General features: G+C 40.2%; 1 protein-coding gene across 2 annotated transcripts; it reads right to left on the bottom strand.

Annotated features, from left to right (window-relative positions):
* Nucleotides 1-36,461: 36,461 nt before the first annotated feature.
* On the bottom strand, nucleotides 36,462-116,662 carry KITLG (KIT ligand). 2 transcript variants are annotated; one of them, XM_080935170.1, is made up of 10 exons: nucleotides 116,480-116,662; nucleotides 83,159-83,272; nucleotides 72,358-72,420; nucleotides 60,546-60,716; nucleotides 57,444-57,600; nucleotides 56,676-56,759; nucleotides 49,392-49,501; nucleotides 48,618-48,685; nucleotides 47,555-47,630; nucleotides 36,462-40,879 (listed from the first exon to the last, which is right to left on the bottom strand). In XM_080935170.1, exons 1-9 carry the CDS (start codon nucleotides 116,492-116,494, stop codon nucleotides 47,591-47,593), a joined length of 822 nt encoding a protein of 273 aa, XP_080791296.1. In that variant the 5' UTR covers nucleotides 116,495-116,662; the 3' UTR covers nucleotides 36,462-40,879; nucleotides 47,555-47,590. The 2 variants fall into 2 exon arrangements, with proteins under 2 accessions (XP_080791296.1, XP_080791297.1); XM_080935171.1 differs by lacking the exon at nucleotides 56,676-56,759.
* Nucleotides 116,663-144,179: the final 27,517 nt, after the last annotated feature.

The raw sequence follows: 144,179 nt of genomic DNA on the forward strand, positions 1-144,179 counted from the left end.
ACGAAAGTATGGAGAGGGCATTTGTGGCCATGGAAATAGCAGAAACAAATAGGCAGCATTACCAAATATCAGTCCATTGCTTTAGAAATATATGTGAGAATTTTGAAAATACGGTCAATCTCTTCTACGTATATTTAATGTAAATAAAATGTGTTCAAGTAGACTTATACATATGTTTAGAGAAAATGCATGTTCAAGAGAGGAAAAAGAATAAGAGAAGGGATCTGAAAGTCTTCACGTTTCTGGTAGGATTGTTTTTTCATAACAAGTAAGAGGTCTGGTGTCATGTGCATTGGTTTGTTCTAGGAACTTCTTGCCAATGGCCTGTGTCTCAGAAGTTCTGTGAGGCCTGTGACCTCTAAGCAGAATGACATGCCGAGGGAAGCAAACATCTGCCAAGCTCACTTCTCTTTTATGAAGTTCTTTCCCCTTCCTCAAGCGCTTCTGCCTTTCGCCTCCCCCCAGCTCTGTCTTTTGGTTTTTTGTTTTCTTGGTTTAAGAACTCACAAATGCTTTTGGGAGAAAATTGCTGTTAAGCCTCTCAGAAACTCTGTAGTTACTGCTCAGACAGTAACTCAGAGCATTAATTCTTCATCAGTAGAGGCAACCAATATGGTTATTTCAACTAGTATAGCTCCTGATTCAGGGAATTATTTTTGGGTTATTATTTATATGAAAAATTCTACCATGAACTAGGTCACCTGCCCTCTAATCTCATGGTTTTGGTTAGTGCTGCAAATATTATATAAAAACAATTTTCTACCAATTTTTTGGTAAAGAAATTTGCTACTTCAATTTAATCTCACACCCATGCAGGAGATAAAGAACCACCATGGCAGGACAGACTAAGTGAAAGCTCGCAAGCTGGCTCTTCAGTTAGAGTGGCACCTATATTGTCAAGTGGTAATAGTTGTACACAGCTTACATTTAAAGGTAAAGGTTTTTTGTTTTGTTTTTTTAAGTAAACAAAAGAAGTGATATGTAGATTTGTGTTAAATCAATACGTGATTGGACAGTTGAGAGGTAGGCACAAAAGGTAGGAAAAGGAAGAGGAACAGAGATTGAAAAACAGAAAAATCAAGATGGAGCTGGGGAAAGCAGACTTAGATCCTGGTGGCTGTAATCAGACAAAGGTAGATATAAATATTTTAAAAGATTCTACAGGTCTTTATGTCATATCGAAGGGCAGTTGTATCATTGTCTATTGGATGTAATCTTATTGTATAGAGGTCTCTCCCCAACCCACAATGGGTGCTAAATGCATGGACTATTGGTTACTGGGTCACATAGTCAAGCAACTAAAACCCAACAAAAATATAATGGACTTCTGAAATTGGCAAAGCTGGGAAGGAAATGTACAAGAGTATATCTAGGCACTGGATGGAGTGGTAGGCCTCTTTGTAAGCAGTATGTGATCACTATTAGATGAAGGCTATGCATGAGACATGCTACTAATATCAGAAGTGACCTCCACCACTGTGGCTGCAAGTCCTCTGTAAAGAAGCATTTGTTTTACTGGGTAATATTGTAGGAAAATAATGGAGTGCCTCTTACTGAATATTTTCCTTGTTCAAGTACTAGGTTTGGATTCTTACACATCAACACATAGACTACTTCCATGACCCACCGTGGGGATGAATGAGTATTAAGCCTTTTTACAACACTAAAAATCATTTGCATTGTACTCTTTCCATCCGGATTATTATCTTTTCCATTATAATAAAAAATAAGGCACAATAAAATTACCTAAGAGATAGCAAGAGACAACAGTTCTAAAGCTGGTGATCTTTAGAGAACTAGCAAATTCTCTAATTGCATTCTAAATACTTATATTTATACCCACAGATAACTGTATTCCTTACCCCTCATCAAAAAAAATCTGTTTTATTCTTTTACTGAAAATAGCTGTGGGGTGTCTAAATCTAATGGATACATCTACAATACAGACCCTACACCCAAGGCTCAGGGCACATCTAGGACTGGGGGTAGAAAGACTGTGAGGGCTGGAGCATAACACATTGTAGTAGTAAAAATAGAAGTAGGGCACCATGCAATGCTTCCTCCTGCTAGTCTGTTCCCATTGGTCTCTCCACCTCCATGGCTAACCCCATGCAGGAGCTGCCTATTTATTTCATGGCTCTCTTCTGTGGATTATGCTCATATTCCCAGCATCAGCTCCCTGTGGTTATAGTCACAATTCCCAGTAACCCATTAAGACCAAGACTCTAGAAGCTTGTACTTTATCAATCAGATTTATATCAGTAAATCTCACTCCACAAAACGTCTACACAATAAACTCAGAGCCAGTTGATATTGATATAAACTGCCCACCTAGATAAGACAAGTTGTCTTATAATTATCCACCCCTTGTAAGATATTCATAGCTACCTGTGGCTATTTAAAGCCACATGGAGTGGGTCATCCTTCTCCTCCTCCATCTTCTCTTCCTTTTTTGTCTCTCAGGCCTCTCAAAAACTCTGTGCCCACCTTTCTTTTTCACTTTCCAATCACAGGCCTTGTCTTATCTTGTGCCTGTCCTCACCTGCATATAGACATCAACCCACAACTCATGACTTTCACATATGGCATTGAAGCTGCATCCATAAAATCTCAACAGTACTGGTCTCCCAAGTGAGCCCTGAAAAATGACAACATCAGTTGACATGCCAGTAACAATGAGGGAAGTCTCACAAGTCCCTGCCTGTAGACAACAAGCTACAGGCAGTTAATGGCTGTTAAGAGAGGGAGGTCCAGTCTTCTTTAGGATGAGACCCCTTAAATTTTATCCATTCCCAAATGGTCAATTCTAATCACATATACCTATGGACAATGCTAAATGTACTTAGCAGGTTGTATTTACACACACACACACACACACACACACACACACACACATACACACACACTCACAAACACACACATACCACACCAATAATAATTAAATGAATAAGGTTCTTAAATTTCAGAAGAAGTAGCAAATAATGAAGGAGTTGTGGGGTGTGAAGGGGTAGAAATGATATAAAAACAGGTGTCACATATATAATTCTTTAAAAAATAACATAATAAATTAAGTATTATTTTAAATACTTTTTAACAAACTGCAAGAGAGACAGACATAGTGCTTCTCTTGGGGAAATCTGTACCCTGGAGGCTGAAGCAGGAAGACCACAGGTTTCATAGATAATAATGAGTTTAGTATGGGGTCATATTCATGATTATATCGGGATAGTTATAAAGTGCAATTCGTACTGTTTCGTTTTTAGTGGGGGACAGGGCATATTAGCTCATGGCCCAGAAAAGTCAGGCTGTACTTGTGCACATGGTGCTGACTCATAGGAAGTGTGAAATGACTGTGCATAAGTGAGGACTAAGGGGAATACCTAACATCATTTTTAATGAGCTACTTTAGACACTGATTAACCCAGTGGCCATTGCAGTATAAAGAAAACCAAAGACATTACAAATAAAATCTTAGAAAAGTCAAGCGCATCTACAGCCATGGGCGTGTGGTAGGGCTGGGGTTATAAATTCCAGTCAAATAAAATGGAAGTTTCTTGACTCTAGATAACAAACACATACTTGGACTTTCTTTGGGTTCTAATATTTTTTAAAAAATAATAAAACAGTTGTATTTCTCAAAACTTATAGTGATGTTGAAAGGGAAAAGTCTAAGGCTCCAGATTAGGAAGTGCAGACAAACCAGAAGCATGTCCAAGAATCAATGGCATGGCAGGATTCAAATAAAAAGAAAACAACTTAGCATAGAAAGTAGCCAGTACAGTGGTTCTTTAAACCTGTGGGTCACAGCCCACTTTGGGCTTCTAACAACCCTTCCACAGACATCACCAAGACCACCAGAAAACACAGATATTTACATTCTGATTCCTAACAGTAGCAAAAGTACATTTTTGAAGTAGCAACAAAAACAATTTTATGGGTGGGGGACAGGGATTTAACCACAACCTGAGGAACTGTATTGAAAGGTTGCAGCATTAGGAAGACTGAGAACCACTGCTTTAAAAGATTCTAAAACAACTGAATCAAGTCTATATAGCTGGCAGGCTAAGACATTTGCCTCCAGTATATAAACTGATCTTAATGGTTTTCAAAGCAAGGTGACCATCTGGGGGTAAATAAAGATGCTGGTAAAGAGAATTGATAAACAGAACATGATCTTGACATTGAGAAGAACATGTTGCCAAGCGTAATGGACTCTAAGCCCAGAATACAGTGGCAGGTAAGATAAATGGGTCAACACAGCAGAGCGATGTGCTCCAACATTCTAGTTCTTTCCCTGCTTTACACATAGAAGTCTAGTCCTGCTTGCCAATCTTCTAATCTTCAACTTATCAGCCAGCACAAAACTGGCCATTTGAAATTGGTAGTCTCATCTTATCCCCATGATTAGGACTGGTGAGCTATTAAGAATCAGACATAGACACTTTCAAGCCAAGCCAAATGTCAATATAAGATAATCTTCATCCTTTGCCTTTCTGTAAGATCAGATGTGTTCTGTAAATCTATGCATTCAAGAAAAGGGAACATCATTAAAATGTTTCAACAGAAGAGTTAACCAGTAAGAAATGAAAACAAGATAAATCCCCCATGTAAAAGTTTGAAGAGGTTACTAAAGTCCGAACTTCTAGAAAAAAAATGGCACAGAGAGCTTTATAGTTCTTAGAAGAACAAGTACAAGTTCAAAAAACAAATGACCACACATACACAAGCAGACATTGGGTCAAACAACAAAACTGATAGAGCCAAGGAGCACATTAACAATGTGTGAAATGAATCCCAATCACCGGAGAGAGCATAACTAAAAATGTTAAAGACAGAGAACCTAATAGAGAAGAAATGGGGCCAAAAATTCAGTAAGCCAAGGATTTGTGCTGCAATTTAATGGATTAGTCAGAGTTGTCTTCAATACTGACATTGGCTGGGTTTCTAGATGATGCTAGAGGTTGGGGTTATAACTCTTCAACCCTTGTTTGGATTGCAGATCCTGATGAAACTATTTCTGCCTGTGATTTAGAATGAGATCATTCTAAAGGCTTCATTTCCTATGAGAATTACCGATAATGTTTGGTGCTGGAAGAGTAAGACACTAGTAGAGTCATACACATTCTAGTTGGCATGTTTAAATGCATGTGGGAATGCAAAATTTTTATTTTTTCCTGTCTTTTTTTTTCATCAGTCCCAGTCTACCTTTGAAATTGCTTTAGCACCAAGGATGACTTTGAACGTCTGACCCTTCTGCCTCTACTTCCCAAAAGCTAAGATTACAGGGACGCACCACCACACACAATTCTATCAGGGAATCAGACTGAGGATGTAATGCATGCTTAAAAGTACACACTCTCCCATCTGAGATACATCCCCAGCCTTGACATGCTTCCATTGTATGTTTAATACGTAAAAAGGAGTACTAGCAACCAGGAAAGTGGAGCTGGATGTGAAGTGATTCCTAAATCAAATGCTAACATAAAGCAAAGAGGTTTCCAAAGGTGAAAGCCCAAGTTAGAGTTATAGTATTACTCAGGCTGTTCACAGGGTGGCAGGGTCAGTACACTGTGAGTGATGTAAAGATGCAGGTTGAAGTGATCACACGGTTAGTTACTACAAGATTAAGGTTTTTAAAGTCGGGGACCAAGGTATGTATAGAGACCTGAAAGTCATACCAAGGACAGTGGCTTATGAGAAAAGATGGCCTGAAATAGAAATTAATAGACATTAATCCAATTAATAGAGATGAGCCAAAATAAATAAATAAGCCAATAAACTTCAACTCAGAATAAATACCAAACTTCATTGTTGTAGTGGTAGAGGTAAAGCAAAGCCAGAGACACAGAAAGACCAACGTGCTTGTCAAGGCGTAAGAAATGAATGTTTAGTGCATCCTGTATATAAAGTAGAAAAGTATGCTCATCATTGTGGTACTTTTAGCAGAGCAACAGGATCAGAAACCATTTTGTAATTACATGGAAGTACTGAGCTCCACTCCTCTTTTTTTAATCCCCCAAATTCCTTTGCTTCCATTCAATACCTCCTTAACTTTTTTTTTTTTTTTATATTTTGGCTCAGAAATCAGACTTTTCTGTTCCAGAAAAAAAAAAAATTTGTGCAGCTGTCTGGAAGTACCTGATTGACATGAATCAGCAGAAGAGGGGGATCTGAGCTCCTCTGGATGCTGAGCGAACAGCAGCAAACATGAGTGCCCTGTGTGATCACTGCACACAGAAACATAAGGGATGTGGGAAAGAGCAGTGCAGGGTCAGAGTGAGGCTCACGGGGGGGGGGGGGAGGCTATTTCCTATAGGAAAGCTGATAGCAGCCTCTGCTGAGATAGATTTTCAGTGCATATGCTATCTATCTAGGAAGAACACTCCAGTGAAAACCTGAGGAACTGGCTTGCTCAAAGACTTGTTCTTCAGGAGCAAAAGGGATGAGGAGCAGGGATGCTCTTTTGTTGTTCACTCAGTGAACTGTCCTTCCTTGGTGAGTTACTTTGCTCGTGTTATCAAAGTATCACAGACTGACATAAAAGACAGAAATGTATCTTCTTATCATGCTACAAGCCAGAAGGCCAACATCAAGGAACCAAAGTTTGGTTACTGATGACTTTTAAGTTTATAGATGTATGCCTTTCTGTGGCAAGCCCGCCATGTAGGTCTATTATATTCTTCTTCTGTTCAGAAAACATATTGGATTAAAAACTGCATTAAAGTCATCATTTTGATTTATTTTCTCAAAAATCCCTTTTGCAAATATAAATTTCATTACAAAGATTTGCAGATGGGAGGATACACAATTCATCCGATGATGCTCAGTATTAAAGGTAACTGGAATACTTTATTCATCCATGGACTACATTTCCCAGCCTCCCTTTCAGCTAGTGATGGGCAGGTGGCTGCCATTTTACTCTTACATGTTTAGAGATAACCCTTTCATTCATCTAGTCTATCTCATATAAGAATAGAAACATTCTTCTGCTTGATATATTTCTGTCCTGGAGTAACGGACCTACACCAGAATCACTTCCTGCTCAGTAGGAGGAGAACCAGAACACACATCCTATATTGTTATATAAAAGAAAAGAAACCTGATTTCATTGAGACTTTAAATCATGGTTGAACTCCTTCTCATATCCTTACAATTACACTTGCATACGTAGTGTTAACTAAAGATAAAGTTGGACATTAACCTTTAGTTTGAAGATAGTTTATAGACCTAAGACCAAAATATATTAAAAGATCTATAGTCCATATTGTAAACTTAAACTAATTTTTTTCATTGTTTTTTTTTTTTTTTGTATTCGTTGCTGTTGTAGTTTTTCAAGACAGGATTTCTTTTGTTTTCGTTGTTTAAGTTGTGGTTTCTTTGTGTAGTCCTGGCTGTCCTAGAACCAGCTCTGTAGAGCAGGCTGGCCTTAAACTCACAGAAATATTTCTGTTCCCTAGTGCACTTGAGGGCATTTGAGGGCACTTCCCACTGCCCAGCTTTAAACTTATTTTATTCTTGTCAATAATATAGCCATTTATTAAGTTGATAAAGTTAATTTACTGAGTCCTTTCACTCTATCCATAAAGAATCAGAAAAGAAGCAAGCATTGTGGATGCATACTGTGACCTCAAGTTGCTCAGTTTTATGAGATAAAATTTAACCAAAATCTACCATATCTACTCTGTTCAAAGGCAAGCACACAGGATCTGCCTGGGGAGACCATAACAAAACAAAGCAAAAAGCAAACAGAGCAAACTATAACTTAGAGTTGGATGGCCCTTGAGTATGTGTAGATGATACTACAAAGGAATATAAAATATGGATTTAACAGGAACAGATGCAATTTTTAGATGACATAGACACGGAAAGGGTAGAGACAGCTAGTTATACAGGCAGGTAAATGATACTAAGTATCAATGAGTTTGAAATCACCACAGAAGGCAGACCTGGGTGAGAAGCCTTGACAGTTTTCCTCTGAGATAGTAACAAATCAGTAAGGAAGGTACTTCAATGTTGCAGTAAATATTTAAAAACTGACTCCAATGGTTCCCCAAGTACCACTCTGTGACTTCTCTGCACCAGGTCCCTCTGACTCCCCATCTCTATGTTTTCACTCACAATTCCCTTGGTGGGTTGTTACCATGCCAGGCCCACACATCCCATTTCTGTGGTGGGCTTAGTGTACCCCACCACCATACTTTCTCCTGAACTCAATTAAGTCACCGCATGAATGAACACACCACACAATACCTCTGATCCAACTGACAAGATCTAATTTTCCCACCTAGACAGCACAAAATCCTGTACACACACATCTCATTAAAATATTCATAATAATATTAACATCTGCTTCCATGGTTGCTCCCAGCTCCTCCTTGCTCTGGCTCCTCTCTCTCCTTCTGAACACCCCCCACTTCATCCTTTCTTCTTGTCCAATGACAGGCGTCGTTCCATCTAGTACCTGCCTTCATGCATAAAGATGTCATCTATACTTAAACATTATTAGGAACCTGATTTCCCTGTGCAAGGTGGATGGTCTCTCTGTTCCTGGCAAACTTAAGGCTACATATAGCACTGGACTCAGTGGCTAGATTCCTTAGGTGGAGTATGATGTCCAGGGGTTCTCTTGCTTGAGGAGAGGTGAGAGGAAACATCAGACAACTAAATGTATGTTCTGTAATGTCCATTTGGAATACGTGTCTACCTATGGTTCTTCATGGAAATGCTTATGCTGATCCAATTTTGTACAAGATGAAATAGATCCCCAGAACATAAACGTACACAATGTACTGGCTGGTTTTGTGTGTCAACGTGACAGAAGCTGAAGCTATCACAGAGGAAGTCTCCCTTGAGAAAATGCCTCCATGAGATCCAGGTGAAAGGCATTTTCTCAATTAGTGATCAAATGGGGACGGCCCAGCCTGTTGGAGTTGTTGCCATCCCTAAGCTGGTAGACCTGGATTCTATAAGGAAGCAAGCTGAGCAAGCCAGGAGAAGCAAGCCAGTAAGTAGCACCCCTCGATGGCTTCTGCATCAGCTCCTGCCTCCAAGTTCCTGCCCTGTGTGAGTTCCTGTCATAACTTCCTTTGATGGTGAACAGCAATGTGGAAGTATAAGCTGAATAAACCCTTTCCTCCCCACTTGCTTCTTGATCATGACGGTTTGTGCAGGAATAGAAATCCTGACTAAGAAAGACACACAGTCAATGAAGAAAAAGAACTGAATTCTATCTGACTCTGATGCCCATTTTTTCATTTTGTTTTTTACTTTGCTTTCTGAAACCCACTTGCTGAAGGGACTTCCAGAACCCTCACCTGCGGCAGCTTAGGTCCTACAATTCCATCACAGTGGCTGAGCCAATGATCTCTGGATATGGGAGGAAGTATTTACCAGATTACCTGTGTAAGAAGCCCCATCCGCTGAGAACTCTGTGAACATGGAAGCTTGTTTAAATACTGCTACTCTCCCCTTTCCTTCCTCCCTTCCCCCCTCTCTCTTCTTTTGTACAATACAGTTGTAACATGTGTTCTCTGCAGAGAGCAATTCACAGAGCAGTGATGACAAAGAAAGCCCCTGCAGTTTTTACCTACTCTTGGCTGAAACCCAGAATAGATTTTTTTTTCTTTCATCAGCTTAGGTCTTTAAAGATCAGTACTTAATCTTTCAATTTCTTTCTCTGTGTGCAATATTAACCTTCACAATAAAATACAGAAGCTGGAATCTATTATATAGAAAACTAAATGTTTTTAAAGATGATTTTAGGGCTCATCAGTCCTAAGTGAAACAGTATGGCACTATATATGTATGTATATATATATATATATATATATATATATATATATATATATATATATATATATATATCCCACTAATAATGTGGTTACATAAGGTTGAGATACTGTGTATTCATGCTTTGGTTGTTAAATCAAATGAATCTCACCAACTCCCTTTTTTATTTTCAAGATGACACCGTTTAACTCCAGGACTTAACTCCCGATAAGGAAAACAGCTCAGGATGAATTTTCCCTTGCTTATTATACCACAGAGTCTAATCCTGAATCGATGCTAAAGTTGATTCTGGTTTTGTTTTGTTTTGCTAGCTTTTTGTGTCCTCTGTTTTCTGTGTTCGTGTGACCAATTTTTTCCACTGATAATTAATAATCTTAGGCCTGGAGTTTGTTCCTCTCTCCAAACGACTCACATCCATGGCTGTTCATTCTGTGCTCAGGCTAGACAGTGTTTCATTGATCCATTCTTGTTTGCAACTTTAATACTTAACATACAATGCAATGATTGCCCAGACTGGGTACACTGCACAAACCACACAGCACTGAGCAACCATTCGTTAGACTTCAGCTCCTGAAGTCCAAAGGGATTCCCGCTCACTCTCTTAACTAGAACTGCGTTCTCTTTGGCATTGTAGTTGTAATAGAAGATGTTCAAGTGTCTCTAATTATCCTAGGTGGCCTAATAGGAGAGGGGAATGCTAATAACAACTAAGCCAAGACCACAGAGTTTGGGATCTTCCTATTCAGCCCCAACCTTCCCTGACCATTCACAGAAAAGGAGCTAGCATTGCAGATTAGGACTTACACTCTGTTTCTGCTGTTTCCATTCCTCTCAGTTGTTTGTGTCCTTGGGCCTTAAAATGTATCATCTTACAGCTACAATCTAATGAAATTTAAACTTAATAGTACTGTTATAATATTCCACAGCTTTAGTACTTTCAGTTTGAGATTTAAGGTTACAATAATCGAAGTAATAAAATGGCAAAGGATTTTGGCCTTAACAATATCTGTAAGCTAATGGTTTGGTTCTGTGCATATAACCAGTTAAAATGCATGCATATCTTGACACAGGTGTGCAACAGCATTCAAAGCAGCACTGTGTTACAAACATCTCACAAATAAATGTGATAGTTTTACTCTGCAGTGCTACCCAGCCAGAAGATGAACAACTATATATATAATCTCACAAGCATATTGTTGCATGTTTAGACACTGGACTCAAATCAGTACAGAATGATTTTCTTTGCATACCTTCAGAAAGGGATTAAATTAATCCTTGATATTACAGTTAGTCATGACAATGACTATCTTTTGGTGGGGTATAAATCATGTAATGAAGCATGCTGAGAATGTGAAACTCTAAAAATATTTTTGTAGGATCCTGATTAATTGGTACATTCAACTTGTGAAAATTCAACACAATTTTTATTATATTCATTGCATTTTGAGTCCATTTTAAACTTTATATATGGGATCACTTTATATATATAAACATTTTTTCTTCCAAAACCTAGCAACAGCAGTTTTATGGAAGAAAGTCTGCTCTTAGCAACCCACAAAAGGAATGGAATTTTAATAAATTCATTACATTTAGTAAACTTTCAATGGAAACTCAATGAAAATATTGAAAAATACCAACTGCAGCAGTCAGATGTTGAGTAAAAGAGTATAAGGCTGGAAATGTAGCTCAGTTGATAAAGTACATTACTAGTATACAGAACACCAGAGGTTAAAGACATAGCACCCTGTCATCCTGTAACTAAAACATTTGAGGGGGGGAAGGAGGGAGGGAGAGAGGAAGGAGGGGGAGAGAAAGAAAGAGAGAGAGAGAGAGAGAGAGAGACAGAGAGAGAGAGAGAGAGAGAGAGAGAGAGAGAGGAGAATCAAGGGCAAGGTGAAGGTTGGCTTCATAGTAAATTTGAGGCATAGTACAGCTATAAAATGTGTTTTCTGCATGTTACAAATGTAAACCCGTCCCTTTATATAGAATGCTTAATATTTAATATAAAGATGATTTCTTTCTTTCTTTCAAATATTTGATGGGATTTTCATTTTTAAAACAGGAGATACTGGGGAGTGGGAGAAGGCTCAGCACTTAAGTGTGTATTGCTTTGGCAGAACTAAGTTTAGTCCATTTCAAGCAACTTACCTGTATCTCCAGCTGCAGTGTATCTGATACCTCTGGCCTCCTGCACATACCCATAATTAAAAATAATAAAAATCAATCTTAGAAATTTAACGGTTTCATGAACAGACATAGTTGCTGCTTGCTGTATTACAAAGAGCAAGAAAACCTGTCCTTAAGAACAATTGCAGAAATGCTGGTAAATCCTCTTTCTTCTCATGTACTCTTATTTAATCACGTACCAACATGTTCTTTTATAACATATATTCGTTGTCCCAACACACAAGAATTTCCATTTTATTAAGGAATTTTCGTATTCATTTTACAGAATGTTTTGTTGTATTCTATTGGTTTGGGTACTTGGCCGGCACGTCTGTGTATCAAGTGTATGCCCGGTGCTTGGAGAAACCAGGAGAGGACAAGAAAGTCCCTGTAGCTGAAGCTACAGTCCACTGTGAACTGCTATGTAGGAGCTGGAAATTGAACCCAGGTCCTCTGGAAAAATTCAAAGTACTGTTAGTTTTCGAGCCTGCTTTCTGGTCCTTGACTAGGAAGTTTTTGTTTCTTTGTTATTAATCATTCCATTCGTTTACATACCAAATGATATCACCCCTGCCCCGATTGCCCCTCTACCAAACCCCATCTCATGATATCCCACTTCCTGATATACCCCTCCACCAGCCCCCCCATCCCACATCCGTCCTCCCCTCTCCCCTTTACCTGTGTGAGAGTGCTCCCCCACCCACCCATGCTATCCCACTCCACCGCTCCAGCATCCCCCTACACTGGGGTATCAAGCCTTTCCTGGTCCAAGGGCCTCTCTCCCCGTTACTGTCCGGGAAGGCCATCCTTTGCTGCATGTGTATCTGGAGCCATGAGGGATTGCAACCCCATTAGAAGAACAACATAGGCCGAACTAGGAAGTGTTTAGCAGTGAACCCTCTTTTTGAAATTGCACTTACCTTACCTGAAGACGGTGCTACAAGTCTGTAACACTAGCACTTGGGAGACTGAAGCAAGAGGTAGCTAGGGGTCTGGAGCCATCCTGGGCTAAAATGAGCTAAGAAGTGAGAGATGGGTAGGGCGGGAAGAAGAAGGAAAAGAAATTTCTCAAACATAACTACTTGAATTTCCTGTGTATTAACTAGTCTTTGTCCCATGTAGAGGAACGGAGTTGTTTCAAACTCCATATACCAAGCTTATGGTCATAATAGAATGCCTTTAGGTTAAGGCGTTGAAGCGTTGAATCTACAGAACCGGCCGCACGGGAGCCCACCAGTATTTCCTTTTCCTGGCCAGGTAGAAGAAGTTAACCATGGACAGAAATGCTTAAATAAATAAATAAATAAATAAATAAATAAATAAATAAATAAATAAATAAATAAAATCTTACCAAACCACAATAAATCAATAACTACAGCTCCAACTCAGCTTCCCAAGCGAGATCTTAAAATTATCCACGGCGTCCCTCACATGCTTGACACAAGGAGCTTTGGGAGCGGGGCTATGCTGAGAGAACAGTCCGCTCTCAGCCAACTGCTGTTAGGCTACCATACTTTTGAACAGTGAGGAAACCACTAGGCCAAGTGAACTCAAATTCTGGCCCCTGGCTGAGGCCCTGGGGAACCCTGAGCACAGGCTCCATTGTCTCCTCCCTGAACCCACCGAGCTTCCTCCCCGGCCTCCCTGGTTACTCATAGCTTCTCCTGGAAGTGAGCTCTTCAACTCGAATTACCGTCAAAACCCTGCACACACACCTACCCCCGGCTTTTTTGTCGTGGTCTCCCCCCCAGACCGCACCGTGGAAGCTTTCCCCTCAGTGACTTTCCATCGGGTTTCATGCGCTTGCCTCGTGGACGTTCTGTTGTCGCCTGGCGCACAGCTGCTGGTGTAGTGTCTGGGTTTTGTTATCGCCCATTGTTATGGGATGACCAGCTGGGCACAGTTGGGCAGTGGCCATTACGCTTTGCTGCTGCACCAGGCCTGGCAGTGTTTCAAGGCCTTAATGGCTTTTCTCCTGCCATTTGCTGTCGATTTCATATCAGCGGCGTTTATGGAAACACACAACAGCTGTATTTTCGGACATCACACTGATTACAGCGTTGTTGATTCAATTCATTACTTGGGCAGACAGAGGCCACTCTTTTTATTTATGTGTGCAGACTCTTGGCTCTATTTTACACCTTGAAAGGGCGGGAACCTTTATCTTCCTTCACTCATACCGCACATCTGCTTAACAATATGATAAACATGTGTGCTTACCATAATAATGGGACAAGGGCAATGATTCCCCAGCCAAGGAATTTTAGCAGCCTAGCGATAGTCTATGCTGAATGTCAGTCTCTCCAACCTAAGGAAGTGCTTCATTTTTCTCAGTTGATATAAAAGTTTTAGGTGAGGTACCAGAACTAAATAACTTGAATTAACTCTATCACTCAGATAACCTTTAGAGTTATCTAAAGTTAACTGGACAAGAAAGGTGTATTCTCTTTTTTTTTTTTTTTTTTGGTCTCGTTGTTTGTTTTTTAGTTTTGCTAGTATTATTTCACAAGTATTATTCCATTAAATTATCGTATTTGAACTATATGAACGGCAGTATTATCCCCGTTTGGAGAAGGAAGACTAGCGGGAGGCTGGCTAGCTTGCTACATCACTTGGTACTTCCCACAGCTATGAGAATGTCAGCTTTTAGTTAGGTACATTGCTACACAGATAAAAGGGAAAACTTTGCAGCTGCTTTGAAGCTCACTGTGAGGGTCTGAATGAGGTCCAGTTGGGGACTGTAAGCCTTTGCTTAGAATCATCCGTAATGAACAAAGGCTGTCTCATCCCCCCCCCCCCCCAACCTGGGTTTCCCTAAAAGCAAATGTAATGGCTGGAGCTACAACAAGTCTTTTGATTACAAGGTAATAATGATAATAATGATAATGATAATAATAATAATAATAAACACTGTTCATTGGTACAGGAAGATGAAAATATTGAAAATATTGAATCTGTAAAATAAAAGTTGTCATATTGTTTCAGAAAACCCACCCCTGGATTTGTTTTATCTAAGTGAGAAAGAAATATGTAATTTGCTATTTTTCAGATTTTTATTTTTGAAAATAATATATGGGAGTAGCTAATGGATACAAACGACAAATTGGCTATCGATACCTACAAGCAAAAACGCCTCTGTCACTGTATTATCTGGCTGGGGACAGCATCCTCCAGACGCCAGGACATTTGCAGACAGAAGGGCAATGGTGGGTATTTCAGCTGCAGTGCGAGTTATGGGCTCACACTGTAGGTCACGTGCCTTCCAGGATGAGACTCCCATGCATGTCAGCCAGTTTTCCAAAGTGGATTCTGTGCATTTTCTGAGCTCAGATGCCAACTCATCTCCCACCAGGGCAGCACTGGTCAGCATCTTGCTGCAGCAGATTGCTGGCCTCGCTTAAAAACAGCTGGGGGAATGCTTTCTTGAAGTCACCAAAGACCTATAAGCATCTAAAATGGGATCTTCCAACCAGCTGGTGAGTGTGTTTATTTTTGGCCACTGTTTGTTTCTTTAAAAACTCATGACAGTCCGCCTCAATCAGCACACCCCTGCTTCAAAGCTCTCCTGTAACCATCAGCACATTTAGAACTTGTGGCGTTCAACACCTGGGGTTTGTATCCGAGGAAAGTAAATGGTAGACAGCAGGGATGATGGATCAGGAGCCAACCAGCTAAACACAGGAAAGGATTCAACATCCTGGTTCTCCATCGATCGTTCCTCTATAAATTAGTCCCGCCCCTCCCCCCAGAGGCCATCCAGATTACCTGCCTTCACTTGACCTTTAACCTCAGCTCCAAGAGCATGCACATTCAGAAGTCTCTATGATCTTTTAAACCGAGCCTAACTCTGAATGTGTAGTAAGAACAATAGAACACAGCTACTATTTGAGACGTGTGAGGCATTTCATATGCTTGCAAGAGCTCCATAGGGTGGGTACATTCATAGCCTCCCAGATGATAGGGGAGAATGACTTCTTCATTCAGGAAGCAAGCGAGCAGCAGACTTAGGACTTGAACTTAAGGGTTCCGATCCCAGGGTTTGCTCTTCCTGCCTCTTGCACCAGCCTTATTTCCCAGGCTCATAGGTATAGCTGCTACTCCATAAAAATTGTACTCTTACTATAGAGGCAGTTTTCTCTAAGCTTTCTTTCCAGATGGTGTGGTAAATGACTGAAATTGCACTTACATGTTTATAATATTTACAGAATGAATTTTAAGACCAGAAAGAGCGGGAAAATCCAGAAATGTGCCATACAAGGCCAATGACAGGAAAATCTATATAACCAATTCCAAATCTTCTTTAACCTGAAGTTCTTACCTGATAAACATAGTTGCTCCTTGGCAATACTGAGAAAACACAAGATAACCAACTGAGCTTTGAGGTGCTGGAGGAGGTAGTCTTGAAAGGCTTAGAAAGAGAAAAAAAGAACTCAAGTTTGGTGGTTAAAAGGGTTAAATTTGTTTCTGCCCAGGTATTCTATGCTGCAACTCTACCTCACTTTCAACCAGTATTTTCTAATTTTGATTGTATTCGTTTTATTTAAGATAATGTAATGTTATGTTGAGTGAAATCATTATGACAACTTATTTTTTTGGGGGGGAGGATATTTGAGCGGATAGTATGCATGTCTTAGTATATGTGAACTCTCCGTGTGTGGGGGAACATGGGAGCTCATGCTTGTGTGGGTACATATGCCCCTGTGCTTGTACATGTGGAAGCCAGTGATTGACATCAAATGTCTTCCTTAGTTTCTCTCCTTCTTATACATGGCAGCAAAGTCTCTCTCTTGAACCCAGAGCTCTTGGATTAGGCTAGTTTGCCTTTGGAGATTCCCTCCTTGTGTTTCAGCAGTGTGTGGTCTGGGATTTCCAGTGGGCTTCCAGGCACAACTAGGCATTCGCTCGAACGCTGGGGATCCAAACCCAGCTCCTCCTGCTTACTCAGCCAGCGCCGTACCCACTGAGCCATCCCGCCTTGTACCATTTTTTTCCTCTAGCTTCTTTCCTCGAGCATATGTAGACAGATTTCTCTCATCTGAAGGAAAGATTTCGAATTTTACAGTATGATTCCAATAGGGAAAGCTGTATTCAATATGTAAAGTTTTGATTCAGCAATCATTCTATTAACATCATATTTTGCTTCAAGATGTACACCCTCGAAGCTTCACATCCAGGATCACAGCCAATCTCAAATTCTAATTTAGTGTCTGCCAACACTGTGCATTTAAAGCCTCTGATTAAAAAAAAAAAACAGTTAACTAATTTTTAGTAATCCCTTATGCTTATGCTTTATATCACATGTTTTACAAAGCTAGACAGTAGTTTGTAGTCAGCTCTGATCTTAGAAGCCTTTTAATGAATTCTGTTCTCTCCCTGAATAAGGTTCTGCATGTGTACTAGACATGAATCATCTGTTACTGTTAGCAGTCCAATGAGTCTATAAATCATGGCTCTGGGTAAAGAATGACTAAAATACAAGCCTTTATATTTGCCTGGCACACACTGTAAGTGGAAAAGTGCTAAATGAACAGTAGTAGATTCCCGTTTGATCAGGAATTTGTTTTAAAGCAATTCATAGTCACGCATAGATTTTCTTCTTCAGCTTGAGGCAGCAGAACTTTCTCTGAATGTCTTTCTCAAGAAATGGTTTCCTACCGGCTTTTTTTAAGATACCCTGCAAGATTGGGTGCTGAACAGATGTTCGCTCAATGCACCGAGTCAATAGGGACTTTAACATTTGCTACCAGGCACTGTCATTTTGGAGAAAAATTATAGGATATGAAATTATGGTTTTACCTGTGTAAGATAACCTGTCCAAAAGCAAACGAACAAACAAATAAATACAAGCTGTTTTATACTGGCAGGGTCTTCCCAGTACTGAGGAAGGGGAGCTGACAGAAAGAATTTTGTGGGAGAGGAAGAGAAACAGTTACATTCTGATAAGACCATGGTAAGAGTATGTCAGTAAAGTAATAAAACATATATAGAGAGAGAGACATGAAAACAGCTAGAAACCAGCCATATTATCATGGTGAATTAAGGATGTCTGCCAAACATTGGGTTGTTGTATCATTTAAGATAGTTTTTGTTGTTTTGGGTTTTTTTTTTTTTTGTTTTGTTTTGTTTTGTTTTGTTTTGTTTTGTTTTGAGCTACAAGTAGCACAGGCAAAATTAAGGTTCTACAACAAATCAAAGAGGGAAAGAAGTTGAGCAGTAGGCTCAACGTGACGAAAGCTGCTGGGGCAGCTCACTGTTGTTTAGGCTTCTCTCTTCTTTTTGTTGCTGTGCAAGCACAGGTGGCTATGGTGCATTGACGTTTTGTTGTCTATTCTTCAGGCACAAAGAGAGACTCAACAGCAGACAGAAGAGCCAGCTGAGCCTATTATGTCATTGTAATAAAGAGGACAATCTCTCTTAGAAACCTGGGTCTCTCCACTTTCCTTTTAATATATTGGTCAGAACTGGGTCACACAAGACTCCAGAGATAAGTTGTTGTGTACTGAGTGACAAAGAGAAATGACATTACTGTGATTTAGATCAGACTTGGGATAGGGTTGGAATTTCCAAGGAGCATGGTCCTAAGCACATTAACCAAGCTTATTAAGGTTTGTGTTTGAGGGGGAGAGAGGACATCAGAGTGTAGCCAATGGATGGTCTCTATTGTAATTAGATACAGAGCCCCAGCCAGTCTTCATGGTTGAACTCCCGTCCTTTCAAAAAGCAATATATCATTTTAGTGCCAGATCCTTCTGGGAGAAAACAAGCAAACAAGCAAACTTGCGACTATATTGGTAAACTATGTTTTCAATCATTTTGGCATTTAGATAACAAGGAAAAATTCAGAGCCTTATTTTGCATATTCATATATTTATGGTCATGCATGCAAAAACAATAAAACATAGACCCCTCCATTTTTAAAATTCTTATTTTCCAAGAGAAGCTAAAGCCTCTCTGCTTTGCCTGGGAATTAGAAGCTCTTATCTTTAGAAAGAAAGAAAAGTTCGTGTTGTGCAAGGGAAGAAATTTCATCAAAGGTCCTTAGTAGAGACCATATTCCTTCTTCACGGTTAGGAAAATACTTTGAAAACTGGAAAAAAAGCCCAAAACACATTCATCAGCCTGGCAGTGTAATAGTCATCTGGTCCTGTTCTCCGTGAAGAGGAAAGGCTCTGAGGCCCAAGAGGAAGACTGTTGCCATGGGTTGCATAATTGTGAGAGGAGGTAGAATCCAATCTCAGACATGCTGACCCTATCTGGACTCTTTTTATTGCTATCTTTCTCTGGCTGAAGCCATCCAGCAATATGGGAAAAGAATGTGGGGTTGGTAACCTGAACTCCTTGGAAGAGGAGAGCAGACAGGAAGAGAAATTCTCTAGAGAGCCTTACCTCCCAGTTAGGAGAAGGTCAAGAGGACACTGATTTTACAAACAGAAAGATAAAGCATGTTTGTATATAACCAGCAAACCTTTCCATGTTAAATTTTTTCCCTCTCTCCCTGTCTCTTTTTATTTCTACATGTATTTATTCTGCCTCTGTTTTCTTACTGATATAAGGTACAAAGTGAATCCTGGGCTTTGGTACAAATTAAAATTTAAAATATACTTCTAGATTTTTACATGTAGTTAGAATCAAAATTATGGCTTACTATCTACAAGGGATCAGTTCTCCCAGGATGAGTTCATTGCTTCCAGCTTCTTGTTGAAATAGCCATACTGATTCTGGAGAAGGATGCTTGCAGATAACCATCAGACTGAGCACAGGTACCCCAATGAAGGAGCTAGAGAAAGGACTGAAGGAGCTAAAAGGAGTTATAACCCCTTGGGAAGAACAACATTATCAACCAACCAAATCCTCCAGAGCTCCCAGGGACTAAAACAATAATCAGTGAGCACACATGGAGAGACACATGGCTCCAGCTGTATATGTAGCAGAGGATGGCATTGTCTGGCATCACTGGGAGGAGAGAGAGGCCTTTGGTACAGTGAAGGCTCCTTTTCCTGGTGTAGGGGAACACCAAGGCACTGAGGTGACAGTGGGTGGTTGGGTGTGGGAGCATCTTCATGGAAGCAAGAAGAGGGTGAGGGGAGATGGGAGTGGAGGGAAAGGGGATAACATTTGAAATGTAAATACAGAGAATATCCAATAAAAATGAAAAAAAGGATTGCATTTCTAATTCCATAGAATAATGCCAGATAAAGAGGTTGCCTTTATTTACCGATCAAACTGTCAATAATCTCTGATTATAAGCATTTGAATCATGTTCATTGTATGAGGTCTTCTGTGACTCACACAAACAGAGTCCATAGCAGATTGCTTGCTAGTTCAAAACAGCAGGTTTGATGTATCTTGTCCACTGTCATTAGGTAGAATGGTGCATCACACTCTCACACTCTCACACTTTTAATAGCACTATTTTTTCTCATTTTTTAAATTGTAAAATTTACATTTAAGAGTTTATCTCAACTGTCATCAGAAAAATTTATTCTTCTAGTATATGGAAATTAACAGAGAGGACCTCAACTGGTCTATGTCCAGACAATAAGAGACTGTGACCCATACATCCAGGGCTGGGCCACAAATATTACACCTTTCCTCCAAGGCTCAGGGGTTTTGGAGGAAGAAGGGAACAAGGGGAACAAAGATTTGTGAGAGCCAGAGGTGTTGGATAATATCAAGCAAATGGTGTTTCCCCGACACAACAATGTAGTTGAACAGATAATCATACAACTTTTGAGATGGCATGTACAAGTTCAAGCCAGACAAAATCCCAGCAAAGAGCCGGGAATGTGGGTCCAAACTCTAATCATTAACTCTAAAGCTATTGGCATTTGATAGCCGCTGGATAAAGAAAGTCAGTTTTCTCCAATGGACTGACCTCTGGCTGGTCAACCACACACCAGGGCAGGTGCCACTCTCAAGACTAGTTGAGCAACACAAACTGGATTTAATGGGAGAAGAAAGAAGACATCAAATATGATGGGAAGGAGGGGAGGGTGCTTGTGAGATGAGTTGCAATGGGTGTGTTAAATATTTTCAAAGTATATAGTATGACATTCTCAAAGATTGAATATAAACAGTGCTTTAAGATTGCTTAAATTGATGACTTATAAATTCATAATGCATAACATTAAATACAGACTAATATGTATCTGATTGAAAATGGATTATAACTCAGTATTCTATAAGTTTTGATCTGGAATAGAAAAGAACAATATATAATTCACAAAGGATTTTTTAGATGTCTAATGTGAAATAGTAATTTATCAAGGACAAAAGATAATAAGTGTATCTTCCCTACAATAAAGTGGATAGATCTTATATCTATTCCCCCCCCCCCATCCAAACACAAAGATCAGAAAGAAGTAACTTTTGGTATCCCCAATGACTGTGATAGAAAAAACAATATTTTAATTACGTGCAGTTGTTAAATGATAGAACCAAGATTTGAACCCAATTTTTGTATGAACTTAAAGTCTGTGTTTCCTTGATGACAGACCCTGTCCACATGATAGCACTTATAAAGATCCATGTGTGAAGTTTTCTTCTTTATATAGAGTCATGAGAGACATCTCCACCTTTGTCTTTAGTGAAGACAAACTTACAGTAGGCATCACAAGTAACTGTGTAATTACACTTAAAGATATGCTAAGCAAGTCTTATTCTACTGTTACAGTGGCATGTAACAATTTTTTGACCCATCTCTTCCAACATCAAGAATATATTTATGTTTTGTTGTTATTGTTGTTCAAATCTCATTTTCTATGTTCATTAGTTTCTCTTTTATTCTTTATTTTGTTCTGTCGACACTATGTAATCTAAAGTTCATAAAGGTATCATGTCATACCTAGGGTTCCTGGCTCATAACTCCCTCTCCAATGTAGGTCAGATTTTCCAACAATTTTATCTTAGAGCTGATGTTATTTGACCCACTTTGCCTTATAGTAGACCAAAGACCTTCATGTCAGAATGGGTTTTGCTTATACACAAGGATAAGGACTGTTGCTGAGAGAGAAGCCAACAAGGATCAGGACAAGGCAAACATGGTTCCCTGTTCTCTGTCTAGTATCCTTACGTCATTCTCCTTTCATCCTGTTCCATTTATGCACAGATTGTTCAAGCTTCAGAGATGGATATTCAATCAAGTTGTCATTTAAAACCCCAAAGATGATTCAAGGAATGTCTGTATATGTGAAGTGTTGAGGCTTCTGAGAAGCAGCATATGATTCATCAGCTCAGCAGCTCTTAACCTCACAACCCTTCCAAGTCTTTCTTTCTTTCCTTGGTTGTTTAAGAGTCTTCAATACACTGTTGAATGTAACAAATGCTTTTGGGAACTCTGTGAGCTACTCTTACAAATGAGTGAAATTTATAAAGGGAACTCATCCTATAGGGTGAGAAGTTCTAGAAAAGTAAACAGCAGCCGGTTCTAAAGTGGGGGCAGTCTGTGGCATTCACCTCTCAACCTATGGGATCTGATTCTATTTCCAGGTAGGTAACATCTAAATTGAATTGAATCAGAGGCCACTGAGTGGTTGACCATTACATACATTAGATACATACTTTGGAATTACAATATCATTATGATCTTGGGTGTGAAAAGCTGAACTTGAGGGCATCTTTTTTTTTTCCTGCTAAATCATTAGAGTTCAGTCTTCAAATGCAATTATGTTACTTTATTATGTTGTACAGATTGCTTTATATCCTGTCTCTATCAAACAAAGCAAAATGACACAAGGCAAAAAAAAAAAAAAAAAAAAAAAAAAAATCCAAAGCAGATTATTTACAGAACATAAACTTCAAGAATGAGGGTTAGTTAACAAACTCATCAACGATACAAGTGTATTTAGCAGAAAGATTGTACTTATTGCTGTATTCATTATTGTTGGTATCAGGCATTTACTTTAATGTGTAACACATGAGAAAACTAGAAAAGAAGGAAGGGTATTCCATGAGTTAGAGAAAGTATTTATTGTTATGATTAATCGTGTATATAGTGGCATGCACTAGTCAGACCTGAGGATATAAAGATGAATAAAACATATTTGCATACATAATAAACTTTTATGCCTCCTTAGTCATCTGTTCTGTGCCTGAATTCTACCAACGGTGCCTCAAAAGTGTTCATGTTACAGCTGCACTAAGTAATTAGGGATATAAGGGCTATATCTGTACTGAACACTTGTAGATCTGTCTCCAAATTCCTATAAGCAGAACAGTATAGGAATATTCATGAAGCATTATATAAATTACATTAGATATAAAAGGTAATTTAGAGATGTGATGGACCATATATAGATACGTTTTCTTTAAGTAACTTGAGCATCTGTAGACCTTGGCACCTGCACAGTTACTAATGACCTACAGATGACTGTATATAGTTATTGTTAATTATACTGTGGTGGTTTGAATAGGTACAGCTCTGTGCTCTACGATCTTTTGCCTCTCCCCCTCTGAATGTTGTGATGTTGGAGTTGGAGTCATTGAATTATTGGGGTTCCTTTGATTGGATGAGCAAAGCTAATCCAAGGAGAAAGCCACTCTAGGGATGAAGGAACATAGACAGGAGCACATGAACTGATGGACAATATCAACCTCAAGATTTTCAAGACTTCCTATTACATGAGCCAATCCTTTCCTTTATTGGCTAAATCACTGAGTCACTTCTATTATTAGCTCTTTCAGAGTTCTCTAGTGCATTGTTCTCTATGATTTTGATAGTCCATGTTGTCTTTCATAGAGTCCAAAAATATCTTTTATTCAAAACCAAACTAAAATGTCACATCTACCCTTATCCCATGGGCAAGATTCATTGCCACCTTTGTTCTCCCATGATCTCTTATTCTGATTTTATGATGATTACTATTTCCACGTCAACTTGATTAGGCTAGGGACTATCCAAATAGTTGGTAGAATATTCCCTAAGCATTCTGGAGAAGTTTCTAGAAGACATTAGCATTTGAATATATATACTATGCGAAAATGGTATCTGCTGAGGGCACAAGAAAAAATGCAGAAGAAAAGATTCTCTTTCTGAGTTAAGATATCCATCTTCCTGACCTCAGATATGGAAAGTTCTGGTTCTCAAGTCTGTAAGTTTGAACTGAAAAAAATTACAATATTAACTTTCTTTTGATTCTAGAAATGTTGATAACATGTTGTTAGAGTTCTAGGCCTCAATAATAAAACCCAGTTCTTATGATAAAACTCTCTCTCTTTCCCACTTCCTCCTTCTTCCTTGTCTCCATACATATATTTGAACATAAGAATACATATACACTTGTATATGTGTTCCTTTGTAGAATTCTAATATATCCATTCAGTCAGTATATGTTTACTGGGGATTTATATGTTATTTTTGTATGGCAGTTTCTCTTATAGGGAAAGCTAAATAAAACTAATTTTTAACACTGGAAATAATAAAGCACAAATGGATTTCTTATAAATGAAAAGTAGAGAAGTCTCCATGGAAATTATGTTCTCGATGGCAAAGAAAACTAACCAGTAACAAAAGAGGCATGGTGGACAAATATTAAGATGCTTAATGGTTAGTAAACCTAGAAAAAATAGGATCAGTAGAAATGGGTAGTGGCTGCAATATGAAGCAAAGTGGTTAGGGAAGGTTTTTCTAAGACAAAAAATTCAAACAAAAGTTTTCAAAGGCCAGGTGTGCTCAGCTTACACAAGTAATGCCAGCACCTGGGAAGTAGAGGCAGGAGGATTACAGGTTTGATGCCAGCCAGTGCTATCTAAAATAATATGTAAGAATTAAGTAAATATTGGGGGAGAAATGAGGCAGGATATTGACCACGATCATCATTAGTGTGTCACACAAGACAAAGAGTAGAGATCCAGAGAAGGTCCTACTATTCTGGGACTGGGAGGGGAGGGCAGGAAGAGCAAATGGAAACACAAAGCAGAAGCCAGATGCTCAGGACCTTGGAGGTCCTTGACCTAGGTTTAGTATATACTGACAGGATCTGACTTCCATCTTCAAAGTCTCACTGGGTTGCCGATTTGAGAATTAATTTGGGGGAATGTCTTAATCAGGGTTTCTATTCCTGCACAAACATCATGATCAAAAAGCAAGTTGGGGAGAAAAGGATTTATTCAGCCTACACTTTCCACAGTATTGTTTATCACCAGAGGAAGTCAGGACTGGAACTCAAGCAGGTCAGGAAGCAGGAGCTGATGGAGAGGCCATGGAGGGATGTTACTGGCTTGCTTTCCTTTGGTTGGTCAGCTTGCTTTCTTATAGAACCCCTGTCTACCAGCCCAGGGATAGCATCCACAGTGGGCCCTCCACCCTTTTGATCACTAATTAAAAAAATGCCTTACAGTTGGATCTCATAGAGGCATTTCCTCAAGGAAGGCTCCTTTCTCTGTAATAACTTCACCTTGTGTCAAGCTGACACACAAAACCAGCCAGTACAGGGAACATATTTTTAAACATGTGATTTTTAGTTGTTGATTAATTTCTAGAATTTCTCCCCATTAGGAATATTGAAAATAGTTTATTTCAGTATGCTTGTTTACTCTACATTGTTTGACTTACTGAGTGGTTATCTATTTCTTGATGTTGTCTATTTCTTCATCAGTCATCATAATATATATATATATATATATATATATATATATATATATATATATGCATGTGTTAAATGTAATCTGAAGAGATATGTTAATCCTATTTCATAGAAGAGGAGAACTAAACATGCAGGTGAGTTTAAGAAGGAAAACAGAGAAAGCAAAATGATCCTGCATATAGGAAGAGAATAGATTTAAAATCAAATATAAAACAAACCATTCTTATATTTCAGAATGGATCAGGACCTAAAAGAATTCAGGATTATAGTAAAATAAATGTAACATCCACTAAAATAGCAACTATACTATAATAAATCTCTTAACTTTTACTAAAAGCCTGGGAAGAGACTCAAATCCCTATGTTGAATTCACTGTTCCAGGCAAACCATCAGGTAAGTATTCCGAAACTAAAAGAAATTTGTCCCCAGAATGTAAATCAAATATGTGCTCAAAGCACATCTGTTACCTCCAAGTACATGCTCACGAGTTCATTGAATTGTCGGACAATTTATAGGTTTCTTTAGCACCAATTGTCTGGGGTTTGAAAAGCTGCATTCATAAAATCACTGGAAAATATTTATAAGCTGCATGGTGCCGGGCATTGGCAAATGTCCTCCTGCGGACATGTGCTGAAGCAAATAAGCCAGTCGGCTACTTCCCTCCCACATAATCCCTGTGATTCAGTGGGATTGGATGACCTTCTTGGGAACTCTTTACTGTAGTCTGCATGGGTGCCAAAAGCCCAAGGAAGCTTGCTGAGCTGTTCTCATTTAAATATTGAGCTTGCTGGGTTCTTATTCAGACATCTTTAGACACACTTCCTTCTTGCTCAGCAAAACTGCTAATTGGCACAGGAAACATCTCTGGCTTTGTCTGTTTTCTATAGAACTTGGAAATGCTTCTACCTGACGCTGCTGACAGAATTCGACTTTCAATGCTCTGAATGCCCCGGACATTTCAATGACAACATTGGGAACAAAGTAACACACAATACACTTAGCTGGTCTTAAACTGTCTCAAGAAACAATGTAAGTCATTTAAAGTAAAAAATCCCCAGAAACTGGGGATTAAATAAAATAGGTGTTTGGAATATAGCTATTTAAATGTGGTGAAAGCTGCACACAGGACATTTCTGTTTCTATGGTCTTCTTCGTTTTCTTCACTGGCCCCCACCCACAAGTTCAATCTGTTCGCCACTTGCTTTAGCTAAAATTCCCAAGAAGCCTTTTTTTTTCATAAGCTTAAGAAAGGGTGATGTATTGGCAAGAATTAAAAATATATATATATTCTTGTACTTAGTGCCAGCCAAAAGCCCAACTCACACATGCATCTGAAGGTGGAGGTAGGGGTGGGCGAAGGGAGCCTATGAGTCTGATTTTTAGGTCCTTCCTGTTTCTGATGGGCTTATATGGAGTGAAAGACAAAGAGGAATAATTAATTACTTGCGAGCACATTGGATACTTGGGTTTCAATTGTGAACTTTTAAGGCTCATAATTCTGAATCTACTTGTCCAAGGCATCTTAAATCATTAGCATATATGTTTGCGTATATTTTCTTTGAATTCCAGTGGATGCTTTGTTTCATTTGAGCCTTTAGGGGCTGTCCTCAGAGGATGTTGGTATGTTCTGTTGTATCTGTTCAAATGCATCAGTATGAGCAAGACTCATGCCTGGATCAGAAAATGTAAAGAGCCATTCATGACGTTGTTTAACACAGGACTAACCAGGTAGAAGATGAAGAACAGAAAACTCATTGCTAGACTTTTCTACATGTCACTAAGAAATGCATTCCTGCCACCCTAGTCCCAGTGTTAGGAGTTATCTGAATCATTAAAATTCTATGAGTTGACAATATGTCCTGAACTGTGATAAACATTTGAATGGTTCCAAAAGAAAAGTCCCCTGGAGTACTTTTCTTCTGATAACCGTTGATTTTAATGTACAATTTTGCTAAACTGATTGTTGGAATTAGCTTTTTAAAGAGAGCATTTAGAAGGGTTATATACCATGCATGCTTCAAACCCTCCACTTAAACATGCAGTGATATGCAATGCTAAACTGGAAACTGTTTTCAGGATCACAGAGGGTTAACTAGTCCGTCCTTGAGAGATCAGTAAAATGACAGAGAAAATAGAATGGACAGTTACAGAAATTAAGAAAAATCACATGGGAATTTGATGTGTGGCAAAGCTATTACTTCACCATGGTGAGGAAAATGAATTATTTACTAAGTTGGGGTGAAACAGCTGGCTAGGCTTTGGTTGGAGTTCAAGTGAAATCTATATTTTTGAACTGAAATGAATGCTTTATTAACACAATGAATAAGCAACAACAATAAAGGCATGTTAGAAAAGGTGATGCAATTTTTTTTTCATCAGGAAACAGGTAATATTTTTTTAGAAAACATAAATTGTCACATGTAGGATATGTAAATATTAATGACAGCGCTGACTACATAAGCACCAAATTGATCAAATAGCAAAAATTATCACCAAAATGTCACAAAAAAGGACAAGCTGGTTTTAAAAAATTGCTGAGTATATAATCAAGAATGCTCACAAACCCACAAAGCAAAAAGAAACACTTATCAGTGAAACTGTAGAGAGAAAATTTACAGAAAGGAAGGGAAAGGCCAATAATCATTTGTTTCACAGATATGTACTAGAGCCAGGACTACTCCAAGTGCTTGGGGCAGATGTCCTGTGCCTGGGCCATTCTATCCTGATGTGAAGGCATTTTTCCACCACACATAACACAAAAGGAATGGTGCCATGAGTTGTCTTGGCTGTTTAAATTACCTAGGGTCCCCCAAATGCATGTATTGATACTTAAGTCTCAATGACATGGTAATAATGGGGGTCCTTTAGGGAAATGGTTAAATCACCAAGGTCCTAACCTCACAAATGAGATTCGTATCCACATTAAAAAAAATTGTCTACTCTTTTTATCTTTTCTTCCAGGGTCTGTCAAGTTGATGGCCAAGATTAACCATCACATTAGTCTATAAGTTACACTGGTTTCTAAAAGCTGCGAGACTGGGCGCTACATTAACATATTTTAAAATATTTTATATAACATACATATCACATTATACTCACATACATATGACTATTCTTTTTTTCATTTGTGACAATATTTTTTTATTAAGAAGACAGATGTTTTATAGTAGTTTTTTTATAGAATTTTTTTCTTTCTCTTTTTTTTGTAAAAATGGTATACATGAACCTATACAAAATGCAAATGGGAACACACGGATGTGGAGCTTCTTACACTGTAACACGGTCCTGTACCCCTTAGAAACAGGACCGGCCTAGAGGGGAAAACAAGGCAAATATGACTATTTTTAATTACATATGTGATTATTCCTTTTACTTATAGAATATTATAGAATCTATCAGATTCCCCATAATCTGTATTTTGAGCTAATTTCAAAATGAAAATTGAGAAACATAAATGCAAAGATTACTGTTCCTATTCTGAAATACAGCATCGTGTGAATATTTCTTATGCTATTCTGTTAAGTATTATTAAACAAATTAATTTTAAGTGACAAAACATACATATTAGCATTTGCTGTGTGCTGTGCAATGTTTAAATCAAGTTAAACGTATCTATGTATCTTCAAATATTAATCATCTTTTCGATAAAACTTCTCAGTAATTTGTTATTTAAATTTATAATGCATGATTGTTGTCTGATTACCATACTGTGTAATAGGACATCAGAACTCCGTACTCCTACAAAACAGTAACCGGATGTCATTGACAAACCTTCCTTTGAACAATTCAAACTCAGGTCCTCTGGAAGAGCAGGGAACACAGTTAACCTTAGAGCCGCTCTTCCAGTTCCAGCAGTTTTTGACTCTAGCAAATAATACAGCAAAGGAACGATTTTCACTTAAGAGATACCATTTTAGGGTCTAATTCTTAACAATTCAAAGAAGTCATTTGGATGACCTTTATGTGAGTGCTGGGAATGAACCCAAATCTTCCAAGATATCAGCTTGTCATGAGCACTGAGGGGTGGAACCTAGGAAAAGGAAGTGGGCCACTCCCCTTTCCCACTCTCCTTTCCTCCTTCCATCTCTGCTTCTTGGATTTCTGACCTGTGGTAAGTAAACAGCCTTCTCTAGCACCTTCTCCCACTGCTGTGACATTCTTCTTCCACAGACCCGACTGAAATAGAGCTCCTACAGCATGTACTGGGCACATAAATAAAGTTCTATATCTCGGGTATCTCATTCACAGTTGTAGAAGTCTGACTAATACTGACAAAATCAAAGATGTGAAATGTCTGGGGAAAAAAAAAACCCTCTCAGTCATGTATAAGAAAAAAATCCATCGGATTTCCCCAATTTGATAACTGTATTGACTCGAGTGGCACCATAAAGATGAGCCATGAAGATGAAGGACGCTGTCTGTCACCACATTTTAAAAGCTCATCAGTTGTATTGTCCATGCTAGGAGTGTAATTGAAGAAAGACCGGATTATCTTTATATATAAAAAATAGAATGGTGGGGCGAAGAGAGAGCGCCTCCTGCTCTTCCTGAGGCTGGGCACTCATCCATTGTGATAATGAGCACCCTTATGGTCTAGTCACATTTTAATAGGCCAGTGAGAAGGGATCAGGCATTCGGACCTTCAGCATATGAGCCTGTAGCAGTCATCATATCGAAGTCTTAATAGTGTTTAACTTGAAGCATGTGTTATGTTGATGACACCTTTTAAGCAGTTTATACTTAATGCCTCGTAAAGCATTTTTTATGTGAGATTTATGTTATTTTTATTACGGTATTTGGGATATTTTTCTTTGAAATGGGGGGGGGTCTATCTTCCTATGCAAAAGTATAAACCTCATTAATATTCCTGCCTTATTTTCCGTGCTGAGATTACAGATATGAAAGATTTCTCCATTCTCAAAAAGTATAGTACTGTATCAAATACACAGACTCTTTAAATAGTTTGCCATTATGTTTTACTGGCCCATCTAAAAATCGATTCGCTATAAATCAACACAAATGCCTACTCATTTTTCTCTTTTAAAAGTTACACTTTTATACTGACAAAATTACTGGTGTTTTTATGACATGCTTTTGTTAAAATTCTATTCTTGATGCCAAAATAATTCAAGTTCTTTTTCTCTGGGATCTTTATTGACTTCTGTTTTATATTTATTTATTTTAGTTAACTATCACCCCAGTTATAGACAAGTTAATAAGTAAATTAATATGCAGACAAAATGGCTTCTCAAATTTATTTTACTTGTTGAAATTAGGAGTTAATAGTTTCTGGATTGTTTTCTCCGATGCATTTCAAAACAGCCTTGCAAATTGAACTTAATTGAACATATATTTTGTTATCATTTTATTTCTTATGTGTTTAGGCTCTTATGTTGCACATTAAAGAGTAGGTTTGAGAAATCTTTAGGATGTGATGTTATATTCTATTGCCTTTGGGATGCAGCACACAGAATCTTTATATAGAAACCTCTTAAGAATTCAAGTTGTCAAGTGTTAAGAATGTTACATCAACATGAGAACCCAGGAAGGAAAACAAATGACAGATGTGACATGCTGGAGTAATCAAATGTTGGTACCTCGGAGAATTGCTTTTTGCCGCGTGAGATGAAGGAGCGGACTCATCACATGGATTGGACTCTGCTCACACATGCTTTCAAAACAGAGTCACAGCTGCTCTGCAGAAAGCAGGGTTGAGGAAAGCGAAAAGATGAGCCACATGTGCACATCGCAGACTTCAGAACACGCTTGTATCCAAAATACACAAAGAACACTTAAAACTGTAGATAGGAAAAAAAACAACCCAATTTAAAAAATGCACAAAAGATGCCGACCGAAACCTCGGCGAAGATATACAGACGGTGAATAAGCATATGAAAGGACACCGGCCTCATTTGTTGCTGAGGAACTGCTTTCTGAATAATGATGGTGGACTATTACCCCAGATTAAAAGGCAAAATTGTCAATAACCGTTGTCGACAGGGACAAGGAGCTGGAGGATGTCCCATTCATCACAGCTACCAATCTTAAATGGCACTGTGACTTGGGGAAGTAGTTTGGCAGGTTTTTTTCAAAGCAAAACATAGTTTTACAATGTAAAAAGACAATAGTACTCCTGGGCATTGATTAAAATGATTTGAACACTCAGTGCCACACAGAAGCTTGCACAGTTGGACTTAGAGTAGTTTCACTGTAATAATCAAAGTCTGGGACCAATCACGAGGCCCTTTATTGGATGAATGGATAACAAAACTTGTGATATCCATTCAGTGGAATATTTTGAATGAGATATGAGGACCCACATGGGAAGTAAAGGGAAGTTTCCTGCAAAGCTACTCTCAGATCTTCACATTTCACACACACACACATACACATACAAACACATGCACAAACACACACAGAGATATAATATGAAGCCAATTTTGCTAGATTTTATTGCATCCTTGCCATTGAAAAGAAAGAAAAATAATTGCCATGTATAGAACTGTACAATAGCCTTCATTTCCATAGGTACTGTGCCCAGGGATACAACCAACTTTTGATAAAAATACTTTTAAGTGTGTGTACCAGACTGGATACTTAGCTTTTCTGTGGTTAATCTCTAAACAATACAGTATAACACATATTAGTGTGACAGTCTCATTTCGAGAGAAATCTTGAGATGATGTACTGTATGCAGGAATGTGCATAGGTTCAAAGACTATGCCATTTCCTGTATGAAATTTGAGCATGTTAGAGCTGGATATGGGCAGAAAGTTCTCAGGACAATTTCCTAGTATCAAGGGATAAATGAACTGTTTTTCTGGAGAATCTTCTGTTTGGTCAGATTCAGGTGAAACCAGTCTCCCTTTGTAATTTTGCATAGCAGATAAGTAATGGTTATCAAAACATGCTGCAAAGTATCTTCTGGCTCCTTGTCTCTCACCTGTCCAGAAAGCATGTCCACAGAACATGTCTCTACTATGATATAGCCTCTAGACATGAAGCATTGAGTCTTGATGTGCTTGTGAGTTGGCATAGTCATCAATATCTGTGACTAGAAGCAATCCCTACAGCATAAGTTACCAAGAAACGTAAATGGCCACAAATTCACAAAAACATATGACCATGTGAAGAGACCGCTGATCCCAGGATCCGAACTTATATGTGTGAAGAGAGAGATTCTGACATTATAGTCAATTTATTATGACAGAAAAATCAGAAATTAAGACAGGAGAACAAGGAATTAAGGGGATAGTGATGCAGGCACTAGAAACACCAAGGAACAGACTGAAAAACTCTGTTAATATGTGAAAGGTACAATGAACAGCATTAAATATGTACTCTGGTCATGAGAAAGCCAAATTATGGACCAGAAAGGGTGACCTGAGCAATATAATGAGGAGTGGAGAACTCATCTTCAGATCATGTGGAAGTGGTGAAGGAACATAGTCATTAATTGAGAGTGTGAAGAGGCTAAGATGTCCTCATAAGGAGCCACATTTTATTTTGAAATGATAAAGCAAAAATCTGAAGTATAACCTGCATTTTGGTAATCATAGGCTGGAATAATAAAAGATACACCGTAGGTCTAGATTTTTCAAAACATATTTTATTGAGGCTTCTTAATCACTTCAACATTCCTTCTGGTCCACTGACCAGGGATAGCAAAGGAAGATGATTAATTGGAAAATGGGGGTGTGGACCTGTTCAGAAGAAATTCTTTGGGATGATTTCAATCTTCATTGTCAGAATATTAGGAATCCAGTGGGAAACATCAAACACCTCTCTCTCCCTCCCTCCCTCCCTCTCCCCCCCTCTCTTTCTCTGTCTGTCTCTCTCTCTCTCTCTCTCTGAAAATCTTGTGAGAACAGCGAAAACCAGCGAAGCATTGTAAGGTGAACCAATGCAAGAGCATTGTTTGCTGTCTGTTGGGTTATACTTAAATTGTTTCCTAACATCACATGTCCTCTCATGTTTCTGCATCAGCAAAACATTCTCTCATAGGACAGCACCCAAGAAAACATCACAGGACACAACTCCAAAGAAACCAGAAATTTCCACTTTAACATGCGTTATATCCTTAGTGTGTACCTATAATTTCTCACCTGTTGCTGTGTAGTGGAGGAAAACATTTTTATGCTAATGAACATTCTTCTAAATGTAGAAGTCAAAAATACAGATCAACATTATATTAACATTATATATTACTTTAGAAAGTATAGACCAATATTACATTTATACATATATGTTACATTCAAAAGATATTCTAGATATTAGCAAGATTTAGTTAGGACTGATTACTCTGGACATAACTATTTCTCCTGTTGAAGGAATAGTGTAGGTTTAGGTAGAATTAGAGTTTAAACTGTACTTTATGGAAGGACTTTATTGTAAAATGTGAAATAGCTAAAACAGAAATAAAGTAAGCCTTTATTATCAGTGGATTCCTCATTGGTAGAATGAACCAGACTTAAAGGATGTGAGATAAACTTTTCTCTTAGTAAAAGCAACAGCAAGATGGAGAGAAGAGGCTATTTGGCTCACAGTTCAGAATAGAGTTCACCACAGGTGGGAAACACGGAAGCAGGAAGGGCAAGTAGTTGGTGGGCAATGTTACATCATTAGAGAGCAGAGAGGGCTAAGAATGTTTCTCTTCTCAAGTCTGGGCCTGCAGTCTATGAATGATGGTGTCCACCAAGGCCAAGACCAAAACCAAGAACACTGGGTTTGGTCTTCTCAGCTTAGTTAGCTCTTCCTGAAAACACCTCTGTAAACAGTGCCTTCTAGTTAGTTCCAAATCTAGTCACCTTAATAATATGCTTATTCTATTCCAAAAAGTCCCCAGAATCTTAACAGCACCAATATTGTTTAATTATGTAAAGTCCATAGTCTAATCTAAGACTCAAGACAGGGTTAATTATGAGCCCTTATAATGTCAAAACACAACTTACATGATTCAAGCATAACGAAACAGTAAACGTTCCCATCCCAAGAAGGAGTGACTATATCACAAACAAAGACTGGGCTTCTAAGCAAAACCAGACTCTGTGGCAAACACAAAATTTGGGGGTTCCATGTGCGTGATCTCTCCATGTACTGTGTGACAACCGAAATATTCTGGAACTTTGGTGAAGGATGTAAAGATGTCAGACTTTTCCAGATTGAATTTCTGCCCAACTAGCACCACATGATGACAGGATCAAGTTTTCCTGCCCTCTTTAGGTGTGGTCTTACCTTTTTCTTACACAGCCTTGTGACCACTCTATAAGTAGGTGGCTCAAAGGCCTTGGCAGTCTTTTTGTTTTCCTGCAGGGACATCCTTGAGTGGCATCCTCAGCCAATCACTCTCCTTTTCAATTCAAATTAATTTACATGTTAAGAAGTTGGAGCCTGGAGTTTGCCCTCCCCTTTCCCCACTAGATACCTTTCCTATTACAGTGTAAGATTTCTCTGGTAAATACTTATCCATCCCTGCCCTATTAGAATCTTTGAGTTTTTGTACATCCTTTCTGTCAGCAAACTGCGTGCTTTTCACTCTAAGAGCAGTAAGAGGTAACCATGACACAGCCTAGATGCTCTGTGGCCTAAAAACCTCCTCTGCTAAATGCTTTCTCCCTTTCTTGAATTCAGCCTCTTAAATTCTCGGGCCATGGGCAGAAACCATCGAGATTCTTTGTCAGAATATAGCAGAGCTCAATTTCGAACTTGTTCTCTTCTGAAACCTCACGGACTAGGCTGCATTTCTCTCAGCTTCAGGGCATTCCAAACTCTCATTCGACTGGCCCAGGAAACTCAACTTCCAGCAGAGTTGAGGCTTCTGCAACCCATATCTCCGAATTCTTCCACAATTCCTTCCACAAGTTAGGTGAGAAAGCCTAAGGACCACTTGGTCATGTTTGCCACAACGGTACGTACTTCCTTTTAGCATCACTGTTCTGCATCAGGAGCCTCTGTGGCTGTGACTTAGGCAGGGCTAATCAAGGCTCTCTAGAAGTGCAGTCCCGAAGCCGAATTAATAACAATGAGTGTGAAGAAGTGGCTGTTCACAGTCTCCTCACTTGGGAAACAGAGACATACGTGCCACCTCTCAACACAACTTTTTATTTAGGCTGGGGCAGCCATGGATGAGATGGTGCAGCCAACATTCATCCACCATCAGTTAAAACTGTCTTGAAAAGTCCTTGCAGACACACTGTGGTCATTTTCCTAGGCAATTCTATCTCCGGGAAAACCGACACAAAGATTAATCATTGTGTAGTCTCCAGATAGTGCTAGCCAAGGAGTGAGTAAGATGTCTATATACTGCCCAAACCACAGACACACATAGTGAATTTAATAGGTCAATGATTTTCTCAAAAACACACATGAATGTAGACACTAAGAGCATGTCTTTGTTACCTGTTGTACCATCCAAAGGTTTTATCTGTCTGTATATCTTTTGTAGATAATATAGGCTAAAGACATGCTTATTTGACTAGATGGAAAAGGCCAGGAGACTTTTACACATCTTGCTTTGGTGTATGTGAATGACTTATCCTTGTGGGTTTTAACTCCAAAAGCAACTTTTGAAAGGAAGTTATTGATTTCTTATGTGTACCATAAGCACGCTAACTGAACTCCAGTTTAGCGTCTACTTATTTCATTGTGATAGTACCCACTATACTGGGTTACACTCCTCTTCCTTCCATTATCAAACCCCTGATAGCTTTCCATTATTTCACCCTTACTACCATTGCCTGTTGTTATAAACATTATTTATTGAATTAAAATAATTTCTTATCCATCTGCATCCACATTTCTATTAAATGCTTCTTGATGACCAGGGAATGAATTTTAACCTAATAAATGCTAATCCATGTTATTAATAATGCAATAACTTTAAGGTATCAAATGAGAGGGCAGATTTCTGATGGTGCATAAAATTCTTTATTTAGAACAATAAAGTATATGTTTATATAATGTAATTTCAAATTCAAACCTGTATCAAAAGGGTCAGGACATATACTTATTTTTAAAAAGTACACAAACAGTATATACACATACACATCACATTTTACAACCTTTTATTTAATTGAACTTCAGTCATAAACTATTTAGAATAGTGTTGACATACACTTACATTACACTATGCAAACTCCAATCTATGACTGAACTAGCAATATATCTGTGAAGCCATATAAATGTCGTAATACTTCTCAAGTTCACTGACTTTAAAAAAAACATTGGCAGATAGACACAGTAATCACACGTCAGTGCCTAGACTACAGGAGAATAAGACGATAGGAATTGGATTGGAAAATTTTATTTAGTGAACTCTCTTAGCCTAGAAATTGAGTAAATGAAAATACCATAGTTTTTTGCTTGTTTTAGACAATTTTCTTTCTAAAAAAGAGTTTTATAAGAAAATATTTGGAGATGGCAGTTGTGCATTTACAATGTTTACAAACATTCTAGGATCATAAATATTCACCTTAGTGTGGATCAGTCCAAAACCCACACTAATTATAAAAGAGATACTGTTACTTAATCCTGACCAAAGCCTTTTAAGACTGTGTGGGATAGCAGTAACAATAGTTGGGTAATCAGACTCTATTAATAAATTTTGATCAGAATGGTTTTATTTAAAGCCAATTTCACAATACCATTCCAAAGATAAACTGGCTTACTTTAAAATTCTTTTCCTACTTTTCCAATTTTAAAATGGAATTTATGGATTATGAATTTTACAATTTGGCTTTAAAATACCTCTTGGCATTCAAGATCCTTAGCAGCACTCTACATTTTGTTGTTGTTGCTGTTGGTGGTGGTGGTGGTCTTAGCTTTCAATAAAATGAGAACATTTACATTTATCCTCTGACACATTTCCAAATGTTGTACACGCCTTGTATCTCTTCCCGAAAAAAATGCACTGTTGGTTTTCATTCTTCAGAGGTGATCCCAAAACATTTACTTAAGCAAAGGTAAAAGCCATCTCGTGTGTAAGTGGTTGTCCAATTCACCCGGCTTGAGATTGAATTCACTTTTACTAATGGACCCTATTTACATTAGAAACTAAAACAGCAAGGACTTCTCATTGTCTAAACTACTGTTCAGAAGCCAGAGCTGGGTATTTTGCTTAGGATTCTTCTTGCTATTTTCTTTGCTTTGTTAATTGTGTGGCACAAGGGCTCACTCCTGAAGAGTGACCTCTGACCTATCTACACACAAATACAACACTGAGACCCGAAGAGAGTGGGGGCATTATATCCATTTGTGGCAAAGTAGAACGACCTCCTGGCCATCCTTCTCAATGTTCACCCAACTATATCTAACTGCCTAATTTGAAAATCATATTTCTTCAACACTGTGTACAGAATAGCTAAGATTCCCTATCAGAATTAAATCATGAAATCAAAACCCACTGTTAGAAACAGAGTGGAAACCATCAAGGATTCCACAACAGATTTTTTCCCCATTCATTTATAACTTTGATTGAATTAAAGTACCAAGCTATGCGACACTGATCTTGTTTCAAAGCACGTGAAAGTTCACCAAAGTGTGTTTAATTCTTAACTAAAAGTACATACTTCATTGTGGATACATACTTTTATGTATTTTCATTTTTTTCTTATATGCAATACTTATTGTAATGCAATTTAGGGTTTTTTTTATTATTGTATAGAAAACTTCAATTCTTCTCTCAGTAAAGCATGTCAGTGTGTTAAGCATGTTAAATAACAACACAGTAATCAGTACTGCTCTAACATTGGTCACACAAGTCTTGTTATAGGCTTGGTTTCTACCAAGGAGGGAGGTACAAAGCTCTCAACACGAGTTACACTGCAGATTTCTTAGATCATTTCTATTAAGAATCAATCTTGTACACATCACAAAAGAGAACTCTCAGAAAAAAAAAAACAGGCAATTTAAAGGGCAAGTTTTATATTTTACCTTCTCAGTTGTGGGGTATTCATAATTTAAGAAAATTATTCAGAACATACATGGAATAAGCTATGCAAAGGATACATATTTTTATCCTGAAAGCAGATACGCCATAGGTAATGTCCAGGCAGCTAGCATTCAAAATAATGTTCAGCATTTTCCTATTGTTCATGCATTTTATTGAACCTTAGTATTTTTAAGAAATTGGCAATCTATGTTACTCTCAATGAACTAGTGGTATGTTGTTGAATAAGCAGGACACAGCTTCCACCTTCTACCATGTCTGGTGTTATAACCTGTTAAATTTGTGTATTTAGTACTACTGATTGAGACCGTGTTTTGAGCATTAAAATCCAACTGCTAGCTTTGAGAAGTGTATATTCATTGTCCTCTCCAGCTCACTAAATAGTGTTCTCATAAGCCTGGGCAAAATGAAACTTCCAGAGAAATAAATCAAGCCACAAAACTGAGAAGTAACAATAGGCTCAATCTATATACACCTACACACATGACTCGTGTTAACCTACACACATGACTCGTGTTAACCTACACATATGACTCATGTTAACCTACAGCTATTAGTACTCTCAAAACAATCAATGCCAAACAACAATATAGGTCCTTTCAGTAACTAAGCTGATTTCTAGTTGATTACTAATCAGTTGTCTCCTGGAAAATCTGAGGGCTTGAAGAAGTAAATTCAGGGTCTCAGTGCACTGGGCTTCGTATTGTAGGAATGATAGCATTGGAAGAACCTCGGAGCATTAGAGAAGGAATCATAGAAACCATCTGAACTCTTTGGTACAGAGAAGAGCAGCCACCGTGTACTGGAGTTGTACTTGTATGAGCTTTGAACATGAGCTAGGACTTGTCATGCAGCTTCAAGACAGACTAGAAGCCAGCAGTTAGGTTTCCATGCACTTTTTCGTAATTACATTGAGAATGGTTGTCTTAAAGTTTTCAGCACTGGGCAAATAAAATTACTACAAGAATTAAGTGAGTATGAAAAGATTTAAGTTTTGTATGACTGTGGTAGCTGAAAAGAACCTTCACCAAAATAAAGGCAGAAGAAAAGTCATACTTTGATTTTAGCCAATTGCTTTCAATAGATTTATATCTGGGCACCTAGAGCACATCTTGTAAATTCTGGTTTGAAAGCACAGTGTTCATTGTGGAACCACTGCCAATTTCTGTCTAATATGAGAAATGCTGTCACACATTTTAAATAGCAAACTGACATGCACAACTACATAAAGCTCTCTCTTTTATTTCATTTCATAAACCTTAATGAATACAGAGTGCCTGATTTTAAATAAATGGCTATGTTTATAGAAATAATTGTTATAGTGCGAATAACTAATGTTTTCTGACTCCTTGCATTCTTGTAGAGCATGAGTGACTTAGTTTGCAACTCCCATATTAGAATAAAGTGTCTATTTCTAATCTTAGGTACTAAATACCATCAGTCATTCTTACTCTCTCCCATCACGATTAAAAAAAAAAAAAGGAACCCTTAAACATTCAGCATTCTCTCCCAAATCTGTTCTTTGCAGTAGTTTCAAAACATAAACATGTCACATTATATCTTCGCAAACAGGATTTACGCACTCTAGAGTGACTGTCAAGGGAAAAGACCGGCTTCACTAGGGGCCAAATGTCTTCCTTGGCATGTTCTTCCGCTGGTCCATGTTGACAATTTTCTCCTGTAAGGACGCTTCTGGAGAGTCTTCCGTATGCCGCGGCATCACACTGCATGCAGTTCAGCATGGGCTCCACGGCTCGGATAGAACTAGCTACCGGTGTCCATTCTAGTAAGATATGGTGCACGTGACTGACGTCAGGAGGAGCTGACGTTTAGGCTGCTCTTGTTAATCAGTAACTACAGAGCAGATGAGCCTGCTCAAAAGAAAAAAATATATGCTCCCCATGGCTTTCAACTCCATACAGTGGCTGATGCTACGGAGTTATTGTTTTTTTTTTTTTTTTTTTAATTGTTTTCTACATCCCTCTGTGAAAAAAAATCCCCCCTACCCCCAGCCCCACTATCCAGGCTGAAAACTATTTGTAGAGACCATAATTAACTACAGGCTGCAGGAGGCTAACTGAAGAACAAAGCTGGGTGGGGTTTCAGCGCTCAGACGTTTCCCAAGCCATGCAAATGGCGCAAGAAGACTGGACACGTGTTTTCCTCCCCATCGCCACTTGCAAAACCGTCAGAGTCCTGCTCCGTGCAAATTCTTCTTTACAGATGATTATTCAGTGCAGGTTTCACAGCTAAACACTCTGCTCCGACTTCAGAATCATCCATACAAAGGTCACGGGTAGCAAGAACAGATAAGGATGAGGTCTGTCACTTGAGACAGAATAGGAACTTGTTTAAAGCTGCTTCATTTATGAAGCAAACATGAACTGTTACCAGCCTACAGAGGAAGAAAGAGGAGAGGGATTAAGATGTGTCTTTCTGCCTCCTTTTCCCCCAATAGGTAAATTCACATCAGAACTCAGAACGAGAAACCAAGTTAATAATATGTGCTCCACTTAGTCTCAAAGAACTGGGGAGGACTTTGGTCAGCTGTGATGATGAGCCAGTGTCTCCTAGGGAAGACATTGTCTCAAATGACCTTGTTTATGCTCTGTTGTCTCTTTCTTCTCACTAGATAATAAGCTCCAGGTTTGTTTTCACTGTCACGGCGCAATCCTTAGAACAGAGCCTGGCGCGCACTGTAATCTACACGCATCAAACATTGCTTGAACACCAGAATGCATAGATCTCCCTGTTCATCTAGTCACAAGAGCAAGAAAATGGAGCAGCCTTGTGTGCCCATTAGCAGGTGGGTGGATAACGAAATGTCGTATGTATACACAACAAAATTTGGGGCAGCCATAAAGAAAAGGGAAATTAAGATAAATTGGCAGGAAAATGCTTGGATGTAGAATATATAATAATACTAAGTGAGGTGAGCCAAACTCAGAAAAAAACAAACAAACAGAACAACATGTGGTCTCTTACGTGTCTTATATGCGCAGATCCTACCATGTAATGTACACACACACACACACACACACACACACACACACACACAAATACACACGAGTGTAAATGTAAATAAAGCCAGAGAAGCTACAAAGGAACCAAGAGAAGACAGGTGATAAGGAAGGATAAGGTTTGGAGTGGAGAAGAAGATGCAAAAGAGACTTGAGAGAGGAAGAGATGATGGGCAGGCAGGGGGCAGGGTTACCAGGTAAGCATCTCCCACTTGAGTATACCACTTATCTCTTCATGTGCTATAAAAATATCAAAGGTATCATTATAAAAAAAATAGTAGGGTTTTTTTTTTTTTTTCTATTAAAAAACAGCTGTAAGCTACAGGAAGGTAGGATAACTGATATTTACACAGCCACACTGAAACCCATTTCTTATGTAAGCTAATAAAAATAACATCTAAATTTAAAAAATAATCCTAGATGTGGTAGTGTGTACTTATAATCCCAACACCACAGAGACAGAGACAGAGACTGGTAGACCCCTGAAGATCACTGGTGAGCCGGCCCAGATGTACTTATTGGTAAGCTCCAAGCTGATGAAAGACGTCTCAAAAACCAAGAGGGACTGACAAAGTTGTTGTCGTGTCTCAACAAGCGTACACGCACGGGAGCACACGCGCGCAAGGAGAAAAACAGGATGAGTAAATTAGTATCGCTCGGCTTTCGTGCTCGCAAAGCAGCACTTATCCCAGTCTGGGACCGAACAGTGAGCCGTCCATGTTACTCTGACGTTCTCTAGCAAGGACTAGGAGAAAGTTGATGAAAAAAAGAGGGTTTGCAGCCCAAGTTAGTGTCTGCAAAGAGCAGAGAGGGGGCCAAGGTGGAGTGGTCCAGGAGACCTGTCTGTGGCTGATGGAGAGGCATGTTAGAGACCGTCAGCCTCATCACTGAGCAGCTCCAGGATCCTGGCTTCTGGCTCTGCTCTGAACAGTTACTTCTCTCAGCTGAGGCATCCAGAGCATCAAGCTCACACTTGGTATTTGCCGAAACGCAAGTGAAATCCTGGCAGCGCATGCTGAGGGAGGAATTCGTTTGGCCTCCGTTTGGTACTCGGTGAAGCACAAAAGCCATACTTTGTTTTAGTTTTGCAGTGCTGGTGTTCCACCACTGAATGCTCGGATAGTTCTGCTTTCTGGTAATTTAGGAAAGCAAAACTAAACCCATACAGGCACACGAGGAGAGGTTAAAAGAGAATTTCAGAAAGGGACGCTCCTGGAAGTGAGGAAGCTATGCGTAATTTGAAACTCTGTTAATTACGCATACAGAAGCAGGATTGGAAACCTATTTTGGACGTTTGTTTTTGAGTCACTAAAGCGAAGAAAATGGAATTGAAGGCCGACGGCAGTTCTTTTCGTGAGTCAAGTTACATCTCTTTAGGATGATAGTTTGGATTTGGCAGCACAGTCATGAAGTAAACAGTATGAGTGGTGTTAGTCCATACAGTGATGTATCACTTAATGGAGGGGGGGTGCCTTCTTACAAACAAGTCGTTAGGGGATTTTTCTGCACAGACAGTCAATGTCTACAGATCTAGGTGGGTTAACAGCTAGACTATTATATGATATTATACAACAATAACTGCTGTACACGTGGTACCCAGGCTGAAAGATCAGCAGATGCTATATGCCTTCCTCTGAAGTTATAGAGGTTAAATGATTCTAGATCATCTGGTGTCCTACAGCTAATTCCAGAGCCAAGGCTTGAACTCAGGACTCAGCTAAGCTTTTCTAGTCTTTGGCTTTACAATGCAGGAAGGAAAGAAAGCTCACCACCAAAACTTTAAAAGTATCTAGTAAAGCGAGCAGGGTTTCTATGACTACTCACCTACCCTAAATGTCCAGGCTTAGCTTAAGCTTATCCTTCTACCAAGTCTCAGACCTATTTCTCTCATTGTAGCTCAGATCTACAGAAAAATTTATTTTGTACCCTGTTTTCAATCTTCTTTACGACTTTCTACTTATGTGTGTGTTTGTGTATACATAAATTATAATGTACAATATATGTAAGTTATAGCATATGTATGTGTATATGCACATTAAAATATATGCTGCATATTATAACTTCAAAAACACTTAAAATTATATATATTAAAATTATATACATATATGTGTGTTTAAATATTTTCAAAATTATAAATTACTTCCTCTCAAATTTTAGTCCATCATCCCAGCCCCAAGTGATTCCCATCCTTTGATGTCACGAGTTGTGGTAACTCCTCAGAACTATCAATATTTATCGACAACTCACTCTCTGGACTCCAGACATCTCATTTCTTTTAGTAACACCATCATTCTTTCTTTCATGAAGCTACACAGTCTACCAGTAAAGACTGGCTGATGCTTTTACAGCCACGTCCCTAAAGTGGTCCATCTTTTTAATTGCCATGGCTCTGACCTGAGTTCTCATTCTCTTCAATCTGACTGGAAGACAACTCTCCTGGGTATAACCTCTACATCCAGTTCAAACCTCTGTTCCTCTGGTCACACCAGTATCTAAGGACTTTTCCTAAGTCTCTGCTTTGATGGAATAAGTAATACTTTTCTAACCCCTCAAACAGCTTTCACATTACTTTATAGGATATAAACTATAATTTCTAGAATCCAAACCTGCTTTCAAACCGATGTCCACTCTTTCCTCTCAGCACTAACCGTGTGTGCTGAATAGTTTTATGTTAACTTGACACAGGCTAAAGTCATCTGAGAGGAGGGAACCTCAACTGAGAAGATGCCTCAAGCTCTAGATAAGCCTGTAAGACGTTTTTTAAATTAGCAGTTGATGCTGGAGGATCTCAGCCCATTGTAGCTGGTACCATCTCTTACCTGGTGATTCTGAGTTCCATAAAAAGGCAGGGTGAGCAAACCATAAGGAGCAAGCCACTAAGCAGCACTCCTCCATGTATCAGTTCCTGCCTTCTGGTTCCTGCCCTGTTTGAGTTTTACCCCGACTTCCTTTGATGATGAATAGTGATATGGGAGTGGAAGCCAAATAAACCCTTTCCTCCCATCTTGATTTTCAGTCAGGGTGTTTCCTCACAGCCATAGTGACCCTAACTAAGATACCCTGTGTATGTGACCTTCACTGGAGTCAGTTTGCACAATATATAGGGCTTTGTACCACAGTTTATACTCTGAGACCTTCCTCTGTCGAACCCATGTACAGTATCCACTTCAAACCTTTCTATTGCCAATAAAATCCGATCACCTATCCTTTGATGTATCTAATATAAAATCACCTCTATCAATGATAGAACCAACCCTTTCTCTCCAGAGATTCCTCCACTGTCAAAAAGAGATTGCATTTGGGTGGGCCTAGCAAAACCCTATGGGATGGGTCCACATCAATAGCCAGGGATGTGACAAATTCAGATCTTCTATATGCAGTGGTCTCATCTCTAACTTCTTACGGTGTAGCTTTTGTAAAGTCCAGTAATTATTTCTGATCTTTGTAAATTTATTTACTTCAAAAAAAAGCCAATTCTGTAGTAATTCTCTTTGTGAGCCACAATTGCAGTGTGGACACACAACTGTGCTATGCTGTCTTGCACACACCAACGTTTCTTTTACAGCCTGTTGGAGCAACACTGTGAGGAGAGTAAAGAAAAGAGTCTCCCTATAATGAAACAGTATAAATAAAGCTTTTAATGTAAGTAATCTCTATTTTATTTCTCTCTTTTAATCTGTGCTGCATACAACCCACTTCATGAGTTCTGTATAGACAGCTAATATCATCTAGGTAACAAAGTCAGTTTTTGATGTAATATAAATATTTTCATGTTTCATGTCCCATAAATGCAACTTTAGCATCTTTTCTTTTAAATGGAAACTTCTTTGGCTTCTAGATCATTATTTTTAAAAGATTCCTCTTCTTTTTGTCTTTACATTTTATTTATTTATTTATTTATTTATTTATCTATTTATTCATTTATTTTGGAGAATTACCTATGTAATGTTCACTCTTTGAGTTGGTTGAATTTATTTAAGCCACATTGACTCACTCATAAACAAACTGTCACCTAGAATCCATCTTATACGTGTATGGAACTCAGTGCTGGGGATAAGGTGCAAACCAGACAGACCCAGCTCTGTCCTTTCGTGTTATGAGACTAGCTGAAGGAGTCGTACATCAATTGATTATGTTTGCTCTAAAATGTCTTCGATCCTTTTCCTCCTAAGCAAGTGGCTTGGGTTCCTCATCATAATCCAAATGTCACAGGGCAAATGCCATCATCAAAATCATAGGATCGCTGAAATGCAATCCCCAAGCCAAACGAGAGCCGATATCATCAGAGCTTTTATGGTGCAATTAACCACTTAAGGTGTGACGTGAAAATGACTGGTGTAAAGGAACTGAAATTGCAGATCCAGAAAAGAAAAAGAAAAGCTGTGGCTTGTGCTGGGACTGAATGGGAGAGAATGGGGTTTCTAGAATGAACAATAATTTCGCTCAGAGAATACCATTTTAGGAAATAAAGAAGATTCGGTTTATTTATGTTGTTAGACAAGGGTGGGGGCGGGGATCAGCCCAGAGAAGCTAAGATGAGAGCAGATAAGAGAATCGTAGTCTTGCTACACGTGACAGTCACAGGGATGGCTGAAGGCGAGAGCTGAATGTGTGTGGAGCAATTGTTAGCTCATGGTAAGTCCAGCTGCTAAAAAAAAAAACGGTCTTTCATGCCAATCAAAGTGAGTTATTAGAGCAAGAGGCAGAGGCTATGACCCAGGTACCCCAGGGAAGATTTAGTCTGGAGATAATTTTGGAATCTGGGACAGAGTGACAGCTGAGAGGACAGAGACCTATAGGGAAAGGAGATGACAGCTCAGCAGACATGCTGTCAGAAATAAGGTATGTAGGAAGAACTGAGGCTCCTAAAAGAGGACCTGGCATTGCTACAAGTTGTGGAAAATGCATGCAAGGGTCAGCGATCACTAATGACCAGGTACCAGAGGGAAAAGGGGACCAAAGGTTGGACTGATAGTGGATCAAACTGATAGCTTTCCAGGTGTCCCACCGACCACGCCTGCGCCTGAGGGCAGGGAAGGTAGATCTTGAAACCACAAACATCTGTCTGCTCCAACCATCCCACATTCACTTCCTTCCACAGCACACCTCACCCCAAACCACACAATCCCATTAGGTGTCTGGCTAAGATAGGGCCTACTTATGAGGAGCCAGGCACCAACTGGCCTTTTGACTTGAAAGATTTATTCTGGCTATAAGACACTATTTTTTTTTAATGGTAGGAAAATTCTTTGGCTTTTTTTTTTTTTTTTTTCTTTTGGTCATCTTTATTAAATATTTAGCAAGTGGCTCACTGTCCTTTGATAGTGGGCACAGCTAATCAAAATAGGTTGTGTTTATTGTTTATTTTTATTCCTAATTTGCTGTTTCCTCTTACTCCATGTGAGCAATAAATGATTAATATTTCATGCATCTCCCATCTAAAATGAATCCACGAATATGGACCAACACTGCTCACCTTTTAAAACCTGAGTTTTGCCAGTTAGAGGCTCAGGATTCAACTGTGTAACAACTTCAGCTACCATTTAGCAATCAGTCCTATCAAGGACATAAAAATACAGTTTGTTTCTAAATGTCTGCCTTGCAGCCAATCATCTGACTGAGCACCAGATGGAGGAGTTAGGGGAAGGACTAGAGGAGCTGAAGGGGTTTGCAATCTCAGAGGAGGAACAACAGTATCAACCAACCAGATTTCCCAGAGCTGCTAGGGACTAAACCACCAACCAAAGGATACACATGGAAAGAACCATGGCTTCAGCTGTATATGTTACAGAGGATGGCCTTGTCTGGCTTTAATGGGAGGGGAAGTCCTGGGTGCTGTGAAGGCTTGATGCCTCAGCATAGGAGAATGATAGGGTGAGAGTTTGTGGGAGCACCGTCGTAGAGGCAGGGGGAAGGGGGGTAGAATGAGGTGTTTTTGGAGGGGAAACCAGGAAGGGTGATAACATTTGAAATGTAAATAAACAAAATAACCAACAAAAAACAAATTATGATTCTCCCAAGCTTTTGCAGCTTGATTTCCAACAACTTACCACTGTGCGAAGGTAACAATGTTGATACATCCACAATTACACCTCTTGAAACTCTCTCTCTTTGTGTTGCAACATACTGAAAAACAACAAGAGAAGGCTTTTTTGCTTCTGGACAGAGTCACAAGCACATCAAGAGCCAGGCATTCTAAGAGGCTATTCTAGAAATGCAGCAAAGAGAGCAGCAAAAGGTTGCTGGGGTGTGGGGTGGGGGTGACCTATACACATAAGAAGCTTATCTTCCAGCCTGTCCTAGAGGGAAGAAATGATTTTGTGTTGAAATTATCTGCTGTCGTACTTTTAAATATTACACTGAAAATGCCTATTTGCTGTGTGTATGTATTCATATATGTGTGTGCACACATGCGTGTATGTGTGTGTATGTGTTTGTGTGTGTGTGTGTGTGTGTGTGTGTGTGTGTGTGTGAGTGTGTACCTTGACAGACATAATAAGAGAAAAATACCATGATGAAAATTATAACTGAAGGTAAAAAACAAAGTGCTGGAGGCAATGGTGGAAGAGACATCATGGTCAGTTACAGTAGGTTGGAAACCGTATTAAAATAATGGTTTTATTTAGCTTTAGGTAAAATCCCAAATTCCTTGGAGAAGACTAAGAAGAAAAGCAGAATGAATTGAAAAGTTATATTGAAGGCTTCGAGGGAAAGCCAAGTACCGTGTTTTGAACAGGAAGTAGAATCACAAACCAGAGATTTAAGAAATAACATGTATTTATAAGAGCTGAAGGCATAAAGAGTCTGTGATCACAACTCAGTCAACACATAATACAGACACCAGACACAGTGAGAAAGGTTGTCTCCAAAGGACGTAGTGACTCTGAGAAGGGAACAGAGGCAAACGTGCCTTCCCAGACAGTTATTCACAAGTAAAGACATAGGATTGAAGACACAGTGGAAGGCCAGAAATTCCTCCAGATCTGGAACACACTGAACGGGAGAAGCAGCCCATCCATGGACACCTCCCTGAAGATGTCAGAATCGTGCGTATGCACAGCATGAGAAAGGACGACACCAAACTTATTTGAGCACACAGTTAGAACAAAATACCTTATCTCATTATCCTCTTCATTAATCTGTATATTTTCAACTGCCCTTGTAAGACTTGACTGTTTCTTCTGGAAAAACAAAAACAGTGACACCTATTGTAGAAACACCACTGATGGCTGCAGTGCTTGAGGTAAGGGGTCTACATCGTTACCATTAAAGGCAATTGAACTGCCATCACGGGTGCTTTCATTAAAGGCAACTGAGCTCCTACCACAGGTACTTTTTCTTTAGCAGTCAAAATATTCTGGGGAGCGTACAATGAAAGCGTGGTCAGCTCAGCATTCTGAGGCTGTTCTATAGACAGCAATCCATTAAAAAGATACTTCTTAACGCTGAGTCACAATGATTTGGAACATTCAGAATTTTAGACAGAACAGTAAGACAACAAAAGAGAGGGCATTCAAAATAGCTGCCACATAAAGGCACAGCACACGATTTTTGATATATTTTCTTTCGTCTTATAGTCAGTTCAGACCATTAAACTGGACCCCATCCCTTAAGTGTGCCTTCTCTGTAATAAGGGGCACACCTCCAGTGCACAATGGTGGAAATTGTCCTAATATTTAAATGTCTTTGAGGCACTATGTTATAGTAAGAATGATCAATGATCATTTCTTCACTAGAACCATTAAGAGAAGTATTATATATATATATATATATATATATATATATGCATATATATATATATATATATATATATATATATATATATATATATATGAAAAAGCAAGTATATAAAGTTGATGATGGAGCAGAAAGAATAATAATACTCACCTTCCAGTATAAGGCTCCAAAAGCAAAGCCAATTACAAGCGAAATGAGAGCCGGCAATGCCATGGCTGTCCATTGTAGGCCCGAGTCTTCAGGGGACTTTGCGGCTTTCCCTGCAATTCAAAGAACATGGCGGTGAATAACTCGGTTATATTCCAGAGGTCTGTCAGTTAGGTTGTGGTTGCTCCCAAAGGATTCCATAGTGATGCGAACAGCCTTTTACAGTTAAAAAAAAATAGCAGGGTTTTCTGTTCAATTTTGCTTTTGCGAGCAGTATAAGTCCATATCATCTCTAAAAGACAAAGGCACTTAAAAAAAAAAAGAAGAAAGAAGGAGAGACACTCAACAGGTAGGAAGAGACTTGAGACAGTTAAGGTTCATGCATGTTTGGAATCCAGGCTTGATATATTCCTGAGCAGGAAAGATGTCTACCATCAAGCAAGTCATTCTTCTCCAATCAATTATTTTAATATTATTTAGCTTTCTTGCTCTTAGCAGTCTGACCTCCCCAATTTCAAAGAACTTTGCAAGATAGATCAGATCCTGCACGCGCTCAGCTAGGGTTAGTCTGTTGCACACAGCAAATCATTAAATGCACACTGCAGATACTGCACTTTAAGCAGCCTTAAAATTATGGGGTTTTGCTTATGCACACCCCTCAGTACACCTGGAAGCAATTTTTTTTTTTTACATTTTTACATTAAAATGTTTGAAGCGATTCTGAAGAATGACTAGAGCCACCAGTGTCACCCTGAACGAAACAACACCTTAGTGACAAAAAAAAATGTCACTGACTGTTGATACCTTCCCTGACACTGCCTCCTCTTTCAATGAGAAGCTGAAGCTCCACAATGATCTTCCTCCCAAAGCAAGACAGACCTCGGCTGATTTCCCTTATAGGACTCATTGCAAAAACAACCTGGCTATTTGGAAACGCTGGCACATTTGCAAGCCTGAAATCCCCTTTCAAACATGTTATACATTTTCAACAGCTACAGGACCAAAATGAAAACAGGATCAAGGTAGAGTGACTGCTTTCAGGCAACCTTGTAACACTAACTTGGTCACAAGGTGAGCTTACAATTACTTATGTAGCCTCTAACATCTCTGCAAGTGATTACTAGAAAAGATCCACTGTGTAGGTGCGCCCCATGTTGACAAATCCTATCTATCATGGTGAGAACAGGAATCTGCTATTCCAGCCAATACAAGTGGATGACAAGGAGGGAATTTCCTCATTCTCCAATTACTGTCCTCCTCAAATCGTGTTTGTTGTGAGTCCGTGCGCATGCGTGTGTTAGAAGGAATGCTTAGGGCTGGGTGCTCAGTCTGAGATGCAGGGATTGTGTGGGGAGTTGTTCCAAGTTGTGCCACCCACTTACACCATAATAACTTGCTCCCTCACAACAATACAGCCTCAGGATAGACATGTTGTAGGCATCCCAAATTGAGAACCAAGACTCATTTATCTCTCCAAAGCAAAACAGCTCCCCATGTCTCAAGGAGAATGAGACTAGCTGAAGTGATGATGTTCACCATGCGCAGTTTCTATCGCTCTAGGAATTTCACAGTCTACAAAGAGCTGAGTTGGTTATTGTGTTTGTATTTCCTTTGAAGGGCAACCTCCTGTGGCCACCACTGTCTATTGGGACTGTTCACCCTGTGGCTACTGGTCAACGCAAGTTGTAGAGTCTAAAACACAGCAACATTCCTTCTGTAGGAAAGGAAGAGAGAAAGGCCCTAAAAACAAGGAGAAGCAAAGGCCTGGATGGTAGACCTTCTTCAGAGGTCCTTGCTAGGCCTGGATGGTAGACCTTCTTCAGAGCTCCTTGCTGTTTCTATTCTTTCACACTTGGAAACCTGGCCTCAGTTCTTCCGGGCATGCTAATAATGCTTAGAGAGAGGGTACAGCTTCATCAAAAACGACTTGCTTACACTACCTCTGGGGGGACGACAGCACCTCTAATAGGACTCTCACCAGAACTGGGTGCATCAGAGCCCGCATGAAGAGTATTTGAACCAAAGCCCATGAACATTACAGAACTCCCTTGCTTCAACAGAGACTGTCTGCCAAGAGCTTGAGGGAAAGAGAGCCGATCCGGACAGCAGCTGAGTCATCCTTTATCCTTGGGTCATTATGGCAAGGACTGTGTCTCTTTATTACTAAACCTGTCCAAGGGTGAAATAGCTATGGTTGTTACAAATTATGCTAATCAACATCTGGAAAACACCAGAACACAGAAAATGATGTTGATCTTGCTAGTTTCTTTTTAGGGCGTTAGCCTGCTTTAGAACTCCATGACAATGCCTCTCTCGGGTCTTAGGAAACAGGCAAATTATTCAGATCGAAAACACTTCTGTCACTGGCCCATCATCTTATTTTCCACAGTGTCTAGTTGCCTTCAGAGTTGATGATTAACTTCTACTAACCATTAAGAATGGCCCCATTCACAGGCATTCTAATGCTTTTAAATTCACAGTAGTCCTATGAAAAGAAGACTATTACACACCAATTGACTAAGGATGTACAAGACTTAAGCAACTTGTCCATGGTCACCACCATGCTATTATGTGTCCAGGTATTCTGATATACAATAGGTTTCTAGAAGATGTGCTGAAAACATGCACCATACTACTTCAATACTGCTTAAAAGGCTCTCAAACTTGAGCGGTTTGAGAATAAAGAATGCTATTTAGTCTGTAAGTATAATCTCATTCACATAAATAGTACCTGCATATTATTCTCTCCCCCCCCCCAGATATTCACATCTCTCATTAGTCTTCGTCCTCTGATTGTCACAGCTTATAAGACTAATCTCAATAAATTACAATGCTTTCTCAAGTTCTCCTGACCACTGTTCCCCAGTTTCACTTTATGCTGTAAGTAAAAACATACATTAAAGAGTTATATGTTGATCCCTATTAGGTATCACTGTAGGTTGATGTCTATATACAGGTGAGGGCACAAGATAAGGCAAGGCCCAAGATAAAAGAGAAAGGCAGGTGCAGTTTGAGAGGTAGGGCAGATAGGAGAAGAGGAGAGAAAAAACCAAGATGGAAGAAGAGAAGGAAGACCCGGACCCGTGTGACTTTAAATAGTCACAGGTAGCTATGAATAGCTTAGAAGGGATGAATAATTACAAAACAATTTGTCTTATCTAGGTGGACAGTTTATAACAATATCAGTTGGCTGTGAGTTTATTGTGTGGACATTTTGTAGAGTGAGAATTTACTGATATAAATCTAATTGATAAATTACAAGCTTCCAATGTTTTTGATTTTACCAGGTTACTGAGAATCATGACTATAATCACAGAGGGCAGATGCCGGGAATGTGAGCAGAGTCCACAGCAGGAGAGCCGAGAGGGCAGCCGCTGCTGGGGCTGGTGTGGCAGTGACCGGCCATGGGGCTAGCCATGGCATCGAGATCACCGCTGGGGGCCAGAGAGATAGCGTGGCATGGTGCTTAATGTCTTTTTTTTTTTAATTTAAGACTTACTGTTACATATCACATTCTTTGATCTGAATGTGAGCGCAACGGTAGACTGCTTCATGCATTGGTATCTAACTCACGAGTGGCATTATACCTAGCCACGCTGTGGCATGTAAGACCTATGTTTTACAAATGAAAAATGAAAGGGCAAAATAAAGAGGGATGAGGGAGGGGAGGAAAACTATAAAAAATGTCCACCTAGCAAAAAAAAATTAAAATAAAGAATTAAATACTATTGGATTTTGCATTCAGGTTTTTTGAAGTTGGTAAGTAGGATATCCTTTTGTTTCTAATCATGACGGTGGTAACCTTCTCCAACTACACAGTTATAATTTTCAGCACATTATATGAAACACCTGTTTTCACAAATTATCTCACAAATAGTACAAATGTGTAATTGCTAAATAGAAAGAAATATACAAAGTGAGACCCATTCGTTATTTAATATCTAGCATTTGGCTCCTCTAGTCTGGGAAGACAGAACACCACCCACTAAGGCTCACTGCTCTCTTCAGAGATGGAAGTTCAGCGTTGCTGAGATCGGCAAGTCTGAGTAGTCATGCTGGTGGAAAAGAACTGGGTGAATCAGAAGTATTACAAACCTTTTCATGAGTCTTTACTAATTTATTAGATAAATAATGACCCGTACTTGCCCAGGGAAACAAACAACAAAGTCTGGCAGGAAGACAACTCTTAGCAAGCAGACACATTGGTAGACTTGTGTCAGGGCAAAGAGTCTGCAGCACAGAATGTTCAATAGCCATAGTCCTCTCAGTTCAGAAATCCCAGGCCTTAACAATGAACTTACCACCCACCCCACCCTGCCTGCCCTGTGCTCTTGTCCCTAGCCAAGTCTTAAAACAAGCCTGAAAAGGAAGATGGAGCTTATCCACCAGTAAATCGACCTCTCACCAAGTGAAACTCAACTACTTCTAAAAGAAAACTACAAATTTCAGACCCTACCTAACAATACATCCACCATGATGTGCAACATATGTTTAAACAAAAAAAAAAAAAAAAAAAAAAACCTACTGATTGTTTGAAGAAATATCTGACCACCACCAGGAAGACAAAAAAAAAAAAAAAAAGGAAAAGAAAAGAAAACATCTTAATATGAAAATGGAACATCTCTGCACAAAAAAAAATATTAAAAAATTCAGATGGAAAGTCTAAAACAAACAAAAAATCTAGTAATAAAAGCAAACTCTGGACTATAATGTTCAGTTCAAATGTGGTAGAAGGAAATCTTAGTGATCTAGATAACTGAAAACTGAAATGTGTACATTGAGACCAACAATGGAGCGAGGTTTCAGAAAATTAATGCGCATCATCCCAGCACATGGGAAGTGGAGGCAGGGGACCAGAAGGTATGGCCAGACTAGCTACACTGGAAATTCAAAGTCTAGCCTACAAGATAAAGTAAAAACAGAATTCAGTCTTTGTGATACCTAACACAATACCAATCTAACCAAACAGTGTGTGACTGGTTGTTGTCTTAGAAGGAGAGAAAGAAGAGACTAAAGAAGAAATAGTTGTAAAAGCTATGGCCAAACAATAGCTTTGAGATCAAAAATGAGTGAACTTATAAATTCAAGAAACTAGACAAAAATTAAGAAAAATTAATACAAGAAAAATCACCTGTTATTGGGATCCTTGACATTGCTCAGAAAATAAAAATATAAAAGATAGCACAAAGTGAAATATGTTCTATATAGAGTACATGAAGAAAAACAATACGAGCAGTGATTTCTGTATTTCAGATTCAATGTCTTTGAAAGAAAATGTCATGGTGTCTTTAAAGGAATAAAAGAAAATTTTACTAACCCAGAATTTGCTATCTAGTTTAAAAAAAAAAAACCTGTATGTGCAGCAAATAGTACAGACATTTCTCAAAGAAAAGAGATTTATTGCCAATAGATCAGATCGGTATTACAGCAAACGCTAAAGGGGGTTCTACTTCCTCAAAAGAGTTAATGTCAAGTTAGAAGCGGGGACCAAGGAGAGAATGGAAGGTACAGAAATAACATAAAATGTGACATATATCTTTTTCTTGAAAGAATATATAGTTGCTTCGAACAACTGTTTGAAAGCTAAATATGGGAGTTTGTGGTTTGAGAGTATGACATCTATGAACACAATGGATTGGTTCAGGAAGGGTCCATGTTTATCTTAAAGGGCACGAAGCAGTGCACCCACATTAAAACATTACAAGTGAAAATGTATATTTTAGTACCTAAAATCACTAGAAATAGCATAAAGAGACACTGAAGTTCAGATAGAAAGGAAATAGGTCTCTCAGAAGAACAGGGCTCGAAAGAAGAAACAGGATAAAAAGTGGAACAAGAAAGCAAGTGGAAAAGCCACATATCCAAGTTCAGCCACAGGAAATAGAAAGAACAGAAATGCCCACAACCGCTGTATGAGGTGCCACAAGCCTATAATCACAGTCAGAGGCCGAGGCAGGCTGACTGCAAATTTGAGGCCAGTCTGCTTACATACTAACAATTTGCTTACAAAAAACAAAATAAACAAACAAACAAAAAGAACAAAACAATGCATGTATGCATACCTTCGAAAACCAAAAGAAAGGCAATATGCAAAAAAAAAAAAAAAAAAAACCCGCATGTGACTCAGTGGACAGCAATACAACGACATTCTTTTTAACCCTTTAAGGAAAGAAATTAGCTTAAGATCAACAATTTCATCTTTCCAACTTAAGAATCTGGAACAGGTTGAATGTGGAAGATGTGGAGGTTGGAAATAGTAGATATTAATATCAAGAAAATGGAAATGGAGTTTCAGAGAGGCTAACACTGGCTCCTTGGAAAAGGTAAGTAGACAAAAGAAAAGATGGCCAGTGCACACCAGGCCTGCTCCCTTTGTGAAATTTGTCAGATCTGATGTGTTACGTGCATGCAGTTCCAAATTTTCGCTTTCAGAAGACTGTCCTGAAAACACTGGATATTATAGACTGACTGCCAGCGAGTTCTGGCAGCATCTTTCCCTTAGACGTATTAAAAGTCTACGCTGTAAAATATATAGATATTTTTAGAGGACTAAAAAGACTACCTATAGCTTTATTTAAGATCCAGGTCAACTTTTGATGGAGAAACATTCTAAAGCATGTACTTCAGAGATTTTTTTTTTTAAGGCTGAATAAGCTATTATGAATCTGTAAAAACAGAGACCAGAGTATGCACAGTATATTCAATAATCTTTTATAATTGCAAAGACTTGAAAATAGGACAGTTTTCCAGCAATGTGGGTTCTTGTGCAGGGGACAGGAATTTTAGGGAAAGCAGTTCATTCTTCTCTAGCATACATTCTTAGGTAATCTGATAGCATCAGCAAATTTCCAAACATGCAGTAGTAAATACAAAGACACAAAGCTGAAAATATCCTTGAAATTGGAGAATTAGCACATGCACTTGAAATTTTAAAACTCCATGTTGATCAGGGACATTCACCACAAAGCTTATTTTAAGCCTACAGTGATTCAAAAGAAAGTGATTCAAAAGAAGGCCTCTGTCGTATCTTTCTTTTCAATTAATTTCATGCCTTATTTAAAATAACCTTAGCAGAAAGTTCATTGGCCTAATTCCTTCATGGTCATCTTAACCTCTAGGGAGATCCGATTCTACAAACCAGATATTTGATTGTCAGGAAGACCATACAAGGAATAACAGTAACAGAACAGTATTATTAGTAGTAATTTATAAACTTTAAGTCCATGCAACACTCCTATAGAGGATACTTGGAGCCATGCATGCATTAAATTAGATACGTGTACTTACTATTACTGCTACTGCTGTCATTCCTAAGGGAGCTGGCTGCAACAGGGGGTAACATAAATGGTTTTGTGACACTGACTCTGGAATCTAAATAGAAAGCAATAATGTGTCAGTGTTACATGGCGATTTATATGAATCACAGAGTCCCCCAAAGGTGAAGTGCAATATCACAGTATGTGCTGGGTCTGCCTCCCAAGTCTAGACTCCGCAGTTCCTATTTATTTCATAATCAGTTTGGCTGCTCAGTTTTGTTGAGAGATGTGCCACAGTCATCTTGCAGAGCATTGCTTGTTGCATGGATACACATGCTTAGAAACTTGATGGTGTTGGTAAACTCGTCATGTTTTAAAAGAAAGCAATGAGGTTAGTTCTATCATAGGGACCCAGTTCAGGGAGAATGGGGATTCAAAATGAACTGGTGAGCCTCAGAACTCAAGTCTCAGAGTTAGATCCGTGAGGAAAAGATATGAGAAGTAAACATTAGGAATGCTGGGTATGAAGAAAAACATCAGTCTACTCCTCGAGCAAATATCAGAGTGAGAAAACATGTGAGCTGCCGTTATCTATTGCTAATATTGATTATCGCTGTCTTAGAAACTGACATACATCTCATGCCAGATGATGATCACTGCTAGTTATTGATATTTGCTTTTGGTTTTTATCAGAAAAAAAAATACCACACACATTCTTTTCTGTAGATTCAGCAATAGAGGCTTGTAGAAGTCCAAGCTTACTACGTACACTTAAACAGGAAATGCTTAAATACCTTACCTTTCTCAGGTCCTAATGTTGAAGAGAGCACACAGTCACTAGTGTCAGGTGCCACCATGAAGTCCTTGAAGGCATCAATGGATCTATTGAAAATACTAAAGAATTCTTCAGGAGTAAAGTATCTAGTTTCTGGCCTCTTCGGTGATTCTTTTATATTCTAGATAAATAAATAAACAAAGAAAGAAAGAAAGAAATAAGAAAGCTTCCAGTTTTTAAATAACTCCTAGACTGGAGTGATGTTAGCATAATGGACTATTGACTATGTCCCCTATGATTTCCGTATATATTTTTTAAATGTTTTTTTTATTTTATGTGAAAACACTATAGCTGTCCTCAGATACACCAGAAGTGGACATCAGATCTCATTACAAATGGTTGTGAGCCACCATGTGGTTGCTGGGAATTGAACTCAGGACCTTTGGAAGAGCAGTCAATGCTCTTAACCAGCTGAGCCATCTCTCCAGCCCCGATGATTCCAGTATTTGAATAACCATCCTAATAGACACAACTCAAAATGGCCACCAAGAAAAACAATGGTATCAGGTCAATCTCATGATCAAAGTAAGTAGGGGACAATAAACAAAACAAAAGGAACAGCAGACAATGGGACAGGACAAGGTCATGGCAATAGGACAATGAAATGAGCCCCCCAAAAAATTGATTAAGACTTTTAAAACTGCTTGTGACAGTATGAGTATTAGCTTTGAAGATGTACTCCTCTGTAACACATATTCCAAGAGTTTACAAATGGGCAGACTGAACACAGAGAAGAACAAGGATTGGTGAAAACTCCTTCAATGTTTTTATCTCTTAATTATGTGTACGTATGTGTCGAGGTGGCAGGAGTGGTATGTACATATTTGAGAACAGATGCCAATGGACTCCAGAAGACAGTATCATGTCCTCTGGAGCTGGAATTGTATATGGTCGTGAGTTGCTCATTGTGAGTTCTAAAAACTAAACTCAGGTCTTTGCCTGAACAGTAAGTGCTCCTAACTGCTCAGACATTTTTCTAGTTCCAGGGGAAACTTTTTTACACAGGTCTAGAAATTCCACTCATAGGGAAAGACCTTACTGAGACCCTCCTGCACACATATAATAAGACAGAGAAATTTTTATCAACAGTATGTGTCACCCTTAAAATCAATTAATGGATGAGTGGCTTGATAAATGGTGGTATTCTTAATAATAATGGAATATTCTATAACAGCAAAATGTTAAATAATGTGTAAAAGTAAGCATATATTATAAACAATACAGCATGACATAAACACAACATAAAAATAAAAACTTATATAAAACTTAAACATTCAAACCATAGCTTTATATTAGGGTTATAACATAAACAAATACTATATATTATTTGTATAATAATAGTAATACATGTCTATAATTTCTAGGTATCTAGTAAAAATCCCATTGCTTGCAAATGTACATCCTTTATTATTTGTAATGCTTTAGCCAATACTGACATTTATTAAACACAACCCATCTTTAAATCCCCAATACATATGTTATTTCCTTTGTGATAACCTGTTGCTTTGTGATTCCTACTTGCTGTCTGCAAAAGCAATATGATGTACACAGATAAGGCAGTGCAGACACATTGTGGACTTCAAGCTATATTCTACCTTCAGAAATCAGAAACCGAAACAGCGGAAATGATCAAGAAGCATGAAGAGACTATCAGTGTGGCAAGGGCGCTGAGAAAAGACAGCGCTGACCCAGTGGAGCCCCATATCCAATTAGATTAAGGGTCCTCAACCTTCCTAATGCTGTGACCCTACAGTTCTTCATGCTGTGGTTACCCTCAACCATAAGTTGTTTTCATTCCTACTTCATAACTGTATTTTGATAGTGTTATGAGTTATAATGTAAATATCTGATATACACGATATCTTAAATGAGACCCCCATGAAATGGCCATTTGACTCCCACAAAGGGATTGAAAACCTTTGAATTAGATACTGCAAGGTCTAGTCTATTATAAAGACAGTGCCACAAATAACAATATCAAGATGTTTATACATTGATTTTTTGCCTGATCTGGCATTAAAGATATTCTACTTTTGATTCCTTGGGAAAGGACTGTGTCCTTTTCCTATTGAGGCATGAAGTACAGTGAAGTTAATGTAGGCAAGACTGGATATCGACAGACTTAGTAGACTTTGAACCTCTTATCGTTAATTCCTCGAGTCCTGGAGCATGTGGCTATTCCATAGGCTCAGAAACCAAACTAGAGTCATATGGAGACCCTGAAGTTGGGTGACTAATTATACCATGACCCAAGGAAATGAACTGAGGTTGGGGCAGTTATATTACAGACAAAGGGGCAAGTAGCCTGAGTCAGTTTTCCATGCGAAACATTTACTTTCAATACACTTATAACGTTTTTTTTTTACTAATTTATTCTCTGTACATCCTGATTACAGACCCCCTCCTCCCATTATCCCTTTTTACAGTTCCTCATCCCACCTTCTTTCCCATTCTCCCTCCCACCCCCAAACTCTGCCTTGAGAAGGGGGACCCCCCCATCAAGTCACTGCAGGACTAGGCACATCCTCTCCCACTGAGGCCAGACAAGGCAGCCCAGTTAGGGGAACAGGATCCTCAGGCAGGAAACAAAATCAGGGAGAGCCTGTGATTCAGTTGTTGGGGCACCCACATGAAGATCAAGCATGTGAAGGGAGCCTAGGTCAACCCCATGTATACTCATTGGCTAGTAGTTTGGTCTCTGGGAGCTGCCAAGGGTCCAGGCTAGTTGATTCTATTGGTCTTCTTGAATACACTGATAACTTACTAGGAAGACAGTTATAAACTTCACTGAGGTATGAAACAAAAATTAAGGCAGGAGCAAAATTGTTATTAGGATTACAGTGTAAAGACACTATATTTTCATTTTAGGTGGCAATATTTAGGTCTGAATATCCATTTCAGTATTACAGGAAAAGTCCAATAGACTCTTCTTGAACTATCCTTAAATTAAAAATGTATAGCTTAAGTTAACACAAAACAAGGAGGCTCATCTCCCCAGTTCCATTGCTTCAGAAAGGTCTTGGAGAAGTGTAAAAAAAAAAAAAATTCTGATGAATACCAAGTTACCTTAGGTGCATTTTCTTCCATACATTCCACGAGGTCATCCACTATTTTTCCAAGTTTGTCGATGATGGAGTAATTACTCAAGCCTTCAGAAATATTTGAAAACTTGTCCAGAAGAGTAGTCAAGCTGACTGATAATTGTATCACCATATCTCGTAGCCAACAATGACTAGGCTGGAGGAAATTCAAAGAGAAGAGAAAGCACATATTATACATGTGGCAGACTCAGAATGCCCTTCAAATCTGTCACCACTTATTCACTGGCTGCAGGACAAAGAGTTTCCTCCAAACACAGGAGGTCAATTCATGTCTTTCTCAAGTCAGATTGAACAGTTCAAAATAAGCAAATGCATAGAGATCAGAAGAAATCATCAATGATTTTGTCCTTTCCTGAAAGAAAATTAAACCAAAAATCAATCTAGTCTTACACATCTTAACTTCTCTTCCTTGGCCAATAGAGAGCCAATTCTTACCCCACCCCCACCCCAGATACACATACAAAGTTCATGTACTCATGGACTTTAATTCTGTGGAAGATTACTTATGGCTTAGTCACTGCGTTTTCAAAAGAACATTATTAAATGCAGACGGGATTATCAAAACATTACTAGGAAAGGGAGTCTTAGCGCTGAAAAAAATTCTCTGTTTAAAACCAATTAACCTAAAAGTCTTAATAGATTTCAAGGCTTCTCAATAGGTAAATTCATGTGGGCAGGGTTGCGATTTGAGACCTGAATAGAAGAACTTCTCGTCGGTGGCAGTACCAGCTGTGTTATTTGTGGGAGTGAGTGCAAAGGGAAAGTGTATTTCTTGTTCAAAATTATCTTTCGACAATTTGCTCAAGAACTGTTTAAAATTTCAAGGTTGTGATAGCAGGGGTAAGCCAAGCTCAGGGCCAGCTCCCTTAGCCAGCTCTGCCCACTTAAATGAATACTGGAAGCTAGAATCGGGCATAACCACACTCAGATCTTGCTGAGAGTCTCCAGGTAAACAACATCAATTCCGAATCACATATCACATGTGTAGAGCATGAAAATGAAGGACGGGGGGAACACAGGTTGCATGAGGTTAGCATTTTTAATCAGTATTACTCTCTGCGGTTCCTCTATAGAGCATTCCAGAGCATGCAGGGGTTGCTCAGAAACTATGTTCTAAAAGGATATATGAAGGGATGAAAAAATGAATTAAATGGGAGCTAGAGGTAAGAATCGGTGGTTAAGGGAGCTGGAGAGATGGCTCGGTGGTTAAGAGCACTGACTGCTCTTCCAAAGGTCCTGAGTTCAATTTCCAGCAACCACATGGTGGCTCACAACCGTCTGTATTGAGATCTGATGAACTCTTCTGGTGTGTCTGAAGACAGCGACAGTGTACTTATATATAATAAATAAATGAATCTTTAAAAAAAAGAAGGAGCCAGTGGTTAGAGAGCACTAGTCGATTTTGCAGAGGACTTAGGTTTCCTTCCCAGCATCCTCAGGACAGCTCACAGACATCTCTAACTTCCGTGCCAGGTAGCCCAGTGGCCTCTTCTGGCCTCTGAGGACACTTGGCAAACACATAGTGCACACACATGCAAGTGAACACACTCATCATCATAAAACGTTTAAATGCTCTTCAGAAAAGGAATTACAAAAATACTCTCCATTCCATATCATCACTCTCAGCAAAACACAAAAGAGTAACTATTTGGCACTCACCAAAAAATAAAATCAAGGCCATCGTGTGGACAATGAAGCAAAGCACATTTCTATCAAAATGCTCACTCTCCAAGTACCAGGGATCAATCTTAGGGCTTTGCCCGTGCCAGCAAGTTCTCTAACACCGAGAAAGATGCTCAGCCCTTGATTTGCTGAAACAGTGGTTCACCCGGTAGCTCAGAACTCACTAAGCAGCCTAGGCTGGCTTTACACTCCTAATCCTTGCATTCAATTACCAGAAGCTGTAGTCCTAAGTGAATTTCTTCATAAATTTCATCACAGCATTAAAAATGTAATAATAGCTGAATAGATGTTGCTTAGTGAACTACTTTGCAATAAAGATCTACTAATTAGAAAGACAGAACACTTTGTTTGGATTGACATTTTTGGCCTATTTGTTATTTAAAACATGCATTCTTTATTATCAAAGAACTCACAGTAATTAATATCACATAATATCACATAGGGTTGGTCAAACTAATAAATCTAATTTCTCTATTAACTCACAGGGGGAAACAAGTAATTTGTTTAGTTATTATAAATTATAGAGCTATTCTATACTTGTTTCATAAAACAGTTTTAACTAACATTATATAGCAAAAAAGAAAGAAAGAAAAGAAGTTGGCTGATACAAAGCTGTACAACCAGTCTCGGCCATATGGCGATTCCATGTATTGTGATCTTAAACTCCATTTCCTGTTACCAATATTCTTGTCTATCCCCTCGGATCTTCTGATACAATTAAATTCCCAGGCTTTGAATTGAGGCACTCCTTTTATCCTATGGTTGTTCCTTTCAAAGTGTTCTTTCTCTCTTTTTGTGCCCCACAAAGACCCCTATTTAAAGTAGAGGACTGTGCTCACCCATTCCTTATATTTAACCAGGGAGCTCTATAATAGTTACTATCCCTTCTGTTCAGCTCTATCATTGGCATTACATCTTCTTTTATTTACGTATAATGTCTCAATTTCCCACACTTAAGTCATGTCTGAGAGATGGGATTTCCCAAGGTTTATCTTTTCAAACACAGGGACAACTTGTCTTAATAATATTAAATTTTTGTCACAAACTCATTCATTCTTTGCTTATTATCCCCACTTGAAGTCCAGACACGCTACTACCTTGTGATAATCCTGCCTCAGCTTCCCAAGTACAGTGATTAGAGAAACATGCCACCCTACACCAGGCTTGCTATAAACTTTTGGGTATCCTGGTAACAACTCACATATTTCAAAGCCCTTGCTATTATATTTTATTATTGCTTGTTCCACAGTTTTCTTAAAAAGACTGTATCTTTAACTTTTTACTGTGCATTCATTAATTTGTTTATTCAGCAATGCAGCAGCTTTTAAGACTCTTGGATCTATTCAGGAAAGAGCCAAAGTAAACAGATCATATTCAGTGTTGGATTCTTTTGACCTTCCTGCCTGGGGGTGGGGGCAGGGGGAACCAGTCTTAACTAGAAGCTCAAGAAGTTTCTTTTCTTTTCTTTTCTTTTTTTTTCTTTTCTTTTCTTTTCTTTCTTTCTCTCTCTCTCTCTCTTTCTTTTTTTCTTTCTTTTTTTAAAATTAAATATAGTCAACAATTTGCATGGAGAACAAAACACACTTGAGTAAGTATTTCATTTGTGAGAGGACCAGAGGTCTGCTTTTTAATTCTTCCAAGATCATGGTTATGAAATAGATGATTAAGTGTTGTCAGATTCACAAACAGATGAATTAAAACAGCATCATTACTGCTTCTTATCTATCAGAGGCCATTTCAAATGTAAAGACTTTAAAACAAATATTAACTTACAAGAACCACCAGAAGCCCAGAAGATAGAAAGCTCTCTTTCACTCAAAGAATGTGAAAGATCAAGACAGTTAACAGCAACCCCAGATGTCAGAGACAACGTGCAGCTTTCAGATTTCTGAAGAACATATAATTTGAGCCACCTCCCCCCATCCATGCATATAGCTATCAAAAGAAAAGACTTTTAAATAGGAAAGGTTGCCTTTGGATTTTTTTATTGTTGTTGTTTTTTGTTTGTTACTGTTTTCTCATGACTTCATACTTTATATAATCTTATCTTTCTGCTACCTGCTGACTTTCACCCTCTGGATTAATGGGAGTGGGTTTGTGTGACACTCGTGGCCCATCGTGTGCTCCTGTATATTTGCAACAAAAATTAATCTAAAATGCCGATTGACTCCATGACATCAAACCAACATCTCTGAACCATGAGCAGATCGTGAGCACTAAGAATTCAGCTATAAACTTTCTTACAGATCTCATCCTTTTTAAAATACCAAATAGGTGACTTTACTAAATGATGCAAGAAAAGATGTAGTGAAAGACAGAAATAATTATCAGTAATCTAAACACAAGTAGGGATATGACTGTTTTTTGAGGGGCCATAATGAAGATACCCATGCACTTCTAAGGGCAAGCAAATGTTAAAAAATGCAAGGATTCTGTGGTGTGTGATACAGCCACACTACAGTTTCAGAACTGGCAATTTGAGCCGGGCATGAAGGAAATGTGGCAGAAATGTGTTGGGGCTTGCTAAGTCTGGCATCTTTTTGCCCTATCGGAATCTGACATATTTTTCTGCATCAGTTTCAGATGTACAGTTTCTTTGTAGACACCATAAGATTCATGGGATTCACGGAGAATCAAGCATCCTCGTTAGCTACCTGCTCTCTTACTGAGCCTACATTTGGTGTATTGCCAATATCCGTCAGATTCAGAGGCAGAAAAGGCCTGGCTAGTCAACTTTGAATGATACTCACAAGGCATATTCACTCAGCCTCTAATTCTTGGCAACAGCGATAGAACCCTTTTGGTGGGTAAATCTAAACATTCCAATAAAAGCGCTTTGTAAAACATTATGTCCTAACACAGCAAGTACAGACTTCCCAAAACCTTAGGTCCTTTTGGATGATGTGGGTGTCGGGGATGACTCTGTTAGTTCTCCCTGACCAATTCTTTTGGATGTTCACGGCTTTCTCTGCTAACTTTGCATATTCTTGTTTGAATTAAAGAGATGGGCAGTCTTTAATTCTGACTAAGATGGTAATAAACCCGGGCACCATCCATGCATGCTGTTTCTTGGAACAGGCCTATAAATGGCCCCTTAGCCAGACCCAAAATAGCAAAGCGAGAAAATATTGCAGGGATCTGAGGGCAGCAGAGACTGATGGGTTGGAGATCTGATTCTTAGTCCCAGTCTCTTCACTTGGAATTCTAGGCAAGTCAGCCCATTTTCCCTTTCCCTTCCTCCATTAGTAAGAGAAAAAGATCTCTCTGATCTGTGTTTGGCAAATGCTGGACTCAATCCTCTTTGGTAGGTACTTTATCACCACATGCTATGGTGAACATTTAGTATCTGAAGTACAGTTTGCTGTAGGTATGAACTACACTGTGGGTTTTCAATAATGTAAGGAAGGTAAAATATTCCATTGATTGTATTTGGCATACCGTAAACTAAATACAATTTGTTATATTCAATGTTCTTTTGAACTTTTGTTTTAATGTGGCCACTCAGCATTTGAAGATTACATGTGGCTCTTTCTTTTCTATCAGACAGTAATTGATCTACAGGTTCTAAATGATGTTTCAATCACATTTATTAAGTTTACCCAAAGTGCTGTTATGTAAGTATGTGAAAAAGTGGACACTTGACTCAGAAAAGCCAATAAGAAAAATCCTTCCCATAATTGCTGGTGGTGGAAGAAGCTATTAGTCGTCTTTGAGTCGGGCTAAAACTAAAGTGTGTCCATTTGGAGGCTCTGAGACTGTCGTGGTACAAAGAAGAAGCATTCTGCACAGATACAGGAAAATATGCAGAGTCAGAAAAACTCTGTTAGCTTTGCAACCTTAGTTCCCGTGCGACCCACACATGCCCAGGTGCTTGTTAGTGAGCTCTTCTTTAGCATATTGTAATAATGGGACCTACCTTCCTTTCCTCTGTCCTTTCCCTTCTTTATCTTTTCTCTTCCCTTTCCTTCTTGTGGTTAATCTTGAGTTCACTATTATCAAAAAGGACCACAGGAGTCCTTAGTGGAATATGATGGGCTTTTTCAATACTCACAAACCTGGCGTTTTCACTACCACTAGATGTTGCCTGGTAAGTATTTTTTGAGCAAATACTATATGCATAGAATCATCTAGAGGATGGGAAAAAGTACAACAAAGTAAAAAAGAACCTCCCCGCTCTTTCTATAGTTAAGATAGAATTAGCAAGTAAGGAATAACAAAATAATTCTGCCATCTGGGCACGGTGGCACACCCATGTAACAGCAGCATTTGGGAAGCTGAGGCAGGAGGATTGCAAGTGTATGGCCAGCCTGGGCTACACAGACAGAGCCTATTTTAAAATTATCAAGTTATCATGATCGTAAGGAAAATAATGATGGTGACAGCTACTGCATGTCACACGTAAGGCTTTCTCAAACATCTTAAACATACCTTACAACACTGAGATGAGCACATACACTTGTGCTGTTTAGTTGCCCTATACATGATACGATGCTAGACCCATAGTAAATGGAGGTGAAATTCTACAGAAATTAGGAGATAATAAACCAAAAGACAGCATTCCTTCAGCAGGTACAGTGCCAGTGTTGGTGACCACTAAGTCTTCAGCACTAATCAAAACCCTCAGTTCAGACTTAATGTGGTGTCAATTTTCTGTAGTCCCATATTAAACAAGGGAGAGAAAACACAGTATTGTAGATAACGGCCTTGTATGAAAAACAATAACTTAATCTGCCCTTAAAAGAGCTGGTAAGTTAGGTACCAAAATGGCCACAGTTCCGTAGTGGGGTAAGTGGATGAGCAGACGTCCCTGGCAAATGTAAGCAGTACCCAGCGTGGCACTGGGCTTGAGAACAAGCATGACTTTAGGGGACAGCGATGCATCAGGCTCGGGTGGTGAGTTGGAGTAGGAGGAAAATGGTCCTCCAGTGAGCTGGGATGAGGCAAGATTATGAAAAGTCTTATCAACATCAGGCTTAGGAATGTGGCTTTCAGCTTTCAGTAAACTGGAACAATAAGGTGGTTCTTGAGCAGAAATGACTCAATACAAATAGAAGGCTCACATGCTCAATACAAAACTCTTGCAAGCAGGATGGCATGCAATATGCCAAAGTCTAAGGAAGAGGGAGCAGCGCTGTTGGGGTTCAGATGGTGTGTGCTGAGTTACAGGTACCTAGCAGTCACAGCCACCTTGGACACAAAGGAAATCACAAGTGATTACACACCAGGGAAAGATCCGACTTCCTTTCTTTGCATCCTCCCACTCATACGGCACTACAGGTGTAGAACAGAACAACAAAAGAAAACAACCTATCTGTGGAGTTTTCATCTTGTAAAGTCTGTGAGCCAGGGGAAGGTGATCTATCCAATAGTCCCATAAACCATCGGGAAACTGATTTCTGTAACCCTCATTACAATTAACACCCGTTCCTGTTTCAAAAACGAACCAGAGGTCAGTCCGCATATATGAAGGAGGAATACATCGCAATTGGATAATTATTTCTAAGTCACTCTGTCAACCAAGGAACCAAAGTATCCACTAATAAGTCATGGGATGGTGAAGGAAAACACAGAACACAGAGCCAGGTGAAGGGGGTGGGGGGTGGGAAGGAGAATAACCTGAGAGTGAAGTTGTGCATGTCTGAGGAAGGTGAGGCTTACTGTCACCATAATAGAGGTCCTCAATCAAAAACTTCCCTCTTAGCTGCTCCTTTTAAAAATGCTTTGGGAACTGGGTGTATAGCTCTGTGCCTGGGAGAAGCACAGTTCTAGGTTTGATCCTAAACACCCAAGAAAAAATTAAAAAGGATGTATGCCTAAAGATGTGTACAGGCAAAACAGATTGGTAGCTCCTAAACAGGATGTTCATGTGGTTTTAGTGTCTCTAAGACTATTAATGAGTAAAAACAGAAAAATCAGTTGAATATGTGAAACCAAGTAGCCTTGTGGGAATGACATACACTGCATGCTCTGGGAGGGGCAGTCTAAATAAGTGCCATCATGTGACACCACAGAATGCATAAATTCCACAGAATTAGTAGGAACCATCAATCATGTTTGAAAAGGGACACTTTGTCGAGGGGAAGGGTGACTCATTTAAAGAATTTCAACGCTGCAATGGCGAAGAAATGACTGAGCGACTTTTGAAGGAGACTTTAAGATATGATCTGTTGATTTCCTATTGTAACTAGAACACATTACCATTAAGATGGTAAGCAAGGTCAAGTTTATTTTACAGTTTGTGAGGCCAGATGTGTGGAATAAATCTTACTTAACTGAACCCAAGGCACCCATCAGGGTTAAGGGAGAACTTCACTCTGCTTTCTTTAGCTCCAGCAAGCTACTCACTCACAGGTATTCCTGCTGCTCAGGCTTACGACTTTAAAGGTGGCAGAGAGATCTCTGCAAATCTCCCTTTCTATCTTAGACACATCTAAATCCTCGATCAGGATGCAAGTGTACTGACCTCGCCCAGCTGGCAACCCGAACTAATCTTTCCAACCTCAAAAAAGTTTAACTGAATTACTTCTTGATAGTCCAGGTTAATCTTATCTCAAAAGTATTGACTGGATCACTTCTTCAAAGTTCCTCTTAGCCAGATAAATTAACAATATTTTTGATATAAAAATCATGCTACTGAAGAGATGGCTCAGCAGCTAAGGGGTACCGTTCTCTTCCAGGGCCCAAGTTCAGTTCTCAGCATCCCGTCTAGTAATACTTCTTGCCTCTCTGAGCATCTGTACCGTACCATGTGTGCACACACAACTTAAAATAATAAAAGTAAATCTTTAAAATTCAAAATATAAGTCATGATCATGGAACGGACGTTTACCAGAATAGAAATGAAAACACACACACACACACACACAAAAGAGAGATAAATTTGAATACAGCCAAGACATTAAAATATTATTGCTACATTTATAAGAGTTGAAAATATGCCGCTGAAAGCTAAGATAATGATTCTGTGCTTACAAAGCACATTCTAAAGTATTTAGAAGCAAATGGCCATGACGGACACAGTTTATTTGGGGAAAAAATGATATAATAAATATCCATGTAGAAAAAAAACTGTTTTGATAAAGTAAATAAATTCAGGGAAGGAAAAAAAAAAGCTGAAACTGGAGTAGACCATGTAGTATTCTTTGGATATTCTTAGGATTATTCTGTACAACTAAAGGAATCTCGAAATATGTCAAAGAAAACTGTGACTGTGTATATATAATTTGCTCTAATTAAAAAGAATGAGCAATTAACTCCGGCATCTTTTGTTAGGGGCTGATGCACACATTAGAGCGAACACAGCTGTGTGGCGACATTCAGCAACCATGTGCCCATTTATCCAATAGTAACTGCTGGGTAAAGAAGAAATCTAGCAGTGTTCATTCAAAACCTAAGCTTAAGAGGTTCAGGGAAATATCCACCTGGCTGTATTACAGTTTTACGGTTGTGAGATTATCTGTAGATTAAAATACTAACCTGATGACCATTTTCGGGAGAACCTGCTAGGTTTTTGCCTAAGGCCAGCAAGGAAAGTAGACTTTCCTTTTCTATCTTTATCCACTTTTAACAACAAAAGTAGAAAATAAACTGTATCCTGACCAATGCCCCAAGGCTGACTTTTATTGCTTTGGCCCCAGGGATCTTTCTGGCATCAAGTGCCCCTCCACCCTTCATTGTTTAAAGACAAAAGATTAGGCAGCTGGGACTCTGACCACCAACAAATCTCCACAGGCCACTCATCTGGGAAACGCCTCTGGCCTTGGCAGCAAAGAACCCTTTCAAATGAAGGTAAAGGGTAAGACCCCAGTTTCTGTGCTAAGCCCTCCGAACCAGCTTGGTTCTTCCTGCCAACTGCGGTGGCCAAGAACAATGTTTCTCAGTAGTTCCACGATAGTATGCCAAGACCAAATAATAGCAGGCTTCTCTCAATTGCAGAAACACGCACAAAATATGTGGCAATAAGTCGGCCTTATTTTTACAAGCCTGGCTCTAGCTATCACCAGCCCATACTGAAATTTATGATTTAGTACCGTCTATGATTAGAACGGCACAAAATCATTTATTTAGTTATTTCCCCGCTTAACACTTACTTTGCAAAGAGCCACAGGATTGCTTTGAGCAGGTCTGGTAATCGCCAGTGTGATTGCCAGTCTCGAGGGGGCTACAGTCCAGAGTGGGAAGGCTTTATTACCGAGTGGCTTCCTAACACTTGGCTCGGGGCAATCATTATTCTTTACTTCCCCATTTTCAGTAACCCGGAGTGAAGAGTCAGATGCTTGGAATGGGGTGAGATGGAGAAAGAAGGGGTTGTTCTTTTTAGATGTGTCGTGTACAGGCTGTAGAAACCCAGTCAAAGGAAGTCTGGCTGTAAACCTTCTTGAGTCCTTTGTAAACTATGAACCCATGTACCTAACATACAAGGTTTCTTCTCACCCGTGTGTGTGTGTGTGTGTGTGTGTGTGTGTGTGTGTTTGTGTGTGTGTAAGGGGGGTGACATCATTGTGCAAAACCATGACATAAAAGCTACGTACGTACTTTCCTCCCAATCCTTGTTAAGATTGTCTATTTGTTTGTCTTTGTTATTTTTGTGGTGCTGGGATGGAACCCAGGGCCTTCCATGGGCTGGGCAAGTACTGACACAGCACAAGAAGCTCTTCGATGGTCTTCGCCAAACACTTGCTGACTAAGGGAGCAAGTGACTGCATTGACTACTTTATAATCGGCCTCGACTTTTCCATTTCTATTTGCAGAAGACCCTACTACCTGACCTGACGGTGGTCAGGCTCAAGCACAGCTGGTCCAGCATGAAGATGCATCTCCTAGGGCATTCTAAAGAACATTTGTGAGTTCACAGTAAAAAATGCTTATCAACTGTACTGGCTGGTTTGGTGTCAACTTGACACAAGCTGGAGCTATCTCAGAGAAAGGAGCCTCAGTTGAAGAACTGCCTCCATGAGATACAGCTGTTAGGCATTTTCTCAACTAGTGATCAAGGGGGGAGGGTCCAGCCCATCGTGGGTGGAGCCATCCCTGGGCTGGTAGACCTGGGTTCTATAAGAAAGCAGGCTGAGCAAGCCAGGGGAAGCAAGCCAGTAAGTGACATCCCTCCATGGCCTCTGCATCAGCTCCTGCTTCCTGACCTGCTTGAGTTCCAGCCCTGACTTCCTTTGGTGATGAACAGTGAAATGGAAGTGTAAGCTGAATGAACCCTTTCCTCCCCAACTTGTTTCTTGGTCATGATGTTTGTGCAGGAATAGAAACCCTTTCATCAAGTGAAAGAAGTATAGCATGGACAGTCTCTTGAAAGGAAAACCTTATGCAGTATTTGAAAGGTATTTTAAAGAACAAAATAATATACTTTTGACTGACCCACGAAAGACAGAAACAACACATGCATAGTCAACGTGCTAGTATGAATATTTATTTGATTTAGAGACAAATGAGAGTTAAAAAAGAGAGAACAGCTCAAATAGCTTTAAATTTACTCCAGGATCACAACAGCTACAGTGAGTCAGTATGGATAGCATGTGTTGAAATTTGTGCCAATGTTGCAAGTTGGAACACATAGTATAAAACATCTTTCTGGATGGCAGAGCTTGATGTCTTATGAGTTTACAAAAGCATGCAGACTTACTATGCATCTTTTTGGTTTAGGTAACTTGAGTGGTGTTTGTCCACAGCCTAACATCCAAAATTTACATCAAAACAAAATTAGAATGGCATACTTTTATTCAAAGACCCCATTGCATGCCTAATAAGCTCAGAAATAAAATAAAATAAATGAAATGGGACTAAGAGTAATATATACATGAGACATTGTCGAAGAGAAATTCTAACATGATTTTACATTGACGCCCCTTTGAGAGATTCCCGGAGAAAAATTGACATCAGTTGTTAAGTCTAACCAAGATAAGTTGTTTCCACTTAATGTACAGGCCTAAAACACATACTGAAATGTTCACTGGTAATTAGCAGCAGCTGGAGGGGAAAATTAAAAAGAAAAGTTATAGGGCAAAATCTAAAACAATATCATCTTCAAGACAAAGAGCAGATAATGTCTGTAATGATCACTCAGAAATGTGTGAGCTACGTACCAAAACATCCATCCCGGCGACATAGTTGAGGGTTATCATATAGTCATTTGGAAGATTTGCCACCTACAGAGACCAAGAAATGAAAAAGTGAGTAAATACAAAAGTGTTTCTAGAGAAACTTCATACACCCAACCTGTCATATCATTAATGTCACATGCCCATTTATTGTTCAGTATACAATGCTTGAGTTGTAAACCCAATCTTGGGTGCCTAGGTATATACCATGCCCAGTACTGGAGACCTAGGGAACCACCGAGGGCTAATTGAGTCATAGATCTTGGAAGAGAACATACAACTACCATTTTATTAATTTTATTTAGTTCTTTTTTTTAATTGAATAAATCTTGATTTGCAACTGTAGCACTGGAATTCTCTATTGGGACAATATTCCAATTTATATCTGCATAAGGTTGTTATGACTTTCTCATAGGTGGTTCTCACTGTGATATGTCAGAACGAAGACAGAAACATCTAGAAGTACAAGTTTACAAGTCACAGATGATGTGCTGCATTTTACATAACAGTTCCCATGGTGATGCTAATGGACACTCTAGCTGGAGGACTTCTATCCTAAGTTGATCCTATGTAAAGTCAGTAAAGCTTCAGATGGACAAGGCTCCATTTAAGAAATGAACACTTGAGAGTTTAGTTTAGAAACCTTGGGTTTTGTACGATAGGTCTCAGCTCACTTACCTTGGCTTCACCACGACACGCTGCACCAATCTGACTAGCTTCTAAAGGCTTTGAAAGCATCTAACTCGTGTATGGCAAAGTGCTGGCATGAGAGAGTAAGCAAGGAGCTGGAAACTAGAGAATTCAGATTAAGCTATACACTATTGATTTCCTTCTTAAACCAGAGATCCAGTTACCAATGACTAGATAAGTGAATGTGCTAAACACTTTATAAACTGGTAACCTGAGTTCTTTATCGAGAATTAGCTAGAAAAAGATGGTTTGAATGGTTTATACTGTCTTATTCTGTGTCTGGTATCTTCATTGTTCCTAAAAGCTGAGATCATATGCATATTTACAGAAGCAGGTTATCTCTGATAATCTTTCTGATCTTGCCAATATAATCTGAAAGCGATGTGGTAAGAAAACCCTAGCCAAACTCAGAAAGCGTCAGAGCAAAGCCAAGGTAGGTTGAATGGCACCTCCAAGGTCAGAGGCACCAGGAGTACCTGGAGGAAAAGAGAAACCCTGGCTCCCTGAACTTGTGTCTGCACTGAGCCACGATACAGGCTCTTGCTAGTACTTGGCTTTCACTGTTTGCTTTCCAATTACTGTCTGAAGAGGATTTGGATCTGAGCTACAGATATTTATGATCAGTTCATACATTATGGTATTACTTTCTCAGCGTTTGCAGTGTGTTGAGCAGGACTGCGAAAGCACAAATAATCCTGTGATAAATTCCAAGTCTCTGACGTCTATTGATCCCTGGGGAAAGTTTTAGAGAGAAGAGGGAGCCTCGGACCTGAGAGACAGATGTTGCTTAAAGATGTAGAGTTTGAAGTCCAGGCCAACAGCACAGGTTCTGAAGACAGATGGTTTACACTGGATGCTGGCCCACCACCTGCTAACTCAGGTGTGGGGAGTTACTCCAACTACTTCAGCTTTCATTCCCACATGCACACATGGAAAGTAGACTACAGAACAGCCAAAGGTTCTAAGAGGATTAAATAACTCATACTAAGGATTACCTGGGCATGGGGATGCATGCTTCTTTCTATTCGCAGCACTTCAGAAGCTGAGACAGAAGGATAGCCATGAGTTTGGGAACCTTGAACTACATAATGAGTGTCAAGCCCCCCTAGAGTTAGGTGACAACCCTTTCTCTAAAATCCACAGTAAAATAAAGAGAAAGAGGCACCTAAGAAAAGGCAGGAAAGTCAGCAAAAAAAAGGAAGAAAGGCAGGGTGGGGGGCTTAGATGTGGTATATGAATGCTTGCAGTAGAGGGTAGCATACTGAATACATACATATTGTGTATGAGGAACAGAATTGGAAGCTTGTGGTATTTTTGAGGGACTAGCTAGAAAAGAGATACTGCATTAGAGACACATTAGGGAGGGATCTCTGCATGCTGGGCTAAGAGATTCCCGACGGAAGAAGCACCGTCAATAGGAACAGTAGCCCTTAGGCACATTACACTATCTCCTAGGACTTTCTACTTTGTCTCTGAAAGAGGATTACATGGCTAATTACTAAGATTAAGTCTGGTTAGAGGTTTTGGCAAGCAGGGAAGGAACAGGGTAGTAAATTCAAGATGAGTATTTAGTCTAGATTTAAGAGTGGAGAGATCAGAGACAAGCCTCAAGTTTACAGTGATACCAGGGAAGAGCTGGACGCCCGTTCAACATGTACACCAGAGAACAGGTATCTCTAGAAAAGCAGGAACTAAATCTGAGTGTTGGTGTTGCACACCTGTAATTCTAGCACTTCAGAGGTAAAGAAATGGGAATCCGGGGTTCAAAGTCGTCGAGAGATACAGACAGACTACCTAGAGGGATGGGGAATTTAGCCTGGGCTTTGTGAAATGTCTCTGGAAGAGGGAAACTAGAGAGATCAATGAAGAATCAGAGAGGCTTCTTCCCAAAATTGAGAGACCTACAGCCAAACATTAGGCAGAGCTTAGGGAACCTCAAGGAAGAAAGAGAGAAAGGACTGTAGGAACCAGAGGAGTGGAGGACACGATGAAAACACAGCTCACAGTATCAACAAAGCAGCACTCACCCATGTTCACAGAGACTGAATCAGGAACCATGGAGACTAATGGGGTCAGGGATAGGTCCTCAATATACACATGCTGTGGTTGATTAGCTTGGGTTTCATATTGGACCCCTAAAAGTGGGTCTGGAGTGTCTATGACTCTTTTGCCTGCTCTTGGGGCCCTTTTCTTCCTAATGGATTACTTAATCCAGCCCTGATATCAGGGTTTGTGCCTAGGCTCATTGCATCTTGTTATGCTGTATTCGGTTGATGTCTCTGGGAGACCTGCATTTTTTTTTTTTTTTTTTTTTCTGAAAGGAAATGAAGGAGCAGAGCATCTGGAGGAGAGGAGGAAATAAAGTTACATTTTCTGTAGATATCTGACATCTGACCATATTCAATGACATTAGGGGAAGAACCGAAACCAAACCAAACAACAAAACAAACAAACTCAACTGGAGCAAAAAAAAACAAAAAACAAAACAAACAAAAAAAACAACAACAACAAAAAAAAAACCAACCCAACAACAATAAAGAAAAGAACAGCAACAAAACGGCAAAGGAGAGCAGTCTTCAGAAAGGCTCGATACTCTGCCAAACTAAAGTCTTGGCAATGCAACTTGGCACTGGCTGTTTACCAGACCCTGCAGGTATTTGGACTCGGGAGAAAAGAACACAAAGTCAAGACAGTTAACTCCATCTCTGGGTCACTGGTCTAAAATGTCTGGCTCTCATGATTCAAATGTCGTCAAGGTCCTTAAAGGTCAAGCAACCAATGAGCACTTGGACATCTGTGACATGACCCTATGCCCTCAGTGTTTCTCCCATGTCCATAGCAGTGACTCATGGTTTCCTTTTATCAATCAACCTTTCGGGAATGAAGGTCAGAATCCTTAATCTCATCAGAAGAAGCGATGTTCACGAATCCCAGCTACAGCAGGGAATGCTTAATTCACCCTTGCCCAATGTTCCAGAACATGGCTTTCAGTCCTCATGGATACCTCAGGAAAATACTTTTCATTGTGTTTGGTCAATTTTGTTTTTCCCCATTAGTACTGTCTAAAAACCTAAACCTAACTAACTAGATCAGCTATCATAGATTTTTTTTCAAGGTTATTTAGGTGATTTCTAAAAAATAAAAAAAAAAATTAAAAAAACCCATCCAAACCAATCAACAAAAAACAAAACATGAACAACAACAACAACAACAACAAAACAAAAACCCCAAAAACAGCAGCAACAACAACAAACCAAGGAGATAACTCAGTTGTGATTTTAAAAATTAATATGACTTCAGAAAACTTTCTATACCACCTCTCATTAGTTCAAAACACCTAAACAATAGCAAATAGCCACTGTTTTCTTTCAAAGAACAGGGTGATTTTGTGTGTGTGTGTGTGCCTATGTTGAGAGGGATCAAATTCAGTTCCTTATGCACACATGCTTGTCAATAACTGTACTCACCACAGCCTAAGATGAGTTTTTAAAATCTACTTCACAGGGACATAATTTGAACATGGTTTGTTCCTACAAAATCGATGCTGGAAATTTTTGTTGTTTTTGTTATTTATTTGTAACTCCCTGTCCCCCTCCTGTGTGTGTGTGTGTGTGTGTGTGTGTGTGTAAATCAGAAGACAGCTGTGGCAGTCAATTCTCCTCTTGTACCTGTTGGTTCCAGGGGTTCAACTTAAGTAAGCATCTTTGCTTACCAAACTAACTCAACAGGCATGCTGAAATTGAATCCCTATTATGAAACATCGTGAGGAAATGTGAGACCTTTGAAAGGTAGCTAGGATTCTGTACGTAGGAATGTGGACTGTTCTCTTAATATAATGTATAGATTAAAGGGTTGTCTCAAGAATATCTGCCCTAAAGCCAGTCTGACTGAATCTTTCATTTCTGTCTGGCCTTGTGGTACATTGCCCTTTCTTAGGACTCTTCCAGACAGACCCACCAGATACAGTCTTTGCTTGGACCAAAACTGTGAGCTAAATTAAAACTCTTCATAACTTACCAAGACTGAGATACTGTACTATTAGCAACAGAGACACATAAATATGTATATGTGTGTATACATGTATATCTTATGATTATATAACTATATATATATATATATATATATATATATATATATATAGAGAGAGAGAGAGAGAGAGAGAGAGAGAGAGAGAGAGAGATATGATGATGATGATGATGATGATGATGATGATGATGATGATTCCAGCTAGGTTATAGTAATAAATGCAACAGTTTCCCTATCACCATAAGATAAAGTGGTTTAGAAAGTAAAATTCATTAGATTACCCTGGTAATTCATAAACAACAGCCGATTCATTTTCCTTGGGCTACTGGCAAGGCATTATCAATTATGAACATCAACCTACCTCAAAAAAATTTTAAGAAATACATATTTAAAGATGAAATAGACCAACTAAAAAGAATTTGAAATTCACATTTAATTAAATTCCCCCAAGTAAAGGGAAGAGAGTTTCACACACGAGAAGAAGCCTAGAGAGACCAGATGGAAAGAGTCCACTTGAACTAGCTCAATATTTGGATTCCTTCCTACATGAGCACTGAGAAATGTTCAACACTATATTTCAACTATCCATAAAATTTTCTTAAGTGTGGCTCATCCTTACCCCAGATATTTGACTCTTTCCTTAGGTAGGTCTGACATTGCCATTGAAAACAAGTCTTGCAACATTTTTTTTTTTTCAAAAACAAAGCAAAATGTTCTGTAAATAGATGGACTATTATGCTAAGTGAACATGCCAGAAGAATTTCAAATAAAAGCCATGAGGACCATAGGAGCAGTACAAAATGTCCAAGAAGAAATTAAAAAAAAAAATTAAAACTATAAATCATGTGCTTCTTTGGCATGAGAATCACCCAAGCAAACATACTTAAGGTCTGTGGGCACAATGCAGGTTGCCACCTACTGTAAAGACAGAACTGGTGGAGAGGGACGACCAACCAGAAAAAACAGCTGGAAGCACAAAAGCAAAAACCAAACCAAAAAATCATAGTGCCTGCTCATGTCCTTTCCATTGTTAAGAAAAAGAAGGAGGAGGAAGCGGAGAAGGAGGAGGAGGATGAGGAAGAAGGAGGAGGAGGAAGGGGAGGAAGAAGAGGAGGAGGAGAAGAAGAAGAAGACCAGGGTGAGGGTTGCACCTGGAAAATCGAGCCCTCTTCTTGCATACAATTTTCTTATTTTCTGTAGTCTGGCAAGATTGATGTATTCTAGGCAGTGCAACCTAATGAGACAACATTGTGGAATAAAATAATATAAAGCCGAGAAGGGCTGTGAGATTCTCTTATCATATAGATCCTCCTGGGGCCCCTGACTTCTCTGGGAAGAGGAGAGAGCTATGTACTGCCCCTTCGGAAATGGAGAGAAAGCACTGGAGAGTACGAAATGTGAAGGACTCTCAATCATGCCCATGTTTCCCATTTCCACATTCAGAAAAGTGGATCCTTCTAAGTAGTTTGCCTATGGGCAGATGAACAGGTAGGCATTCAATGGTTTTCCAACCACCCGGTGGCCCTAGCTTCCACCCAGGTGCTTTGCCCATCCACCCTTTGAAAGAAACTGCAAGTATCTGTCTCCATAACCTCAGTAGTCACTCCTGGTGAAGGAATGAAGCTGAAAGTGTATCGTAAGAAATACTTAACTTCCTTATAGCCATGAGAAGCAGAGACCAGCCCTACAGTTTCTGAGCAAACCATCACGTACTTTCATTTTCCGGAGAAACATTAAGCTTCCTGAACCCACATCCACAAGCTGTACCCCAGCACTTCTGCACTGGGGACCCCACAGCTCCCTGAGAGACTGTCTGGGTTCCTCTCCTATCCTACCAATTTTGGTTAAAGCGGTGGCTTTTGAGCATTCTTTTAAAAGCTCCAATCTATGCCAAACCAAGTTTAATCTGGAAGCAGGGATCTATAAACAAAAGTCAAAAGGATTTGGTGGCCATAGGAACCGCTGACAGCCACTGTCCCTGGGGGCAGGAAGAGGGAAAGGGCCCCAGAGCTTGGCTTTGGCTCTCTTCAGTTTCCCCTTATGGTTACAGGTAGAGCAGCTCTACATTCACTCTATGCCCGGGATACCACCTCCACCACTGTAAAAGGCCAACGAGCATTAGAAGGCGCTTATGCAGAGATTTTTCTATTTCCACTCTCACAACCTTTTGATAAGATTAAGCACAATTAATTTCTTCTACATATGAAGAAAACTGGGACAGAGAGAATTTATGTAATAATAACTGACTTAAGAAAAACTTGCTTAATGTATAGCACAAAATGTTAAAATGGAAACTGAGATGTAGAAAGGTAACTACTTACCTAATGTAAGAAGAGCTAGGATGTAAACACAGATCTAGCCAAATTCATGATTTTAACCCAAGTACACATGAGCACAAACTGGATCCTATGGTATGCTGTGAAATTTTTAAAACTAGTTACATTTATTTATTTATTTATTTATTTATTTATTTATTTATTTATTTATTTATTTATTTAGTGTGTGTGTGTGTGTGTGCTCCTGTGCACATGAGATCAGTGTTCTTCTCCCTTATGGAGGAACCAGGGACAGAACCTGAGTTGTTGGCTTGTCCTTAAGGTCCTTTAGCTACAGAGCAGCCCTCTTGCTGGCCCCACTGTTTACTGTACTAGTACAGTGGGGCACTCACACTGTAATTCAGAGAGATGATATATCAAACTCGATCAATGATTTTCTGTGCTCAGGGGTTGTTTTATACATTTTAATTTCCTCCTCTATAAAATACAGGCTTTGAGTTGCATAGGTCTTCATTCAGTTACAAGGGACCTTCAAAGCCTGTTTTTCCTAACTTGACTTATTTTCAAATATTACCAAACTCCCCCTTTCCAAGCCTTTCTTATTTCTCATCTTCTTAATGATTTTGGAGGGTTTTTAAAAAATATTTTTATTTGTACATTTGTATATACAGTATTTGTTCAGTTACAAGTTATTTTTAAAAAATCATAATCAGAAGATAAATGCAAAAATAGAGAGTCTTAGAAGGTGTTTGTCATACCCACCTGTGCTACTTGTAAAAATAGCACTTTGACATTTACAGGAAGTGGTCCTTCTGAAACTTTACAATAACAAATAAAGACATTTCTCTTTAGCGTTGCATTAATCTTCATACGTTCAGCCTGTGATCGGATACACCCTCATCTCCCAACAAACAGACCAGCTATTTTTACGATGTATTTTATGCTATGTATATGAGTCTTTGTCTGCATGTATACCCTGTGCACCATGTGTGTGCTTGGTGCCGAGGAGGTAAGAAGTGTGTATTGGATTTCTTAGGCCAGAAGTGAGTGACAGAACCCAGGTCCTCTGGAAAATCAGCCAGTAATCCTCACTTCTGAGCATCTCTTCAGCCCACGACCACCTATTTGAAATTTGCAGTTCTCTTAGACAGCTCTCAGCATCCGCCAATATAGTAGCAGCTCCAGAAGGTTATTTTCCACTGACCTACTTTAAGCATACTTTGGAACTTTGTATTAATAGACATGCTTAAAATCTGCATAATGTAGAATCGCTTATAGCATTGGGACCAAATTACAGGGACAATAACAACCTCTTGATCTCCCAACCCCCACCCTAGTACTAGATATTGAACCTAGGGCTTCACACATGCAAGTGTTTCTGCACTGAGCTACATCTTGAACACTTTGTCTCTAAACTTTTGACTGAATAGACCATCTAAAGCAAACTGTTCTGAAACCTCTTTACAGAACTTCATGAAAAATGTAGGTGCCTGGACATTGTCCCAGGCTTATTGAATCAGTTCCTTGGATTAGGGCCCAGTGTTTCATAAGCACCACAAGAAATGGTGATGTGCATCAAAGTGTAGCCTGTCTTTTCTCCATTCACCAAACAACACTGGACAATAAATGTGACGATTAGCTTTAATTGTCCATTTGAGACAATCTAGAATTACCTAGCAAGAAAGTCTACCTGAGGGATTGTCTACATTAGATTAGGTTGGCTTGTGAGCATATCTGTGAAGGACTGTGTTGCTTGCTCTAATTGGTACAAAAACACCTAACCACTGTGGGCGGCACCATTCTCTATGCATGACATGCCAACTATATTAGAATGGAGAAACTGAGCTGCACACTAGCATCCATGCATTACTTCATTGCCCTCTGCTAATCGTGACTATGATGTCACCAGGCGTTTCAAATTTCTGTCCCCTTGACTTCTTCTTGATGATGGAATAGAACTTGGAATTGTGAGCCAAATAAACTCTTCTCTCTTACGTAGTTTTTATTATTCACAATGGAAAAGGAAATTAGGACAATGAGCCTGGTATCTCTGCATGGATTAAAAAGATCACAAGTTTGATGAGCCCAGGACTGTCTACACATGAAAGTCCTATTTAAAGCAACAAAACAAAACAAATCACACAGAGAAGAAAACAACAAATCTTTCAAATACTTGAATTTTGTGCTGGCGATACATGTAACTCAAAGATAAAGCACTTACTTAACAAACACAGTTCCTTATTACCACATCCCTACCCCCACATACACACAAGGGAGGGTAAACAAATGAACAGCTTCTGTGGATAGACACAGAACTTAGAATAAAACACATATCGCCTTTTTAAATATGATTTTTTGGGTCACAAATTAACAAATTTCTTTTCTTCTTCTTCCAAAATTACTTCCTCCTCAACCCCCCTCGCCTACCCATAATCAGATATTCAACACTGAACTGAGAGCCAACAGACAAAAAAAGCTACACTGCTTTGCTCACCAGACTTCAAGTAAAGTGTTCATACACTGTCAGCTATTTTATGACTTTCAGTGCTAGGGAACAGACACAGGGCCCTGTGCACACTAGGCAAGAATGCTTTTAAATCTGGAATGTCTTGGCATGTCAAGGAATCTGCATAAATCGTGTGTGTGTGTGTGTGTGTGTGTGTGTGTGTGTGTGAGTGTGTGTGTGTGTGTGTGTGTGTTTCTAATTCTTCACTGAGAGTAAATTACACAAAACCTAACTGCAGAACTCAGCTTTGATTTCCAAGTTTTGTTATGAACACCACACACACACACACACACACACACACACACACACACACACACACACAATAACAACAACAACAACAACCCACAAACCAGTAATGTGTATCCAAAGGTGAAGCTCATTGTTCAATATACTAATATCAATTAAGTTTATTTTATTTATTTCTCCACATAACAACTCTTATTTCTTCCCCATTTTTGTATCAGCTGTATTCCCTCCTCAATTATAATCACCTAGAGACACAGAGTTGGGAAATTTTCACTCAGTTTTCTTTTTTTTTTTTCTTTTGGGTTGTCACATAAGAACTAGGCCGACCTCCAGCTCACGATTCTCCTGTCTCAGCTTCTTGAGTCACTGCATGTGTATGTTGTCATGTCTGGCTCAAACTCTGATGATACTGGAATCATACTCAGTGGTCCAAGTAACTATAAAGTATCTCTCCTAGGCCAGGAGAGTAGGAAGTATTGCACCTCCATTGTACTTTGCTCCCTGACCTGAGTCTTAACAGAAGTTACCAAGAGAAACAAAGCAGGAAGTGGGTTCTGCTGAAGACACATGTGTACTGCATGGTTTTGGCTGAGGGAGGACTTCCAGGGTGACAGTCATGGAGGAGAGTGGCTCTGCTCCTCCTGCTACATTCACTGAGGTCAAACGTCTTGTCACACAGGACAGTCTTGTGCTGATAGGGAGTACAGGTGTCCTGTGGCTATGGCTTGTACAAGACCAGAAAGGCGCGTGGCAGACATGAAACTCACTCAGTAGATAATAGGGGAAAGCCAGTCACTGTCTTTGACTGAGAGGACAAGACCAGCTAGGAACCAAAGTCACTCCGTTGCCATTCAAAGGTCCAGTTGTACAGACAAACCCTCCATGACCTAAGCATCTCCCATCTGCCCAGAAGAAGCCCTTCAGGGTCGTACAGTGATTCCTCGTCGTAGAAAGCTAGGAACTTATATTGTGGGTGCCCTAAACCTATATGGTCAGCAAGCACAGGGAAGATTCATAGATGCTAAGGTCATTCCTTACTTACCAATTTTGTGATGTCTTTTACATTATCAGTCACAGGGTTCCCGCAGATCTCCTTAGATTTGACCAGAGGATTAAATAGGAGCAGTTGAAGATAAATGCAGGTGATAATCCAAGTCTAGACAAAAAGCAGAAACATTTCTTGGTGTCCATCAGTTTTTAAAAAATCCAGAATTATGCAAACCAGTAACATCTTATACCATATGTGGTAGGTTCAAATATTCCAGAGCAGCGTTTTGTTATTGTTGTTGTTTTAAGCTGATGTCTTAAATGTTAAGCATTCAAGATGCTCTCACCAAACTGAAAAGAAAAAGAGCAACAGCAACAAAATAATACTGGCTCCAATCCTGTTTGAATTACTCTTTCAATGGCCTTACTGTTGCTTACAACTTCTGCTGTAAGCTTTCTACAGCCAGTTTCCTGATGGCAATTAGGGATGAACTTGTAGCAACATGTAACAGAATCATCACTTAGGGGGACCTCAGAAAAAGTAGGAATGCATGAAATTCATACCCTAAGGCTAAAGGGAACCACTCTCCTATTAAACGTAGACAATTTGGTGAGCAGAAACACAACTGTGAAAGGAACTTTCATTTAGATCTCTACATTGGCACACTGCTCTGAGGTTTGGCAAAAGGGCATGTCTTTAGATCGAAGACAGAATTTAACCTAATTTTTACAACAGCAAGAGTTACTAGGTGCAGTCAGTCTGTTTAGCTTCTATAGAGAAGCCATGTTCTTCACCAATACAATGATACTTTTGAATGGTGGCAAAATATTCTTTCTGTCTCTCTTGGTCTCTCTCTCTCTCTCTCTCTCTCTCTCTCTCTCTCTCTCTCTCCCTTTCTCTCTGTCTCTCGTATTCCCTCTCTCTCTATCTCTTTCCCTTTCCCACCTCTCTTACTTTCACAGACACATATACCCTTCAAAGAAAAATTATACCTTACATGATGAATTGGTTATTTTTATGCATGATTTGTTTTTCTTTCTCATAGTATATATTATAGACGTTTCCAACCTTGAGCACCCAATTTCCTCTCTTTTTTCCCCTTCAAGGATCTACAAACACATACGATAGCATCATACAAACGAACATCCCTCAGTATGCGTTTGCTGCATGCATCCATAGCCAACACAGAAATGTATTGTCATTCCCTAATTCGGGAACCATTTATAGAACAAGGTTCAGGAGGCAGAGGCTGCGGCAGTCCCCAGGGAAACGAAGATAATGAAGATGTTCTTGAAACTCAGAGGCAGGTAAATAAATAATACCTCACCCATGATAAATCTTTTGGGAGCACAGAGAAGAAAGCAATTAATCAATTAATCTTAAGGGGAGACAAAGGGTTAGAAAAGCAGCACCAGGGAATCCTAGAGAGAAAGTGTGACGTGACTCTAGCTAGAGCTAAAAACACAAGGTCTTTGTAAACACTGATAAAGAATGACCACAGAAAAAGTAAAGAACCTCAACAAAAGCATGCGAAAATATTTAAAAGCATATTAGATTTTTTTAGGAACTAGCATTCATCTATGACATCTAAAAATTATACAAAATCACACATGGCCATGGCTAGAATCTTATGTGGCTAACTCTACGTTAAAAGGAACTAAATTATTTTCAATCAATATCTGCACACTGACACACTGGACCACACAATGAATTTTTTATTTGCTAAAGTGTTGCACCGTGATACTGTTTCTGTAGATGCAGTGGCCTACAGATGGAATTAAATCTCTTTTTCTGTCACTGCTTGGGATCCCCTTTAACAGTAACAATCCCTGAGTTTGTTTAGGATTATTTTGAGCACTCTAGAGACATAACTGTTCATTAGACCATCTCCCTTGGACCCCAATAAAGACCAAATGGTAAGATGATCTGTCTGGGAATCCCTGTTTGAGGAAAAACTTGGCACATAGGTTTCCCCCCCCTAATATCACAGTCTTCCTTCCTGGGTATTTATTATACCGTGCCTTCCTTTTACATTGCTTGATGCTGAGATGTGACTCCTCCTGAAAATTATTTCTCCAAGGCCCTTTATCCTGATAAGATTTGGGAAGCCTTCCCAAGGACCTTGGTAACTGGCCAAACAGAAATAATGTTTGTATTGTAGGTCCTAGGAAATATGGAGGCAGATGACGCCTCTTGTCTTCACCATGAACTATTCAAATGAAAATTGGGGAGAGGAAAGGGGAAAGGGGGAACAGACAGAGAGAGATAGAAAGACAGACAGAGTCAAACAATGATGAGAAACAGGAAGAGACAGAGAAACAGGGAGAGACAGACAGACAACAGTTTCTCATTCATTCAAGAAATAGTTATTACAAACTTTATTGAGTAAATGTCATATGCCACATATCTCTCTAGAAGCGATGCTAGACACTGAACTAAAAGGCAGGATACCTCTACTTCCATAAATTTCACCTTTAACTTAGGTAGATGAACACAAACAGAAACAGAACTGAACTCGGGGTTTCTGAAAGAGCAGTCATTGTTCTTAATCTCTTAAGTCCCCAGGAAGGTATTTTAATTCAGGTGTGCATATTGTTTATTTAGACATAAAGCTATTACATAGTTACTGCTAAACAGTAGAGTCTGGGTATAAATTTTATACGTACAGGAAAGACAAAGACTTGGCAACTCTCTTTACTTGTTATGGTTACTTTTCTATGGTGTTTGGAATGGAACCACATTTTCTCCAACTTCAGAGAAAAACGTTAAGACAGGCAGCAAAGAGCAGACACAGGTGAGCCGGTGCTCCACAGTTCTCCCATTTCTAATGTCTACCGCAAGTCACCAAACACATGGTATGCACGTGGCAATGACAGAAGACAGGTGTGCTGGACCAACACTCCTGCTGTATCTGCCCAGTTCAGTGACACTTCAAGGACCTTAAGAAGCTTCCACCCTTAAACCAGAGTGGCTGTCACTCATCAAGACCAATCACAGCAATTAAGCACTTGTGACACTGTGATTGCTACCTAATATCTTCAGCTGTATGCTCTTGGATGAACTAGGGATGGACTACACACACATCTTGAGCTCCAGTTTTGGTAAGAATTTAGGGAGAATCGAATATCCTGGCACTCTCCAGTCTAAAGAGAAAAAAAAAAAAAAAAAACCATCAGAGAGAGCTAGCCTTTACCTTTGTCCTTCCAGGACTGTAGCACAAGAGGAAACTACTGGCATTTTAAACACAATGATCAAAGGGCACCTCCTGGGTATCCCCCCCTCCCCAGCACTGAGTGGTACTAAAGTACTCCACTTAGACATCTGTGAGAAAATGATACCACTGAGAAAGCAGATGCCAAGTCCCTAAGGTCTACTGAAGGGGAAATCTTTATTTAAAGAGCAGGAGTAAACCAGGAGCAGCAGATGGCTTCAGAGAAAATGCAGAGGCAAAATTAAGGGCACTGCAGCCCACAGTCCAGTTTTCCTGTGAATGAAACATAATTCATTGGAGAATTTTTAGCAGAGGAGGGACATGAGCAGACTTTGAATTAAAATAAAACAGAAGCAAGTTAATAAGGGGCAGGGGATGGGGTGGAGTGCATGCTAGCATGTAAGAATCCTTTGATTGGACCCCTAGGACTACAAAACCAGGCATGGGGGTGCAAACCTACCTGATATCCCAGCACTAAAGAGCTGGAAGCAAGTTCAGAGGTCAAAGTTCAAGGTTATTCTCAGCTAGATAGTATTGAAGCCAGCCTGAGATATAAGCTACCCTATCTTAAAATGAACACCTTAATTAATTAATCAACCAAATTTAATAAAATAAGTAAGACAACTGTGATTTCTTTAGGGTAACAAATGGTAGAAACATTTTAAGCAGAATAAAATGAAGAAGTACCAATTAAGTGTTAGCACTATAGGCCACCAAAGTATGATAACAAAAAAATACATTGTAAGAGTCTGGACCTCTGGAGGCTGAACCCTGGATCAGGAGCATCATGTCTGGAGTCTGATTTGTGAGTCAAGGCAACTCAAAGACCAGAAGTTACACAATGTATTAAGGGTAACTTGTGTAGTTTTTCAGTGATGATACCAGGTCAGGGTATTTGAATTTGAATTTGTGGTAGGGGATTGAATGGGACTCAAAATATAAATATGCCTTTAATAAGGAAATAGGATTCTACACAAACAGAAGGAATTAAGTCACCCAGTGTCAGTGATTCTAAATAGAAAAACTAACAAAAACTGAACATCTTCCAGTGTCAAAGATCAGGTTCCATGGAAGATAAGAACTATGCAGGAGCCCAACAGGTAGACACCAATGGAATAGGAAAAAAAACACATAAAACCAAAAATTAAGAACATGACTACAAATCCCAGCATTTAGAGTTTCGAGACAGGTGGCCCAAGAAGTTGTTATAGATTTACACAGTGACACCCTGTCTCAATAAGAAACAAAATCTTATGAAACAGAAGAAGGAGGCTGGCCAGATTATGTCAAAGACTAAGAATCAACCATTGGATTAAGCAACATGGAAGCCACTGGTTAATACCAACCAAGAGATTTTTTATTGAGGAAGCCTAAAAAGACTTGCCTGATGTGGGCTCCAAAAATCAAGAGAGAAAAGTAGCCAGAGGAGGGCAACTTAATAAGCAGACTACAAAAACAAAACAAACAACAACAACACAAAAACCCAGAGTGGTGATTGATAAGAAAGTACTAGTTTCTGGGGTGGGGGGGTATTTGAAAGAAGTTAGAAGCACATATGTATTCAACTGGCCATTATCCAGAGATAGACAACAGCTGGCTTAGAGCCACACGTCTGAGTAGACAAGATGAGATGGGTGTCTAAAGCACAGAAGCTGGCTTCTACTAGAAGTCTAGATAGCTCACCAGAACTAGAAAATCATGAAATAATAGAATAGATCCAGGTTTTGGCTGGGAGTGGAGCAATACAGGACATAAAGCTATTTTGTTTCCAACATTTACTATGTATTAAGGAGCTTTCATCTCTAATAACAAATAAAACTTGATCTTAATGTATCCTAATTTTAAAGATTAAGAAATCAATATTATTTCAGAAGAGTGAAACCAGCATACAAAGTCTGTCTGATTCTAATTTCTGTCCTTTTAAATACAACATACTGTCCCAAGACTACAGGAAATCTGTCAGATCAATTATAAGGACACTAACGCATATCTCTAGTACTTTAATAATTTTGTAAATACCAAACATATGGGAACACATTTGTTCCATATTCCATGCACAGCTGAATATTCTGCACCATTCAGATGATCATACTTTTTAGTGTATGTCCTTTGATCGTTTCTTAAAATACAATTAAGACAGATTGCTACAACAATTGCAAGATAACTTCACCTGCGTAGCCTAAATTTTAACTGTCAATCAAATACAAATGTCTGCCAAGATGTTTTTTGCTAGTTTTACAGAAGTGTGCTTGGTTGAGGTGAAAATCAAATCTGTGCTAACTTAGTCAAATGTCACAGTAAAGGCTCTGGCTTTTTGAAGAACTTTATTTCAAAGTGGTTCCAAAGAAATGCGCATGGTAATGCGGTGTTTGCGTGTACTCTGATACCACTAAGAAAGAGCCCCCCTTTTGTGAAGGTCTAATTCTTTAGTACAGCTCTGCAGGAAGAATGTAGAATTCACAGGACAGTTTCAGTATTAACGATTCTGTAAGAACCTTTATGGCTAATTCTCTTCCCTGGTTCCGTGGACCTCAAATAGAAATATTAAGCTTGCATTGAAGGGAAGCCTAGTAAAGCAACCACATCATGCTATCGGGACGGAGCGCCAAGTTGCTGAACTTGCAGGAAGGACTGGTTTTCAATTTGCACTTAAATTTGTTCCTTACTCCCTTTCCTACAGATGGTCAGTCATTAATCACATAATATTCTTACTGAAAACGTGTCCCTTCTCTAGCTGATGAAGGCTTTCTCTTTCCTTTTTCTAAAAATTTTCATTGTCGTTTGTGTACTCTTGCTCTTTCTAAAATTTTATTACTTCTTTTATTTTTTGAGCTAATATAATTATGTCACTTCCTTCTTCTGTTTTCTCTTCCCAAACCCTCCAGTATACCTGTCCTTGCTCTTTTTCCAATGAATAGCCCCCTTTTCTGTTTTTTGTTACATGCATACCGTATATGTATATGTATGTGTATATGTATGTGTATATGTATATGATGCATATGTACATGATGCATGTATGTGCATATGCATATGTATGTGATGTGTATGTACGTATATATAAACGTGTGTATGTGTATATGTATGTGTATATGTATATGATGCATATGTATATGATGCATGTATGTGCATATGCATATGTATATGATGTGTATGTACATGTATATAAATGTGTGTGTATGTATGTATTTTGAGATACAGAAGTTCATTCTGATTAACCAGTATATATATGTATGTTTTCAGGGCTGACCCTTAGGTACTGGGTAACTAATTGGTAGTCTCTCCCTTGAGGAAGACCCATTTCTCCTGCTCTCCCACTGAAGGCTTTCTTGATGGTGTGTAAACACAAAACATGCCTGGTCCATCCTGGTAACCCATGGGAACCAGCACGCTATCCCTGAAGACGACTAGAATACTAGCCGGTGACTGTGTTGTTGTAAGTGAGAGGTGGACTCCAAGAGAAAACACTTGCACTGTGGGGCTCAGTGATTTTCCTTAACCTATGCCCTCAAAGATGGAGGCCATTTCCTGTCTCTGGTCAGAGACAGAATGACAGGAGAAGGATATGACTGACCACGCCTGGCTTGGAAAACAGAGACAGGGACCCAAGAGTCAGAGCAAAGGACACTTCTGCAACCTGGAAAATGAAAGGCAATGCCCCTCCCTCAAGCCTTTGTCTACTCGATTTTAGACATGATATAAAGACAAAAGTCATAATTTATTTGTAGCTCTTTAAACCTCTGAATTTGTGGTGATTTTCACGGTGAAAATATAAAAACAAAACCGGCCTCAATGAACACTTTCTGAATGAATTAATTAAGAATGTAACCTGACCACATCAAGCTGTTCTGCCGAAAAGGGTGCTTCTACCAGAATTCTGAGCCCCAACCTCAGCTTTAAGCAAAGAGACCCAGCTTTTGTACTGTCTTATTTATTCATGTCCCTGAATAAGATTTTGTTTGAACAAAGGTTTCCAGGGGTAAAGGAACTCACTTACACATTCCTCTCTCCCTCTCCCTTTCTCAGAAACCATGAGAAAAACACAGAATTCAAAACCCCTGGAAGCCCCTTATCACATGGCAAGCCCCTTACCACAGGACCTCAAACAAGTCAGTTGATCCCCTGGCATGCCCATTTGTCAGCCCAAGAAATGAGAAAGTAAATGAAGTAAGTAAATAAAAGCCTCACCCATTTCATGAAGTAGTGATAAAAATAAAATGGAAAACCATTCCAACTAGAGAAACTATACATTCATTGTGTGGCTCATGAACTTTGGATGGGTGAGATGAAAGGAACTTGGGGATGTTTGAACAAGGCACATGTGCTGGCTCACACCTACAATCCTAGCACTTGGGAGGTAGAGAATTACTGTTAGTTCAAGGCCAGCCTAACTACACTGTAAGTTCCAGGGCCGCCTGGCTTTCACAGTGGGAGTTTGTCTCCTTAAATAAATAAAATGAAAAAGAATGAAAACTTTGCATAAAGTGTCTAAGGAAGCCTTTACAGCATGAGCCATCGGTGAACAGAGTATGACCTTTAAATTACAGATAAAATCCGTATCTGTCGTGTGGAAGGAGAGTCTGGACTATTATACACCGACATTTTGACATTGTTTTGGGGGTCAGACAGTGCTGTCTGTGTTCTAGTTTTCAACCGTGTTGACTGAAGCTGCAGTTGGGAAAATTCAGTGAAGCAGCCCAATACACGGACAGAATCTTTACCTTCACTGCTTTCTCTTCCTCTTTAGAGAGCTTTAAAACCTTCAAGGAGATACATCAGTACCTCCCCAAATGGGTGTGCACACAGACATACACATATACCCCAAGGGAGATACAGCACTGAAGCAGAACACCGCTTCTTTTCTGACTTCTGTTCTAAATGTATCTCTTCAATTTGCAGACTCATCTTGCTTTTCCCCCACCCCTGTAACACTCTCTCCATCTGCCTGGTATTTTCTTTGGCTACTTTGTTTCAGAGCAGCACAACTATCCTCTCTAGGCCACGCTCAGCCAGTGATAACCTCTCCGGGTGAGATAACCTTTACCGCACAGGCACGCTAAACAAATCTTACTGACGGCAGTTCAGTTCTTGACTTTTTTTTTCCCCCCATTGAGTTAGGGATCAAAAGTCTCTCCCACACACTCCCCATAAAACTTACTACAATATTCTTTTATTGCAAAGGATTGCTTTCAAACGGCGGGCATCATGGAAGGAAAATAATGAAAAGTCTGCAAGTCCCGGGAGGACTAAATCATGTAACAGAAACAGTCCTGGGAGAGGGAAGTGATTGTTTAATCTACACTGGGTGGCGGATCTCAGGTCTTTTGCTGAGAGTAGGTTTTATAGTCCGCATGGCTCTAGGAAGAGCCAGGAGGATGAAGTTGGCTGAAGCCCACCCCTGCCCCCAAAACAAAACATTGTTGAGGAGAACCACCTTAAATGACTCCAGAGGAACATGCGTCTAATCACTGATCCCCTGTGGACACAGCTTGCCACACAGTGAAAAGCCACAAGCCAGCAATAGGGTTTGCTCCCCTAAAGTAAACCATTTACTTGATCTGAACACAAAGTCTCCTGTGCCCTACCGAGGTCGTTTGCTATGTGGCACTTGGAATCACCCTGCACACCCAGGCCAGGGCTGCCCAGGAAACCAGAAGGCCCCCCTTTCCGTAAACTTAACAGAACAAAACGCCCTCTTGTCTTATATGAGGAGTTTTACTAGGCTCCATGTTATGAACTCAGAAATGTTGTAAACAAAAGGAGAGCGGTTAATTTTCTGTATTTGGGAGAACTAACAGAATGGATATTTGAAGTGCCCAGGAACAAAACAGCCACTGCAGCCAGAAACACCATTCATCTCCTCCCCAGTCCCTGGAGCCTGCTATGGAAGTGGGCAGTTTCCTTGTAGTGCAAATGTGTCTTAGAACATAGTCAATGGGCTTAGCCACCCAAAGGCAGGAAAGTAAATTATCAAGGCACAGGTATACTAATGAGTCTTAAGGTAAGGTCTTCTGAGGGCATATGAAGCAAAACAAAACAAAAACAACAATAAAAACTTTTCCCAAGTAAACCAGCAAGCAGCAGGATTCTCATTCAGGGATTTTTTTTTTTTAACTGCTTAAAAGATTTACCATCAATCATCATAAAGAATAGAGCTAACTCACATACACAGACTCAAACTTTCTCTAATTTCTGTCTAGTCATTTCAAAGGAACAAAGGAAACAACAGAGTTCCTTCTAAATGTTACTGTTGGGTGAAGCTGCTAACACACAGTTCTCTTCCTGGTCTTCCCATCCTCTTGTAAAGAAGTAAAATAAGCCTCTTTAAAAAGGAAGCATTTAACATATGCACAACAGTAAGTCTGCAGTGAATAAACTCTTGGAACAACAACAGTACTAAAACATGACACTGAACTTAGTGGTGGACCTCTGTAACCCCAATACTTGGGAGGCTGTGTCCAAACCTAGAGAGAGAGAGAGGCAGAGACAGAGACAAAGAGATACTCTCACAAGCAAGCCAACAAGTCTGTATTTCCCTCCAAGAGAACTGCTGAATATAAAAGGCAGATAAATTCAATGAAGACTTTAAAGCATTAATCTACTGAGGAGAGGAAAAGAGGAAGCCACTGTGAGGGTAAGTCCTTGTCACACATAATGGCTACTTGAAGGATAATTCTCATACGCTGACTACCAAGGGCTTCACACGGGATGAAAAACTGGCAAACTATTTCCTATAATAATTTCACTTACCAAGTAAATACTGCCCTGTTCTGGAGGCCAATAAAAACACTAGACAGAGAAATTAAGTGATTTCGTTTGGGCCCTGCCCCTGAGAAATCACTGTTAGGGTTTAACCAAGACTATACTATGCTGCAGAGAAAAGTACTGGACCAGTGAAATAATAAAGCTGGTTTCATTCACAGGCAACGAACCATTAAGTTTTATGTAAAGGTCTGTGTAGTGGGAGAAACACATGTTCCTTTAACATAATCAGCTCCTAGGCAAGAGTCCCACTGAGCACCACCTCCACCCCTTTAATCAGTTCCTAACTGAAATCGTGGGATGAAGTAAACAAGCAGTTCAGATAAATGAAATCGTTCTAAACTGGAGCTTAAGGAGAGTCAGTGTATGTGCATAGAGCGAAGGAGAAACCCTGCATTTAGGATATATATATATAGCTTTGGGGCACCTGAAAAGGAGGGAAGATAAGACAGAGAAGATCTGAGACCCACCAGCGGCAGATGGAGCTACTCACAAGTAACAAAGTGGAGAGGCCTAGGATAAACTATGGATGGAGGAGGGGGTAGATCAGGGAACAGGACACATACCAGGACCCCTACCAGAACCCCACAATCAACTTCTAATTGAGTGAGATGTTCAATGTATCTGCCTTTTATCTAGAGACACAGGCTCTAAGACAGCTTGTGGGAGAGAGAGTTTCTTCAAAGGTATAGAGATAGAGGAGATGGCCAGGTGAAAAGCAGCTGTGACAAGAGTGTCCCCAGAACTGAGGTGACAAGGAATGTCCACAGAAGACCACGTCCATGGGGCTGGAGATTTAGTGGTGTTGCAGGAGGAAGGGCTGGTGAGGTTGTCATGGAATGTGGGCTGCTTATCAGCTGCTACAGCACAGAAGACAAGGATTCGCTCTCCCCAGCATCCGATAAACTATCCAGAATCCCTCAGGGAGTTTTGGGACCACGGGGAGCCCTTTCTCACACAAAACGAAATGGCATCAGTTATCATGAGCATGTATTCACAGGTGTACTTCAATGGCCAGAAGGTATAATATTCCTCCTGCAGATACCCCACCCCCAACCATACTTTTCTCAGCTTCTTTTATGAAATCATTTGAGCCTTGGAGGAGTGATACAGATGTGAAGCTCAGGGCCAGTCCCTCCTCAAACCATTCATTTCTCTCCGTTTGACCAGCCGAGAATGTCCACATTACCATCTTCAACAGGAAGCTTCTCTGATGAAGGCGGAGAGTTAGCATTCATTTCAGAGCCAGTTGCCTCGATTTAACCCTAAAGAGATTGGTGGCCCTAGAAAAACTTGAAGAGTATCAAGATCAGATTCGGGTTTTGAAAAGTTTATCAGGCATCATTGGGAATGACTGGGGCATAGGGAACAAGTTTAGAAGTAAGGGGCCAATAAGGAGAGCTCTAGAAACTTGATCCATATTTGGGCAAGATGGGAGGTAGTGTGAGTTCTGGTGGAGGGATGTAGCCAAGCTCCAGAGAATATGGAACTAAGTGGAAGGCCTTCTTCTCTAACAGATAATGAACGGGGCAAAGGGACGGTACAATTGATTTTCCAGGTTGTGCTCTTTGAGTCGGTAAAAAGTGACAGCATTCACCGAGCCATATCTATATACATAGATGGGCAGAAGTGAGGCCCAATCTGGATGTCCTAAAGCCATAGAAAACAAAGGGCCACATGCAGGATATGATGAATTAAATAAGTTCTAACAGAGGTCAGAGAACCGGCATTTTCCGAAGAGCTCACAGTGTGGATGACCTTGTTGATGACGGTGGTGGAGAGATGGAGCTGAAATCGGACCACAGGGGAGAGGTCACAGACTTGAGAGGGGGGAGGGGCCACAGGACCGCATTAGAACAGCTGCTCCTAAAAGGACAAAGCGGATGAGGTGCATCTGGAGGTAGAAAGTTCACCTCTGCCTCAGTAAAGGGGGAAAGAAGGAGGCTGAAATGACAGCCACAGCAATTACCTTTTGCAAATGCCCAAGAGGCAGGGTGACTCAGCGCTGGCCGAGGAAAGCCACCTAAGCACAGGACCTTGAGGAGAAGCTAGACATTGGGCCTGAGTGTTCAGATCTGCCACTGTTGGTTTTCAGTGTGTGGGTGACCGGCTAAGGCCTTGTGCTGGTGGATATATTACTCCACTAAAGACAACCGCAAGAGTGCATGTCGCAAAATATTCATATTAACAGCGCTTTAGTTATAGCAAACTTGGGGGCTGGGGTGACCCCTACCTTGCAGTGTACTCGAAAGCTGAGTTAACAGTTCGCATCAGTTTTATGAATACGGTACAGGACAGAACTTGATGGAAGACTTTGAACACAGGATGTCATATCTGGGGCCAACTCTTTGGGATATACTTTTAAAGAAGTAAGAGGAATAGCTTCCGGCATCTGCCAGAGTATGGAAATACAGTGTGTGTGTGTGTGTGTGTGTGTGTATGTGTGTGTGTGTGTGTGTGTGTGTGTTTTAAATAAAAGCAAATAAAAACCTCCTGACCTTTTTGAAATGACCATGACCCCCAAAGGCACTGTTTCTTTTAAGGTGACACTGTTCAATCACACACCGATTAACTGCTCTTCAAACCGACCCGCCCAGATGTCCAAAACTCTGAGGTCTGCAGCTGCCCACAAAACATCAACAAAGTTGTGCACTGCAGCCTGTGGTCTCCTACACAGCTGCTGGGATAGAGCCTGAAATGTGTGAGCTTGTGGGAAGCAGGAGCTTGACATTCTTTAAAATCCATTAAAACAAACAAACAATCTTCTGAGCTACAAACAATTCAGTGATTGGAAAAGGGTGTGAGCTCCCACTAAGTGAGGAAGTGAGTGCCCAGAACTTCCAAGGACCCCTTTGTGCTTCCTGCTGGGGACATAATTAAATGTAAAGTCTTGACAGAATAGCTGTCAAGACTGTGGCATGGGGGTCTCAGGGGCCATTTCCATTTTTAACAAACTCCAAGACAAAGCCCGTGAATTTATACACAGTTAATGGTTAATCAGGGAGGGACAGCCGTTTTCAGTAGCGGTGTAGTCACTGATAAGACACAAAGGGTCCTACAAGCAAATCTCTCACCCATACTTTCTCAATAACCCTATTAATGAAACTCATTGAGTTATCATCACCCTGGGGGGGGGGCATGAGTAGAAGGGAACCAGTGGGAGAGAGAAAGGGATTTGAGGGGGTGGGGGACAAGTTAGTATGACATTTAATATGTCATAATTCAAACGTTATTAGACACATAGCCACCGATGCTAATAAAGCAGGAGGGGGAGAAAACCTTCACGAATTAGATCAGGCAGCCTTGGAAATCCGAGTTTCTGTTTCCTGGACTTTTCACTGTATTAAGATAAAATTAGCTTTTATAATGTGCCCAAGTGCTTTCCAAAACCCGTCAAAACTAGCAGAGATGAAGGCAAGAGCGCAGCGAACAATCAATCACACTCTTGATCAACTTCTCCATCACATTGATGGGCGAACCTGATGTGCAAAGGTCCAGGGTCTAGCTTTCCACATTGCTCAGTGTGTGCTCAATACACCTAATTGCCTTCTGGTGAACTCAGTGAACAACAGGGGAGCTCCCCTCTCATAGAATGTGCCCCACATGAAAAAAAGAGGTGAGTCAACTCCCTTATGGTTAGAGAAAGAGAAATCATTTGGGATGCTGACTTCAAATGCATTTGTCACAAGGTATCTAGCTTTCTTGGGCTTATATATATCACATGCCCAAACCATGTAATTCTTACACATTCTCTGAAATCTTGAACCCTAAGTTAGGCAGCTTCTGAGTCTAATGATTAGGGAAAATACACAGAAATATCTAAGAATGTACACACCCTGTTCAAAAGCCATCTAGGAGATGTGGGAATGTGGAGACTGTAACATGGATATGCTTTTCAAAGACAACCCTTCTTCTACGATATCCTGTCCCACAGTACTCAGGAGGCTAAAGGCAAGACTCCTGCCAGTCCATCACACAAGACTCTGCAAGATTTCTTCCGGGAAGTGGTGGAGGCTGACTGTGCCTTCTGGCTGAGCCTGAGGACAGCAAGGCCTTGCAGACAGCAGCAGCAATGGCTTTCAACACTGGATTTAATCTTTTTTTTTCTTTTTCCTGACTGCAGTGAACGTCACTGGGTTCTGAGTGCTGGAAGCCTTCCCAGCCTCAGCTTATACCCCATGCCTGCAGTCCCTCCAGTGATTTTAGAGATTATCCATTGCACTTGAATGGGCCTATTTCTGTTCCAGCTACTGGATATTACATGATCTGCACATGTCTGACATAAGAACGCAACAATGTTGAGCATTTATTCTCTGAAAGCTTGGCCTGAAATTTTCCTGGGAATTTTCCACTGGCACTTAAAACTGTAAAACAGCAGCCATTTGACACATTTTAAAAAGGAATTTCTTGTAGTCATTTCTAGAGAATGTTATGTGCTACCTGAAGCATAGAAACGTATTCAAGTTATTTAACTCACACTGGGGAGGAGTCCTCGTGATTATAAGACATTTCAACAGTAAGTCCACTGACATACCTGGGCTATGTCACCTCATACATTCAAATGCAGGTTCTTTGTTCATTTGCTTGTGTTTACAAAAGCCATGATGTTTGAAGCAGAACATCATAAAAATTTTGGGTTTTGTCTCATTTGTGCCATAAATAAATTATGAGGCCCCTCCGGCACTTGGTTTTCCTGAAATAACATTTTTTTGAAGTTTTGAAAAGATTAAATACGGTACTGTATGTCATGGACCCAGAAGAGGACTAACAGATTGTAGACATGTGACAGTTCGTGCTCGTTACTATTTTATTAGCAATAGGAAACCCCTTAAATGTTAAACTCCACAAGCTGCAACCTGAAGTCAAAGGCGTGTTTTCTGGCTATGTTCCGTCTCCCTGCAGATTAAAGGCCAGCATATAGGGTGACAGAAAGAGATTGTGGGATCACTCCTGGGTTTGGATTTGGATCAGTAATCCCAATAGATGCAGGCTCCCGTCTAATTGCTAGAAAAGTGAGACTGTTTTGCTTGGACAATAGCTCAATGTTAACCTAAAAAGTCAACTTCGGCTTCAACGATAAAGCCAAGGCGGCCTGACAAGACCAAGTGTTTGTTTATTCTTTCAGGGGCTGGGCGTTTATAGACTTGAACAAGATGGGAAGCATCCATTTCAGAAGCAGAATGTTTCTCTCTGCTCTGCCATTAACTATCCTGTGGCTGTCAGAAGCTTGTTTAATCTTTCTGTGCCTCCGTTTCCCTGTCTATAGCAGGGGCATCAGAAAAGAAAGCACTTAACAGGCGTTGAATGGCATAAGACACTTGATACATGAATTGAAAGATGTCTCAGAACTTCTCTGGTTATTATCATCGGTTTCAACCAATTATTAAGTACATACACCCAGTAATATCATTTCCAGACTTACGGGATGGCGGTTCCAGCCAAAAACCTGGGTACCGTCTTGAATCCTTTCATCCCCCAATTTCTACATCTTGTCTGTCATATTTCCAAATACCACAGGCAAACACAATCTCAAGGCAGCCATTGTCTTTCATTTTCTCTTCTGCTACAGCTCTCACTAAGACCCACCATGCTTTCTGAAGATGCCTATGAGGATATTAGACACAGCATTTTTCCTTCCGTGCTTGACACAGTAATACACTCCAGAAATCTAAACCGTCACTGCATGCTTGAAATGTCACAATATTTTTTTCCATCACACTCACAGTAAGATTTGAACTCACAACCAAGTATTGTGGTGTAAAATCTTATTTGATTGTATCACTGTATTGAATTTCTGTACCCTGCAAAGTTTTCTCTCTCTACTATGCTATGGACAAACACACATACACACAAACACACACACGTCTATATACATACATACAACTATTTCTGTTTGTATTCTTATGTTAATTTTGGGTCCCCAAAATTGTTTATAGGGAGTCTATATATCTGATTGTTAGACGTTCAGGGACCCTGTCCCAGTTGATTCTGATTAGTAAATGAAGATGTTGGCAGCCAATGGCTGGGCAGGGTAGACAGAGGCAAGACCTTAGGACTTTCCAGGGCTGGGAACCATGAGGAAAGAGGAAAGCCATCTTCCATGCCAAAAGAGGTGGAGGAGAGGAGATGCCATACTTGAAAAGGTGAATACAGCCCCATGTAGGAGCCGGGGAAGAGCAACCTGAAGGCTGCCTGACTGGGTCCAGGGCAGCCAAGATAGATTTAATAAATAATAACTTGGAATTATTGGAGGGTGGTGGATTAGCAATGTGGAAGTTAGGAAGGGCTCAGCTATTGTGCTGATTAAGGCATATCAATATCAGTATATATATGTGTGTGTGTGTGTGTGTGTGTGTGTGTGTGTGTGTCTTTCATTTGGGAACCCAGAACATTGGAGCAAGTAGCAAAGAATGCTCCTCCTAGATTTATTTAATTTATTAATGCTACACTTATATGTGTGTGTATATATATATATATATATATATATACACGTACATATATATGTATATACATACATATGCCTCTTTATATTTCTGAAACATAAAATGTACTTGTTCCTTAAATACTCTCTGCTTGATGTGAGTGACAAATCTTTCTCATTATTCAAAACCACTTTTTCAGTGAAACCTCCCAATGTTTGGTTCTTCAATATGGTTACCTAGGATACATATAACACAGGTTCAAGTTTTTATTTATTTAGTTATCTTTGAATACTTGCCCCCAGCTGGTGGACACTATTGAGGAAGGCTCCAGAAGGTAGAGCCTTGTCTATGAGAGAAGGTTATTAAGGATGGGCATCAAAAGGTTCCAACTCAGCCTGTTCTACTTTGATATTGCTCTTGGTCCAGATAAACAGAAAATCTGTACATGAAATGAAGAAAGGACAGCAAGCTCCATGGAGACGAGGGAAATTCTACATGTTTTGCTTATTATTGTGTCTCTGGCTGTCAGGTCAGTATTGAAACTGCTAAGTAAGTTTGTATGACTTGGGAATCACTGGAAACCGCCTCTCCTAGTAGATGTTCAAAAACATAGTGACCCAGTGCTAGTGGTAAGATCCTGAGTTCTCCTTCTGAAAAAGTAGGTAAAGGTAACCTACTGAAGAACTTTCTTCGATGTTTCGGCACAGTGATGCTAAATAAAGCCACTATGGCGTCTCGAAGTGCAAGTCTCTGAGGAGTCTACAATGCCATGCAACTATAACTTTCTCCCTATCATGCAAATGAGCTGTAATCGATCCAAATTCTGAAACCCAAGCTTCATAAAAAGATTATTCATGGTGACTCTGAATAGGAAACATACATACACAGGAAATGAGATTTCACCCAGGGACAGACACATTTGGAAGTGATGACATAGGTTAGGCTTTTAAATGCTAATCACATCCCTTCCCAAAGCTTTGGATATCTCTAGCCTATATGTCATTTCTACAGAAGCCAAGAAGAACTCATAGAATGACATTTTGGCAAGCCCGTCCAGATTTCCCTTTGACTCAAGAACAAAACTAACCACTCTTTCGTTGAGGTCACGTGGCACGCTGCGGACACACCCCTGTCATGTGACTTCTTTCTAGAAACAAAAAGTGTCGTGCCAAATAACTCATGTTGATATCTCTCCCATCCAGCGACTTCCCCTCCCCCCAACAAAAGAGAGAGACAAAACAAACAAAACAAACTAACAAATAACCAAAAACAAAAAAAACCAACGCTCCCTTATTTTTCTGCTAATAAATATAATATTATTATTTTTCTGCTAATAAGCTTGAGTAAGTGACATGCTCACTTTTTAAGCTTTGCTCTTCAAATCTTTCACGGTGAGATCTGGGAAATCACACCTAGTATTTTGTATAATGAGACCCTAAAGTCATGCATGTCAACATAAAAAGAAATAGATATTATTTTTTATAATGTATCAGCACAGCTGGTAGCCGTAGGCATTGTTACTATTACTAAATACTTGTGTGTTTTGGGGAAACAGGTCTCATTGTGTATCTGCGGTTGGCCTGGAACTCAGAGATTCACCTGTCTCTGCTGCCATGGTGCTGGGATTAAAGGTGCGTAGCACCACTGGCTTTATTAAACATTCTCAACGGCTTTGCACTAATGTTCTAAATAAATACTAATATGATGTTCTAAAATCCATCCTTCCGTCAAGCCTTTGGGAAGATTACCTATTAAGCCAAGTTTAACAATCTGAGGAGTAGTAAGAAAAATACGTCCTTCAAGACCTCAAGTCCTGGACACTAAGTCACGCTGGGAAAAGAAGAAAGAAAAGTTCTCTTGGGGACAGTTAAGAGGGTAAGTGGCTAAGCAATCTCAGGATAATCCTTTGGGCTGCCTTTCAAAGTGGCTGCTTTGCTGAGAATTCAAAAGAGGATGGAGGAAGAAATGTAAACATGAGATTGTTTGGGGAGCAAAGAGCCTCTCTCACCAGATGGCAGAGAATGGGGATGGGCTCCACTTCCTCAGGAAATGGAGAGAGGGGCTTGTGAGCAGAGCATCCAGCTAAATGAAATTAAGAGGACATGCTTCAGCTGCTCGAGAGTCAGAGTGCCAAGTCTGCACTGACCTTCCTGCATGACGGTTTCACGGCTCACTTTTCTGTCTGCTCCCCTCCCTAAGGGTCTGTGCTGGAGGTCTGCTTGGAAACTGAGGCAAGAGTTGAACTTTGCCCTTGGCAATAAAAGTTCTCTACAGTTTGAAAAGCACAATGTTTTTTAAGCACTAACTTGCTTGACTGCATTTAGCTTGTCTGTTGCTTTGCTTTGAGAGCAAGTTTTGCTATGGTGGCCCAACTACCCTTGTACCTACAGCAATCCTCCTGCCTCCAGTTCCTAAGTACTGGCATTGCAGCCTAAACCACCATACCCAACCCGAAGCTGCTGAATCCTCTCACTGATCTTAACCGTGGGAATATTGTTCTGCTAAGCTCCTCAACGAAAATGTGCCTTTCATTCATAACTATCTTCCAGATGGAAGCTTCTTACACCTTTACAGCCCTGACTTTTTATATTCATGCATTAAAACTGATACAGAGTCACAACATCCTAGGCATGCCGATTGCACTGGCTACCAAGGGTACCTATCATCTAGTCTAAAGCATGGGGAAGTATTTGAAGGAAGCGTGACGACTGTGGGTAGCCTGGGGGAGGGGCTCCATTTACTGTAACTGTCATCCACAGTGTTGCCACTAAACGGGAAACTGGGAACAGATCAGACTCCATGACTGGCAGCTATACTCTGGGAGACGTGCTTAACCTCTCTGAACCCATATTCCTCTTCTGTACAATGAAACTGTCACACTGCCGTTCTCGCGGATGGGGCAACTTGGGATATGATGAGCATAACACTCTTTACTCACAGTTAAGAACCTGGCACACAAAATGAACAGTCTCAGTCCTAAAACCCTGAGTGTTTTACCTTGATGTCCACAGAATGTTAGCTCATGTCAATAGGCACAAAACTTTTAAATGCCCTAGACGGCTGCTGGCAGTGGATGTTTCCTCAAGCCCCCAAGCCTGAGCCACTAAAATCTTAGTTTGGGGCTATAGAGATGGTTCAGCAAGTATACGTGCTTGCTGGCAAACCTCAGAACTTAAGCTCAGTCCCCAGGACCTACATGGTAGAGAGAGAAAAAGAAAAAAAAAAAAAAAAAACTTGCAAGTTTTCCCTGACCTTCACACACACTGAGTAAATGTAGTAAAATCTTAAAAAAAAAAAAAAAAAAAAAAAAAAAAATCATAGTTCAGTTAAAAAAATCTTCAGGAAGACTTTGGCTGTGGGTTACTATATAATTAAGTTCTGTAAGTTATAAAAAGAATTTTAAGTTATAAACAGTAATTCTGATATGATTTTGTGTGTGTGTGTGTGTGTGTGTGAGAGAGAGAGAGAGAGAGAGAGAGAGAGAGAGAGAGAGAGAGAGAGAGAGTTAGAGTTTGTTCAGGGAGGGAGTTAGGAAAGAAAACTCTCTGGAGAAAGACTCATCTGTACTAGGCAAATGAACCACAGGACCAACACATTCACTGGGGTGTGAATACCTCTGGCCATAATCAGAAGATGCTGCCAAAGTGAAATTCATCACTCAGGGTATGAAGGAGCGAACCACAGAGAACCTTGCACTGTGTGCTACAGGCTTGGATTTCATCCTGGTAGTAGAAAGGCCAATGATAGGTTTTAGCCAGGTTAGTCATACAGCTGTTCTTGCCTTGACTGCCCTGGACAGTGTGTGCTACAGAGAACCTCTAACATTTGAGAACCTACCACTCACTTTGCATGTAATGAAAGGGGCATCTTCCCTGTGACAGGGCACAATCCGAGACACGTGATGAGGGTGTGAGTCTCCGGGGCTTGTGTCCTTGTGTCTTGCCAGCTCTTATTCTGCTTTTCCTGGATTCACCCTCAAAAGCTAGAACAACACAGACCCTTGGGGAAAAGTAGAAACCTTAGCTCTTTTAAAATCTAACTTGGTTCCTAAGGCATTTATAGATATGGTCAGTTTGTCTTGCCTGTTCTCTTTCTTGAGAGGAGGACATCACAAGTTGACTACCCATCACCACTGCAACCCACCAACACTCACCAACAACAACACCCACCACCCAACCATCCATTACCCCATCATCCACCCCCCAAACCCCCACCATTCGCATCCCCACCTCCCCACCCACCCATCATCCACCACCCCACCATCCACCACCCCACGATCCACCACTCTACGATTCATCCCCCCACCATCCTCCATCTCACCATCTACCACCCCACCATCTACTACCCCACCATCCACCACCCCATCATCCATCCCCCAAGCCCCATCTTTCACATCCCCAACCCCCCACCACCCACCACCTACCATCATCACTGTGAATGAGAGATTTTCCATCTGTTTTTCCTTGGTTGGAATTTGTGGGTCAGAGCCTGCTCTACATTGAGCCCAGTTTGGCTGTACACACTTCCAGCTTGGTGAGTTTGGTCAAAGACATCGTTAAGTCTCTGTAGTCAATGATTCAGGCAAGAAACTTAAAAAGGACTGTGAGACTGGAAGACTAGAAAATGGGAGCTGCTTTCTCTCCTTCACAAGTGCTCTGAATAAGTCAGCATGCCATCAGAGAAACAGAACAATTTACTGTTCTGTCATAGGATGGGATGCTTGTTTACCTGAAGGAATGGGCTGATATGAAGAAACTTTCATCTGCCTTGACCAGTTAAAAAACTCACTCCAAGATTAACCTGGACAATTAAGACCTTAATCTCTGAACAGAATCACTGGCAAGAGGCTGGGGTTTACTTCAGTTTTACAGCATGTGCTTAGCATGTGCATGTATGAGGCAAACAACAACAAAACTCAAAAACAAACAGCAACCAAACCAAAAACCAAAAACAAAACAAAACAAAAAACCTCAAAGAACCCAAAAACCTAACAAAACAAAACCTAAAAAATCTGATAAGCAACAAAACATGAATTTATAAAGGAAATGTTTCAAACTATGTTTCCTACATTTACTAATATAACACTGAAAAAAAAAAACCTTAGACAATATTAAACTTCAAAACAAAAGAATACACATTTGGCTGGAAGGAAGGAAGAAATATTTACCTAGGTTTTTGGTACCCAGGTTCTCACCCTTTACATATATAGTCATGAAATGCTCAGAATTAGACTTTTAGCCTCATTTTACAAGGGTCTAAATATTAGAAATGCAGACTGCTTCAAAGTCCCTCAATTTGAAAAGTAGCCTGCAATGACAGGAAAAGGTTAAGCCTCATTTTGAAAGACAGCAACAAATAGTTATTTAGAAAACTTGAATTTTTTCCCCTCACTCTAGGTTTATAATAGCATGACTTTTACCCCCAGCAGAGGACACAGCCATCTATGGACACTACACCCATCATTACTGTCTCTCTTGACGTTCAGCAACCTGTGGGAGCATCCTTACAAACACGTACACCTTTCGCCAGGCTGTTCATAGTGACACAACCCCTCATCTCATATGACCCCTCATCTTGCTTTGCTTTTCAAACAAAAACAGCTTTAAAAAGACCACCATTGTCCTACACTTGAAATAAACCATCAGTTAATGTGCTGTCACGGTTTAAAAAAAAAAAGGTGATGAAATGAAAGAAGTTGTGAAATGGCATTACATACAAGGCATGGCACCTACAGTTAGACAATTTTCCTGTGCTACCTTATTTAGTCCTTTTTTTTTTTTGGCTTTAAGTCACCCTGATCACCCACTATCTAGCCCAGTCAACCTGTGGGCTATGACCTCTTGGGAGATGACCAACTCTCACGGGGGTTGCATATTGGATATCCAGCATATCAGACATTTACAGTACGAGTGATAATGGTAGCAAAATTACAGTTATGAAGTGGGTAGAAAAATAATTTTATGTTTGGGGATCATGAGGAACTGTATTAAAGAGTCTCAGCATGAGGAAAGTTGAGAACTATTCATCTAGAGGAATGTATGAGGTCCTGGAGAATGAAAGAAAATCATAGATGATACTCCAAGTGACTGACAGAGCTATAAGTCTCATACACACACACACACACACACACACACACACACACACACACACACACATACATATACACACACAGCTTTACAAAATATTTCTTATCATGAAACGATTCTGAGAAGGTTCATTGCACACATGTTATTTCTAAATTTAAAGGGGGGCAGGGTGGAGAGGGAAGGAACAAAGAAAAAGAGAGAGAAAAACCAAACAAAGTAGGAAGAAAGAAAAGCTACAAAGTCTCATAGCTTCATTTTACCTAAGGTTACAGAAAGGTTAAACAAAGGCAAATACATTGCCTAAGACCCTGCAGCAATCTAGAGGCAGAGCCAGAGGTAAAACCTAGGTGCTTTTAAACAAAAAAAAGTCATACTTTCCCCACTCTACCTCAAACATTAGGTGGATTTCTCCAGATACTAAAACTAGCCTCAACGGAAAAAAAAAGGGGGGGGGGGGTAGGTAATCACTCACTGAATCAAATTGGGAAAAGGTTAATGCTGTGTGTTCCCCACCCCCTAGCCTCAGTCTAGGCTCTATGCTGACAAATGTGGACTTTGGAAACAGACCTCCTGGTTCGTAAACCAGCCCACCACTGATGAGCATCTATGACCTTGGCCACAGGACAAAAAAAAGAACTTTGCTCCTGATAAACTCTCTTGAGACTGGATAAATGCTTCTAATCTTCCTACTCACCCTTCAGTCAGGGCTTAAGGAATGAGGCATCACTACAGACATCCACAGCATTCCCATTGGCTTCCTGCAAATATAACTTCCCTGGGTATTTTGTGTTTCCTTTCCGACCAGGCACTGCCCCAAGTGCTTTAACTCCCAAATGTGGATTAACTATTTTATCCTTCACAGTTTCCTATGAAAAATGTACAAATCCTCATTTTATTTGACAAATGGGGCAACTGAGACAGGGACACATATGAAAGAACAGAACATTTATCATTGTTTGGCTGAGCCTCTTGTTCACTAGGCACTACAAATTAATTAGTTACATGGCAATACTGTTACTAAGGTTACTGAACAATTGTCTGCTGAAAAGTTACCACTTTGGGCTCAGGTAGAAGCTCAGTGAATATGGTGCTTTCTATGCAAACATGAGGACCTGAGTTCAGATCCCCAAACACCTACATAAAAGCCAGGAGCAGCATTTCATGCCTGTTATCCTGCTGCTAGGCTTTAAATCACTTTATGTTTTTCTTGTTATGGTCTTTGTTGAATAGGTAAGGGATCCCAAGGCAAGACTACAACACAAATGAGTTACACACTTACATCTCAGACATAATCATAAAGGCATTTTAATGAAAGTAGAGATTTTAAAATGTCTTAAAAAAAAAAACATTGGAAATACGGTCAGAGCAAATTGATGAAAGTAATCTCTGAAGCTTCCCTCTTTTCTCCAAGAAGCATACTTTAAAAATATTTGTCTTTCTATCTTTCAGATACTACTTTATTTGAAAGACATCAAGTCAGATGGCAGCTTTCCAGTTTTCAGTGGGCTTCCCTGACAATAGGCAAAGGGTTTAGTTATAGAGCCTTCATTTGAAGGTTCTGGAAAACAGTGGGGGTGGGGGTAGAGGGGTGGAGAGCTGCCTATGGAGGCCAGGAACTCTGACTTGCAAGGCACTGTTCAAACATAACCATTGGTACACGTGCACGGCACTGAGGAGCTGGAATCAAAGCAAGTTTTCCATTGAACAGGAGGCAGCCTCACCTCAACTTTGCTTGCTTTCAGGTTCCCTGCTTCAAACAGAAGAAATGGAGGATGAGGAGGAGGTGCAGCCAGAGGAGGAGGACCACAAAAGGAGGGAGATTAGAAGGAGGGGAGAGAGTAGGGGGAGAAGGCAGCAAGGAGAGCCATTCAAACCTTAACAGTTTATGCTTGTTACTATAGCTGTGGGGGAAAACTTGAGATGATTAACTTTTAACAAAGAAAGATTCACTTGGGCTTGTAGTCCCCCCAACAAGAAGGTCACATGGTCATTTTAACCCATCAGTTGCCAGAAAGGAAAAAGAGGCTCCAGGGCCCCGATATTCTCTTCAAAACAAGTTCCCAATCGCTTAACCTCCTATGGCTAAACCCACCTCCCAAAAGCTCTAGTGCTTTGCTCCAGCACTACTGTTGGGACCAAGCCCTCAGCACCACTCATTGGGGAAAACACGTGCTATAGCACATGTGGTGTCTCTAAGCATGCCTGCAAATATGGGCATGAGGCATATCAGCGATTCCGAGGAATCTAGTCTTTACAATTTTATAGGTGTGGCTTCCGCATCTAAACCCCTATATTTCCTGGCATTCTTTCCCTGCTAATCCCAAGCAAATCTTCTTGAATGTATCAGAAGTCTAGTTTCTGGGGTTGGCAAATGGGAGCAATTACTTTGGACTTCAAAATATTTTTGCTTGAAAGTCTTATGTAGTTTGCAACTCCATGTCTCCTTCAGGGTAAGTTCAGTGTACTTAAGAATGAACTCAGTGATCTAGCGTCTTTTACTAGGTCTATCTCCCAATAACTCTTACTGTCCTTACCTAATAAACTGCTCTCTCCCTTAGGATGCTGTTCACAGAAATGGTCATGGGTGAAGTACTAGGAGATACTCTATCATTTGATGGCCCTGTGAATACCCCTTGGAGTTACTTCTGCACATTTCAATATGGGAAAAGGAAAGTTCTGAGAGAGGGGGAAAAAAAAAGCTAACGAAGGGTCTCCAAGCCAGTAACTAAAACACTGCTGTGTCTCATCCTGAGCCCTACTCACCCACATCTCTAGTAATAGTGGATGTGCTCCTTAGTAACAAATGAATTACCAACTTGCTGAAAAGTATTCCTGTAAGTGGCGGGTTTATCTGCATTTGAAACTAGTCCTATTTTGTAAAAATTCAGTGTTTTGTTTTTAAAGAAAAGGTTGCAAACAATTGTATCAATAGTCATCACTCTGAATCAGACATGTTTATTTCATTCCGTATTGATTGAGCATCTAACATGAGCCACTCTGCTAAGCAACAGTAACTATGACTTTTTTGTCCAAATTCTATAACTGGCAGCTGTGTGCACTGTCTGAATCACATTTGATTTTCATTTAGTGTTCCTGTAAACAGGATTAGTATCTCAGAAGTAATGACTAAGTCACACTAATGGGTCACACTACCTCTCTTTTGGGTGACAAAAATGGCAACTGTCACAAAGCCACTGAGGAAATGCTTATTTTTGGTTTCCTTATCTGCAAAATGAAATCCAGAAAGAAACACTAGCCACCTCCCAGAACAAAAGTTGAATGAATGAATGAATTATGGAACTACTTTTCCCTAAGCACCGTTTCGCTGTGTTTTATTACGAGAATGGTTCAATTTTATAAAACAATGGTGGTAATTTTAAACCAGCTTCCCGTGTTACTACTCTATATGGGTTCTGGGGAACTCTGGTCCATCAGGCCTAGTCACCCGCACGTAGGCAGATGCACAGGGAGAATAAGTGGTCAAGTCAGCCTTGTGTTTAAAAACGTAGTTGTTTAAAATGTTGAAGCAAATAAAGGGCTTTGATGGGGGCCTTTCATTGTAAATGGTAGATTTAAAAACTAGCTGTAAGCATGAGAAGCCATTCCTGATTTTTAAAATTAAAATTCTTCACAGTGAGATGTACATTTTCATGACATAAGACCGTCTAGCTTAGTAAATTACCAAACATGATTCTAAGAGTAGAGAAGAGGTTTCCACTGGTTTCTACAGAGTGCTGGGCTATAGATCACTGTGGCTTTTTAGACATTATAAATATATACAAACAGTTTAAAACATACTCCTGGAAAGGACTTGAAATTAAAAAAAAAACCTTCTAAATTGTTATAAAACTAAAAAACAATGTAAGTGGTATTTCTACACAAAATTAATTTCATCCAAATATTAAAAATCCCAGGTGAATTCCCTCCATTTAATTGGCACCTTTATGACACTGCGGTTCAGCCCCTACTGTCAATCACCTGGAAACAGAATGCACCATCCCCTCCACTGCACACTTACAGGAGGGACAGACATGATGGGGTGAGTGCTCCACCCAGGAGAGCACACCAAAAAGTCTCTGGTGAGGCCTACAGAACGAAACATAAACTCTAGCAAAGATATCACAGATCCCAGCCAAAGGCAACCAGAGAGGCTGGAGATGGTTGTGGAAACGGGAACTGTCTAATGTGTTTATTATTTCAGAAGTGTTAACGTGTGGGGTAATAGCTGTGCTTTTGACTCCTGGGCTTTGTTTTTGCAGTCCTTGGGTTTCCTAGATCATATGAGAAATTAGTTGACATCTCTACTCTCCCTTCCCAGGGGTCACCCAGCTAACAGTATTAACAGTTTAACAGGCAGTACACCCACAGGACAGATGCCAGGGTGCAGCAAGATCTTTACAACAAAAGCACATTTTCCCTGTTAACTCTCTTCTTCATAGTCCAGGAATTGGTGTGTTCTTACTGGGTAGTTGCTGGGGAGGGGGATGGGATGGACCCTGAGAATACAGCAGAAAGCTCATCAAAGTGGCATTTCTGCAGACCCTCCACAGTTCTGAGTGTTGGCAGAAATCCTGGCTATGTGCACACAAACACACAGAGAACAGGAATGAGGGGGGGTTTGCCCTGGAAGCACGCTCAACTGGCCATTTGCTTCAGAGATTTCACACACGTCAAGGTAAAAAAAGACGAGGAGGCATTTGCTCCTAAGATGAACTGCTGTTGGTAACACAATAAAGTGTGTACAAAGCAAACCTACACACACACACACACACACACACACACAAACACACACACACACACACACACACACACACACACACACACAGAGCCAGGCTCTGCTCTTCCCTCTAGGGTTTACACAGCAACACAGCCACACACCAGAGTTGCCCTTTCTGCACAAATGACCCAGACTTGCTTTTCTGTGTGGGCACTGTGGAGAGATGGGTTGGCCTGTATTCTTTTCACGCCCTTTTCCTCGGGTGGTCACCCTAGCGAGCAAAGGCATTCTTTGCAAAGCTACTAAGAGATGTTTCAGCTGCCGCCTGTGTATAGAGAACACACAGAAAAGGCCACCTAATCACTGTCCTAAGAGTCGGCTCTAATCCACAGCCCTCAAGAGAGAAAAGCACTGCCAACAGCTACAGGTGCACAGTCAAGTGCTAAATGTGTATCCAGAAAACTAAGGGACAGCCACTGCTGTCTTTGTGTTTTTTAATTGTCTGGAGTATTGCCTCGATTGTGAACTTTCTTTTAATATGCCTCTCTTTACACTCTGGCGGCACTCAGAATTCAGCATTAATACCATTGCCATGGCACAATTTTCAGAGGATCTCTAGTCCCTTGGCTGAGGGAAAGCCCAGCTGGCTTTTGACTATTCTGATGTCAACGAGGAGAACCAGTGGCTTCTGACATCTAGAGAAAAGATGCTGTTGGCCATGCGTCCTGTCTCTAGTATTAGCCAAGGAAGTGAGGTGGACAGGAATTGCACTAGAGATGCACTGGAACCTGGTAAAAACTGAGGCAAGCTACAACATGCTGAAACATCACCACAGAGCTATCCTTCCCACAATGCTCTGCTCTCTCCAATTCTGTGGCCTCAGCGGGCACCTCTGATCTCTACTGTCTCCTCAGTATTAACTCTCAGATGCCATTCAGTGATACTAAGACACAATGGCTGGTCCAAGGCACAGTCCCTTCCTCTGGTTCCCTCCAGTCATCTTTTCTTCCACATCACCAAAGTTGTCCTATGGTTGGCTTTCCACATTCATCCCATATTGCTGTTGGAGTAACAGAGATCTGAGAACTAATGGAGACTTTGCATCACCTGGTTCAAACTTCTCCCTTATTAGTATGACTTTAGAAGAGAAAAATGTTTAGAAGCAGAGGCATTTCCAAATAACTGGTCATACCTTCCTTTCCTTTTGAGGAAACAGGTTCAAAAAGGTCCAAAATATTCCCCAAAGCCACACAGCTCAATATCCAGGTTAAGAACAGAACACAGCTCCCTAATAACCAAGCTAGTGTGGCAGCCTGAAATCAACTAGGAAAATATACCCAAAGGACACAGAGCAATACAACAGGCTTTCTCTTGGAAGACACATGTCACAGTTTTGGAAAATAAACAAACAAAAAAACAAACAAAAGCCTCCCAAAACAGGAGGCTTAATTATATGACAAATGCTCCACCTTCTTCATTTCTGGATAGACAGAAATAGGTAGGAAAGGATAATGATAATGCCAGGCATGGCCCCTGTAAACAGTTTTCTGTATGCCTGTAATTAAGTGAAAAGGTAGAATGACTTGCAGCATCTCTAAATCAGCAAGGCAGGAGTCAACGGTCTCTGTGAAAGAGAATCTGTACAGGAACCTCTTCTTGGCTGTTCTCTCTCTCCACTCGGGTGACTAATCTTAAAGACAGAACTGCAGCTGCTGGTGAGTCACATACCTAACAGATAAGAGATCTTCACTCAGAGATTTACATCCAAACCTTACCCAGATTTAAGGGTGGCAACAGTAAGAAACCTCTTGAGAGATAAGGAGGTATCCCCCAGACTTGGATCAAGGAGGGGGAAGACCACTGATTGTCACCTGGATAAAATAACAAAGGAGAAAGGGATGGTCGTCCTCACTTAGAAGAACAACTAGCTGACCAATTTTTCTTAGTCTCAAAAAAGACAGATGCTCAGAACCGCAGAAGATGAACTTGGAAAGTAAATCAAAGGAGCCTTCCCTCTTTTGTTTGCTCCCTTAGTTCGAGGTGCACTTCCAACTCAAAATAAAACTGCAGAGCTTCCCATTCTCTGGTCCACACACCATCCTACTTCTGTGCATTCCTAGTTTGGTCCTGTGTTAAGGAAACCTGCTAATCAGACGTCCATCCGTCGGCTTGTCATGAAGGCCAGACACTGAATTAAAGGATCTGGATTTAGAAAACCTTGCTCTCTGCTTTCTCCTTAGAGGTCATTTTCCTCCCTGCTTTTAAGCTGGTGGGAAGACAAGTCCCTTCTCAGGAATGCATTTCACACTGTAATACCAGTGCAGGGACAGAGCTGCCACCCCCCCCCCCCTCGTGAGTCTTTTCTGGCCCCATCTAAGAGGTGTCTTTAAACCATTTTACAAACACCATACAGATAACAAAACGGAAATCCTGAGATACCGCTTGCCTAAGGTCATTGGTGGTACAAATGGTAAGTAAAACAGGCATCAGCTTCACTTTTCACCTAGATTCCTCCCAATAACCATACTTTAGGTGCTCCACCAACAGGGAGAGAGAGGATAAGAAACATGAAAGAAGCGACCGAAGCTGAAAGACTAGCTACTTTGGCAGCGATTTCATTTCTAATGTTACTTAAGGCAGTGGTAAGATTTCGATCCATCACCTGTCATTAAAGAACAAACGTTCACTCACAATTTGCTATCTTCCCATCAAACAGTTAGACATAAATAAAATTTAGCAATTTTAATTGGTTTGGCACCAGCTTTCAGATTTCCATATGGTTATTTTCCCTGTTTTGTGTTAACCGTAATCGACATAGCACTTGAGCCTGAAAGTCTTGGCAGAACTTATCAATTAAAAGCTACATAAATTAGAACCATTGGAGGCAAGCACTGCACTCGGAGTGACTGCAAGGACCAGATGTTCAAATGCTCTTTTCACAATTATAGTAGTCATCGTTGTCACCCACGTGACAAATATCTCATAGACCAAAAAGAAAAAAAAAAGTGGGGGTGGGGGTTCCTAGTATAGTAAAATCTAAAATTCTATCTGTTTCTTTTCTGAGAGCTTCTGTGTCAGTGCTCCTTAAACAGACCCTTCTGAATTATTTTCAAGACCGATCTTTCCTGTCCCCTTACTTCCGAGAAGGACAGCACTCACAGCAACTCTGGAAACCTGTGAGGACACTAAAACAGAAGCATTGCAGGCATAAACATGAACACGTCCTGCTGAGCACACTTTTACGTAAAGGCACTGTGGTCTGTCCATTGTAATGTAGCTATTAGAATCCCGTGGGTTTTAAAAGTAGCTGCTAGCTGTTTCTGAGCCAGAGTCACCACTGACTCTAGATACCATACATTCCTACAACTTGGAAGAAATACAAAGAGAAATCTCAGAAATACAAACCACATTCAACACAGCAAACGTGAGACATAGGTTACTGCGCCGGTTCCTCCTTAGGCCCTGGGTACTCATTTTCCAAATACTGAAACCCATCTCCAGTGCTAAGTAAATCAAAGAGCCATCCATCCCTCAAGCCCCAAGTGGCTGCTGATGGAATTTTCACACTTATTTAGCCCGACTGGAGGCTCAGAATGCCTGGTGTCCCCATGATTTTTTAAAGCTATAAAATTTAAATTAAATATTAACATTGCATTATTTTGTATTCATTGGGTCATGAGAGCATATTGAACAAGGGGGTTCTAAGGGAAGTTGGTATTGATCCTATATTTACAGGAGACAATTTAATAACAATAGATTTTCCTCCCAGGCAAAGAGAACATTAAAAAATAAAAGCAAAAAGCCTGGGTCTGTCTTAGTGTCCAGTTCCCTTACACCACTCTCTCTCTACACATTCAGAGTGACAGGGAACATTTCTTTGCAACTCTTGGATTAGGAGATTTAACAATAGGAAAGAGATTCTAACCCCCCCCCTTCCTTGCAAGGGATTATTTTATTGATTTTTGAAGGATTTCCAGTGTCCTCTTTTTCAGGGACAAGAATGTGAATTGCTAGAGTATCCTTAAAGGAAACCTTGAAGGTCATTAGATTCCAGACAATGAATGCATCCTTTCAAAGAGAGCACTGCCCTCTTCTTGTCTTTATCAGCAGCATGCCCCCCCCCCCCCAAAGGGCTTGCACTTAGACTTGGTCCAAACAGGTCACATTTCTAAAATACTTAACTGTCTCAAATATCTCTGGTCGGTAGCACTGAGTCGCGACTGCAGCCACCACCACACTGTTTCGGGCTAGATCGGTCTCTTTCTAGTTTTCAATGGAATTATTCCATGTAATCCCATTTACACTGCCATTTAATCAAAGCGAGAAGAGAGATTACAGAGCCCGCGCTTGTTTTGCAAAGAGGGCGCAGGGATCATCAATCCTACTGACTCCCAAAGTGACTCCACAGCGCACCGCTCTGCTTTTGGCGTGTTGGACATTAACCTTGTCTGTCTCCTGTTTTCTTGTTTAAATAAGAAGGGTTGGACTCTCTTCCTGTATCAGGGGCTGCTGCACTCAGAGCCGCCACCATTATTCAGGAAAGCGGATGCTGTTTTTAAAAAAAAAAAAGAAAAAGAAAAGGAATAGGTACCCCACCCTTGTTTATTATTCCACCAAACAGAAGGCATGTGCACACCAAGCAATCACAGGCGAAACTTTTCTTTGTTGCAGCAATCCTTAAGATCCTCATCTCAAGAGCAGGATCTCAGGTGTGATGCTTTGGGTAAAAACTAACCTGCAAGCAGGGGCGGATACCTACCTTCCCTTCCTCCCCCACCCCCACTCAGGGCAAGTGTTCTAAGAGTACCTCCAGGATGGCAAACCATGCTCCCTCCCCTATCCGTTCACAAGCCAGGGAAAAAAGGTGCTTTATTCTTGCTGTTTCCTAATGGGTCATATCCCAGCCTAGACATCTATTTAAAACAAGGCGTCCTATGAGTGGTTTAATAAATTACTGGCAACACACTGATGTCTTCATGGGTGCTGAAAATGAGCGCAAGCCCTCGAATCCTTCCATGCATTTCAGAAATTTCAACCACCTATAAAAATGAGGTCTGGGGGCGTGAAAGAGCGGCTTTACCCAACCTGCAGCAGATAACAGAACAATTTGGAAAGGAAGAACCATGAGGCCGTAGCAACCGCGAGGGTAAAAAAAACTATAGAGGAGAATGGTATTACTACAGTGGCCCTTTCTACACCCCCTCCCCCGTCTACGAAGCAAAGACATAATTGTACCCCGGCTGTGTTTTATGCATAAAGCAGAACTTAGGGACCCTGGGCATTATTTCGATAACTATCCTTAGGAGGTGCACGTTTTTAAAAAAGTAGTAGTAGGAAGAAGAAGAAGAAGGAAGAAGAAGAAGAAGAAGAAGAAGAAGAAGAAGAAGAAGAAGAAGAAGAAGAAGAAGAAGAAGAAGAAGAAGAAGAAGAAGAAGAAGAAGAAGAAGAAGAAGAAGAAGAAGAAGAAGAAGAAGAAGAAGAAGAAGAAGAAGAACTTTTACTGTTTTTTACTGTTTTGTAATGGAAGAGGGTGTCATGCAGAGTGGAAGAACTACTACTCCATCTAGAGCTTTCTGGAGGGCCCACCCAGAACTGTGAACCCGACACCGCGGGCTGCCAAGTCCCCCCCCCCCCGCCGGGCAGGTTCTGCACCCCGCCTGGCGCTGCCGCCTAGGAGCTCAGGGTTGGCTTCGCTCCAGCGGCTGCACCCGCGTCCGCACCGCGTCCCGCGCCCACCTGGGGACTGCACAGATAAATCTGACTGCGAGAGCGAGCGAGGGTGGCGCGTGGGAAGCTGTTTCATAATCTCCCCGAATCCACGGGGAAAGACCTCCGGTCCAAAAAAACAAGCCTTCCCCGGGATAACTCGAACACCCAGGCCGAAGAGGGAAGCCTGCAGCTGCGGTTTGCCACTGACAGCTTCAAACTTCGCAGCTGCGGCTGCAAACTTGCCACAGGCTCACTCTCAGCCCTGGCTCTCCCCAGCTCCGGGGCTCACCCCCGGGGCGGCGGCTCTGGCTCGCACACCACGCCTGCCTCTCCCACACCCTCCTAGCACACCGGGCGGGAGCAGCCCCACATGGCCCGGCTGCCGGTCCCAGGGCGCGCCGGGCTCCCCGGAGCTCCGGGAGCGATTTTCTTGGAAAGCCTCCGAGCTCCTCCCGGGCGTGCCCTACTCACTTGTGTCTTCTTCATAAGGAAAGGCAGCGCTGCGATCCAGCCCAGGCAGCGGTGTGGCGACTCCGTTTAGCTGTTCTGGAGCTCCAGCATATTGCACGAGCAGCGGCTGCAGATAGTCCCAGCATTGGGTAGCTCGAGCGCAGCGCCCCGTCCTTGGCCGTTGCTTTCCCGCGGCACTCTCAGTCCCGGTGACAGACAGCAAATGAAGCCCGGGCTGCTGCGCCGCCAGCGCTTTTTATACAGCTCCCGCCCGCCCGCTCCGGACACGCCTCCTTCCCTTCCGGAGCCTCGGGGAGGCGAGTTGCGCGCTGAGTCTAGGCTGGGAGACCCGGGAGCGCGCTGAAGGGCGGGGATCGTCCCAGAGGTTGGACCGATTGGGCCCGGTGCGTCCCCTGTCTGGGTACTGTGGAGGCACGGGGTGTCTCGGATGCTGCTGAGCAACCTGCAGCAGTCGCCCGCGCCGCGTGCTGGGCTCCGCGAGCCCCAGCTCCGCAGCAGGCTCGCCCTGCACTGTTCTGGGACCCGTGTTGCACTGCGGAGAGGGTCTTAGCTCCGGAGCGGCGAGGCAGCTTGGGCCGACTTCACTTGGTTCTGAGCAAAGACTTTTCTTCTAACCCGTCTCGGGGTAATAGGACCACTAACAACAACAACAAAAAAGTTGAATTACAGTCTGTGATCTAGTCATTGTCTTAGCCAGTTTTCCTTTCTTTCTTTTTCTTCCTTCCTTCCTTCCTTCCTTCCTTCCTTCCTTCCTTTCTTCCTTCTTCTCACCCTCCCTCAGTCCCTCCCCCTCCTTCTCCTCCTTCCTTCCCCCTCCCTCTCCCTTTCCCTTTTCTTTCTCCTCAATTACTTTAGTGAGAAAATAATTGACTAAGGATCAAATATTACTAAGGGAGATGCTGTTTTCAACAGTTTACTACAGTGCCTTTGGGAAACAAAATTGAAAGAAAAGATAGGTTACTAAACATGCGGATTATAAAGAGCAAGGGTTTTGAAAGGTCCACTTTTAGGTTAGGAACGTTTGTAAAATCGGCAAGAATGTAGTGGTCATAGTAATAGCTCACACCATTAAGATGGATCTTTTATTACGTACTAGGTGTTGTGTAAGAACTATTCATGCATTATCTCTTTTCCATGGACCTAGTGTTTAAAGCCTGGTGTGTGTGTGTGTGTGTGTGTGTGTGTGTGTTTCCCATTTTACAGATTAAGAAATAAGCTCAAGAAATTAATTTTCCCAAATAGCCAAGTAGCAGGGTTGTGATTCAAATCCAGAGTCTTGGATATACTTCCCTTTAAAAAATGTCAAACAAGAATGGTTTTGTTCCCAAAGCCCTACAATATTTTTACATGTAATTGAGGAATAATTTTTAAAAAGCATTTTGTTATTTTTGTAAGGAAAATATTAGCCTTAAACCCCTATCAGTAAGTTTTTGGAACAAATATGCTGTCCAGACATTCTTATCAGAGAGGAGTATGCCAAATTTGCTTTGATTAGGTCAGTTGCTGTTAAAAAACTTAATATGACAAACTCAGTGTGCTCCTGGCCTACTAGTGGTGTGAGAATTTAACGTAGAATAGATGGTGTAAATCATTACACGTTCATCTTAGCGTTGAGGGTCAAAAGTCCAAAATGGCTATTGTTGCGGGAAAAGCAGCTGTTGCCAAGACTGCATTCCTCTAGGCAGGCTGAGTGAGAGAATTCATTTCCTTGCCTTTCTCAGCTTTGAAGGCCGCCCAGGTTCCTACACTCACAACCACCTTTATCTTCAAAGCCAGTAATGTTGAACTAAGTCTCCTATCAGACAAATCTTGCCTTCTGGTCTGCCTCCCTTTGGCACTTCTAAAGGGCGGGGAAATTGCATTGGGTCACCCGAGAGATGCAGGAAAATATTCCCACCTTAAAGGCAATTGTTTAGCAATCTGAGTCCTGGATTCCTGACAGAAGTACCGGGGAGTGTAAATCACAGCTTCCAAGCACTAGGGCTTGGCTAGTTTGGGAGGGATAACCTGTCTGCTGCACTCATCAGGAGCTGTGTGGAGGTAGGTCTGTGCTTCTGTGCCTTGAGCTCCCACCCACAAGAGTAGCTCCTTCAGTTACTAGATTATTACATACTCCTTTGGGAAACCAGAAGAAAAACTGAAAATGTTATACAGCTGAATTTTCCTTTCAACCAAAAAGGTACAGCAAACCATTTTGGCCAGAAGAATTAAAAAGGATATAATGGTGCCAAATATAAGCGCGTTGGAAACACTATAGTAATGGCTTCTCTCCAGCCATCCGTGTCTTAACACGACCCCTTCGTGTGTCTTTGGTTTACCAGACAGAAGCAAATACTTGCTTTATGTACAAAATATCTTTATGCCTACAATTTGCCTTGAGATTTAATGAAAGATGGTTTTTAAGGGAGGTAGATTTTCCTTCAGATTCCCTTGTAGGCTGTAAGAACTTGCTTCCAAGATTCGAAGCCAGGCATTCATAACCACAAAAACCCTGAAATGACTTTATGTGGTTCATGCTTTACAGAATGCAGAACTTGTTTATAATATGAGTATATGCTAAACGTGTATTTAATAATGTAGTAGATCAACAGAATATAATAAATTATTTCAAATTGACACTTAAACCTTTTCTGTATAAATTGTCTTTATCAAAAATTAATATCAAAATAGCTGGACTTGGGGATGCACACCTTTAATTTAGGAGGTAGAGGCCGTTGACACTTTCTGAGTTCCAAACCAGCCAGGGCTACATAGTAAGATTATGCTAAAGAGGAGGAAGGAGGAGAGGAGAGGAGGAAGAGGAGGAGAAGGAGGAAGAGGAGGAGAAAGAGGAAGAGGAGGAGAAAGAGAAAGAGGAGAAGGAGGAGGAAGATGAGGAGAAGGAGGAAGAGGAGGAGAAGGAGGAAGAGGAGGAGAAAGAGGAAGAGGAGAAGAAGGAGGAAGAGGAGGAGGAGAAGGAGAAAGAGGAGAAGGAGAAAGAGGAGGAGAAGGAGGAAGAGGAGGAGAAGGAGGAAGAAGAGGAGAAGGAGAAAGAGGAGGAGAAGGAGGAAGAGGAGGAGAAGGAAGAAGAGGAGGAGAAAGAGGAAGAGGAGGAGAAGGAGGAAGAGGAGGAGGAGGAAGAGGAGGAGAAAGAGGAAGAGGAGAAGGAGGAAGAGGAGGAGAAAGAGGAGAAGGAGAAAGAGGAGGAGAAGGAGGAAGAGGAGGAGGAAGAGAGTGAAGAAGAGGAGGAGGTGGAAGAGAAGAAGGAGGAGAGGAGGAGAAGGATGAAGAAGAGGAGAAGGAGAAGAGAAGGAGGAAGAGGAGGAGGAAGAGGAGGAAGAGGGTGAAGAAGAGGAGGAGAAAAGGAGGAGAAGGAGAAGAGAAGAAGGAGGAGAGGAGGAGAAGAATGACCATGATGACAGCAATGGCAATAATGGTGGGGTAGGGATGAACATAAAATATTAAAAAGAAATGCCTAATTTAAATAGCTGAGACATAGCAAGTGGTTTCATCTATTAAAATCACTTTGTGAGGCTGAAGAGTTAGTTCCGTTACTAAGAACAGTCACTGTTTTACCAGAGGACCCAAGTTGGATTGTCAAAACTGGGTATAACTCCAGTTTCAAGAAAGTCAACACCTTCTTCTGAATCCTATGGCTACTGGCACACATGTAACAGACACAAAGATACACACATATACACACATGTGAATAAAAATAAATAGTTTAGAAAAAGATTATTATTATGTGAGCCAATGCAATGACTTAGCAGGTAAAATGTAGTGCAAAACTGAGGACATGGATTAAGTCTCCAGAACCCAAAAGTGGAAAGAGCATCAACTCTACAAAGTTGTTCTCTCTCCTCCATGTGTACACTTTGGCATGTGTGAAACCCACATACATCATACACATACATGCATAATAATAATAATTAAAATTTCAACATTATTTTGAAGTCAAATATTTACTTTCCCCAAATGTTAATGATGTATATTTAATAATTAAAAATTGCGTGTGTATCAGGTACAACATTATATGTATGTACACATCTATACAAATGTGTATGTGTACATATATATACATGTGTGTATATATACATTCCTATGTGTATATATGTATGTATGAATGTGTGTATATACACATATGAACATATATATACATTATGTGTGTACACATGCACACACATATGTACATATATGTAGATAAATGTATGTAATGCATATAGGTACACATGCACATGTATGCAAATGTATATACATGCACATATAAATGTGTATGTGCATTCCTATATGTACCCACATGTACATGCACATGTGTATATATGAATTTGTGTACATATGTACACAGTGACTTTAAATTATATTTTCATTTTACATGTATAGATGTTTTGGCTGTATGTATGTCTATATACCATGTCATGCTCAGGAAGATAAGAAAGAGTGTTGCATCCTAAGGAACCGGAGTTACAGATGGTTGTGAGATGCCTTGTGGGTGCTGAGAATTGACTCTGGTCATCTGGAAGATCAATCTGCATTTCTAGTCATTTGGCCATCTCTCCAGCCCTGCAGTTAAATTTTAAAATCAAACTACCTAGCATGTCTGCATTCTCATATACTTACAGTTTGGGGGCTGAGATTGTTTAGGATCTACTTTGTCTGCAATGTGTAAGTGTATGCCACACGATCAACTGCCATTACTACACTATCATTTTGGTGAACCAGTCAAGGGTTCTTGAAAGCAGAAGGAATGTAAGGAAGACATGGGAGGGATGGAAAGGAATGGTAGTAAACCACACAAAACAGCTCAGCTCTTTCGGAGTGGAGGACTTGCTCAGAAATAACAGACAAGCACCATTCTCTGATTTATAGAACCTCCTTTGATGGAAAGCTTTTGGTGGCTTGCCACTGTTCCTGTCCTAGAGAATCCAGAACCTAGCAAAGCCTGTGAGGCGTCCCTGGCACACCCTGAGCTCCCCTCGGGCTCGCTCTCCTGATCTTCACAGTGCCCTCATCTCAGTGTGTGTGCACGAGCTCCCTTCCTCATGCCTTTCGTTGGTTCACATTGCTCCACACTCTCACCTTTGCCTTAGACAAATCTCAGTAATTACATCTGAATCCCGTGCACCCTGAACCGCGTTCACCAAGAAGCTGCTCCTGTCAGCCTCCATTGGCTCGACTCCTCTTACTATAAACGAAATCATAAATTCCTTTCCTTACATGAACCAGCTGCAGGTCTACATTCATTTGTTTTTTGTGATCAGTCCATTGAAACAACAGACTGCGCATACCTTCCTCTATGCATAATTATAACCCCAGTGTCTAGGGCTGTGAGCACAGGGACTCTTCCAAATATCAATTTGATTAAGTTACTGAGGTCAGATATGAGCCAGTTATTGGAGAAATGAGTCTTAGGGGGTAGAACTCCTGGGTACATGTCAAAAGTAACAATTCAACTTTAGAGAATTAACTCTTGCTATATACCAGCTCACTTAGTTAAGAAATATTTTAACACATCTACATAGGATTAATAAATTTTCATAAAATTAATATTTTCCTAAAGCACCATTTCCCCAAATATTAACAAATAGTCAACAGCTGATTGCCTTCAAGACACTTAAACGTTATTAATAATGTCTTCCAACACATAGTCCATTCTTACCACTGCCTTCACAGAAGGCTTGTGAGCCTCACCTAACTATATGCACAGACAGGGTTTCAACTCTGCTGCCAAATTCACTGTTTCATGTGTGTGGACTCTCCCCTTCTCTACCTACCCATGTCTCTTTATTCTTGGCATTTGGGATAAAATGTGAAGACTCTCACAATTTGCTCACAGTGTGTAGAGTTCCCTGGGCTCATCGATTGCATGACCCACCTCCTTCCAACCTCATTGGACATTCTTGTTCCTGTGTTCATTGTTCCTGTAGCACGAAGCAGCTTTTCCTCTGTTTTCTGCCTGAGATCTTCTTTTCATTACTGAAGCCTGGCTCGAATATCACTTCCTCTTCAAAGCAGAGTGGTTGCTCATTCCTTACAACATTAATTAGGTTTACGGTTAATGGGAACATTAATTTGTAATACACAAGCCTCCACTCCATGCAGAAAAAAAAGTGCATTGCCCGAGATGCACTGAGTAAAAGAGTAAAACGAACCTTGGAAAGTGTTGACAGAATATTCTAGAAAGAGGGCACACATAGGACCTAATGATGGTTAACTTCATGTCATTTTTCTCCTCTCCTAAGAATATAATGTTATTTTATAATTTAACAAAACTGTTCAGATAAAAAATGAACATTTTATTTAATATATATCTGTGTTAGTGTGTTTTCTAATTTTTTAAAGATTTTAGAAACTTTTATTTTATGAACATAGGTTTAAAACTGCAGAAGAATTTTGATCAAAAATGTAGTTGCAGAACTAATTTGCAACCAAGATTAAAAAAAAAAAAAACAACTCCCTCCAAAAAAAACAAAAACAAAACAGCAAAATAACAACAAAACAAAAATTTAAAAAAAACAAAAAACAAAAACAACAAGAAAACAAAAAAACAAACAACAAAAAACCCTCAAAAAAACCCCGAAACCCTGAGAATACAGATGAGCCCATCTATGATAGAATGAAGATACAAGATACAATTCACATCTAGATCTGACTTATGAGAACTTTTCCAGCCAATCCAGGAGCAGGGCTGCCAATGAAAATGAGAGAGAAAATACTCTGTTCCTACAAGAGGTAAAAACACTTTTTGTTTGTTTGTTTTGAAACATGGTCTCCTCTTGTTGATTAGGGTTGTTTCGAATTCCTGGGCTGCACAGAACAGCTTTCTAAGTTGGCGGGACTACAGTAGGCATATGCCACCTCACCGGAAGGAATGACTTATAACATTCAGTTATTTGTGTATGTTGTGTGTGCTTGTGTGACTATATTTGCCCGTGTTTACAGGAATGCTCAAGTACGCAGAGGCTGGAGTTCCAGGCTGTTAGGGGATGCCCACTTTGTTACATGGGTTCTGGGATCAAACTCAGATTATCAGGATTGGTGACAAAAGCCAATACTAAGTAATTTCACTGGCCTGGTGACTTTAAGATCATTTATATAACAACTTTTAGAAAGGAAGAAAGGGTAAAATTGTTTTTCTATAGAATGTGTTATTCTGTGAATGAACTTGTATATAGTCTGTATTTCTACACTATAAGACTGTAGATGTATATCTGAAATGCTTAAACATCTTAGAGTATGACAACTTTCATATATCTTATTATATTACTCTTCTTCATGACCATGTGTGACAGATCATATACTTGCACATTTCTATATAATTTGAATTATGTCTGATGAATGTCATGCTCATTAGATAGTTGGGGAGCGGTATCTTTGCCAGTGAGATTATCTGTTTTTAATTATTTGGTTATAAGAAAATGTATGGGGCCAATGTTCTCTTTTCACATTCAATTTTTTGATCTGTATATCCACTGAAGAATCATTTAAGTGAAGACTTGCTAGGTCATGTCTTATTGTTTATTTGAAAAGTTTGTTCTATAGGACTCTTTGATGTTCTTTAATCAGAATAATGGAAGGACAGGGTGTATGGCTTTTGAAATGGTGAAGTTAAGGAAGTGTGTAGGAGTGCAGATAATCCTATTGTTTGAAAACATTCTAGTTAAAGGTGTAACCTTCCTATAAAATTAACAAGGACCATGTAGTGTCTCAGCAGTGCAGGGCAGTTTCTGCTAAGCCTCCTGAGCTGAGTTCTAGTCCCATGTTCTAGTTCACAACGGTAGAAAAGATAACTGATTCCCGAAGGTTATTTTGACCTCCATTTACTCACTGTGGCCTGTGAGGTGCGGCCTTGAACAGTAGGGAAAAAAAACTTTCCGGAAGCCTTAAGCAAAGAGATGGCTTTGGGGTTTTAAAAACCCCAAACTTAGAATTATCTGCAGTCATAAACTGCCATCACGAGTGACATCAATCCCCCATTTTTATCCACCATCCTTTTCTCTTTTCCAGATCCATTGAGGACTTTTATCTATGTTTCAGAGGCTTCATGGAACATTTTATATAACCCAGGCAAAATGGTGGATGCAAACCAGGTAATCGCTGACACAAGCATCAGCTTTTAAATAAAAGTTTCATTTTAGTGACAGAGAATGCATGCTTACTTGGATTCACAATTGCTATGATAGCTTCCATTCCCCTTAACACACTCAAGGTGGTACTATGTAGTATGCTGGCACCCCAAGTGTTAAAGCTATTATACCTAAGACATTCAGTCCATAGGTGGACAGCAAACTCTCTAACTAGAAAGTTCCAGTTACTAGGGCGCACTAATGCAAGTAATTCAGTCACATGAAGCCATCTTAGGATCCAGCTTATACGTGAATATTAGAAAAAGGTTACCAATAAGAATGTGTGGTCATTCATGCAGAAAGCACATTATAATAAGGTAAAGGAGGGTGTTTGTGGTAGAGAAAGTAGTGGTAAATCATTATCACGAATCTAAAAACAGAGTTCTTGTTGGTAAACTAAATGTCTAGGATCGGTGGGTTGGTTGAAATTAGTTTAGAGGGACAACCATTAAGAAAGGTATGCGATTCAAGACAATCCATCCTTTTCAGCAATAGAAACAACACTAGAGACTTGATTCCTAAACAGTCTCAAATAATCTAGCTTCTGATGCTTGAGGATTTCTAATGATATATTTAACTTAGACAAATAGCTCACACAAAAATTTAAGGGAAAGACTCTATCAAACCAAGGTCTTGAAATTAATCTTTTGTATTGCCTGACTTTTGTCTACACACCAGTATGTTTCTGAAAATCCATATTGATGGGGAATGGAGAAATGTGCTTGTCCTGCAAGCATCGGAACTTGAGTTCTTACAGCAGCTATGACGATAGCACTGGGAAGTAGGAGATGGACAGACCCCTGGAGCTCACTGACCAGCCAGTCAGCCATCTGGCATTGGTGAGAGTAAGTCAGAGAAGTGATGGAGGAAAACAATGATCTGACCTCTGGCATCCACATGGATCCACACTTGTGCACATCCACACTGATTCACACTGACTCACACTGATTCACACTGATACCCTACAAAGTCTTCATCAGATAGTTTTACCCATTATATGATAAAGTTTTCCTTATTCATTGAATAAGGAAAATTGGGCATTAGGAAAAAGAAGTATGTAGTCTATGTATTAAAATAGTAAACATATTTTTTGAATTTTTGCTGTAAATTTAATCCTTAGTTTGCATTTTATAATATAAATATTTATCTGTGATAAGACTTAAACCCATGAGTTGCTTTCATTGTGATCTAGTGACCACATAATTTATACCATGAAGAACCCAAGAGTCATGCATAATAAGTGGGCTTAAAGCCAGTTCATAAATGTTTATGAGTGCCTCCCAAGCACCAAGTACTATAAATATATTAATGAATATTCATTATTTTTGCACAATAGTGCTCACAACTGTTGTGTGACAATACTTTTCCTGGGGATACAAAACTCTACTCACCCCAGAGAGCAAACCCACAACAAACAGAGCATAGTTACCACCAATGGCCAGTTTGATGAACCATTGAGTTTTATCGTGGTTACTTGCAAGGCTATGGGTGAGGAGCTATTTACAGGAGCGGAAATGATCAGAAGGCAGCTGTCTTACCAAGTACCACCTAAGCCAGCATGGGTGACAGGTCTCAGAAGCTGGGAACTGAGGGCACACTGCACAGCCTGAGGGGAGTTCAGCAAGTTGGAGAGTGTCCTTTCCAGTGCCTCAGTTGACCTCTAACCCTCTTCAAGGCAGCTGGGCTGGTCTCAAAGTCATCACGGTTCTCCTTCTGACAGGGTTTGTTGGTTGTTTTGCAGCTCAGCTTTTCTCTTTAATAGTTTGGAGTGTGTGTGTGTGTGTGTGTGTGTGTGTGTGTGTATGTGTGTATGTGTGTATGTGTTTGTGTATGTGTGTGTATGTGTGTGTGTGTATGTGTTTGAGTATGTGTGTATGTGTGTGTATGTGTGTATGTGTGTATGTGTTTGTGTATGTGTGTGTATGTGTGTGTGTGTATGTGTTTGAGTATGTGTGTATGTGTGTGTATGTGTGTATGTGTGTATGTGTTTGTGTATGTGTGTGTATGTGTGTGTGTATGTGTGTGTATGTGTTTGTGTATGTGTGTATGTGTGTGTGTGTGTGTGTGTATGTGTGTATGTGTGTGTGTGTGTGTGTGTGTGTGTGTGTGTGTGTTTGGTCCCTGGGTCCTTACTGTTTACTCCAGCAGGAAGCCCCCCAATGAATCCAGTTTTAGGGCAATCTTTTAAGCGTTTCTCTTTTGTTTTGGATTACCTCCCATCTCTAGGCGCTCTTCGGCTGGATGGATGGAACGTTTTAAAATCCGCGAAAACGGTTACATAACACAACACAACAGCCAACGCCGCCATTGCTCTCTCATTTTAGGTGAGCCATTTGTGCACAATGTGGTCATTATTTCCAGAAAGAAAGACAAGACGATCACATTCCCCCAGTGGGCCAAGTAGTACCCTGACTCACAGAGGAGGAACCTAAGCCACAAGATAGTTAAGTGTGTAAGGAAGGATCCAGAGCTGGAATCCCACCTGTTTCAGGAACCTTCAAAGTGCATCTTTCTACTTGTGAGGCTTTACTCCATAATGGTGCGCTGCAATAATTCAGTGTGTCCAATAAAATCATATACGGACTAAGACATGAGTAAAATCTATCTGATATTCCAGTATTTACAGTGCAGACTTTTCTTATCTGGTTGAAAGGTGAAAAGGTAACGTGCCGAATCCCAAGGCATGCTGGGTAGCTCCCAGTGTTGCAAGATAATTAAACACCTTTCAAAGCAGTACGCTAGGCATGGAAAATGTCCCTAAGGACTTTGATTCAAATGACTGATTTCATGACAATGAAGGCCTCTAAGTGGAACAAGCTTCTTTTATGTCGAGCAAAGGAAATAGGCAGGGAAATGCTGAGCCCTTTCGTGGGGAACAGGGGAACCCGAAGATTATCCTTGCCGATTCTTCCCTTAATCCCTGTTATTGGGTTTCTGGTTACATGACCCTAGTGCGGCCTGTACGATGTCATCTCTGTAACCTTTGTGACTGTCAGTTTATCTTGATGAACTCTCAGTGCCAAGTGAGAAGCCGCCTTCATCTCCCTTCCAAAGGTGCTAACTAGAAAAAGAGATACCTGGAAAAAAGTTTGCCTTCAGCAGAAATAAGATATGAAAGCGCCAACAGCGAACCTGAAGATGGTGTTTGAAGACAGAAGGATTCCTAGGGAGAAAGTTCACTAAAGAATAGCCTACAACCCAGGACGCTGGAAACAAAGAGCAGCAGCTAAAAACCCGATTATTTTCAGAAGTACAAAGTTTTTCTATTTGAACTTTACTAAAAAGTTTTTGTCAATTCATCCCTCTGCTGAAGCAGCCCACCTAAATCTCCTGCATCAAAGATCTACATTGTTAAGAAAGATAATCCTTGAACTCTTAGGGAGATCCAGGGAGGGCTGGTGTAAAAGAGAAGAGGGATAGGTAATGTCACATACATTTTCACTGGACACAGAGTAGAACAAGTACCTTCTGGAGACCAGGTAGCTCTGAAAATAAGAGAAAAGGCCTGTGGATTGCAGCTTGCTTATCCTATACTTTATGGTTAATATTTACTTAATAGGTGAGCACATACCATGTTTGTCTTCTGGGTCTGAATCCCCATTCAGAATGACCTCTTCTACTTCCCATCTATTTGCCTGCAAATTTCATGATGTTATTGTTTTCAATAGCTGAGTACTGTTCCGCCGTGTCAAGGTACCATGTTTTCTTTATCCATTCTTCTGTTGAGGGACACCTCTGTTGTTTCCAGTTTCTGGGTGTTACAAATAAAGCTTCTGTCTAGCCTCAAGAGAAGGCAATTATGCCCAGTTCTACAATAAAGAGGGGAATGGGGGGGGTGAGGTGAGAGGGAGAGAGAGAGAGAGAAGGAGGGAGGGAGAAAGAAAAAGGGAGGGAGGGAGGAAGAAAAAAAGAGGCAAGGAAGGGAGGGAAGAAGAGAAAGGGAGGGAGGGAAGGACGACTTCAGAGCCAGGAAGAAAGGAGAAAGTGAATAAGGAAGATGTAAGGCACATCAGGAATACCGTACAGCTGTTTAACGAAAGGGAAGGCACAGCTGTGTATCTAACCTGGCTCCTTCCCCTCTGTGGTCGTAGAACCCCCAGAGGTGCAGGCAATAGAGTGGGGTTAGAGCTTGGCTCCTCTGTTTGCTCTCTGCAAACCTTGCAGTTACTTCCTTAACCTGCCTCACCCCACTCTTTCCAAAGGAGAAGAAGAACTTCCAGAGCATCCTCAAAGCCCCCATTGGCCTCTACCAGCATCTTCCCAGCCTTCTGTTTGATGCTGAGAAACCTAACTTCCAAGTGTGGGAAGTTTCATCTGTAAAGTGGGAATAGTAACACTCCATGCTCTTGAGTCTAGAACTTTGTCTTGTACACAGGGACACAACATAAAGGATTGATGATCTTTAGTGATTTATCTCTTCTCAAACAATGATAATAATGACCACCTACCAAGTACTATAATTTTAAAAATTATGCAGCATTGAAGGTCTACAATTCTTAATGTCCAGGAAATAACATCCATATCAAGGTTGCATTATCAATTATCTATTCAAAATCTGTTGTAAAATTCCTTTACTCAGTATTTACTTTTATAGAAAGAAACATATGTAGGTTACAGAAGACAACATACATCGATAATACTGTAACATTTTCACTTTTCAAAGCACAGCCAGAGCTTCATGTACAATAACACACACACACATTCCACACACAAATACACCACACACACATATATACACACACATACATATCACACACACACACAAAAAAAACCTCAAATGAGCATACATATGCAAATCTAAAACACACATACAGAAATATTGCATAAATATACTCGGTGTCTTCTCGTGGAAGTCTGTTACTTCTCCTGCCTGCTGTTCTCAGTGTTGACATGCAGGTCATGTGCAGGTAGGGACGCTGCGGTGCACAAAAGGCCATGTTTTAACAATGACAAGAGCAAAATTCTCTCAACAGCAGTAAACCCAATCTCACAAGCTCTCACCCCACAGAGCAGATTTATTTTTATTTTAAATTAAGTTCAATTATAAGCGAAAGGATATTTAAACTTTGGTCTGGCTTCCTAATGAAACTTCTCATCTTAAATCAAATTTAGAATTGCATTTTATAAAACTACAGCAATAACACAAGTTAGAAGATTTTAAACAGGAGTTTGTGAGGTGCTAAAGGAGATTTAAAATAAGTAAAATGGGAAACGTGAAATATTAAAAAGAAATAACTTCTTTTCATTTTACTTTTTGTAATGAAAAACTTGTCCAACTTCTCATCTCCTCTCGCCTCTCTATCTTTTTCACAAAGACTAATCACTACTTTATTTCAGACCAACTTTTTTTCCTTGAGATCAACCTATGAGAGAGAACACGTGTCAGTTTCCTTTCTTTGCATGACTGCATTTAATGCAATGTCCTCCAGTGTCTTCAGCTATATGTAACATTGCAATGTTCTCAGTTTGCATGTACTCAATTTTTAATATTTAACTACTACTTTGCCTTCTCAGTTCTATCTTTGCTTCTGTTTCTATAAAAGTTTGCTTGTTCTAATCTTTGGTCAGCCAAGAACTTCATCTTAGTTACATTTCCATTATGTTAAACTTGAAAACACTATTTTGATTGTTAGTATGTATCTTTCAAAAGTACCATAGTTGCAACTGGAATGGGGGCTATCCCTAAAGCTGTTGCCTGTGTCTGGGATACGTTCTTCTGGCCGAGCAACTCTGTCTGGCCTGAGTGGGAAGGGAAGAGCCTACCTCATAGAGACTTGAAGTGCCAGAGTGGGATACCCAGTCCTCAACCCCCCACGCTCAGAGGAGAAGGGAAGGGGATGAGGCAAAGCATTGTGGGAGGGAGTGATTGGGAGGGAGCAGTGAGTAAGATGTAAAGTGACTAAGTAAATAATAATAGTAATAAATAATAATAATAATAATAATAATAATAATAATAATAATAATAATAAGACGACGAAGAAGAAGACGAAGAAGAAGAAGAAATTACAACTTATTTTTCTCTTTCTAACAGAAGTTCTAAGGAATTTCTCAAATTCTTTCTTCATTTACCGCTACCACTTTTTAAACATAAGGAGTTTGCAAAGCTTTGAATTCATCTCCATCTTCTCTTTGATTGCATTCTATACATCGGGATTTGCAAATGCCCTTTCCTCTGAATCTGTGGTTTTAACAGTCTCCTTTACCTTTGGACCTCAGAACACTATCGGTACAGGTTTACTTACTGTTCACTCCTCTTCTCGATGGCGTAGAGGTGGGATTGTGCCTGCTTAGTGTGAAAACCAGAACGGGAAGCATGGAACAGAGTCACCATGATAAAGCAGGGATGTTGGAATTAGTGTGAATACATCTAAGGATGTCCAGGGAATGAAAAGGACAAGGGTTTGCTTAAACCAACAGTACAGAAAACTAAGGGAGGAAAATAAGGTTATATCCCCTTCCATATTATTTTTCTCAGAATTGTGATATAGAAATACCGAGGAGTTGGTATAGAGATCAGGATAATTACAAGGGTGAAGGCACTTGTTAGTTATTGGGATGGATGCTGTTATATAGTGTCATATTAATATTAATATTTAATGTAGCACCCAATTTTAGAGATGTGTCTATGCAAGAAAAAGCATCTTTACCACTATTTTTATTCTGCCTAGTTGACTAATCTTAGTTACTTTTTATGGAACAGAGTCCCAAATTTTTGCTTAATGTCTTGAAACTAATGCAGGTAGTGCATGCTGGCACCCCCATGCAACATGTCCATTTGAGTTCTGTACATAGCCAGTTTTTAATGACGCAGGTGACATTATAGATCTCAAATCACTCCACTCTCTTAATTTCTAAAATAAGCCAACATAATTCTTTATAGTGAAAGGTTTACCAGTAATCTGCTTTTGTCTGTTCTTACTGTCTTTAGTTTCCTTCTAGTCTAGCTTCTCAGTTCTTAGTGAAATGGGAGATGACACAGCAAATTCTGCTTTCTAGATCATGTGAGCACAACATGGACGTGTTAGCTGAGACGTGGTTCATCCTCAGTGGTGAAGGGCTTAAGTATATTCCCAGTCATGGTCCCCTGGATGTATGGTGTGTTATGTATTCATTGGGGAGTTATACTACACTAAATTCACCCAAGCCACCTAACATGCTTAACCCTAATAAATCTCATATCTAATAAAAACCACTGTGTTATTTTGATCTCTGTAAGTGTGCACAGCTAAACATTCTCAAGAGACATTGGGATGAATATGTTCAATGTGTTGGTCAGCCTGGCGAGTTTATACGGACATTTGTAAGAGTTCCAATGGGATGTGCTGAAATATGGCGCCTAAGGACATTAAGAAGTGGTGGGGATATTGAGAAATGGCTAGATTTCGAACATGGACTTTGAACTCAAGCGGCTGGGTATAACTTTCGAGGGACCAAGTAAGTTCCTGTTCTTGGGAGACTACAGAAGGTTCAGAAGATTATTTACAGAGTGAGCCTGTCCCTGGTGCTTTGCTTCCATCATCACCGTGCTTTCCAGCTCAAGTGGAAAAAGCCAGAATCCTTTCAGGAGACTGAGAAGAAGGTGGTGTCTGCCTAGCCTTGAGAACACAGGTTCTCAACTGGTGGGTCATGACCTCATACAGGGGCCATCTGAAACTATTGGAGGCACGGATACTTCCATTATGATTTAACACAGTAGCAAAATTACAGCTATGAAGTAACAGAAATAATTTTTGTGACTGTGGGTCACTACAACATGAGGAATTGTTTTAAAGGGTCACAATAATAGGGAGGTCTCCCATTCTGTCATTGCAATAGAAAAGGGAATAATAGAAATGTTGTGGGTATCCTACAGATACTTTGATTCTTTTATCTAGGATGCTTTGTCCATTCGCCAGTTGCTTCGGGCATTTTTGGATCTTTCATTGCAAATTCTCATACATCTGCAGTTTGTGTAGAGAAGGTTTATATACCTAAATCTCATATACGCATTAAAGAATAAATATTCTGAAGGTGTTAGTTTAGTGTTTTATATATGTCAGGCTGGGCCTATTACTTGAGTTGTTTAATTTTTTCTTTATCTACATATAGAGCTATAGATATAGATGATTAGACATAGCTATAGATATATAAGAATAAAGACAAACTTTTTCAGTAAAAGGAAATAAACATATATTTATATTACTCATATTTATTATATGAGAAAAACTATTTTCAATAAAAGGAAATGATAAGCATAGACTATTTCCTCTTGTTTAAAATGGTTTCTCACATAATATATTTTGATTATGTTTTTTCCCCTCCTTCTACTTCCAGTTCCTCTCCACTTCCCCTTCCATCTGGATCCATTCATTTTGTCTATCATGAGAAAACAATCAAGCCTCTAAGGGATGATAATAAAGCAATAGAATAAAATAAAAGATAAAACGATAAAAATAAATAATACACAAAAATGAACAAAACTAACAAACGGGAGGAAGGATCTCAAGAGAAGGCAGAAGAGACTCATACACTCAGTAATCCCATAAAAATTACTAAACTGAAAGCCATACTATATTTTAATTAGCCAATGTGAATCAGCTAACACCTGCATCTACAGAGACATATTTCAGAGAGGGCAATGTCCAGGATCAGAGACTTAGACAAGAGACTAAGTGAGAGGCAATTTGCCACAGGCAAGATACAGACGAACTGTACTCTGCCAACTAGTATAGGGGTGGAACAGTCCTTTGACCTGGTTTCAATCTCTAGTAAGCCACCCAAATCATAAGAAAGCTAAGTAAACAAACAAAAACAAAACAAAGTATATGTGTCCCTAATGATCATCTCACATATGGCCTTTTACCTCCTCTTTCTGTGAGGGTCTAGATCCCTGTAGAGATCAATCAGAGATGGGAGAAACAAGGGGTAGCATCCACCAGAGCCTGAGCCAAGGGACTTCATCTTCTGTTTTCATTCACCTTCAGGAGACTGTCAAGGTGTTCATCCTCTGGTACCTGTCTCCTCCCTTTGACTAGTAAGTACCTGCTCCCAAACTTTGACAGGTACCGAGTTGGGCAAGGTAGTCACTGATGAATGGCCATCCAACAACACAGAAGTGAGTCTGTTCTGTCCATCTCCAGCAGGAGACCACTCAGATCATTAGCCTATCTCCTTCCTCTGCTCCCTCTTCCTCCTTCCTTCTCATAAAACGTTCTGCTCTACTGAAGACAACCCATCACTTCAAACAGCCTCATTCCCAAATATGGTATCACAAGATATCCTTTAATTCAGAGACCAAGATGAGAGCTTTTAGTATTTAAATATGAATTTATCCTAGAATTCTCAGTTCTGATTTTAATTTTATTTCTAAATAAAATGTATGTCCTAAATAATGATAAAAATAATTTCCAAATGACATAACTCCAGAATTCTGGAAAAAAAATTATTTGGAAGAGATTAATGGCCTCAACAACAGTATTTCTATTTGATCTCTTTTCCCTCTCCCAATCCCAGGCATTTTGCACTAAAACTCTTTCTGTTTCTGAAATAGTGCATTATGTTGTTTCCTACTTAATAACTTTAATTGATTTTCTATAACTTTTAGGGTAAACATTTGAAGATGTATAACAGCCTTAAACCATAGAAATTGCTGACATCATTTTTCAATGATGCATATAAAAATTAAATATTTAAAATCGTTGGAAAGCATGGTGTTGGCATCGCTTCCTAATTAAGTTCTGTGGGCAGAACAAAATAAGATTAATAAAACTTTAAAATATTTACTTGGAGTCACTCTGCCCAAGCTTACTGCCCAGTTCATTTCTCTTTCTGCTGTTCCACACCACCTCAGCTTCCCTGAGGATCAGCCTATACCGGTACTTCATAGTACAGCTGGCCTCTTCTCTAACTCTAACCATGTGACCCAAGGCTTTAATGCTTTCTCTGTCTTTAAAGTCCTCAGCTTTGACTTTCTTGTAAAGATGCACAGCTTTCCCATGAGAAGTGAGAAGCCAAAGCTGCGTTCTCTGGCTGATGGTGTTTCTTTTTGTTCATAAAGCTCCGGAAGCCTTACCACTTGGTGGTGAGATACAGGCCACTTTAGAGTCTCCACCATTTTACTTATGCATGGACTTCCCATCTTAAAAGCAGGTTCGGTTAATCCTGTGCCCCTGTCTCAGATGCACAATAGCACTCAGAACTGCACTACCCTAAAACAGTCCTTTGGAAATTATCCCACACTGAATGTACTAATGGTTTCAATACTCTGTCCCCCTTGCTGCGCATACTAATGGTTCCCAATATTCTGTCCTTGTTTGTCCTTACTGTTACTTCTAACACTCACCACTACTTGACATATGAAATATTCTTCTGATATATTTGTGTATTAGCTGTTTGCTTTACTCAAAGTTATGGACTACGGAGTTATAATATTTTTTTTGTTCAGTACCCTATCAAATTAGTAGTTATAGAAAACATGAAAAAAAAGAACAAATCAATGAATAAATTCCAAAGCCCAGGGTTAAGAGGCAATGCTTTTCAAAGCTGTCACTTTGCAGTTAGCTTAATTCAATGGAAGAAAAGGTCATTCTTACAGAGAGGGCTATAATTTGTTCTAATTATGTGTGTTACTACTTTAGGAGTCTTCAGGAACCTGGAGTAGACAAAGGTATGCTGCTATGGGGCAGGTTGATGTGGGGTTCTTAGTTAGCCATCTACTAGGATGAGAGACATTGTGCATTACTGCTTTATACTGTCACGTGTTTCTGAAAACTTGGAGGCTAAGAAAGGTGTGTGAATAAAGGAGATTCATAGTGGAAACGCAAAGGCCGGGACTCTTCTTGAAGAGGTTCTAGAGAGGTGTGGATAGGTATGGATGGACAGAAGAAAAGACTTTGTCCATAAACACTGAAGGAGTTTACAGTACAGAGGGCCATTTGCAACTGTGGAAACTGAACACCCAAAAGCAAAGAACAAGGGGCTGGAGAAATGGCTCAGTGGTTCCAAGAATTTGTTGCTTTTGCAGAGGACCTGACTTAGGTTCCCAGCACTCACACTGTAGTTCCCAACCCTCTAATCTCTGGTCTCCAATGCCTTCTTCTAATCATTTCTGCTGTACTGGGCCTGCATATGTATACAAGCCAAACACTTATATATAGAAAATAAAACAAATCTAACTAAAAAAAACATAAATGAGAAAGATCCTGGTGTCTTGGGGGAAATTTCTTGTTTATGATAAACAATGAAGGTAGAAATGAAGACCAGGGTAGAGTTAGAATGTATCTTAATGATATTAAGTGTTTGTCCTATATAGAATGTAGGAAAGCACTTAAAGCTATTAAGTAGGAAGTAAGTATGTGGGGGGAAGGATGAGTGGATGTGTTTTCAGAGCATGAATAATCTTTGTGTAAAATGGGATTGGGGATGGGGAAGAGATTTCATTAGAAATACTTGCTTAGGAGTATTCATCTGGTCCAGGTAGAAAGGACGAGGATGACTATAACTCTTATGGAAGGTGATAAGACAGCAGAGCAGGTAAGTATTTTCTACGTGTGTCCCTTCAGATTTAGTGATTGTCTGATGTGAAGAATAAGGCAAGAGAAGGAGCAAGGAGTAGTGATAGGGCTTCTAACACAGACAACTGGCATATTGCTTTGGCCATAAGTCATGGGGATAAGACCCAGGGTGAGAGAGACAGGCTTGCTGGGAAAGTGGTATTCCCTGAGAGATTAAAGAGACTATGTGCTCTGAAAGACTATGGAGAAGCTCAGTACTGCTCAGGGAGGTAGTTGAGATTTGGGTGACATTATTGAGAACTGGGCTTTAGGAGCACCATGGGATGGAAAATGAAGAACCAGCAGAAAAACATCATGCGTTCTAGGAAGCGGACATCTTCACAGGTGCTTTTTCATGTGCTCTGATGAGTCTCACATACTGACCAAAGTGTGTTTTAGAAGGCGAGTGAGGTCTGGGAAGCCTTCCTGTGGGGAGATCTCAGGAACAGATGCTACAGTTCCGGGGAGCAGCAGAGAAAAGTCAAAACAGAGTGAAGAATCAGTTGCATTAACATAGGAGAGGAGAGAAAGGAGAAAGGAAGAAGAGAAGGACTGCTGAGAAATACCGCTGAGGTCATGGAAAGAGGTTCCACAGTAAGCAGTCTTGGGGAGCTTCCCAGGAATCCTAGTTGGGCTACAGGACTGAATGAGAACGCAGAGTGAGAAAGGGACATTTTATATGAACATACACAGCCTCTGCATTACACTCTCTGCTCTGGCCTCCTTAGGTGAAGTTGATTTAGCACCTTGGGTTTGAATGAGGACGGTAACAGCCTTCACGAGTTTACAGGATGTGACTGCAGCCCTTTCCTCTTTCCTTAGCATCCTCACAGGTGATTTTTATCTGCCTGATGGGCCTCATATACTGACCCAAATGTGGTTTTGAAGGACAGCAAGGTCTGGGAAGTCTTCCTGTGAAAGGTCTCAGGAGCAGAAGCGGATGGCTGTCCCGAGAAACAGTAGCACACCCTGAGGTGTCCGCTAAAGTTGGTTGCTTTTGTGGGAACAAACAGTATTCTCTTTTATCTGCTTAGTGGATAAAGATGTCTCAATCCTTTTGTGAATAAAGCTTTCCAAAAACAGAGTGCCAATATCATACATATATTAAGCACACACGTCTAGCAGTTTGCACTGAGTAACTCAGAGGAGATGAAAGATTTGAAGAGAGTTAAAAGAAACTTTTGCCTTTTGATACACCTTCTTTCGAACGGCTTAGTTTTCAAGGAGCATATATTTGGGTATTATTAGAGTACCTTATTTATTTATTTATTTATTTATTTATTTATTTATTTATTCATTCATTCATTCATTAATTCATTCATTTGTTTATTTATTTATTCATTCATTCATTCATTCGTTTACTTATTTATTTATTTATTTATTCATTTATTTTTTTACTTATTTATTTATTTATTTATTTACTGTAACAGGGGTCTGTCACTGCATCTGAATCTCATTGTTCCTGCTGGAAAGCCCCTGGGGTCCACCAGCCTCTGTCAGCTGTGCTGGAGTTACAGGTTTGTACCTGCACACACAGCTTTTATAAAGTGGGTACTGGGCATCCAAACTTGGGTCCCCAAGTCTAGCATAACAGACACTTTGCCAGTTGTGCCTTCTCCCAGCCCTATTTGAGATGTCCTTTAGAAGATGCAGAATCACTTTGTGTCAAAGGCTCTCCCTCCTACCACAAGTATCCTGTTTCAGCGTCCGACAGAGACCTGTCAGAGTGCTGACTTTAAACATGATTCCTACTTTCTGGCAAGTTAGTCTTCTCCATGAGCTTGTAGGTGAGTGTAGGGCTAGGAGAGTGTGAGCAAGGACAGAAGACAGGGATATAAATACTGAGAACAGGCTTTGAAGTTCTTTTCTGCAACCAGATGGGGCGGTATGCTTGAGTTTGAAGGATGGAGTGTGGCCCAGTTGCATCTGAAACATTTCACTCCACCTAACCCAAAGGATTCTGGGAAGGCGAGGCCTAGAAAGCCTTAGTGAAGAAACATTTTTAAAAACCACTTCTGGTGATTCACATGTATATCCCTGCAACTGAAATATCCTCACAAATACAAACCTTGATTTGCTAGGAATTCTGGGACCTGAATATTAGTCCTCATGTGGGCTTTGTGGTTTAATCTGACTGCTATGTTTTTGACTATTTTACTTTAAGGATTCCATGGCTCTCAAAGTTCATGATTGATATCATTTTTTTCTAAGAACAAGAAACCTTACTCCAAGTAACACTTTCTGTGAATCTTGCTGGCACTGGTACCTGGTCCTGCAAAGGTAAAGGAAGCCTTTCATGAAGACATACATACTAAAAACAAGCCTATGTGGCAACTCTCTTTCCTTACTTTCTCAGACCCTCACTTATCTCTGATAAGAATTCCTGCTGCTCAGTCACCGTGGTAGGCCTGGGAGCGATCCTTGCCACCTCGGCAAGAGTGCAGCAATCATAAAGAAGCTGCCTATCTCTTGCGAATTTGTAAATATTTAGTTGTGAAGTGTCTGCAGTGGCCGGAGCAGGAGACTAGGCTAGCCGAAGAGGCTTGCGATTAGAGGAGTCTTGTATACATAGTCTCTTGCCATCGAGTTCAATGGAGTATGATTCTGCCCACTGTGGAGACATCACTGCCTCTTCCCTGCTCTCTCTGCTCAGCTGCTCTGTCATTAGGATACACATCAGCTTGTTTTGCTCCAATCCCAGCACTTTGAACTGGATGCATTACCTTCTGATGCACAGTGATCAAGGGTTAGTACCACAATGGCTTTGGATTTATATCCTAATCGGAGAAAGCAAAAAGCAAGCAGTTGCAGAATTCTGGGATAGAGAACACATGTCTTGCTCTTTGTTCTACTTCTAATTAAGAAAAGAGTAGAGAGAAGGAAGACGATATGGAAGAATGGAATCATTCTGGAGAAATGTTTCTGAGCTTTGGTATTTAACAGTTCAGTTATTTATAAGAACTTTTCTTCTTATTCTCTCCACCTCTTTGTTCCTCCCTCTCCTTTCTTCTTCTTCTTCTTCTTCTTCTTCTTCTTCTTCTTCTTCTTCTTCTTCTTCTTCTTCTTCTTCTTCTTCTTCTTCTTCTTCTTCTTCTTCTTCTTCTTCTTCTTCTTCTTCTTCTTCTTCTTCTTCTTCTTCTTCTTCTTCTTCTTCTTCTTCTTCTTCTTCTTCTTCTTCTTCTTCTTCTTCTTCTTCTTCTTCTTCTTCTTCTTCTTCTTCTTCTTCTTCTTCTTCTTCTTCTCTTCTTCTTCTTCCTCTTCTTCTTCTTCTTCTTCTTCTTCTTCTTCTTCTTCTTCTTCTTCTTCTTCTTCTTCTTCTTCTTCTTCTTCTTCTTCTTCTTCTTCTTCTTCTTCTTCTTATTTCTTTTCTCCCAAAAAGTTCATAGCAGATAGCATTACATTCCCAGAAAGTCTAGTTTAAGGAGAGGGGAAACCATGTAACCTTATCATTATAAAAGGTGACAGTTCAACAAATACATAAGTAAAACTCCACAAAAAATTCTCACATTTGTTTAAAACCATCAAGAACATAAAAATGTGGTTTCACGGTTATTATATAATACTCTGATGCATTCAGCACAGCCCTAACCGCAATGAAAATGCCCTCCACCTTCTTTGCAATGTCCTGAAGTTTCCTCATGGTACACAGGAAGTCAGAGTCCCAACTGGATTTTGCAAAACATTTGTTCCTTCTTTCCTTTGGTTCTTTTTATTTTCTTTTTATTTTTCTAGTCCAAGAAATCTTGGTTTTTATTTTTATTTTTGTTTTACCTTTGACCCTCTTCTCATCTTCTTTCTTTAAAAAGGTATTATTATTATTTTATGTGTATTAGTGTTTTGCCTGCATGTATGTCGGTGCACTGTGTGTGTGTTCCTGGTTCCCAAAGAGGGAAGAAGAGGGGGTAGGATCCCCAGAAACTGGTTTTATAAACTGGTTTTATAAATGGCATTGAGCTTCCATGTGGGTGCTGGGAATCCAATCTGTGTTCCTTGGAAAAAAGCTGAGAGCCCCCTTACTATGGTGAGAGAGTCATAGTTCCATACACTCAGTAACTAATGGAAGTACGTGACTAGCAGCTTTCCCATCTTGTTGCTTTCATAAAACACTAGCATGGGTGATATAGTTGAGCTCCAGGAGGGCTGTCCTCTAGAATGCAGTGATTTGTTAATCTATGTTTAATAGAGCAACACATTTTTTAAAAGCGCAGCTTTTTATGGGCAAAGCTGAAAAGAAAAATACAGAAGAAGGTTTGAACAAAAAAGATAAAGGTGCTTGGGTCAATATTGAGAGGAAGGGTGTCCACTGACATGTCGTTCTAAGATACTGTTAGATTAACGGATTCTTTGTTTTCTTTGGATGGCAGTTGATGGGGGTGGTATCAGAGTCATTGTAAGATGAAAAAGGATATGGGCAAAAAGCAAGGGGAAGGGAGAAAAAAAATAAAGGGAAAGATATAGCAATGATCTTCAGGAGTACTAATAGCCTTTGACCCTGAATTTTTTTTCTTCCTTGTGATTTCTTCATTTATAGTTGTTCATTCTATCTGTGGAGTTTGGCATATTGAGTATTCTATTAACCTCAGATCAAACATATCTAAATTAAAAATGTATTTCTATTGAACACAGACAGATTTTCTAATTCTGCTTTCCCCTAAACAATGCCTTATAGTCACTATACAACATTTACATTAAATTCAGTAGTACAAATCTAATTAGAGTTTAAAATACATGCCAAGATATGCAGAGATCATATGCATGTGATTTGTCATAATAAACAGAAGAGCAGTGCATCTGTGGATGTGTGTATCTGCAGTGTCTCTGGAACCAACTTGCCATTATAATTTTATAATTAAAATTTCAGGAAGGCTTTACTAGTCATCGGGACATATAGTAAATTTTGCCGGGAGATACTGAAACACACCTCCTTGATCAGAGCAATACTCAGCTCAAGATTTGAATTAGTTCTTACCTTCTTCTGCAGCCAAGAGGAAGTTGACGGCATGCTTACAAAGAACACATTGAAACCATCATCTGTCAAATTCTACCACTTGGCCACAACAAAAAGTACCTGCCGTATTTGGAAAAGCAAAGAAAGAGCTGCCAACAGTTGACCAGCAAACTGTGGTGCAAGTCTTCCCATGAGTGCCAGTAAACTGAGAAAAGGAGAATTTGAACAGAGACATGGGTGCTGGAAACCAAGCAAACAGAGTTGACCGCCTGTGATCACTCCATTGGTCTCTGAGCTTTCCTTGGCTTCTTAATCCTCACAAATTTCCTGTTCACCAGAAGTGCCTCAGAGTTTTGGTGGCATTGGACTTACGAATCCCTTTCCATCCTCGCTCTATCTTTGTGTTCTTTTTGTGATGGGTTTGCATGGAGTTGGGACTGTCCAGGGAGTCTCTGAGAGTGGAATCTTTTCCATCCATCTTCTAGATAATAGGTATTAATCCCTGCCTCTAGCTTGACCTTCATGTTCAACAGGGCATCTTACTCCTGATCCTAGTGTAGGCTGCCTCCTCAGGTCTGTTCCAGCTCTGAGCTGCTACATCGGCATGTTGTAGTTGCCCTCCATACCCCTTAGCCTTAAGTTAGCCTTCAGATTTCTTATGGAATCTCTTATGATTTATATATGCTTAGCCTAGTGGCACTGTTGGGAGGCGTGGCCTTGTTGGAATTGAGATAGGTGTGTCACTGTAAGTGTGGGCTTAAGACTCACCCTAGCTGCATGGAAGTCAGTCTTCCAGTTGAAGACTTCAGATGAAGATGTAGAACTCTCAGCTCTGCCTACACCATGCCTGCCTTGATGCTGCCATGCTCCTTCGACCTTGATGATAATGAACTGACCCTCTGAACTTGTAAGCCAGCCCCAAATAAATGTTGTCCTTTATAAGACTTGCCTTGGTCATGGTGTCTGTTCACATTAGTAGAACCCTAACTCCAAGGCCTGAAGAGTATGCCTTTGTTCTGCAATATTGTTTTGGCATCTCTGATCTTTGCAAACTAAGCAGTTACTGCTTTGGCCTTCTCAGTCTGCTGGCTGCCCAGATCCTCTTGGTTCTTCTGAGGCTAGTGCTTATACTAGGCCTAATATCCACCATGATCTTGCTGTTGTCCTTTGTTTGGAGAATATTCACTTCCTCTATAGACCCATAATTGACAACTGGGGCTACCAGGCCTTTGTCTTCCGCTTCCTGGTTTTTCTTCATCAACAATAGCTTCTCCCTCAGAGCTTCAGTTTCTATTTTCAGGTGCAGTTTGTGATACTGGTGTAATCAATGACCTTTCTGAGCCCTTGGATGTCATTCTCAACAGATGCCTAGTTTCTCTTATTTGACTTTTAAGTCATCAGCAGCGGATGAGTCTTGCCAATCTGTAAGACAATACAAACATGGTCTACACAATCCTCAAAAGTCTGAACCTGTAGATCCTCAAGGACCTTGAGGTTGTCCCCCCTAGTCTTTGGCCTAGTCTGGGACTATTCTCCAGTTTCCTATTCTCAGTCTGAAGGCTTTTCACCTTGTCCAGACAAAAGGCCAGGGTTTGGTACTGGCCTTGCTTACTTCCCTTCTCTGTCTGCATGCCACTCACTCCCACCAGGACCAGACACAGGCATTTCAGGACATACAGATGCCAGACCTGGAGCCCTGGTTCCTGCACTGCTGGCTGGTAGGACTGTGAACCAGGAAACCAGAGAAATCCCAGAGAATGGTAGAAGATGGAGAAGGTGGTGGTGCATCTGGTGTTCAAATTCATCTTGTTTACAGAATCTGAGACACCAGTAGTCAGGCTCAGTGGCCTGAATACTTTATATTAAAATGTGAAGTAAAAGACAACCTGAAGATCCTAGCAAGGTGAGGATCCCACACCAGTCAGATTGTACCATCTCATGGAGTGTGCCACAGTTATGACTGGCTTGTCTGTATACACAAACAGACATGAATGGATCATCTGTAAGCTGATGATTTTCAACAATCCCTCAACTCCAGGCACATCGTGTTCTATAGTTCATACACGCCATGTGATTTTAGATGTGCAAAGTTGGTGTCTGCAAATGAGGAAAACAGGAAGTACCAGAAAGACCAAACTCTTAAAAGCCATTCAACTGATTAGAAATGAGTGGTGTCTCTTCGATTGACAATGCTTAGAAAAGGGAATCGAGACAGAAGAGACAGAAAAACAATCTGACTTTGTAAGTAGGCTCCTGGGATTCAGCCATTGATACAACGCTGGTTTTACAGTCGCGTGTTCTCTCTCTGTCTCTGTCTCTCTCTCTGTCTCTCTGTCTCTCTGTCTCTCTCTCTCTCTCTCTCTCTCTCTCTTTCTGTCTCTGTCTCTCTCCCTCCCTCTGCCCCCTTCTCTCTCTGTCCCCCTTCTCTCTCTGTCTCTTTCTTCCCCCCTCCCTCCCCTCTCCCTCCTTCTCTCTCTCCCCTACCCTTAGTCCCCTGCTTCATTCTCCCAAATTCTCTTTAGATTAAGAAGCACAAAGCAACACTGATTCACTAATAAAATATTCACAATCCATAGGCTTATATCTCTGATTTATTTTTCTCCTCCTTGAGTTTTTAGGCTTAAAGATAAGTAGAGGCATTTCTGGGAAGATTGAAATTAATCTTTGTCTCACACTGTTGTTGACAAGTTGAAAAATCATTCAATTCATAGGAGCCTCTTTCTGACTCAAACTCTGAAAGTTGTATACATAAGAGTCCTTAAGTATAGCTATTTTGGGTCTTTCCCTTTGGTGAAAAACTCTTTAGTAGTCAATAGTCTAATTTCTGGGACCAGAGGTGAGCATGGGTATTAATTGTGGTTGTCATTTTACACACTGCCTTGGTGCTGATATCAGAAGCCAGGAGCCCCAGAGAGAGATAGAAATTGGTGCCACAAGCTTGGCGCCAGGCACAGACAGGGCCTGGCCTCAGTCATGACAGATCCCTTACTGTCAAAGTGATTTCTGAATGTTGCGACCTGCTGCCACCACCTTTGCCCTGAAATGCACAGCCAGAATTGAACAAACTTGTCATTAATTTGTCTGTTTGCTTTTATGTTCCTTTACTCTCCTGGCCTCCC

This window comes from Micromys minutus (assembly GCF_963924665.1).
Source record: "Micromys minutus genome assembly, chromosome: 22".
NCBI classification, from domain to species: Eukaryota; Metazoa; Chordata; class Mammalia; order Rodentia; family Muridae; genus Micromys; species Micromys minutus.

Excerpts from the sequence above, each read along its gene's own strand:
- KITLG (XM_080935170.1), bottom strand. Across the intron at positions 48,686-49,391 it reads TTGGAGCCTTATACTGGAAG|AAGAAACAGTCAAGTCTTAC; the intron begins GTGAGTATTATT and ends TTGTTTTTCCAG. Across the intron at positions 47,631-48,617 it reads GAAGAGGATAATGAGATAAG|TATGTTGCAACACAAAGAGA; the intron begins GTATTTTGTTCT and ends GTTGTTTTTCAG.